This window comes from Salmo trutta, chromosome 5, assembly GCF_901001165.1.
Source record: "Salmo trutta chromosome 5, fSalTru1.1, whole genome shotgun sequence".
In the NCBI taxonomy this organism is placed as follows: Eukaryota; Metazoa; Chordata; class Actinopteri; order Salmoniformes; family Salmonidae; genus Salmo; species Salmo trutta.
The window spans coordinates 15,513,451-15,657,629 of NC_042961.1; the positions used below are offsets into that span (position 1 = coordinate 15,513,451).

At 42.2% G+C, this 144,179-nt stretch overlaps 2 protein-coding genes across 7 annotated transcripts; one reads left to right on the forward strand and one right to left on the reverse strand.

The window, feature by feature from the left end:
• The first annotated feature begins 4,425 nt into the window (after positions 1-4,425).
• Positions 4,426-23,178, forward strand: LOC115193725 (methylated-DNA--protein-cysteine methyltransferase). 3 transcript variants are annotated; one of them, XM_029752672.1, is made up of 6 exons: positions 4,426-4,588; positions 4,743-4,876; positions 6,530-6,669; positions 14,208-14,374; positions 19,554-19,693; positions 21,998-23,178. In XM_029752672.1, the coding sequence occupies exons 2-6, from the start codon at positions 4,868-4,870 to the stop codon at positions 22,124-22,126; spliced, it is 585 nt and encodes a 194-aa protein (XP_029608532.1). In that variant the 5' UTR covers positions 4,426-4,588; positions 4,743-4,867; the 3' UTR covers positions 22,127-23,178. The 3 variants fall into 3 exon arrangements, with proteins under 3 accessions (XP_029608532.1, XP_029608534.1, XP_029608533.1); XM_029752673.1 differs by lacking the exon at positions 4,426-4,588 and having other exon boundaries at positions 4,715-4,876; positions 21,998-22,145; positions 22,343-23,178; XM_029752674.1 differs by lacking the exon at positions 4,743-4,876.
• An 18,006-nt stretch (positions 23,179-41,184) lies between these two features.
• On the reverse strand, positions 41,185-113,680 carry LOC115193726 (transcription factor COE3-like). 4 transcript variants are annotated; one of them, XM_029752675.1, is made up of 16 exons: positions 112,954-113,680; positions 112,588-112,744; positions 112,248-112,311; positions 111,926-111,981; positions 110,165-110,238; positions 108,409-108,477; positions 71,208-71,289; positions 69,235-69,352; positions 64,053-64,186; positions 63,734-63,860; positions 50,444-50,532; positions 45,518-45,583; positions 45,234-45,405; positions 44,925-45,110; positions 44,503-44,670; positions 41,185-42,922 (listed from the first exon to the last, which is right to left on the reverse strand). In XM_029752675.1, exons 1-16 carry the CDS (start codon positions 113,082-113,084, stop codon positions 42,891-42,893), a joined length of 1,725 nt encoding a protein of 574 aa, XP_029608535.1. In that variant the 5' UTR covers positions 113,085-113,680; the 3' UTR covers positions 41,185-42,890. The 4 variants fall into 4 exon arrangements, with proteins under 4 accessions (XP_029608535.1, XP_029608538.1, XP_029608536.1 ...); XM_029752678.1 differs by having other exon boundaries at positions 44,581-44,670; positions 64,053-64,183; positions 112,954-113,084; XM_029752676.1 differs by having other exon boundaries at positions 64,053-64,183; positions 112,954-113,084.
• Positions 113,681-144,179: the final 30,499 nt, after the last annotated feature.

Sequence of the window (144,179 nt, forward strand, 5' to 3'; positions counted from 1 at the left end):
CGTAATACGCATATATTCAAACTGCAGTTCTGTTTTCAATACATAAAATGTATTATTTCCACAACCGTAATTCATTCTCCTTAACATGATAATGGCATCAGATGTGTTATGTATTACTAATCACGATTATAGCCTTTGGTGGTAGCAATGCATGTTGATTTCAAAATGCTGTGCATGTACGGAAAGGAAAGCTATTGCTTTTTAACACGGGCCTAAGGGACTGAAATTGTCCCCTAGTCTCTATATACCCATTGACACAAAGGGTCTCTTAACAATTTCAAATTATTACTTTATTTTCTCTAATATAATCCACCCCCTTTATTAAATCTTTCACCTTCTGGGACTTTAGCGATATAATCATATTACAGTGCTAAGATGTTTACATTTGAGAGACAGGCAGCTTTACTTGTTATGAACATGTAGCCTATACCCTAAGGACTGTTAAAATACGTGTGCATGCTATTTGGTCTAAATGAGGCTCGGGTCACCCATTACCTCAGGGCATCAGTCTAAGGCTGACTGAGCAGAAAATGGCCCCTGATATCCATAGATGAAATCTATTATACATTAAACATGCTTGTAAATATTCACTAGTCAAACCATTTGAATGGAAAATATTGTTTTGTTCAGAGGTCGGTGGGAATGTTGTCTCTAGTGGAAGTCCCATTAGAATAGGACCAACAATGACAACAGGAAATACCTATAGGGGACTGGAGAGAACATTAAGAGTTGTTTAACATGTTTGACTGTAGGACAGCAATGATACCAGAGCGATACATGATGGGTACTTATCATACTGGAGTAATCCGGGTTTAGACACCACGACCATTGGAAAATGATAGTTATAAATTGACGCTCAAGTGAATTGGAACTGCATTGCTGCAGCATATTATACTGTTACATGTGGTTAACTAAAAACAATTATGCATTGGACCCTCAAAGTAGCCAAACCTACAAAAATGTATAAGATTTGTTGGATTAGTGGTTTGTCTCTGTGACAGGCCTACATGGCCTAAAATGATTGTATCATGTTGAAGTCCAACTATGGTGTTACTGATTGTTTTTGTTTCTAGCCTCATATACAATTTGAAGAGCCAGGAACAATGTGCTCTGACAGATATATTCTTTATAAGAGAGTCGTGGTCTCTCTAATTTGACACAGTTGTCAGATATAAAGCTCCTTAGAGAGTGTGGCCATGCTCTGGGTAAGAATGGGGATTCCATTAACACCCCCACCTCTTGTGATCCCAATAGCGCAGAATAAAACATACACCATGACTGAATCAAAGACTACTTCATGCTTCAGACCTCATTTTATGGACTTGGTCTTCTAAAAAGATGGGGTTTTGTTTTGTTTTCTACATGTTGTAATATTTTTTTTTTATTTAACTAGGCAAGTCAGTTAAGAACAAATTCTTACTGAATGATACTAAACAATATCGTATAATATAACCGACTTATACTATGGCATTGTTGAATACTTGTTTCTGATTGAAGGGCATTCTAGAACGTGCATTATTTCCCTATCTGACATATTTGGATATGTCATCTTCAGACACCTTTGAAACTTTACTGCAAAAAAACACCATGAAACAGTTGATATAACCATTCATTATGTACCACTCATAATGTTGTAAAATCAACACACATCTTTCATATAGGTACTGTAAATTAGTGGTAAAGTACACCCACTGCCACAAACTTTACATAATGTAGCAGTACTATTTAAAGGGACATTTCTAAAATCTTCATAATCTGCAGCCCAAACCCAACATCAATATATGTGAACATTGTGTTTCTATGTTTTATAGAAAAAAAGATAGGAAGATACGTGTTTCCATTGATATCATCGGTGTGCATCGTGTGATTTTAACTAATTATGAGTAGGTATTACCTAATAATGGTCTACTAAGTGGTTAATGATGTCATTGGAAACACTTATCTTCCTATATATTTTTTACTACAAAACATAGAAACGCACCATTTTCACATCTGTTGATGTTGACGGTGGTGCTGGAGATGTTGAACATTTTGGAAATGTCCTTTAAATTTCATATCAAATGGCCTGACACAGAAAATCTAATCAATTCAACAGTAAAATAGATCATATCACATTCTAATGAAAACATAACATTCTCTTAAAATGTCTGTTCCCCTGTGCAGCCAGTCAGTCTTCTCCAGATGACGTGATGAATAGGGAACACTGATGGAATATGCATCAAAGTCGAGCTCATGATTTATGTAATAGCAGTCACTTGGACAATGATTAGCTGCTCTGTCAAGCGTGTAATATGAGAGGTACAACCCCTGGTTTATCAGTCATTTATCTGAAGTGTCCTGATATTATCACTGGATCCTAATGCCATCATTATGCCGCGCAGCATGTGCGGGCCAGTGTATCACAGCGCCGGCGACAGAGCCTGTCAGGAGTTCAAGCCTCTTCATTTGCAAAGTGCTCAGACATTGTTAACACTGTCAACAGTAAAATAGGAAAATCCACATCATACCAGAAAAAGGGGATAGCAGTACAGAGGCACTGAATATGTGTACACCAGTGGGTATGAAGAACTGTGTGTGTGTGTGTGTGGGGGGGGGGGGGGGTGTAATGTAGTTGTCAAGCTTATTTGGTAGAAGGATGTAAACAATAAATTAGAAATAAGCATACAACTAACAAAAAAAGATATGTCTCTCATACAGTACTTCAACTATAATGGGTTTAATACAAACAGTTCACACGTACTGTACATTACGAATAATACAGAGCCCAGGAACTCCAGTGTGAGGCCCGGGAAGCATTTCTTCCTGATGAAAATTCACTCACATACCTGTGAAAGAATGATGGTGTTCATATCTCCCAGGACTTTCCTCTACTCCTCAAGCATGCTGGGTATTATAAACGGCAGCTCCTCCCACGTCAATATCAGGAGAAGTCTGCGAACAAAGGAAAAGGGCGAGACAGAGACAGACAGTATAGGACAGAGCCATGACAATCATACGTACAGGAGTGGATGGAAGAAATTGCTCATAAACAATTTCTGTGTTCATGAAGAAGGTCCTGTTATTCTCACAAACATCTGGTGCCATAGGCTACACTAAAAGGAAGCTGTACTTTAAGTCCATCAACACCTCACACAAACAAATATAGTGAGGGAAACTGAACAGGAAAAGGAGCTCTTTGAGTTTCAAACAAAAGAGATCAGCCTTGCTGCCAACACAGACAGGGCACCACACCTTTACTCTGATGCTGCTCACAATCAAAGGAACAGCCGTCACCAGTGGAACTGTGTTTTTAAAGGATATCTTAAAAATATTAAATTGTGTGCCACTGATGGAAAACAATTGGGACTGGAAGCTTTACTGTACAGGTCATTCACACACACACACACACACACACACACACACACACACACACACACACACACACACACACACACACACACACACACACACATTATTCATTTGGTCCCACCATGGTTAGAGTTTTTCCTGTTTTGTTAAATATTTCCACTCATTTGACTTGAATGAATGCCACTGCAGTGATGCTTAAACCAATACATAATGTATGTGACTTGGATGTTTCAATACAGCACTGAGCCAATACAATGGGTGAGGGCAAAAAGCAGGAGTAAATATAACAGATAAAAAACAAAACTTCTTAAAGCTAATTTTAGTTACTACAACATCTTTGTTTGCTAAAATTGGATAACACCAATGTAAACTGCTGAAAGAGCAAGGTAGGCCTATATTTTTGTTGGCACATTATCATTAAACCAGAAGTCATTGCATCATGGCCCAGCATTTCCAGCAGAGGGGGCTGCTTACTGCAATCATATGGTGATTAATTGAGCTTGATTCTCACCATGCTGTGAACATAAGCTGTCCTACATGAAGTTATGTGAATAAAGGTCGCAATGCCTCTAATAATCCCTAACTCACTTACTTATAGCCTACATCAGAATCACATGCAGAATTAAGAAAAGTGTAATTTATATTATCACTCATGCAAGCTAATATCAAACCAGGTTATGTTCATTTTTATTAGGTCTAATTGTGCATGTTCCTCTAATTAGCTAACGAGAGACAAAAAGCAGGTTTAGAGCAGCAAAATGCAAATGACTTAGAAATTGCACAAAAAAGTAAATGGCAAGGCTGAGAATCATCTTTCATTGAAATGTCAGAGATAAATGGCTCAAATGTCACATCAATTAAAACGGGGGACAGTTAGTAGTTCATTAGAGAGAGCCATATTGCACCGTCGGGTAGCGCTGCCAACCCTTGCTATCTGGGGCAGACTGGCAGAGGGTCCAGATGGCACGGAAATCCTCAAAGATTTGAAAATGTTCTCTGCAGGGGTGGCGTTTTCTCCCCGCTCCCACCCTTACCACTGAGTGGGGTGTGGGCCTTGCCTGGCTTGCCACCCACAGAAGCTCAATTGGAAACTTGCATGGAAATATAGTACAGAGAAAGTGAGGAGAGTAGGCTACCTAGCTGCTGCAAGCTCATGAAGATACATGATTTATGAGTGGATCAAAGAAGCACCAGGAAAGTTGTGGGTGTTACAAATATTGTCATTGAAGTATTCTAGTGGGTGAGATTTGTTTAACTATATTTTTTCCTACCTGCTTTTAAAAGTTTGATTAGGCATACAGCCTTCATAAGGATGACAAATGGTATATTAACTGAATACTATAGTGCATGTGTGACTTTATAAGTATAGCTGCATTATTTGCTGTGGGGCATAGGGGGAAGCATGTCTGTCCAGATACGGAGTAAAGATAAAGTAGATGCAGCCGTTTGCCTCTTTTGATTGGCTGCCTCATTCACGTTGTGGAAGAAACCAGGAAGAGAAACAACTACACATTGTTACATGGAGCAGGCAAGTATTTGGAAGCGTTTGGGCATTATATAAATTTGTAGGCTACGTTCTTGTTTGTTATTTTCCTGACAATATTAGGCTACTGTCAATATTACTACACCAACACGTGCCATACATGTTTGCAAATGTTTTTGTTGTTAGAAGATATCAACGTGTGCTGCGCGCCTCATTTACTCGCTAATATCTGCATGGTCCTTGTGACTTCCCTATCACATTGACGTTGAGATTTAAAATGGTTAGGGTCATGTTCAGGTTTGGGGCAGTATGCGCGCGAATTCCTGAGTATAGTTTGCGCATTATTTAGTCTCGCGAGGCCATCCATATCACGTCTCGCTGACCACTGACAGACTGTTAGAATAGTTGTATCGCTTTGTCTGTTCATTATGTGTACAAATAGGCTAAATAAACATAGTATACTGTAAGCTATACTTAAATGCATACACGGTTATTTGCACCAAATGTATAAAATGTCTATTAGGCCTAATCAGCACATCAAACAGCTAAACTCTATACTCCTCATTTGCTTTTTTTTGGTAACGATACCCTTATCTAGTTTGTTTAGGATTAAAATAGTGTACGTGTGTCATATGTGTAAAGTACCCCAGTGTCAAAGCTGTTTTATTGCTTGGTTTGCCATTGTAGGCGCTGCTCTGCAACATTGCAGCTTGATTGTCTTAGTTCATGGCCCCCCCCCCCTCCCCCTCCCCCTCCCCCTCACCCCCTCTCCCCTCCACCCAACCTGGGAGTTGCTGGAATAGTTAGGGAGGAGTTTACGAGCTCTCCTTTTTCCTGGAAGCTATTATGTGGTTACTGTAGATAGAGAGGAAGGGAATTGAGCTATAGGTCCAGTTAAACAGATCTAAATCACTTAAATTATTATGACAGCAACAAATTATTGTATCATGGTTGTGTTTTTGTCTGTACCTCCTGTTTACTTTAACAAGTGCACGATGATAATGGGGAAATGTAAACCCATTGTTATTTCTAGACTTTATAACTGATGTGCAGGCCTGTATAGAAAATAGAGATTTCTTGGAATCAATGTGACCTTTATGTATTATAACCCCCATACCTCAAAAAGTCGCAATATAACATAGTCAATCATCTCTTCTTCCCTCAAAGTAAAAATAAAAAATAAAGTGCTGTCTGGTTATTGCCAAAATCCATCTCAGTCGTCAGAAAAGCTGCACGTTTTCACTGTTGTTAAGGGCTGGAAACCGGAATCCCCTTGGAGTTGCACCCTAAGGAACAAATTTAATGCTAGGAAAACATCCCGGCCATCAACCAAAAATGATGGATTGAAAATAATGTTGAGCTATCTAGGGAATCCCTCACCAGACAAGGGAACATACCGCATTGTTTTTCTCATTTATATGATATATAGAAAAGAAATGCGGGGAAAAAACGAGCGATTTATTGGTTAGATGGGCAGATCGTTTTTTTTCTTTCTCCATAAACAAAGAAATGCAGGATTTTAATGTAAGGATCATGTCACATCATGACATTGTTTCAAGGGTAGGTGTACAAATCATTAACATTTGACTCTTACGTGGCTTGCTTGCTTTTCAACAATTCCTTTAATATAGAATGTGTGAAAAATTCTGAAATTTAGCCACCTACATGAATACAACATTGCGTATGTTTCCCTACCAGGGCAATGACATGAAGAGTCCGAGTCAGTGCAGACAGAGGACCATCTCGTTGCAAAGTCCCATGGGAAAGATCCAAGTCAGCGGATGTGAAAATGGTGTGCACACCATCCAGATCCTAATGGATGTTCCACCTGCAGAAAGGTACTGTACTGTACAGCCACCGACATTCTAAACAAAGGTGTGCAATTTACAGGCAGACAGCATCCACCCGTGTGATCGAGTGCTCCCTATTCCTCATTGGAAGCAGGGGCATTTTTGTTGATCCCCAAAGAAATATCCCAAAGAAAGTTGGGCAAAATATAGGAGACACTAGAAATATGAGGGGCACTAGAATACAGTTGAGCTTGAAATTTGATTTCTGATGGCACATTATTCCTGCAGTATATTTGAGATCTTCTGAAATCTAACTGTTTATTACCAACAGGGGTGAATATTAGAGTGGAAGGCTAGGTTCCGCTAAGGGCATAGGGAACATGGCCTTTTCTGTACTGTATACCGGTATGTATTTTGCTTCCTAGTTAGAACTGATATTGGTCAGTTCTAGAAAACCATTTTACACTCCTCAAACAGGTACAGTGGGATTTCAGAGCAATCATTGCTCAATAATATTGACTATTTGCAATCTTGAATGATTGGAACTGATTAAAATCTGCATAAATAAGTATGTACTCTTTAATTTTCAAGAAATTCCAATTTTCAGGTCCATGCCCTACATTTCAAATTGGTTTTGATTAGATGGAAATTAAATATCCCTGTATCACAGATTCAAATTTGATCAACTTGATTGGTTTGGGAAATTAAAGCTTTTTCACATTCACCAAAAAGGAAGTCACCCTTTTAGTAATGTATGGAAAACTGTAATTTCTGGAAACATTAATGCTCTTGTATATTTTAAAGCAATATGTCTGCTACCTAGCTGTCTCCCATCCCCTAAAATTCATCAAGCAGTAAAAACATTATACTTGTTAATCAGCAGAAGTGTAGAAATGAATAATATGGAATGTGATTATGGAATTTGTCCTGTAACCATGCACAAGCACCTTTTCTGCCCCTCGTTCTGGATGTGGTTTAATTTGTGTGTTCAGGTTCAGTGAGAATATGCAAATGAATTTAATGATTTGCATCAGTAGATGCTGCGTTTAATATAATTTGCTATGTCGGTCATCAGAGTAGTTTCTATTAGGCTGCAATGTATCTTCCCAAATGTAAGAACAAGTAAGGATTTAATTTGGATAATGTTTGAATGTTATCACGATCAGTTAGATACTGGCATTGATCAATTATCTGATTATGTCAGCAACAACTTCATTGTAAAGTAGCCTATACAATTAGCATCAAAATGGCAAAACAAAGCAACAAGAATCCAATTGCCTAAGCCAGTCTTATAATTCTCCAAAAAGTGTATCATTTTTTGGTTTTGGTCCAGGAGTGTTTTGCACTAGAACAGTTGGCAGCCAATGATGTGTGCTTGGTTGAAGCCTAGGGTAGCATTGTTCAGTGCAAAACAACAGCAGTGGTAACAAAGCATTTGCCATATTGAAAAAGTGTGATTGATAAATGACATTATAGTTACACAAATGCACTTGAAGCATTGCTTACACACCATGACCGTCAGCTTTTCTAATAGAAACGTCTCAAGCCCCTTTTGCTTTCTAACAGATATGGCTAGGCAACATTTGCTGAAATAAACCTCCGCCAGTCTAACGACAGCCCTGAAGGCAGCGTCAGATGAACAAATTCATTATATCTCAACAACCCCTGTTGGGGACTAAGCCACCCAACACACTGTTAACCAGCATTCCCTTTTTAACATGGCCATAACATTGTTCACTGAAAAATGATACACATTTTGTTTAAAGGAGATTACTATTATCTGAAATATGATGCTTCTCACCCCAAACAGAGACATGTTATACAGAGGAAAAACACAGACTACTTTTTTTATTAGGGTGAAAAATGGAAAAAGGCTGGACTTTTGGCCCCAAGACATTTTGTGGGCATATTATTTTACAATGCTTTGATCAATTTTTCTGTCAACCTTACTGAGATGTGGGAGAGCTGGAAAAAGCAATTTAGCTTGTGAGGTCCTCAATAGAAATGTAGTGCAGATGTCTGTGTGTGACATGTTGCATTAGTTCTTGAGTAGTCTTTATTGCCTGATAATGTTGCAAGGCGATACTGATATCAATCATTCTTTAACAGCTACCAGTATGCTGCAATTTTGTAACAAAAATAATGCATACAATAATTGATTTAATTCAAAGGTAAAGTAGTAAAGTGATATATTCCTGCTTTAACAAACAAAAAACATACAGTAGGACAAACAGAAAATGTGGTGCTCTAACAGAAACTGTTAGAAATTCTGTCGGCGGGCCCGCGTATGGTTCCATAGATATTCTCATTAATAGTACACGGATAAACAATGAACACTCGGTCTCATTTGCATATAGATATAAACAATATATTTGTGCATCTGAATTCCCATCACACATGGATCATGTGATGCGCCGGAAATCCTAAGTGGCTCAAACCAAAATTGTCATTATACTTCCCTATGCCATAAATCCAGCTTTTTTTCCTCTCTCACAAAGCTGTATAAATCTTTGTCTGATTTTTCAACAGTGCACATTGTTTTTAGTTAATTGTTTTCATCTGTTTGTGTTGCCTCTGATAGCAGGGAAATCTACCATATGCTCTTCCAAAAGACAAATGATTAGCAAATGAAATTCTGGACAGCTGTCTGACTGGAAGCATTTGGTTGATAGCATTCTGCTACCATAATTAGCTTAAGCTTTGGGTTAATTAACTTTCTACCTGGATATGCATAATAATAGCAGCACCCTGCACAAAACCAAGGAGCTTGTGGTATATCAGCAGGAAAGGCTGTCTATATTTTATATTTCAACAGCATATTTCAATTTCAAGAGGCGATATAACTCGGGAATATCATCAAAAATTTTAGATTTTCCTTTCCGAGCCAGATAATTCTGAAACAATAGGGGTGTATTATGTGGCAGAAATGCCATTTCTGAATGTAATTAAAATGGATGAAAGCAATCACTGATTTTTAAATGCTTTTGTTCAGCATCAGGCCTGCTTGTAAAAGAAATACCCATTGAGAGGAGAAAGAGACAAGAAAACCTTACAGTACACGAGTAATTAGTATTTTGTACGAATGTGCTCACCATACTTGTTATAGTAAGGCATAAGAGAGGAAGACTGTGTTACACACAAGAGGAATGGATATTGTCAGTGTTTTAGTCTATTTAGCCCCAGTTAGTATAACCTATACTCTCCATTGTCATAGACCACATGAGGCCGAGTGTTTGATTCGTAACTGTTCTCCCTCAATTTTCACTGTCAAACTGTCTAAGCATGCCTGCTATATTCTGTCTAATACCCCAGCTGTCACAGCAGTTTTAACACACTGCTAACACTAGTTCCCAAACTCGGTCCTCGGGACCTCAAGGGGTGCATGTTTTGGTTTTTGCCCTAGCGCTACACAGCTGATTTAAATAATCAACTAATCATCAAGCTTTTGAATCAGCTGTGTAGTGTTAGGGCAAAAAACAAAACTTCCACCCCTTGGGGTCCCGAGGACCGAGTTTGGGAAACGCTGGTTAAACTATGTCATCATTTTGCATTTAGATTTTATAATGGCCTTAGGTACTGTAGATGTATTTTGTTTATCTGGCCTAGTGCTCAGCTGCAGGTTCATTAAGGTGCAGTTCCCTGTGGCCCTTGGACCCATCTGTGCTCTGTGCCTATAGCTCTGTCTCCTGGGACTCTTTCCCCAATCAGGCTGCCTGTGTCATTTCCTGTGGAAACCAACACCTGTGTTGACACACTACCTGTAAACAACCCAATACTGCCATTCATTTGTGAATGTAGATTCACCCAGGGCTGAATCCTAACTTGAGATCTGTGTGAAAATGGGAGCACAGATCTCAAGTTAGGCCGGTTTGGATTCATGTTGGATTTATTTCACCCAGGGAGTCAGTATTTTTTTTAAACCGTTCTAGATCAGAATGTTCTATTATTATCTGAAAATGTTTGATGGCAGCATGATGCCATGTGGCTTGTTTTTGAGACCGAACATATTCTACATTTGTGCTATTTAACACTGTACAGTGTATGGTGTACTGAGGTAGGAAGATGGTTGTTCTGACATCTTGAAGAGAAGTACGAGTCAATTATGGCCAAGTGTTGTTCTTGCTTATCTTACTGCGGCACCAAACAAGGATTTAGTCAAGGATTTAGGGGTGAGGGGGGCGGTGGTGGGGATCATGGTAAGCGGTTCACAACAAAACACTCAAAACTCCTGGGAACGGGCACTGATTTAAAAATAAATTACAGAAGACGAAGCGCTAACACTCAAGGGCCCTCAGCAGGGCTGGCATACACAGGTGAAGATTACCCTCCTCACTAATCAGAGGAACAAGGCAGTCATTTGCTCTGAACACAGACGGCAATTAGGACTTGGTGACACTGGATTCCCATAATGCCTTTGTGCTTGACATGGTCAAATTTCGACAGAGGCTATCCATGCAGGGTCACTCTCCCTCTCTCTCAGCCCAGGATAGACAGTTGTGGCTCCAGAGGTCCTCATTCCAGGGGATCCTTAATACATTTACTCCCTCACTGCCTTGTTACTGTACCACTCTGGTAATTAGAATCTCCTTGGAAGACACTGGAGACTAGAGGCTGAAAACACTATTTAAAACTGCTCACTAGTCCCATGTAGATACATATTGCTGAGTGGGTTGTATATGGATGATAGAGTAAGAAATAAGCCACTGGTAATGTGTGTCTACTTAGAGTCCATGGTTACTAAGCCGTGTGCTACAGCCAGCTTGAAGTACCTCACTGTCTCTGTGGCTATTGTAGCTAGATACTGTAGTGGGCTACCAGCGGAATTTCAACTGCTTGAGTAAGCTTCATTGAGCAAGTGGCATACAATTGTAACACACCCTTTGCCTTGAAGCCTATCAAGATCTTCCTTTTTTAGATAGAGCATGAAAACAGCCTGAAATGACTATCGAGTCCTAACATCTTAAGAGTTAAGTATCTGCTACTGTAAGGCTAAGGAAAATATGGACCGGTCTTGCCCTTTTCTGTTTCATCCTCTGGCCCGCCATGTTAGCCATGATTGGTGAAGGAGAACTCTGGTAAGTGGTGCCAAACGTGGCTGCCAATCGAGACAGGATGAGCAAGATCACACTTCACAGGATGGAGGAATGAAAGCTGAAGGTTTTTCCTCCTTCTAAAATACTCTGACAACAGTGTCGACAATTAGATGAAAGCAATTCCTTTTAATGACGGTAGATACTCCCACCAAAGTATGTCCCTGATACACCCTGTGCAGTAGATGGCATAAGTCATACTGTAGAAGACCTACAACAAGTTTTGACAAAACATGGCAACAATATTTTTGTTGATGCGGTATCGCTCCCCGATTTTATTTTTTTAACGTTCATCCTAGGGTAAATTAAATAGCCACCCTAATAACTATATACATGCTCAATTCATTATTTGTATTAGTTCAAATAAAATAGGTAGAGTGCTAAACGACTCTCACACTGCACAGCAATGATTTATGGTAATTGCAAATCGATTGTGACAGGAGCACAATATTAGAAATTCTTTCAACTCACAATCCACTATCAAGGGAAATATGTTGTCCTCTGACGCAAACCCTTGCCTGTGTGGAAACGAATAACCGATGGAAAACACAGGTCACAGGATGTAAAAAATATTCCGTTCTAAACTATGGAAAAGTAACATTAAAATTGTGCGATTTTTAAAGGGCCTTCAGGAATTGAACACTTCATTTGTGGGTTGGTCGGTATACAAAAGCTGTATGCAATTTGGCTTTCTTTTTGTTTATCTCAAGACACAAGTATTTCTCCTGGGAGAGTGTTATTGTAATTGGAAGAACATTGAAGACATTGATTGGATATCTCTGATCTCACATTTCAAGGTCATGGTTTCTAATCTTCCTCTCATAAAGTTTCTAAAAAATAAATTATTTGCTTTTTTCTGGTGAAAGAGATGCTCTCGTGCTTAATCTGAGTTTACAAATTGCATATGACGATAAAGAGTACAAACGCCCAGCCTCTCTCAATATGTCTTCAGCTAAACTAACTTTGTAACATTTACACAATAACATGTATGTTTGCTGACTGTATTATATTGACTTGTACTAAATGTGAATTTCAATGTAGGATCACTCATACACCCTCATTGTGAGGGTCTATAGCAGAGGCCTGTGGGATAACAGCCATAGTGACAGGTCTAAAGTGTGAGTGGAGGTTAAAGGTCCCATGCCTTAAGCAAAGGTGCTCTAGCCTCTGTCCAGTAGATTGTAAGGCCTGCGGGTCCAACAGGAACATTTCCACAAACAATATCCCTGAGCTGTCAGTGTGCAGTGGCTGGAACATCCTCACTGAGAGAAAGAGAGGGATGGGGATGGGGGGGATCTGGAGAGGGAATAGAGAAATTCAGAGAAGGGAGAAATGAGGAGAGAAGGAGGGAGCGGCGATTTGGGGAGGGGGAGAAGGGGGTGAGGGAGAGACAATGAAAAGTAGGGGCTGGCTGGGCGCTCACCCATGCCGAAAGAGATTGCTATGAGCCAGAGCCATTGTTTGACTGGGTCTCGGCTTGGGCTAGGTGTCTGAGTTGTCAGCACTTGACTATAAACTCAACTGTGGTTTGGTGTATTTTGATATGAGTATTTACACCTTTTATAGTGTTCACACCTACTGTAAAATAGCGCCCCTGAGAGTTTCATTACAACCACAAACACCTAGGCTATGCTGCTTTCTGAAAACTGAACTGCACCATAACACACTAGCTAGTAAACCTCAGCCAGGAATGTTGAAATTGTTTTTTTTGTTTGTTTTTTCTTCTTCCTTGCAGCAGTGTTAAAAAGTACACCATGTTGACTTACGTATTGTGGGTTCAAAAAAATATGCTCTTGTGTTTAACAAACTAAATGTGTATTATTAATACTATACAGGATAAACCAATCTTCCAAAAAGGCACTTAAATGGTGTCATTATTTATTTACACGTCCGTACACCAGTTAATGGAATTGGCGGTGTTGAGCTGCAACACAGCTTGGGGTCTACTTTACCGAAATGCACATGTTAAGAAATGGCTATCCCAGTAGGGTCTTTACATGTCCAATATGGGTCAGTCCACTTGCACGGACCTAGAGGCTGGTCAGCATCACAGAGCAACCTCATCTTCGTTAAGTGATGCTAGCTCAACCATAGGCAAAGTGCTTTCCCAGATGCAAGTCCAAGTTTTGTCTGTTGCTTGTAGGCACCCCTTTATATTGATATGCTGCCTTTTTTTACTGGGACTAAACTAGTTTTAGAGCCTTGCTGCCATAAGAATAATTGTAAATCCTGTTATTTTCAACAACTGACATACAATAACACTGTTGCATGAAATACTTAGCTTTTGATGTAATGCCAAACTATTCAGCTGTTTCCTTCACATCAACAACCTCTGTCAGTTTGCATACAATGAAACACTTTTGTCATTACTCTATCATTCATGCCCTTTCATTCAGGACTTTTATTACACACATGACATGCTATGCTATGATACCGTCTAACCGAGAATGGTCTCTTATTAATCTTCTTTGTTTTTGCTTTTCATATCTCTCACAGAAGTGACGACGCCTCCCTAAGCTGTGTGGTCACTGCTAGCAATGGCCAAGAGGAAATGGGCCCAGAGTTGCAGCACTGCGTGGAATGGCTTCTGGCCTACTTCAACGAGCCGTGGACCGTGGGGAGGCTCCCACTTCCAGTCTTTCACCACCCCACCCTGCATGGAGGTCTGTCGCCATGGATAAATACTTTTTCAGAGCCATGACTGGAATCAGGCTTTCACTCTTAATTGTCAGTTACCTCACTTACACTCTCTGGCTCACTGTGTTATAATGAAGTATTTTATGGCAGAGAGAGAGAACAGAACCCGGAGCTGTAACTTGGTTCAGTAATCTGTGGCAGCCCTTACCATGCGTGTTAGTCTTGGCCGCTGTTCCCATGATTCTTGGCACATTCTTGAAAACTGATCAAATTCCACTCTTGACATGTTCAGACAGGAAGCTTTTTTTAATGAGAACATGTGAATGTTAGTAAAGTTTCAATGAGGGCATTGTTGGCTTGACCAGTCACCCACAGCAGGAGACAAGAGAGCCTTCACAATGGACAGTTAGTGTGCTTTCAAGAAATCGCTGTGATTTCATAGTTTATAGGCAGCAGTACATTTGACCGAAGATAGGTAGGCAATTATTAGAGCATTTTCTGCAAGAATAAATGAGTGTCATAATGCCATAAGACATTGTTAAAATGATACACTTTGGAGGCGAAAATCATTACCAAGAAAATGTAAATATAAGTCAGTTATACTTTCAAGTCTGAATGCTTATTGTATTGAAGCTGATCATTTTCCGAAGAGGTTTAATTTAGGAGGAAATAAAGCGCACCTACACCCAAAAAATATGACAGCACTCAAATCCACTCCACTGCATGTACTCAACAACCGTGCTACTCTTCCCCTGCTATTAGGTTTTAGTTGCAGTCTAATTTCATGCAGATCCACACAGTGCTTGAGTGATGGCATTTTCAATGAGTAGGTACTCCATTGAGACTCTGTATACTGCAACGAGTCCCACGCTCCCGCAAAGGCAATGCAGAAATACATCAGGAGCAATTACGATATCAACTTCCAGCGTGATTCCCTCCACCACCAAGTGCTTGTGTACCCGCCCCGGGCTCTTTCAAATCGCATCTCATCTGAAGTCTTTGGGGTTTTAATTAAATTTCTGGATAGATGGAATTCTTCATTAGTACCTGATCTGAATAAATGATTGTGCTCTGTTAACCCCCCCCCCCCCCCCCCCACACACACACACACATACACACACACACACATCTCTGTTGTTCTGAGGTTGGGTAAATAGATGGTAGCCTAGGAGTGAATTGCTCTCAGTGGTCCAATAGCTGTAACGGTTGTCAGTGAAGACATGTTAAATGCAGGCAGCATGAGTATTTGTCTATTGAGGGAAGAAAATGCACTTTCTATATTTTTGATGATCATCAGAATTTTTACATTTTCTTCTGGTTATGAGGATGTGTTTACAGTTTGAATGAATTGCTAGTTATACTAACCTGTTGTTAAGTGCCCTCAGGAGATTAATGAAATGCATAGAGTAATTAGAACAATTAATTTCCAACATAAAGGCTTTGTTTTTTTGGGGTGAGAAAAGCTGAATGTCACAGTACTTACAGCTTCACATAGGAATCATTGCCTCTACTTTTTCAATGTTGTCACATTCATTTGCTCTGTCCGTATAAAATGGAACCACTTTTAATATTAAGCTTCTTTGCGTAAAGTAGCAACCCGGTTGAGGTGACATGAAACAAGATGTGGAACTTGTTTTCCTTCACTCGCTGTCATGTACCACATCACACACAAACTTTGGTTGGTCGAGAAGAGATGGAGAAAGTGAGTGTGTCTCCTCAAACACAGACACCACAGGTTCTCAGAATGATGCATATTCTTTCATTAATTATACATCCATATGTAAAAGACGAGAGGATCTTAGTCTGGGTAAGCGGCACGGGGAACATGTGGGGAGGGGGGAAGGGCGCTCTTCAAAGCCCATATGACTGGGTTCCTGCAGGAGTCTGAACCTCCCTCTGTGCACAGCGCAGTGCGAGATGAGACTCTCCAGGACCCGCCCCTGTGATGTGGAGAGGAATTAGGGAAATGAACGTTTTCAGAATATCGAATAATCAGAGAATCATGAACACCCCGTCAGCCTTCAAAAGTATGGATCCCCTAAGACTCAGGAGACACTTTGACTAGGAGCCAAATTCTCTCCTCCCTGCCATTAGACACAAAGGATAATGAGGGGCCGCATTTCCACTATTATACTTTATTCTCACAACTACAGAGGGTTGGGTAGCAACTGGAAAATGATCTCTCCAAATCTCATTGTTAGTTAGCTAGGCTCATGTAGTGTGCAAATGTTCCACACAGCCACCTACACAACATTATGAACGGCTAATAAACTACTGGATTTATTATTTTATGTACAGTATTACATCTAAAAAGAACAATTACGTCAATAGATTTAAAATCATTTAATCCATTCCTACCCATCGATTTTAGTCCCAGCCAATCTGGCCTCTCCAATGTCCCTGTCACCTGTGCTTATGGTAGGTAATGACCTGTGACATGATTATGGGAAGTCTGTAAAGGTGTAAGTGGTGCCCCTCAACTTTTATTTAAACAATTGACATTGGTGTGACCCTATCTAAACAGGGTCTTGACCCCAGACACACCATATTAAGCCCTTTATGAAGTATGGGGCTAAGGGACCGCTCTCAAATCATTGCTGGTCACCTGAGGTGACCCTCATGAAACTCTCTCCAACACTGTTGAGGCCGGAGTTGTTTAACCTCTAGATGTGTAGGTTTATGTCTGTGGAACCAGTATAAACCTTTTTCTTGTTTGACTAAGAAACTGGGGGTGTAGACTCACTTAAGACATATAGTGCAAGTTAACATAGCCTTGGTCATGATGTAGAGTCTGTCAATTTGACATTGATTAGTTGTTTGTCGATAATGTGTACATAAATACTGATTTGTATCTGTAGTCAGGAAGTGGTGCTGTTTAGCCACCAGAGTCACAGCGGTATCAATATGTAACACACGCCATGCACGCAAATCCATAATTTACAAGCAAGAGTAATCTATTTAAAAATTGAGGATAATGCTTCCTCTCTCCTCTTTACATGAAGTCTGCCTTCGTAAGAACCCATCAGCTCGTTGACAGCGTGATTATTACCTGAAAAATGATTAAACAGTACCTACGGGCCTCGTTGAAGACAAAGAACTCACATGGGTACGCATCAATCAAATATATCCCCTTCAGGTGTTACACTTATTCCCCCCAGTTTAGGCAAATTGCCTTGTTGGCGTGGCTTTGTGTAGCGGAGAGTGACTATAAGGTGAGAGCCTAGGGAGTGAAGGATGTTCGCTCTGTAGAAGAGATACTGGGGGGGTTACATGTTTTCACACAATGCCAATTTAGAGTGATTTCACATACTGTAGATCACTTGTCATGTGCTCTCTTAGACCAGAATGAGATGGAATGCTAGATGGCTAATTGACTGTGTAGGATGCATGAATTAAAAGACCAACAAGCTTAAGCTGTTCACTATTTCACTTTACAAAGGTACGGTTCAATTGTACATAGCTAGTCAATGTTCAGAGTAAAAATAGATCAGATTTGAATATATTGCATGTCTACTGTAAGTAATCAGAGTAGTCTGGTAGTACAGCTAAAGATAATGCTACCGCTAAAGCGTTAATGAAATCAAAGCTGTTAATGTGGCTTCTTAAACTGCAAATAATTTCTGAATTCCACCATTTAAGAGAGCCTGATATAATGAATCTACTCTCAATAGAAAGCAATTAAAAGGACAAATTAGTCTTATTAACCTCGAAGTCATCCCACTGCCACAAATGGTGTGCAACATTCAAATTATTTTTATTCAAAAAATTAGAACAGATTTGGTGTCTATTTGGCCTCTCTTAATCCTTTTAAATGGAAGAGCGACCTTATAATTGTAGCTGTGACCTTATCTAATATAACCTAGATTGTCCTTCTTCAGAAATAATTTCCTTCATGTAAAACTCTTTCTCTATTGTAGCTGTTATTGGCAGAGAGGTTTGGAAAGCTCTTTCTTAGCTGTCTAGTAAAGATGCACTATTCAGAAATCGCTCTGCCATTTGCTGGTTGCTAAAATCTATTAGTTTGCATAATTCAGTTTATGTTACAAAACAAGCAAGAATAGTGTAGAGAATCATTGTACCATCTAAACCTCTGAAGTATTTTTTCCATACCCCAAAATAAAGTAATTTTAGCTGTTTGAAGCTGGTGTACAAAACTGAAAGTAAAAGACACAAAAACAAAACTTAAGCACAGGAAGCATAGACATTGAGCACATGGAACAGATCTACCGCTTAGACTTGCTTTCATTGAGAATGACAGATCTGTAAATCACATTTCTGGTTGAATTTGGTCAGGTCACCCAAAAAGTTACATAAAACCAAATTTTATTTGTCACATGCGTGGAATACAACATGCGTAGACCTTACAGTGACTTGCGTACTTACAAGCCCTTAACCAACAACACTTATTTTAAGAAAAATAAGTGTCAAGAAAGTATTTACTAAAATAAACTGAAGCAAAAAATAAGTAAATAAAGTAGAAAAATAACAAAAAAATAAAGATCAAAAATAAAATAACAGTAGTGAGGCTATATATAGGGGGTATCGGAACAGAGTCGATGTGCGGGGCCACAGGTTAGTCCAGGGAATTGAGGTAATATGTACATGTAGGTAGAGGTAAAGTGACTATGCATAGATAATAAACAGAGAGTACCAGCAGCTTAAAAGGGAGGGGCGATGCAAATAGTCTGGGTAGCCATTTGATTAGCTGTTCAGGAGTCATATGGCTTGTGGATAGAAGCTGTTAAGAAGTCTTTTGGATACAGACATGACGCTCCGGTACCGCTTGCCGTGCGGTAGCAGAGAGAACAGTCTATGACTAGGGTGGCTGGAGTCTTTTTGACAAATTTTAGGGCCTTCCTCTGACACCACCTGGTATAGATGTCCTGGATGGCAGGAAGCTTGGCCCCAGTGATGGACTGTGCTGTACGCACTACCATATTGCAGTTTTAACTCATTTACTGCCTGGTGATGTCACCAAAACAGGCTGAAATTTCAGGTGTTCTTTTCAAACAGCTAAAAGGGCATTATCATAATTTTCACAATTTCACTGTATTATTCCAACATCATAGTGTGAAATATTCTGTATATAAAATACAGGAAAATCACTTTTTTTTTACTGCACTGTGACTGATTAGGCGTCAGTCTCTACTTTTATGCCTCCGACTCACTCCCTCTATTTTTCTCTCTTTCTCTTTTATCTTGCAGATGCCTTCACCAGCCGGGTTCTGCAGACTCTTGTGCGGAACGTGAAGGTGGGAGAGACGGTGTCGTATAAGCGGCTGGCTGAGATGGCAGGAAACCCCAGGGCCGTGAGAGCTGTGGGAGGGGCCATGAGGAGGAACCCGGTCAGTAGGGCTCTCTTTGATTGACACGTACACTCCTCTGAGATTAGCCATAGGTAGTCAGGACACCACAGTTGGCTTTAGTTTGACCAAAGGTATACCTCTTTTAGTAGTGGGTATCAAGTACATGGGTATGAAGTACAAGTACATACCTGTTACAACTTCAGTAAGGCACAGACAGCTTTAGCATCCGGCCGTGATCGGGAGTCCCATGGGGCGGCTCACAATTGGCCCAGCGTCGTTTGGCCGGTGTAGGCCGTCATTGTAAATAACAATTTGTTATTTTTCTTCTTAACGGACTTGCCTAGTTAAATAAAGGTTACATTTAAAAATATATATGATTTATTCAAAATAATAATTTAACTCAATCATGCATTATTGTAAAGGCTATGTTCAAATGTATGGCTCTTGTAGGAAACCAGTCATATCCTCTATCTTTTTTTACTGGTGATTTTATTCAGTCTGTACAAAATGAAAAGCTGGAGGGAAAACGCTGTGTCTGCTTTTGATCAGAACCTTTGATCAAAGCCCGTTTAGCTCTGCCCATGTAGTGCTGTGGGCTAGTCGACTAAACTAAACTCCACAATTTGCGATGGAGTTGGGCGGAGACTTGTGTAGGCCGACTGGTGCTCCGACTTCACATTCAGATTACTTTTTTTAATCAAAAACTACTGATTTCAACACCCAAAGAATAGCCGCAATTACACAGAACAATGTCGTTCATTTTATGTGACATCGGAGCTCCAGTCGGCCCACACTAGTCGCCAGTCAACTCCATCGTAAATCGTGGAGTTGAGTTTAATCGGCTAGCTGTGGGCATGTGTTGGAGGCACTGCACAGCAGTAGTAGTGATAGTAGTTTTGTGAAGACACACACATTGTATTTTTACAAAGTAATCAATGTATGTTTTAAAGTCTAAATGTATGGAAAAATAAGTACAATATTATGTGTTATGTCACTCTGTAATATGCACTAAAAGTACTCTTACTCACGATTACATTCTAGAGTAATACCTTCCAGTTAAACAATAAAGAGTCTAGCCTTTTGGCTCATGATCTAGAATCAGATCCTCTCAATGTCAATTACTTGTCAGTACTGCTGATACACTTGGGCTTCAGCTGTGAAAAGCTCTGCAAAGTATTGATTTTTGCCTCTCTGTGGCACTTCTTTACCAGGATTTGAGTATTGATAAGCTTTAGTGTTCTTTCCCCGAGTGAAGAGGCTGATATCCAAAGGCCTTGAGAGTACCCTACCTAGACTGCTCTTCAAACCCGGGGAACCCAGTATCGATCCACATAGCGTTGAAGCTTCCCTCTGTCAGTAAGGTTAATCTGGGGTCTGAAAGTTTTATTGCTGTTGACATAAGAGTGGTTTTAATGATCGATTTAAAACGCATAGGATTTCCTACAGTAAGAGAAGGGCTGAAGGTACAGCCATCAAACCGTGACAACCAACCCTGAACTAGTGAAATCTAGTTAAATTACAGGGCTATGCCAGCTAATATGTAATTACTAATAACATGCTTTTAATATTTGATCATGACAGCAAAATCCAGGTAATATGCAGGCAATATACAGGCGGAGTAAGAGCAACTCGATGTAAGCTAGGCTAACGTTTGAAAATGCAAACAACTGTTATAAAGTTCCCGCCCTATTGCCACTATTCTTGTTGGGATTCCACAATGAATGAACTTGTGTAATCTCGCTTGTTTTATCCTTCACCAGTCATTTAGTTTACAAAGAACTCCAGACCCCCTGGCAGTCATCTGCAACAAGAGTAAACGCACCATCGACTTCCTCTTTTTAATGATCACAGGGTTATCAGATCTTAATGTTGACACCCTCTCTATTGAATATTCATCCTGCTGGTGTTTTTGCCCATTAATTTTTGATTGCTGCTTTGCTTTATACTATTAAAGAGTCAAAAATCATTTATAACCAAAGACGGAGAGTTCACGTTCAATGTGGATCCGTTCAGGATCAAACCAGACACTTTTGACGTGGCTTTTTTACATGATCAAATGAAGGGAAAATGATGTAGATTCATGTTTTCATATATAGCAAATCAGGGATGCTTCAGTGGTTCTGTGTTATCAAAGCATCAACAATTATGCTACATTCACAGTGTCTGTCTGTGTCAACATGAGAATGCAGTCCCTGAATTGTCACGTCACTTGACTAAACATTGTTATGACGTGGATGTATTATCTTCATAACTAGTGGTGTGAAACATAAGGAGAGGCTTGTTCAACCAATTGTACCCCCAATATTGCCAAAACATGCCATTTTATTCATCTCTCCACCTCAGGTGCCTCTTCTCATCCCCTGCCACCGCGTCATCTCCAGCAGTGGTCAGAGTGGGATGTACATGGGCGGCAAAGGTAACCATCTCAAACAATGGCTGCTCACCCACGAGAAGGTCAAAGAGGAAGACTGAAGCACAATGAAGTGATATAGTAAGACCAGTGTGGGATTATATTTTACAAAGCAGGGTTGACGTGTTATCCAGAAAACTTCTATAACCATTCTGAAACCACTGTACTTCCTGAAACAGTTTTCTTTGTGTTATATGAGTGAACACCAACTGTTATTTCTGACCGTTTATCACAGTAAGCAAGCGAACTCCTTTATCCTGCTTTGTGAAATACAACAGGAAGCGAGATGCGATGTCAACAATGAACCACAGCTGAGGAAACCTGTGCATAGTTGCGTGACATGTGCACATGGGGCGGCTTCACAATTGAAATGTGTGTCAGCTGTGCCTTATTTAGAAAATGCTGTCTATAACCCAAGGGAGAGCTTTCATGTTTTCATTTTATATCTGCTTCTGTTCTGCTTTGTCCGACTGTCCAGTCTGTGTTCTAATTGAATTCATGTGAAAGAATAAAGTGGAGGTTTAAGGGAGTGGCGGTGTTCGGGGGGTTAGTTTAGAGGCCTCAGTCTACCCCCCCTAGTGGGCCCTCAGTTTTAGAACGGCGGTAACAACGCTTTCTGCATCCCGGCAGCACAGTGAAATAGATTCTAACTATACTGCAGCGGGACAAGATAAGACAATCACACCCATAAAGAACAACTATGTTTATGCCAATACTACTGCTCTTATGTTCTACTAATCATACTGTATAGTTAATGTTGGTCTGAAATTAGAAGGCACTAAAATAACTTTAACATTGAACATTAGGAATTAGAAACATATGTTCCCATGGGTGCCAGTTTGGGTTGCCAGTTATTGTTGGAATGGTTTCTCTAAATAATTATTTCCCCAAAAATATGTCACTTGAATCGTTTTCCTCCCTATGCTAAATCACTCTTTGTACCTTTCATTGGTTATTGTATTTCCTGCCAAGCGAATGCTTTGTTCAACATCCAGGAAAAAGGCTTGAAATTGTTTGTGATTCATTAGTTTTTCTTCATTTTAAGATTCACCTACAACGACAGTGTTGAAATGTATTTTTATTTTTCATAAATACATTTGTTTCAAAAACTTCATCTTGCATAACCAATTATTTGAAATGTTGTAGTTATACCGGAACAAACTGGAGATAGTTTGCAATAGATGTTATTGTGTTCAGTTAGCCATCTCAAATATGGCTGAAATTTGAAGCACCATTCAGAGAATAATATTAGAGCTTCTTTCTTGTAAAAATGCTGATTTCCATTAGAGGGCAGTGTAGAACGGGAAACAGGCATACAAATTCAGCTTTCAATCTTCAGTTGAACAATGGGATCAATTTCCAATTTGATGCCATTGAGATAAATTATATATCTTTCCTGACAGCGAGGTATATGAAAGCAGCCTGGTAAAGAGTGCATGGACATTTTTCTGGGAGGATTAGATTGACAGTCATTTTAATCTATGCATTTTATCATTTCTGCTATTCTATTTTTGAAAACCAGTATCTCACCGACTTTTACTGATTAATCAATGTCTACTGAACTGTAGTACATTTTGAAGTAGCTTTGAATGCATCTCTGCCGTACTGTTGGACTCACTTACAGCACTCTGCCATCAGAGCACAATTCCAGCCTCGATGTTGAAGCAGGCAGGCAGAAGGCTGTAGACCGGCAGATGAAGAATGAGTTTCAGTGTGTGGTTTCACACAGGACTAATGATGCCTGTGGTGGCTACAGGCTACAGTCAGCCCGTAACCAAGGCTGCTGTGACACAGCCACCAGGGGATCATATTTAAAAGGAGCACACTCTGAAGTGCACTGTAAGCGCCCTCTTTGCTTGTGGCTAAGTCAAGTCTATGTAACAGGCTACACCACACAACAGAGGGGAGTAAAAGGTAAACGATATGTTCTATGTATTTAGTCAGAGAGACAGGCTGACAGATTAGCAGATGTGTGAGTAGTTTGGCCGATACATTTCAGGGATCAGAGAAAAATGCAGTATGCACTTAGATAACTTATTAGTATCATGCATGTGCTAGTACTCTGTTTTAGTATCATCCTAGCCATGTGATTCAATGGAATTATAATGGAATTATGGACGCCATTAAAAGCGGTTGAGACTACTATTTTATTATCCGCTCTGTTAATCTCTGCGAAACCTCAAATTTTGTCCTAATATTTGCTTGTGTGTGTGTGTGTGTGTGTGTGTGTGTGTGTGTGTGTGTGCGCGCGCGCGCGTGTGTGCAGGCATGTGTGTGGGGGTAAAGTGGATGATATTGAGTCTGACTTCATAAATCACCCAGACACTGATAAACTCCCCACACACCCACACACCGCTAATGGGCAACCCTTAAGGAGTGTGGGTGTCTCGTGCAGCGTTTGATTCAACATTTATTAACGCCCTCACACACACACGTGCACACACACACACACTCAAAAGAGCTTCTGGAGGACCAAGGAAAGGGTCGGTGGCATTCACATCGTTATTACAAGGATGTGACCAAGTCAGGCTAAATTAATCATTGCTGATACTGTTAAGATGTATTTTGGCTTCTGTAACAATATTCCGCACCATTTCCATTTCATAAGTTATATGCTGTCTCTAATGTAACTCCCTACTTCCCATCTCATATCCTGCCATCCCTCCTCATAACACAGTAATTGTCTGCCCCCACATCAAATACAGACACTCTGTGCTCCAACCTCACACAGTCGACCATAGTTACTCCCTATACTAATCCATCACATACCAGTGCAGTCACAACTCACGTCGGCACTTTCTATTAAAGTCCTTCTCTGCTTACCTATCATGCAATATGTACATCAGTCCAGCAGCCTCATTTTATACGGTAATGTAGGCTTACACATTTTTATTTTATTTTTTTATTTCACCTTTATTTAACCAGGTAGGCAAGTTGAGAACAAGTTCTCATTTACAATTGCGACCTGGCCAAGATAAAGCAAAGCAGTTCGACAACATACAAAAACACAGAGTTACACATGGAGTAAAACAACATACAATCAATGATGCAGTAGAAAAAAATAAGACTATATACAATGTGAGCAAATGATGTGAGATAATGGAGGTAAAGGCAAAAAATGCCATGGTGGCAAAGTAAATAAAGTATGGCAAGAAAAAAAAACACTGGAATGGTAGATTTGTAGTTTGAAGAAAGTTAAAGTTAAAATATAAATAATATGGTGCAAAGGAGCAAAATAAATAAATACAGTAGGGGAAAAGGTAGTAGTTTGGGCTCAATTAAAGATGGGCTATGTACAGGTGCAGAGATCTGTGAGCTGCTCTGACAGCTGGTGCTTAAAGCTAGTGAGGGAGATAAGTGTTTCCAGTTTTAGAGATTTTTGTAGTTCGTTCCAATCATTGGCAGCTGAGAACTGGAAGGAGAGACGACCAAAGGAGGAGTTGGCTTTAGGGGTGACCAGAGAGATATACCTGCTGGAGCGCGTGCTACAGGTGGGTGCTGCTATGGTGACCAGTGAGCGGAGATAAGGGGGGACTTTACCTAGCAGGGTCTTGTAGATGACCTGGAGCCAATGTGTTTGGCGACGATGATGAAGTGAAGGCCAGCCAACGAGAGCATACAGGTCGCAGTGGTGGTTTGTATATGGGGCTTTGGTGACAAAACGGATGGCACTGTGATAGACTGCATCCAGCTTGTTGAGTAGGGTATTGGAGGCTATTTTGTAAATGACATCGCCGAAGTCGAGGATTGGTAGGATGGTCAGTTTTACGAGGGTATGTTTGGCAGCATGAGTGAATGATGCTTTGTTGCGAAATAGGAAGCCAATTCTAGATTTCACTTTGGATTGGAGATGATTGATGTGAGTCTGGAAGGAGAGTTTACAGTCTAACCAGACACCTAGGTATTTGTAGTTGTCCACAAATTCTAAGTTAGAACCGTCCAGAGAAGTGATGCTGGATGGGCGGGCAGGTGGAGGCAGCGATCGGTTGAAGAGCATACATTTAGTTTTACTTGTGTTTAGGAGCAGTTGGAGACCACGGAAGGAGAGTTGAATGGCATTGAAGCTCGTCTGGAGGGTTGTTAACACAGTGTCCAAAGAAGGGCCAGAAGTATACAGAATGGTGTCGTCTGCGTAGAGGTGGATCAGAGATTCACCAGCAGCAAGAGCGACATCATTTATGTATACAGAGAAAAGAGTTGGCCCAAGAATTGAACCCTGTGGTACCCCCATAGAGACTGCCAGAGGTCCAGACAGTAGGCCCTCCGATTTGACACACTGAACTCTGTCAGAGAAGTAGTTGGTGAACCAGGCGACGCAATCGTTTGAGAAACCAAGGCTACTAAGTCTGCCGATGAGGATGTGGTGATTAACAGAGTCAAAAGCTTTGGCCAGGTCAATGAATACGGCAGCACAGTAATGTTTCTTATCGATGGCGGTTACGATGTCGTTTAGGACCTTGAGCGTGGCTGAGGTGCACCCATGACCAGCTCTGAAACCAGATTGCATAGCGGAGAGGGTGCGGTGGGATTCAAAATAGTCGGTAATCTGTTTGTTGACTTGGCTTTCGAAGACCTTAGAAAGGCAGGGTAGGATGGATATAGGTCTGTAGCAACTTGGGTCAAGAGTGTCACCTCCTTTGAAGAGGGGGATGACAGCAGCTGCTTTCCAATCTATGGGAATCTCAGACGACACGAAAGAGAGGTTGAACAGGCTAGTAATAGGGGTTGCAATAATTTCGGCAGATAATTTTAGAAAGAAAGGGTCCAGATTGTCAAGCCCAGCTGATTTGTAGGGGTCCAGATTTTGCAGCTCTTTCAGAACATCAGCTGAATGGATTTGGGAGAAGGAGAAATGGGGGAGGCTTGGGCGAGTAGCTGTGGGGGGTGCAGTGCTGTTGAATGCAGTAGGGGTAGTTAGGTGGAAAGCATGGCCAGCCGTAGAAAAATGCTTATTGAAATTCTCAATTATAGTGGGCTTATCGGTGGTGACAGAGTTTCCTATCCTCAGTGCAGTGGGCAGTTGGGAGGAGGTGTTCTTATTCTCCATGGACTTTACAATGTCCCAGAACTTTTTAGAGTTCTGGTTGTGTATTCTAGTGCCTCAACATGTTAGTAGAACTAGAACACAGCACCCAGCAAGAGGCAGTATAATGCCTTTGTGATTCCAGAGTATTACACATGCAGATAAGCATTGACCAACAGACCGATAATATACTGGGCTCCACTGCCCTATCATGTTCCCTCCCCCTCTGTCATAATGCTTCTCTGAGGCCCTGACACCAAGGCACCATGCAGCCAGACCAGCTTCCACAGCTGCTGCTACAGCAGTCTAATACACTGCGGACGTAGCTAGGCTGGGGCAAGGCCATGCAGATGTGGTCTGAGTTTGGCAGTGGGCACATTGTATCATCTGCAATGTCACACATAATGTTAACCCTTACGGAACAACCACATGATTTCACATGTGAAAATGTCCATGTTTTGCACATGTAAAGTTTTACTTCACATGTGAAATCATGTGGTTTTGGAACACTTAACATGTGATGATATTTCACGAGACTTCACAGGTGATGCCCTCTTCACCTGTATTCCTACACTACACTGTATTCCGACTTTAAAGTAAATCTCAGCTTTGTTAAAAAATACACTCAAGAAAAACGATTATATTTATCATAGTGATTCAGGAGTAACATTAAAACAAAACTGTATGCCCCACCAACATTAGACAACTATACAGAAAACCCTCACATTACTGAAATAAGTAAATTAAAGCAATGATGAGAGAATAGTTAGATTAGCTGATAACTAAAATTGCAGTGCAGATGGCACTCTGTTGCTAAGGGCAGATATGTATTATAGGTATTGAATCTGTAGGGGACTTCAGTGAGCGCTACATACTTTGTGGCGCAGCAGAAAGATCAGCATACCTTAAATCCAGAGGTTGTGAGTTCAAGTCCCAGGTCGGATCATATTGAAAAGTCAGCACTAAGTGATCATGTTGAATAAAGATATTTACACTATTTTAGCTTAACAGTGTACCACTTATCTTAAAACACCCGTACCATTTAATTACTTCCCTTACAAAAGTTTCATGAGAACAACTGACCTCACGTGTCTCTTGTTTGTGAAAACAAAATGTGATTTTCGCATTTTCACATATTATGTGAAATAGCTGTTTTCACATGTTGAGCTGAAATGTTCATGTGAAAACAAGAGACACATGTGAGGTCAGTTGTTCTCATGTGAAACCATATGTTCACATGTATGAAATGTTGAGCTCACCACCTGTTCACATGTGAGTAGGATAAAAGGTTTTTACCTCTCATGTGAATTGCAGATTTACATGTGAAAACCTAACTCACGTGGAATTGCAGGTTCACGTGAAAACACTCAAATGTTGTCACGTGTAGTATATGGACACCTGCTCGTCGAACATCTCATTCCAAAATCATGGATATTAATTTGGATTTGGTCCCCCTTTGCTGCTATTAGAGCCTCCACTCTTCTGGGAAGGCTTTCCACTAGATGTTGGAACATTGCTGTGGGGACATGCTTCCTTTCAGCCGCAAGAGCATTAGTAAGGTTGGGCGATTAGGCCTGGCTCGCAGTCAGTGTTACAATTAGGGCTGTGGCGGTCACGAAATTTAGTCAGCTGGTGATTGTGAAGCAAATGTGATGGTTGTCGGTCTCACGGTATTTTACCGTTAATTAACATAAACACATTTAGCATGTCCTGGCTTCCACAGCCTACAAGCCACTGATGCAGACCTTTGTAACATCTACATTTTAAAAAGTCTAATATATCTATGTTGTATAGCCTACACATTCGCAATAAATCTATTATTTATTTTAGACAGGTCTAAAGAAGCATGATATGAAGAAAATGTAGTCTATTTCAGAAGAAGAAATATGTTAGCTCCTGATGTGGCTATGTCAAATGGCTGTGGGGTACACTAGTTCATTTAGCAGACAAGATTTGCTTAGTATTCCGTGGCATTATTTTATATTATTTTATAGTATGAAGAATACAATTGAACAAAGCTGAATAATATATAAACATTTTCTCCAAAAGATTTGCACATGCGGCTATTCTGTGTTGAGCGGTTAACAAAGACATAGGTACCCCCTATATATTTAATTTAGAGTTATTAATGTAACTTTAGTTGTTCTACAAACTCTGGACTATGTTTTGTTTGGATTTTTAATACATTGTAAGGCTGCATGATGAGACTCTGATGATGATTTTAAAATAGTTGCTTAACAGGCATGAGCTCTGCTTTGTTTTTTTGCGCAGGTTGTATACATTTCAATAGTCTCTCATTCACAATTTGACAAGCACTTGATAATTGCTAGAATTTCACTGCAGCATCCCATTTGTGTCCATAATGCACCCTAAAAAAATGCATGCCTTTTGCGGCCCGAAGCGCCTCTCACTCACATGGCTCTCCATCACATGATTGGGTCTTTCTCGCAGGCTACAAGTGAAGACAGACACATCAGGGAAACAACTGCACGCGTCCTTATCCAATTTTGAGGTGCGTATCGAAGATATTGGAAGAGCTGTCCACATTTACTTTTTGTCAGCCAACAAGATGAGTAGGCCTAACGAACAGCAAAAGCACTAGCCTATGTAAATCTATTATCACCATAGTACAAAGGTCTACCTATTCTATTCTCTGCAGTAAATAAATATTCCAAACATAGTCTGGGACAGTTGTGGGATGCAATATATCCCAAGTTAATACAGCCACTAGCATCAAAAAAACACTTTTTTGCACAATGTGGCTGACAACCTATCTGAACGTTTAGCTTAAAATGTTGACAAACTATTAGGCTATTTCTTCACATTATAAGCGCAGCAATACACACATGGCAGTAGGCTATAATCGCAAATGTTGCATTAGCGGGAAAACACCATTATCAAAAGTGACCGCAAATGCGAATTCTCATGTAATGCTTTTATTATAAAGGTGCATTTTATGGTGAAAGTTATCTTCCCCAAACTTGAACCTCACATGCTGCATATGTATGCCAGTTAGGCTCTACACCCGTTATAAAGTGGATTAATGTCCTTAATTTTAAGTAGTTATTTGGCCACTTTAGTTGTGATACAAACCTTATCAAAACCTATAGGCCCATGGGCTAGACTATATGAGGTGTGCCACTATGATTTGAAAAAGTCGAAGGAAAGAAAAGAAGTTTCTTAAGCTGGACATTATTCACAAGTGATAATATGTAATTCACAAGTGATAGGCTAATATTGTCACCCATCAGACTATTCTTGATATAATCTTGTCTTTACATATACTAAATAATATATGTGTGACATTTGTTTTGATTTAGAATGGACCATTATCGTGCACCTGTCTCGATACGGGGCAGCGGAAAAAATACGTCATCTATGCACTTAAGTAACGAATGGAGGACGTTTTTCCTGTCATGCCAGCCAGGTAGGCTATACTCCTGTTGGAAAGATAAACAATGTACTTAATATTATGAAAGTTGAGAAATAAATATAGTAGGCCTAGTCTATAGAAAGCTGGATGGGATCCTCTTTTTAGTGGAGACCATCACTCTGTTTTCTCGCGCAATTGCATAGCCTATAGAAATGTTGCGCAACATGAGCTCCTGGGCACTCATGAAGTGTTTGATTAGATTTTCGACACATTTGCATTGATGTCAGAGTGATTAGAGGGACAATAGAGTGCTGAGTACCAGGCAGTTAGCAAGTTTGGTAGGCTACTAATGACCGTCAGCATCATCAGAACTTGGAGAAGCCTAATTACATGACTAAACGGTCACGTGGAATTTGACTGCCTTCATGACTCGTAACCACCGGTGTGGTGGTAATACGCAGCAGACCGAGTTCCAATTCATCCCAAAGGTGTTCGATGGGGTTGAGGTCAGGGCTCTGTGCAGGCCAGTCAAGTTCTTCCACACTGATCTCGGCCATTGAAACCCATTTAATGACACTCCCAATAAACAGTTCTTGTGCGGACGTTGCTTGCAGAGGCAGTTTGGAACTCGGTAATGAGTATTGCGACCGAGGACAGACAATTTTTACGCGCTATGCGCTTCAGCACTCGGTTGTTCTGTTCTGTGAGCTTGCGTGACCTACCACTTTGCGGCTGAGCCGTTGTTGCTCCTAAACTTTTGCCACTTCACAATAACAACACTTACAGTTGACCGGGGCAGCTCTAGCAGGGCCAGAATTTTACGAACTGAGTTGTTGGAAAGGTGGCATCCAATGACGGTGCCACGTTGAAAATCACTGACTTCTTCAATAAGGCTATTCTCCTGCCAATGTATGTCTATGGAGATTACATGGCTGTGTGCTGTCAGCAACGGGTGTGGCTGAAATAGCCAAATCCACTAATTTGAAGGGGTGTCCACATACTTTTGTATATATAGTGTATCACATGCTGAAATGTTGCATCCCCATGTTGTCACATTTATTTCACAGGAGATCATGTCACATGGGCGCAAATGTTTTCACGTGTAGTTTCATGTTATCATTAACTTCACATAAGATCACAAAAAAATGTCCATAAGGGAATCTCCAAAAGGTATATAGTCCAGAACACTCAGACTTGTGTTTGTGTGTGAGTGTCCGTGTGAACTTGTGAACGTGTGTGGTGCTGTATGCACTGCAGGGAGAGACATGGGCTGAGTGTGACTGAGTGTGTGTATTCCTTCACGTATTATTAACCTATGACTACAGCCTAGTTTTTAGAGAGTGGGAACCAGAGTGTTTCAGAAAGTGCAGGTCTAGCCTTGTTCTGTTGACGAAGGGGCGCACTTCAGAGGCTCCAGGACCCCCTGGCACCAGTCTCCCCAGTCCCCCAGACAGACTGGGAGCATCTGGGCTCCGTCAGCACCTCTGGCCCCCGCAGACTTTCGATCTATATGACGAGTCTGGGACAGGAGTGGACTGGATCAGGGGGAGGGAAAATAAGAGCCTTGGTGCCAAATACTGTCTGCAGTCTTGTGAGAAATACACTTTACCTATTAGAAGTTCTGTATGACTCAAGAAGATGCACTGTAGATATTGACCAATGTCTAGTGTCTTGTTTTTCTGTAATTCTATCAGTTTAATTATATTTTAAATTGGAGTGGGGGTATCTATGGCGTCTGGATGTAGTATACACGTCTGTCTGAATGTAGAGGTAGTCAATAACATTAGTGTATACAGTATTTATACTGTGTTGTAAAGTGTGTTACAAATTGGATTCCATGTTCATACAAATACTCATGCAGGTCTAATGTATGTCTCAAGCTCTGGACTCATCCAGAGATAATTGTTGATCAGTTATATGTGTTTGATTGGTGGAGCTGGTGTTTCCTCTTCCAGGAAAGCTTTCACTGACTAGTCATGATTAATTATTATCCATTGATAAGAAATACACCGGGCCCAATCAAACATGACAACATGTGACAACTCAGTATCTTTAAAATGTTTGAGATATTTTATTTAAAATAATATAGATGTGATTATTTTATTATGATTGATGATTTATAATTAAGTCAACCTGCCATGGCACTACAAAAGCCTGTGGGTTGGAATTGGATCTGACACATACACAGCTCTGCGTGTTAGGTCATTTGTTGACGAAGGGCCAAATTCATTTATGGAACAGCAGTATTGGCAGGCCTGGACACTCTGCTAAAAAGCAACGATAATCACAGAGGTTTGGCGCGGTGTTGACGTTTATTGTCATGAATCTTGTCCTGGAGGCAGAACTGAGGAATTTCTCCTTAGATAGGCCAGCTGCGAAGGGAAAATTGGCTATAGTGTAAAAATGTATGGATTTTTTTTGTTGCTGCTTTTTTCAGGTTAGGTTTAAAATCAGATTTTACACTAGCTGGTGACCACGAAAGCCTCCAGAACAAGATTCATGATGAAAAACGCTAACCTGCATGTGACAAGGACTCTTCAGGAAAGGCCCTTACAACGCAGGCTTTTGTTGGCCATCGCTCCGTTAGGTAGAGGCTAGAGGGAGACGTCTTCATAAGGCCATGAAGGATCGTTTTTTCTGTAGCGTGTAGACAATTTATGAGACATGTTCTTTTAGAGGATGTAAATTATAATGTTTTTATAGTGCCCTAGTTTTCTTGGGTGAATGGGGGGGGGGGATTACATGCTGGGTGCTGAGAAAGGTTTTAAGGCTGAACAGTAAGATACAGGTAAGGGTCCAGGCACATCCTCTGGGGAGTTCAGGGATATAGGGTAAGAGTATTTTAACAATTTTGGAACTTCATATCGGTTGATAGAGGACCCTGTCTCAAGCTTCCTAATCACTGTCCAGGTTTCTTTTAAAACACACTGTTAATGATCCTCATTGACAGTCAAACTGGTGCTGTCACCCCCTAGGATGCACAGCTCTCAGACCCTGCCTGTTTATCACAGTGTCTCCCACTCAGTGTCGACTGTAAGACCATGGCTGGCAGACAGTTAGTGGTTTGTACAGCGGTTCTGACTGAAAATGGCACACTTCCTGTTGCTTTGCAGCTGCCAGCTCTGCTACTTCCATTACTTTCTATAATATGCAGATGTTGTAACAACATTCCCAGACAAGGGGACTACAAGAACTGTGTGATTCATAAAATGTTTCAGAGGCACGTCAATTTCTGAAGTGGCACAATTAAAGGGAGAAATACAGTACCAGGTTTTTCACAGGCGCTGAAATGTGAATTTTTTTTCTTTCTAGGAGTGCTGTTTCATAAGGGTTCAGAAATCCACCCAATTTTTACAGCCCTTTTCCTGAGTTGAGCTGTTCTGTGAGTCTTTGTGTGGCAAACCTGTCGCGACCCTCAGCGGATATGGAAATGGGGGTAAGGTTTTATGGGCCAAAAGGAATGGACACAGTCAAGCTCAGGGGGCATGAATATTGGATGTTATTTCTGGTCTCTTTTTATGTAATCCATTGCCAATACATTATTAATAGATGATATCATATCCAGAACTAGTGGACAAAGCACTACTGAGGGGTACTATGAAGGGAGTTCTATGTGTCAGAGTATGGCATAAAAATGCACTTGAAGTGATATTATTTTATCACTGTCGTCTCTCACTTTCTGACCTGGGTTTCTGTACTATGACTGTTCTTGGTTGAGTGTGCTTTATGGAAGACAAATATAGTAAATCCTGCATATGTGGGTCTGTAATACACTAGATCATTAATATAGTATCAAATGACACCCAAATACAAGTTTAATGGATTTTTTACCATTAGGATACTTTGCTATTCCACAGTGAATGAAGTAGATATATTTCTGCTGACCTAACTTTATCTATTTTTTCAAGTAGACTGGATTGCAGATAGACAGACCAATGGTCACCCATGTGAACACATGATTTTATGTAAAGTTAATGTGATAACATGACAACATGTGAAGCAACATGTAAAAACAACATGTGAAAACATGATCTTGTGAATTTCTTTACACCATGGGGATGCAACATTTCAACGTTTCTCAGAATGTTGTGCCATGATACACTGGAGGTTTGTGTCTAGTTGCGGTGAAAATACAATAAATCTACAACCAGTTACTGTGTTTTAACACCTAAATTAAGGTGTTAATGTTAAAGGACAGTATGCTGCTGTATGTTGATTAGTCACGACTCGGGCTCACTTAGGATTTTAACTCACAATCTCTTGGTTGTTAGCTACCTGAAGTTCCTCCTGCGCCCCCATGTCTGTACATTTATTGCCAAGAATATGTTTCTGCACTTTGCTCGAAAGCTACAGTAAAACTGAAGTAAAAATATACGACAACTTGAAGGTGTTATTTTTATAGAATGACAGTATGCTGCTGTATTCTGATTTCAATTACTGTACAGTCTTCTAAAATGTTGCACTGTGACCACACTTGGGACTCTGGGATTACCTGGGATTTGAACTCACAACCTCTTATCAACCTGAAATTCCCTGCTATAGTATCAGATTGTAAAAGAGATATGGCCACAGAGTTATTGGCAAGAATGCATTTCTGCACTATGCTGAAAGCTGCCCAGAATCAAGTAAATAATTGTACAATTTTCACCACCAGCGTAACACCAACGTAAAACTAACAGTGCTCAAAGACACTTGATGAGCAGTGGTATTCAAACTTTTTCAGTGGGGACCTGTCACGTCTAATCCCACTCCCCCTCTCCGGCTCTCGACGTCGCCGGTCTACTAACCACCGGTCCTGGCAACCCATCATTACGCATACCTGGCAAACTTCACCGAGAGCTCCAAGGTTGCCACGGTCATTTCCCTGCTGACCGGACGGGCATCGGAGTGGGCTACAACCACCTGGGAGAGAAGAGAAGAGGAGCTGGGTTTGTATGAGGTTCCTGGCATTGTTCAGGACGGTCTTCAATCATCCTCCAGAGGGTAGAAAGGGAGGAGAGCTACTTTTCCAGCTCCGGCAGGATGGCCAAACTGCTGCTCAGTGCGCCCTCACCTTTCACACTGTGGCAGCCTGAGGTGGATGGATTGAGCCGGCGCTCTGTACTCTATTCCACAGTGGTGTGCGCGAGGAGGTCCAGATGGAGTTGGCATGTCGGGATGACAACGTATCCTTGGACGCTCTCATCTCGATGACCATCCATCTGGATAACCTTCTTTGGGAGCGCCGGTGTCCACCTCGCCACTCGCCTCCCTCCTTTGGCTGTCCCGAGGCAGAGCCTGAACCCATGGAGGTAGGGGCCACACACCTCTCCGCGACAGAGCAACGTCGCCAGAGACAGCTGGGGCTCTGTCTCTATTGTCCACTAGAGCAGAGGGACAGCCCCGTGACCTTACATCTCCAAGGGTAGGCTGTGAGTATTCCATTATCATCGTTTTCCGCCAAACCCTTTATGGTTCCTATTTCACTGGCTGGCTGTCCCTCAAGTGTTGTCTCTACAGCTCTAGTGGACTCTGGTGCCACTGGGAACTTAATCGACCAGGCCCTCGCCTCCTCCTTGAACTTAACTTCATACCCTGCTCTTCTCTCCTTTTCCTGTCCATGACTTAGATATGCGACCATTGGCATCTGGCACAATTATGCGCATCACCGCACCACTCACCCTCACTGTGGGACCCATACACCAGGAAAGCCTCCCCTTCATCACCACCATATCCGTACACAAGGTAATCCTCCAACTTCCATGGCTCCAGCATCACAACCCCACCATATCATGGTCGAGCATGAAAATCACCACCTGGAACCGGGCTTTCGGAGGACCTGCTTCCCCATACCCTGTGGTTCCACACCGGTTGAGAGTCCTGTAAGTGCCCACCAGCCCATCAATCGGTCCTCCCGTATCGTTGGCCCCGTGTTTTGGGACATAGATGTGGACATCCACCAGGCTCTGGAGAGGGAACCCGCTCCTGCCACCTGCCCTCCAGAACGCATCTACGTCCCCATGGGGGTGAGAGATCGGCTGTTGACCTGGGCACATACATCCCTTGCCGCTGGACACCCAGGTATCACCCGCACCATCCAATCCCTCTCCAAGAATTACTGGTGGCCCAGCTTGGCGCAGCACGTCGCCCACTATGTCAACTCATGCTCCATATGTACCCAATCCAAATCTCCCCGGCACGCTCCAGCAGGGAAACTCCTTTCCGTGCCTCAGCAGCCTCGGTCCCATCTGTCCATAGATTTTGTTACTGATCTTCCCCTGATGGTTTCACCACTGTTATGGTTGTTGTGGACAGATTTTCCAAATCTTGCCGTTTTATCCCCCTCTCTGGTCTCCCTACCGTTCTCCAGGTCGCTGAGGCACTGTTACAGCAGGTCTTCCGACAGTGACTAGACAACAGAATCGATAATAGACAGAAGCAGCAGCCTATGTGGCATTGTGGTGTGTGCGTAGGTGTGTGTTGGGATGTCAGTGAAAGTACTGCATGTGTGTATGCAGGGTCAGTGGAAGAGACTTAATGCAAAAAAGGGTCAACTCAGGTAGTAATTTGATTAGCTATTTAGCAGTCTTGTTTAGTAGTCATGGCTTGGGGGTAGAAGCTGTTCAGGGTTCTGTTGGTTCCAGACTTGGTGCACTGGTACCGCTTGCCTTGCGGTAGCAGAGAGAATAGTCTATGGCTTGGGTAGCTGGAGTCTTTGACAATATCGTCTGACACCACCTGGTATAGAGGTCCTGGATGGCAGGGAGCTTGGCTCCAGTGATGTACTGGGCCGTACTCACCGCCCTCTGTAACACCTTGCAGTCGCATGCTTTGCAGTTGCTGTACCAAGTGGTGATGCAACCAGTCAATATGCTCTCAATGGTGCAGCTGTACAACTTTTTGAGGCTCTGAGGGCCAATGCCAAATCTTTTCAGCCTCCTGAGGGGGAAGAGGCACTGATGTGCCCTCTTCACAACTGTATGTGTGGACCATGTTAATCCCTTAGTGATGTGGACACTGACGAACTTGAAGCTCTCAATCCGCTCCGCTGTGGCCCCATCGATGTGGATGGGAGGCGTGCTCGCCCCTCTGTTTCCTGTAGTCCACAATCAGCTCCTTGGAATACCACTGACATAGGGTATAGAGTACCAGTCCACACACACCAACACAGTCATGAAAAAGGTTCAACAATGCCTTAGGAGGCTGAAAATATTTGGCTGCACCATTGAGAGCATCTTGACTGGCTGCATCAATAGTTGGTATGGCAACTGCTTGGCATCTGACCACAAGACGCTACAGAGGGTAGTGCGTATGGCCCAGTACATCACTGGGGCCGAGCTCCCTGCCATCCAAGACCTCTATACCAGGCGGTGTAAAAGAAAAATTGTCTAAAGACTCCAGCCACCCAAGTCATAGACTGTTCTCTCTGCTGTTGAATGGCAAGCAGTACCGATGCACCAAGTCTGGAACCAACAGGACCTTTAACAGCTTCTACCCCCAAGCCATAAGACTGCTAAATAGTTAACCAAATAGCTACCCAGACTATCTGCATTGACCCTTTTTGCTCATTACATACGCTGCTGCTGTTTATTATCTATCATGTTGCCTAGTCACTTTACCCCGACCTAAATGTACATATCTACCTCAATTACCTAGTACCCATGCACATGGACTTGGTACTGGTACCCTGTGTATATAGCCAAGGTACTGTTACTCATTGTAGATTTATTCCTCATGTTATTATTTTTCAAGAATTTTTCAATTTTTCTCTGCGTTTTTGGGAAGAGCCTGTAAGTAAGCATTTCACTGTTAGTCTACACCTGTTGTTTACGAAGCATGTGACAAATACAATTTAATTGATTGATAGAATAATTCTGTGAACTTGTGAAAATTATGATAATGCCCTTTTAGTGTAAGAGCTGTTTGAAAAGACCGCCTGAAATTTCAGCCTGTTTTGGTATGATGGAGTTTTTTGGCCTGCCTGGTGACATCACCAGGTGGTAAATTAATGAATAGACCAATAACAGTTTTCCCCGCCCAACTCCAACCACTCCCAGGAAAATTCTTGCTTGAGAAATGTATCTTTGCTAAGAAGCTGTTTTTGTTTCTTTTTGACCATATTCATTGAAAACAATCACAGTAAGATAAAAACAGCTGCATTGGACCTTTTAATTTTACTTCTGAATCACAATGATAAATACTAGTTTTTCTTGAGTGTATTTTTTTACAAAATTGAGATTTACTCTGAAGTCAAAGTGTAGGAATACAGGTGAAATCAGTCATTGACATATACATGGTGGCGTAGCAGGAAGAATGAACCAAGAGGTTGTGAGTTCAAATCCCAGGTTGAATAATAATTACTGTATAAATGAACATCTTGATATTGTACACATGAGGCTACAAAGCCATTACATCAGTACCCCTGAAAGTGAACATATAAGCACCTGAATATGTGTAAGGTAATATTCTCTTTTAAGGTCAGTTTGAATTGTTTTTCCTCATGGGAAACTGTGGATTGATAAAGACCGAACAAAACCCCTTTTCTGAATGCTTGTCCTCCATGGCCTCAATGAAGGTTTCATTCCTTTATATCGTCCAGCCCAATTCCCAGCATGCACAGCCATTGTGACTCTTTCAACTGGATCTCTCCATTGACTGGCTCATTGTCCAGGCAGGCTTTTGTGTGGCGCTATCACTGGAGTGCAATCTTTCACCTGAACACTATAGGAACATTGCAGTGATATGGCCAGGTATAGCATCTGAATCAACCACATCTGAGAGGAATGGTAGCGACAAAATATCTTGAACAACAGGAGCTGTGTCAGTAGTAGCAAATAAAATAGTCAGTCATAAACATTGGATAGATATATTCAACATTACCTTCTTATTTGTGTAATGAAGAGGGGGTATTTTAAAATGTAACAATATGTGAGCTGTTAAGATTTCTCTCCTTTGACAGATAACCACTACTGAGGAAAGTCTTGATAAGAGTAGCAACATACTGTATGGATGTGGTGAGCCTTGGCCTCCTTTGATTGCATGACCTCTTGACCCCAGCCTGTGTTGGAGAGTGTGGGTGTCTGTCAGGCCCTGGTTATAGGGCGTTATTGACTCAGGATTTATAAATATTGAATGCACACATTAAGAGCATGGTGGAGGGCGGCCAGGCCATTAGAGTTCTCCAATAAAAAGGCTCTCACTATGATTGAGTGTTGTGGCTATGGACTGGCTTTTGGTACAGAGAGAGCCTGGTTTAATTTCCAAGCATTAGTATATTCCTGCTTGGCATTACTGGGCATGCACCAAAATGCTTGCTTGCTATGTTTGGTATCCTACTATTAAAGGTCTCAGATGCACATTAAATCATTGTTCATTGATAGACATAGGTAAGGGATGGGCAACTGGCAGCCCGCGGCCCCCCTTTTGTAGGCCAGTCGGGGTCTCAACTTACTGTTGAGACTTAGAATAATAGAATACACAAGGTGCAATTTCGACCCATGAGCCACTGTGGCCCCTATGATGAGTTCCGTTTTTTTGAGGCCCCACCCCCATCAAAGTTGCCCATCCCAGACATACTGTAAATATAACACTTAATGTATGCTAAGACTAGAAATGAAAGCAAATGTTTATATGGAATAGATGGATTCAGTTTTTCCTTTAACTAGGTTTTTACATTTTTGAAGGGAAAAAAAGGCCAGAAACAGATAATACTACATCAGGAAGCAGGTATGTGACTATTGTTTTCAGAAACGTCAGATTAACAAGGGAATCTTTTGACGCACACAGCGATTGCAGTTGAAAATTGTATCATTCTCTGGTGTATCTGACCTCATACTATCAGCATCACCTGCATTATCTTATGTGCCATGACATCTATGCATTCCGCTGGCATAATAAGCTGTGATTCGCTGATTCCTGCTCAACTTGCATTCACTTAAACGTGATTATAGGGTGAGATGGTCATGGACACTGTTGCCTTGATGAGAAATTGACATTTTGTGACCTGGTCTCCAGGACCACTCAGAAAACCAGATAAGATGTTTAGTTGTTTTACAGGAGAGGCGCTATTCTTCCCCGTCGCTTCTCTATCTCTGTTTGACCCACTTGATGAGTATAGATTTCACAGGGCCCCCTTTCAGCGTTCAAACTATGAGTTTCAAAACAATACCAACCCCTTATAGACAAAGGATAACCTTGCTCTTTCAATGTATTGATTCTTTATTAACTAGGCGGCCTAATGCAATGAAATGAGGGATTTTAATGGAGCTCTTTAGGGTGCTTTGAATAAAAAAGCTCACGCCATTTATGAAAGGCTACAATGCATTTAACAGGCTATTTTAAAGCATGGCAGTAGAGAGCAATGCCGATATAAAGATCAATATGAATGTGCCTCAAAGTCAAATTGGTGTCAATAGAATAAAACAGAACTGCACAGAGTTGTTGACTATTTAGGGAAGATTAGAATTACGTTTTAAGTTTCTTATAAAACGTATTTCTAATCTTTCCCAAAAATTGTCAAAACAAATCTGTGTGCAGTTCTGTTCTATTGGCCCAGCTTCCTGTTACAACCTGTTTCTGAATCTAAAAGGCTAGAAACTACCATGGAGAGAGTGGACATCCCTGGTTCTTACAGGGGCAATCCAAGGTTTCATGTACAAAAGTGTTCTGTATTATTTTATCATTGTCTTTTGCTGTCGTATTTCAGGTAAAGATAACAACTGAAGAAATCCACAGGCATTAGCAAGTTTTTTTTTAGTTTTTTTTACTGAAAATTTTAATAAAACATGACTTGTTCATTTCTGTTTCCATTCCAAATTTTGACATTTTGAATTTTTGTTCCCTGTAAACACATTTAAGCTATGTGGCAGAGTCATAAGTGGTGAGTAAAAGTGACTTGTATACATTCTACAAAACAGAAAGAAAATACTACCACAAATGGAGTCCCTTCCTCCAAGGTTGTCCCTCATGCACATTGTTTCTATTGTATCTTAACAACTATCATATGGGTCACAAACTATTTATTTGACAATACAACCAACAAAGTTTTCTCCAAAAATGGTCTGTATAGATAATTTAAAATCAATATAAAAATAAACAATGAAGTTTGACTTCCCTTTTAAAAAATGGACAGAGAGTCTTGACAGAGTAACAAAACTTTGAAGATACATGTGAAATATATGGACATTGCATTTTATCAAATACAAAAAAAACATGAAGGCAACAGTTCTTGGCTGAAATTCTGTGCTGCATCACTATTAAGGGCATGACAATTAATACATACATAATGAAAAGCAATATACAAAATATCAGAGATAAATACAATATTTATAGTTGATATGTTACAAAATTTCCCTCAAGTGAGCGCAAGTGTGTATTGGAACGGAAATATGACAATGAACTACTTTCCATTTTAGATGGAGTTTAATTTTGCTTTAAATGTTGTTGATCTAAAATAACATGGAAAAAAAGACAGATGCATAAATATTTAGCACAATTTTGGCAATATCACAATAGTCTACAAGTTTATAACCACATATAAAACACATAAGGGGATTTGGAGCTAGAAGGAAGAGGATGGCCCTCTTCAACAAGAAACAGACTTCACAGTAGCCTAGGAATGCATTAATATACAGTGCTAGCAAAAAGTCCAAATAAACGTGGCAAAACACACTTGCTTAAAAGGAAGCTCTAGCCAGGCGTTCTACGTACGCCAGTGTACTTGTTGAATCCAAGATCATTTTCACTTTCGAAGATGAATTTCTAGCTACAATAAATTACTCATTTAATTTAAGATGTATGAATGAAACATGACACAATCTTACCCACCCACCCAGCCCCACCCATTTACTTGCATTTGCTGTATTTTATGATTGATTTCTACATTATATATCTCATATATTTTCCAGTTGAAAATCTTAAACCTTCTTGGCCCCACTGTATTTTTTCACACATAAAAATACAAAAAAGTCACATTATAAAGACACACAATTGTGAATCTATTGAAAGAGAGTTAAAACAAAAAACATTTTCTGAGGCAAACAAGTTCATAGGTAAATGTACATCAGTGTTTACATTAAAACCAAATGATGAGTCCACAGAGTTTCTTCCAGTATATGGTTCACTGGACAAAGCCCAGGTTCAACCCGATAGGTATGCAAAACGTACACTCCATCGTCCTTCGTCTTCTTCCAGGTTGATCAAATGGAAAAGAAACGAGCAAAAAAAAGCTACAATTGTTGAGTTCCTAATGAAATGCTTTGTCCAAATGTCCAAATCTTAACTCTTGAAATAGTCTTTTAAAAGAAAATCCTGTTTTTATCTTCATTAAAAACAGAATAAGATGTTGACTATATCCTCAGTATTTTAGATTACGCCAGTGTCTTTGCTGTGTGATAAAGGTGTGTCCTGTATCGTGGTGAGAAGATTGGTGTTTGAGACGATGAAAGTGCATTTACATTGGAGGTACAACCAGACCGGACATAGCTGGAAAAGAGAGAGAGAGAAATTGTATTTAGCAAATTCACCCTTTCCAATGTATTCAATTGGATAAGCAAAACATTTAGCTATTTACATCTTGGAACTTTAAAACAGATGTTAAGTTATGATGTTGTAAGTGAGACTGTGTGTATGTGTGCCTGTGTGATGTATGTGTGGTGTGTCTGTGCATGTCTGAGTGCACACCTCTCTAACAGGACAGTTTTAAAAGCCTCCCTCTGGCTCTGACATTTCAGGCCCCAGCAGGGCAGCGTGGCTACGTGTGATATTCCTCCTGGTGTTGAGGTAATGGCAAACAGTGAACCAGACTCCTAGGAGAGACGGCCCTGCTGACCATGGAATAACAACACGGCCACTACCCACAATGCTGTGCTACAACCCCCACCCGCGTCACTTAAGGACTCAACTCACTCCCCTCAGGCTGATCTGACTCCCCTCAGACTCAGCTGACTCCCCTCAGACTGATCTGACTCAGCTGACTCCCCTCAGACTGATCTGACTCAGCTGACTCCCCTCAGACTGATCTCTCCCCTCAGACTGATCTGACTCAGCTGACTCCCCTCAGACTGATCTGACTCAGCTGACTCCCCTCAGACTGATCTGACTCAGCTGACTCCCCTCAGACTGATCTCTCCCCTCATACTCAGCTGACTCCCCTCAAATTCAGCTGACTCCCCTCAAACTGATCTGACTCCCCTCAGATTCAGCTGACTCCCCTCAGATTCAGCTGACTCCCCTCAGATTCAGCTGACTCCCCTCAGACTGATCTGACTCCCCTCAGATTCAGCTGACTCCCCTCAGACTCAGCTGACTCCCCTCAGACTGATCTGACTCCCCTCAGACTCAACCATTCTCCATACTGAAGATGGAGCCACTGCATTACACTCCAATTTCCACAGTCACTACACTACTCCTATTTCAAAATCATTATCCACAAGCTTAGACAGAGATCAAAGGTAGTTTCCATTCTTTTACCCAGACCATCTGCTAGGATATCATTAGCAACTCTAGCTTATACAGAGAGTTAATATACTCAGTATTTCACACATTTTGAACAATTAGGTGGCTAGTAAAGTGCCAGGATGAAAAATCATTGAGTATTTGTAGTGTCATGGTTGGAATGCTTTTAAGTTTGCCAGCACAGATGATGGCAAGGCATTGCTCATTAATTTCTGCACAACATGTATTAATAAGTATGATCGTGTAGCAAGATGAACTTTAATTTCCCACTTCATTAAGCTCAATGTTATTCATCTTGGGGCGCACACTACGGCTAAGCTTGTTTTCAAAGCAATCATGTTGGTCATGACACACACAAAACCTAATAAACATAATTACTAAAACAATTCTGGGAAGGTGTTGTCCTTAGACCTTGGAATATATAATTTGCTATACTGGATGGGTTGTGTGTGTGGTGTGTTTGCATGTCTGCTTATGTGCGTATGTGTGTGTGTGTGTGTACATGTGTGTGCCCTCATGCTTGCTTGTGTATTTGAATGTAACCTCAAAGGTGTAAATAATAAATTGCAGCCTGTTAAAATGCATATTTGTAATGATTAGTCCCTCACCAAACCGGACAGAGGCATGAGCCGCGGTATCTGCCCAGTAGTCCGAAGGGAAGGGATGAGGGGGTGAGGGGGGCTCACCTTGCAGTCCGTTGCCATTTGCGCTGGTGCAGGAAGGGGGTGGGGAGGCCTGGGGTCGGACCACAGGGGCGAAGGCGCTCTTTTGTTTAACTGCACACAAGATATGGGGGGCGGGGTGTGTGGGGGGGGGGGGGTAAGAACATGCTATCGGACTAAACTGGGCTGTATTCAGTGAGGTGAAACGTTCAGAACATTGCCTATAGAAATGTAAACAATAGAGTCTAACATGATTCTGATTCGCTACCTGACAGACAAGTATAACTGCCCTACACAATACATTTCCATCTGAACATTGTGTAACTTTGCTCCCTCCTGAACAGGTCTGAGATGGCAGCTCTACTCACTTCCATATGGAGAGTTGGCAGAGGATCCGTTGAGGAACCCAGGGGAGCTGGAAACTCCCAGGTTGGACATGCCAGAGTTCCCGTAGCCATTCATACTGTTACTGACGGTGTTGTAGCTGGACTGCTGTGGGGTGCTGCTGGTGATGTACCCTCGTGGAGACACACTGCTAGTGTTCCGGCTGTAGCCTACCGACGAAGAAGAGGAGGATGGGGTGGTTCGAGGTCTATAGGATTCATTTATTCTTTAATTCATTACTTACTTCGCTGACTGTGAAGGATTCTTGACCACTAAGCATAAGTTCCACTTACCCTGGTCGTTTCCCTGGGACTCGGACACGTTGACGGCTAGCTGGCTGCTGAAGGAGTTGACTCCCATCATGCCGTGGGAGGCTGTGTTGGCGAGGGAGGGGATCTGGTTGTGGTTACGGGGAACGCTGTACAGGGCCTCCGCTATGTCTGCTGCCCTCTTCAGAATGATCTCCTGTGAAACATGGAGGGAGAAGTTAAGAGTTATTGAGCTGCTCTCCCTCAGTCACCCATTATGGTAGCTTTGTTTGTTTGTAAGACGTGTGTGTGTCTGTCAGTCTGCATACCTGGTTATTGTGGGGCATCCCATACAATGCTTCAACAAGGTCAGCTGCTCTCTTCAGCAATACCTCCTGATTTAAAAAAATAGGAAAGACAGACATTATTGAAATGCTGATGACAGACTATGTTCAATGGCACTGTTCAACAAACACCATGACATGGAATGTAACAATAAGAGTCATTTTTTTTTACTTTTACGCATAGAATAAGAGGTATTTGTTAGGTGGGTAAATAAAAGTGACCCTGTATTGAGAGGCACCAACACTGCATTAGGCCACCAACTCTTCGTAGAACCACTGGGAACAATGAATAATGTCCCATCTCTTAATTAAACCAGCGTAGGCCTTAAAAACAACACCACACCCTCAAATTCTGGGCTCGCGTTTGCACAAGAGTTCAGCACTGGAGTCTCCTTTCTTCAGAACAATAAAGTGAATTAGCTTGGGTTAATCTAGTTCTGCCGTAATGACATTAAGACATTTTTCAATTAACCTCTTTGACTGGCTGTTGTAAAGGACTTCACAAATGACTTCCCATCCAGCGAGAGTCTGGGTGCTTGTGCCTCGGGGACATGGATGCATGGGATGTATTCTTATCCATGTCTGCATGCTTGTCCCTGCTTCACCAATAAGGATTAGCCATGTTGCTTTGGTTCTTAACACTGAGAAGGAGTTGGCCCTGGATCCTGTTCCCTGCTCTACTTCAGAATAGAGCGTGTTAGTGTGCTTTTATCTGCTCTTTGAATTGAGCACTTAATGAAATCATTCATGGAGCACGGCACTGCTTTGTTTAGTGTGATGCTCCAAGCAATATGTTAGGAAAAGCATCTCCTCCACTTAGGAGCATTTATTCTCACAAAGACACGCTTGAGCTATTGCTGTGGTGTTTTATTTGAATGCTTCTTTACTGTCACCTGCTGTATTGCAGCAGTGTGTTGACTTTCCGTCAGAACCCCGGTTAAAAGCGATGCAAATCTGTCACTAGAAACATCTCAGATGGCGCTTGTTTTCTTCCCACATTGCGTGTTTTCCTTCACGGGCCTCAGTAATTTGTGTGAAGTGTTCCATCACTTGGCAATAGCAATCTGGGATTAAGACGGCAGCTGCCGTAAATGAATGTAAACACAGCCATCGCGCCTTCAAACAGCGGCCTCCAAGACTTGGCCTGCGTTTCCAAGGAAGCGCGTATGGAGCGTGTATGGAGTGTGTATGGGCCTCCTTTCATCCTGAAGAGCCATATCTTCCTAAATTCCTTGATTTATCAAGATGAAACGCTGTAGAAACCACTTCTAGCATGTGCCATGCTCTTATAGAAACATAGAGCTTAATCCACCAAGTTACCGGATGGGTGGCTCTCTTTAAAATGAGCATTTACCTCTGAAATTGGTGTGTATGCTCAACGTTGCATGCATCTAGTTTGCATACAAATAAAGAATTATGGTTGTCATGAAGCAGGTTCACTAAATGAGAGGACCAGCTGTCTTGCTGTGTTCTCATCAGGCAGAACAGATTCCTCTCTTGCTCGATGAGTGAGACAAAGTGTTTTTTCTTTCCTTTTTCCTGCAGTTAATAATTACCAATAATCTATTCTATCATATTTGAAGATCTTCTACATGCCTCTCAATTTCAAACAACAATTATAGCAATTAAGACTGTCACGTTCGCAAGCCATGTTTCATTCTCTGAAAACCTCCTCTCCATCCTTGTCCATATGGTACTTTGCAGCAGCAACATAAGGACAGCTTGGAAAAAAGAGAGAAAACGATATTGCCTCTCATCCTTAATCTGTCGTTTACCGCGTGGCGTCTTAACTAACCAAGCTCACTCGCAGGGCTATGCTTAAGTGGTAGCCTAGTCATATCCGAGGATGATGGGAAGTGTGATACCCAATCAACCAAGGAGTTTGTTTTGTTTCCGACGAGACACTTTCACGCGTATCGGCTCACGCTGTGAATACGATTAGCACCGAATGGCGTTCTGAGGGCATTTCCATGTAAATCTGGATACTGCTTCAGCATAAAATGTAATTGGCTTTCTTGTCATGGAGACAGACATATCAGAACACCATGTTAAATTGAAAACAATTAAAGCCGTAGATGATCTCTTGTTTTGTGACAAAGGCATGACAGCTTTTCTGGTATTCCTTGTTCTACACGTTTTACACATGCTCAACAACTGATCACAGATCAGCCAAGAACTAGACACCATTAAAACCACCAAATGAACTCTGTTGTTAACTGAGAAAGGCTTGAGAAATTTTGAGGTATTGCATGTTTTACACGGTAGCCTAAAACCCGTCTAAATGTGATTCTCCACATGGTAGATTAGCTAGGATTGTGTATTTATGTTATCACAGTTAATAAAAGGGGGCCCAGGTTATGTAGCTTGGAGTGGTAATGCCATTATAAAACTGTAAGGCAATTACTGTGTTAGCTCTAGCCTGAGGTAATGAATACATTCAGAAGGATAGGGCCATTAGATGTAGGTACTTCAAAGAGCACAAGAATAGACATTCATTTAAATACATGGATAATTGCTTGACATGAACACATTTGTAATATTTATTTTCTCCTTGTGGATTTCACAAAGAATTGGAAAAGAATAGGTTTGTGTTCATTTTGGGAAAAAAGAGAGAAGCGAATGCAATCAATGTAATAATAAAACAATATTGGGTTTCTGCTTTTAATTTTGTAATGAATCTAATTTGTTACAGAAGAAAGGAGAAATTGAGTGTGTTATAATGTGATATCCAGTCTATTTGTCCATTACTGCCACAGGGCACAAAATGGTATTATAAATTGTATTTTTTTATGGGAGGAATCTAAAATTGTTTTATAACAAGATCTTAAAAAGGAGGGTGAATTCCTAAGTCTCTGTTCACTTAACGCCATGCCCACAAACTAATCTCCTTTCACATCGCTTGACTGTTCACACTTGTTACTTTCATATTCACTCTGGACTCTGCATTGGATTTTTATATCGCTGCTTGTCCCTTAGGGTCAGTCTGTCATCTGCAATGTTGTCTTAAAATTACAAGGTAAACTTCAATCAGAGCACACTTCCCCCCTTTTTTCTCGGTGTAGCAACAATATTAGCGTGCATCCCTTGCAATCCATGAGCACTCCCATATTGGCTTTCTGTCTCCTCACAATTACCACGTGTCTTACTGGTCCTGGGGAAAAGGCTGGTGGAAATCAATAGCGCCATAATATTATCAACTGGAGGGTGAAGTCATTGAGGGAGGGGGGCCCGGTGTCGATTTGCCTTTCTGCTAATGCATACTTCAACTCCTCCAGCTTTATCTCCTTTTTATAGAGTCTCTTCGCTTCACCTGCAGCCCGTAATGGCTGTTCTCTTCACGCCGTATCTCTTCTCGTTCACAATGTACATGCTAGCTAGCCTGAGGCTCTTATATTGAGAATTTGCTGTTGAACCCGAGAGGCGACCCTCAGATGGCAAGCTTAACAATGATGAATCACTCTGTAGGATCATTTACTTGGCCCCCTGAACCCCATACTTGGGTCCATTAGAGAGCAAATCAAATATGTATATTGTTTATTAGAAGTGCAGGGTTTCATTTCATTCTGAGCTTGGGCCATGTGAGGGCTGGGGGGAGACCCTGCTATATTAAGTAAGTAAGCACACTGAGGAAACTCATCTCAGATTCAGAGTGAAAGATTGTTTTATCGCCAATAGGCATTTTGTTCTCCAAGAAGAAAAAATGGATGCGGTAAAACAAGTATACATCACTGTATTCCTTGTTATATTCAAATTGTAGATTATACAGAAATGTACTGACTAAATCGAGTGTACAGACAGATACCCAGGGCAGGGAGACTTGGAGAGAAACTCACAGCCATAAAAACTAAGTTAACCTTTCCTTTGGTCTTACAAATGTTCTGTTGAAATTAGAGTTGCATTTCATGTCCAGGTGTTGTTTTTCCACGGGGACCAAAGTCTAATTGAAACACTTCATATTGTGCACCAGAGACTGCTGGCTGCGATGTCGTATATCTTCCCATTGACTTAGCCCAGTGTCCATACTACACCACACAGCCTGGTTTTTATTAAATTGTCCGTTGGACGTTAATGATATTGCAGTGTTGCATGCTGGGCTTTAATAGATAAGGTCTTAAAAGGCTTTATGGTAATATTAAAACTCTGAGGTGGTCACCACTTTACTACATGCCAAGGGAGTCTGTGCAAACTAATCAGTCATAATATTACACTTGACGCAACTGGAATGCCAGTTATACCCAATGGGAATTAGAAGGGTCACAATCAGATGAGCCCAGTAATAGATTTTATCAGAGTAAATCGAAATGCTAAGGAATCAAAGAATGTCTGAAATATGTAGTTTTGTTTTCATTTTGAAATATGCCAAAAAGTGTCACGAGCGTTTGGAAATAAAGAGTCTTTCAACACCTTTACTGAGTTCTAAAGAAAGCAGTGAGACCTAACGCATTATAATGTGTCCCTGGCCTTATTAGCCACACTAAGACGGGGACGGGGGGACGGGGGGGTTTACGAGCGTAGTCATGTAAACAACAGATTAAACCAAATGGAGCTGTGTAGAATGAAAGGAAAACATGAGTGGGGTAATGATGGCCCAGACGACCAGTTGATTATCATCTCCACAGACTACTGGAGAGGAAAGATGTCTGATTGAGCTATTTTACCACACGCATGCCTCCCTCTCTCGCTTCTCACTAAACCAATACGATCCCAAATCAATGCTAGATGGAGGCACCAGAGTGTTTGTGTATTGTATTTCTATTTGGTTAAAAGGTTTGAACTTCTTTTGATGTTATTTTGTTTCTTGGTCTTTGATGATGTTGTTGGGTTAGCAGCTTTGGTGTGTGTATGGTGTGGTTTGTTGTGTCTGTGGTGTTGTTTTGTCTGTTTTTTGTGAAGATGAGATGTAACACTGACCTTTGGTAACCTCTCAGGGTCACCCGGGTGCCTGGGGATGACCTTCTGCAGCCTCTGGAATCCATAGTCGATGGTTGGCTCATTGAGGGCTAAATAAATAAATAAATCCAATGGTTAGACAATCTGTAGTGAAGTAAATAACTACTCTGTAAACCAATGTCTGCAATGCACAGCAACTAGTAGGAATACTCTGTCACAAGTGTCACAAATACCCTGCATCCAGGTTACATTTTAATTTAGCAAAATAGCCATGATGACATGATGCAGTACATCAGTCTAGAGCAGGTCTCATATCTCTCACAGGGCGCTCTTCTTTTTATCTTCTAGGGAATATTGAGTGCAAACGACATAGTGGGGTGTGTTAATCAAACCAAGCTTTAATAATCTGTGAAAGGCATGTCCACAAATTGATCTAGCGTGAGTTGCTGTCACTCCAACGCTGCACCTACTGTACCACCCCGCTGCTCTACTGAAATACTACAGCAGATCACACAGAGCGATCAATCTCACCCACCTCTCAAATAGTAATCTGGAGCAGCGAGCCGTATTGGGCTATGAATCAGAGGCACAAAGTAAATGAATCATAAGCCAGACTTTGGTAAGACTAAGGCGTTTTATGTCTGACAGTCATAATGGGAAATTTAAGGCTTCCTTACAGCGCTCGCTGATTCTAAACAATCATGTACACCCGTAGGCCAGGGGGGAGGAAGGAGAGAGGAGGGAGAGAGGGAAGGGGGAGGAGGGGTAACGGGGGAAGGAACAACTTAATAGAGAACATCACTTCTCAATGTAGATATAATTTTCGGCAGAGTAACTCAGACGAGTGCGGCGGTGCATCATAAATCAATGGCTTTCTGTGGAGACTAATAAGAGCTGCCTGCCTCTATTCATTGTTCAGCCTGTAATTTGGCCCATCACTCATTACTCAGCATGTAATTTCAGCATTAACGGAATAAGGCTCGCAGAACCTGCTGAACACGAGAGAACATAAACGCAAATGCCAAACGTACAGCCAGGGCCACTGACACACAGACCAGGGAGCCACACACACGCACACACAACCTACCAAATCGTTGCTAGACAGGTACAGGGCTGTTCACCACATAAAGTGAGCTCCCAACAACCAAACACACCACACACCGCACGTCACAACATACACTCCTGGAAATCTGATTTGACATCTCATCATGCAGATGAACAACAAAGGTCCGCTTTAGAACGTGAGGGAACGCCATTTTCTCCCTGATAAAGGATTGATCCGTGGTATTGATCTCACATGACAAAGCCCTAGCTGGGATTTTGCCCTCTTTCTTTTGTTATTTTTCTACACACCGCAAGGCGCATGCATGTGTGTGTGTGTGTGTTGTAGCCCTGCCAGACCCCGCTGCCCAGTGTGATGTAAATTGTGTATCTGTAAAAAACACTCCATAATCAGGCCATCAATCATCCCCGGCTGTCAGTAGGCTCTCGCTGGGTGATGCATCATGCTCTCCTGTCCTCTGCCTCAGCTGGGGCCTACACTGCACAACACACTACACTCAACACTGCAGCCGGGCATGCTGGGTACAGATACAGTAGCTAGCTACACCACAAGACCTGGGTAATAAAGGAGAAGTGTGCGTATTTTGGAAGTATTTACAATTACAGTAATCCTGAAGTAATGCAGCCTGATGTAGTTTGAAAACCCTTTTTGAACATCTTGATATGTCATACACATTTAAACATAGTTGACGTTTAATTCTCTATCATTTCTGTTTGAAACCACTAAATTACTTGAACTACTATGGCGTCTAGGGGGAAAGGGGGCCTAGAACATGAGCATCACGTACCACAGATAGTAAACAAGATGTCTCTTCTCTCTTGCTCTTTAAGATATGGATTAAAGCATGTCTCAAGGTTCTGTGATTGGGGTGCAACTCTGGGCCATGAGCAGCGCATGTCAACGTGTCGCAATCTCATCTATCATGGAGATGATCTTTGTAACAACCCCGCGTAATGAAATTGGTGACACAGACCCCATCTGCTATCGATTTCATGCAAATGACGTTGACAGCTGATGGAGACTTGCATTAGCGCTAAACGGTGCTGTCAGTTGATGAGTTGACAGTTCTGTAGTCGACCGTGTACACACAGAGACAAAAACTGTCAATAATCCTATAAGGACTGATGACGACATATACTGAGCACTTGTATTCATTATGTACATTAAATATATGATTACATTGTATTATAGTATGTATCATATTTGAGCTGAATAAATTCCATCTAATTTAGGTTGATTTCTTAACAATCAAACTTGAGGTCCATTTTACTATACATAAACCACTATACTCTCTCAAACACCCCCAACTTACCTACTTCCTACCACCTTCTTCTAACCCTTTTGTATATTGTAGCTCTGAACTCTAGGATGCCCTTGGACCGCCAGCATGCATGCCAGCATGAGCTTCATCTCCATCATTCTACCAGCCCAGTGCAGTGTTGTGAGAGGTAAGCTAAGGAGGAGAAGAGCGCTGGAGTAGACTAGGGAGGGGAGCAGGCCCCCCTGCGAGGGTTCTCAGCCATGGTGAGGAAACATGAAACCCTCCACACACATCCCATAAATCCTGCTCTGGGTGGAAGTCTGGCTGGGGAGTGTGTGGTGGTGGTGGGGGGGGGGGGCTGGCACGTTCCAGTCACGACCGCTTCCCGGCCCGCGGCCAATCAATACCACTTTCCTGTTTTAGAGGCGGGTAATTATGAGGTGGAGAGATTGTCTGACCTCTCACCCCTGCTGCATTACTCGGCTGATATTAAGATAAATTGCCTGATTTTGGGTAAACATATGCTGCAATTCAAACTGTCAGCACTGGTTTGCTCAGGGATAATTTGTATTGATCTCCTGGCTTCTTCCCCATTTTGCCTACTGACCTCACGGATAATTAGAGAGAAAGAGACACAGCGAGGTAAGGCAAGGGCTGCATTTCAATACTTTGCCAGTTATAAAGAGCGAGAATAAAGAAAGAATGTGAAAAAAAGAATGAATGAAATAGACTGATAAAACGTTCTCGTCTTCTGTACTAGCAATTCAGCTTGAAACACCTTGTTTAGTTCAACTTAATCTTTTCCTCATCACTTATGAGAAGCTATAATTGTTTTGTGTTCATAATAAAATTAGCACTTAACAATAAAGTCATGCCAATCATTTTAGCGTTTTATTTGATGTATAGTTTACAGCTGAAGAAGCAAAATTACTGTCACTTTTGAATAGGATGCACATGATTAAAAAGAGAAATGCCCAGCAGAGTTCATTCTTTGGATGCGAAAGCTGAGTGGAAACTTTATGAATATTTCAGTCATTTCCTCACTCTAGTGAGTGAATGGTCATGTTTCAGAATGAAAAAAATTGAATGCATGAGTTGGTGTGCAGCTGTGACCATATCAAATCTAATTTCAAGCACTACACACACACACACACATACACAATCTATGGCAGGATTTCAATGGAATTCCTCTCCCTGGCATGTGTACTTCCCGATCTTATTTTGATCTAATGCCCTTAATCTACTCTGTCATCCGTTCATGCTCCTAACACATTCACTCCAGAAGGCTCCGAGCCCAGTGTCTTTGCTTAAAATGCAGAGTGGATGGCCAAACATGCGTCTGAGCACGGTCTACTGCTCCTTCTCCATGTACTCTAGAAATAGGACATGAGTAACCGCTCTAGAGGAGCAATGTAACATGGCCGTCGTTGGCAGATGAAAATGCTTATATGGCAATACGCCTGCATGCTCTCAGTATGTGGCAGTGTACTGAAGTCATGTACTGTATTGGCTTGCAGTAACAGTCAGTAACAGGGGAAAATGTTTGAGCAAAGCAGTACATTTAAGGGAAATGGTTCCTTGTTAAGTCTGTGCTCTTGGAATGGAAGTTTGCAAAGAGCGCTAGCATTCTTGCCAGCCATTATTGGTTATTACGACAACTCTATCTTTCCCGGAGATAAATACTAGCCTTGTTGCCATTTGCCAGCTATTACTAATTATACTTAACTGCTTGGAGCCTATCTCCACTCGTCCTACACGTCTTTATTTTCTTTCCCTCTACCACAGATTATACTGAGGTGGAGAGAGAGTTGAAAGGGGAGCAGATAAACAGAACGAGGTGAACGAAGTGTTAGTGAGTTTGTAACTTGTGATAGTGTCCACTTGAAGCCTCATGGGCACCTGAGATCAAGCTGCAACACAGATATGGGTCACAGATAGTATCACAATCACAACAGGAAATTACCTAATTTTACTGACATGAATAGGATCAAACAGGGATGAAAAAGGCCAATATCACTCAGTGTTATTGAAGGTAAATAGGTGAACTTAAACAGGTGATACAGCTGCAGGGATAACATGAGACATTTAGAGGTCATGCTGTTCAGAATTATACTTTAGATTTCCACTGTGGAGAGAGATCTAAAAGAAGCATACAGTCAGAACCCAACTTCAAACCAAACCAACCAATCTTAAATCATGGCAAACCCAAGCAAACCAAACCAGTGCATTTAACACTGACCATTATGCTCTCCATCCAAGCCAAGCTAACAGGGAGTTATTCCATCTCCAGGAGTCTCAGGTTGAGCAGGAAATTAACATTTCAAAGATCTGCCGGTAAGATGAATCAATAGAGAGAAATCAATGTTCATTGAAATTTCATGAACTTTGAGCTGATACATACAGCGAGATAAAACGACAGTTACAATTCCACCAGATATTGCTTCTGCAACAGATCAAATGTAATTAACACAGGTTAAATGGAGGGGATGTACTGTATCAGTTCACAATTCCATACAATTCCATACTCTCAAAATTCCCTTAATCTCTGTATTGGAAATTAGTGGAGACACCTGTTGGCTCCCCTTCGATGACATCTAAAGTGAGTGGTATCCTCCTCAAAGGACATAGAGGGGGACTTTCACACATTCCCGTCCAACAGAAATCAAATGGCCTCCCTTCACAGCTGATTGCAGCCGCAAATTAATATTGTAAAATGAAGATCAATACATGGACGGGGCCAAATCGATGACGGCTAAATTACCGCTGCGTTTTCCCCCTCATTCAAGATGAGTTGTGTTTTCCTCTCAAAGTCAATACCGTGCAGCATCTCTCATTCATTTCTCAATAAACTTGAGATGAATTTCAATCAAAGGCAGTGGTGGAGGTGGGTGTGGGGGGATGGGGAATAGGGGGATGGGGATGGAGTTCTTTTAAAGCGCGTTGGGTGTGGAACATAGTGAAAATGGACACAGAGGGGAGAGAGGAGAGAAACCTCATCTATCTTGCTGCACAGGACTAATACTGTGCATTGAGGAATATCAAAATGGAGAACAGTTACCAAACAGACATCATCTAAGATTAACATCACTTTATTCATCAATTGTACACAAGGTCCAACTGGTGTTTGACTTTGCTTTTATTCCAACCCCTTCTACATATACAGGCTGGAGCAGAGGGTTGCCACACTGGGCACCCGTGGAGTAGTTGTTCTGTGGAGTAAAGTGCCTTGCTCAAGGGCACACAATGGCATCTAGGATTTGATACCAGCTCACTTCCCACCAGATTTTTCCCATCAGACCCAGGATTGGAACTGGTAACCCTCCAGTTACTGGCTCGCCTCTCTGACCGCTAATCTACCTGCCAACCTTGTATCTAACAATGCAGTACAATTTATAGAGGTGCCAATTAAATCCAAATCAATGAATATGCCTATCATCCTTATAGAGAAACACCCCTGTACCGATACTATCCTTTAAACTGTAAAGCCACTCCTTGCAATACATTCTACAGAGGGATGCAATGCGGTAAAAGACATGCTCATCTGCCGCCACTTATTTCGATACATTTTCCAGCGCAGGATTTCCCAGGACTGTTAATGATTCCACTGTGTGAAATAATGTCACAGTGTGCTCCTCAAAGTCTACCTGACAAACTGCTTGAAAACGAAGGAGTGGGAGAGTGTGTGTCAAGTCAGCCCTCTAATTGGACGAAAGGACCTTCCTCTCCTGAAACATTGCACACGTTCACAAAGGCTCTCTGGCTGAGACTGTGTAACTAGGTGACGAGTGTCTCAGTCACTCATGAGGAGCTACAGCTAAATACCAGGCTTGTAATGAGACAGACAGGGGAACTGAGTAACAGTGATGGCAACATCAGCTATCTATACATTGCTCATATTACTACACTACACTCGTAGGTTAAAAGAGATGCCATTGAAAGCCCCTCTTACACAGATCTGTTTACATTGTTTACATACCTCTGTGAATGCCTTTGATTACAGTGTATCTAACAGTGTGTCTAGGCCACACCCCATCCCTGACTAGCTGCTACCAAACCCTGCCCTGCAGGGGAGGAAACCGTGAGGAGGCTCTGTATCTGATCTGCTCCAAATCCGGGACTTCAAAGAGAGTCTGGGCTGAAGGGCGGAGGGGAGCTGTAGGGTTAGACCCGATACACAGACTGAACAGCACAAGGCCCGGACTGATGTGCTTTGATAAAGGAGTCCATGTTTACTGAACTGCAGTTTTTTTGTCAAGAGCCAACCATTTCTGCTTGGAGTGCGGCAAAGGGCTTAATTTTAGATTTGAAGACTATATCACTTTGGATTTCTGTCCAACTGAGTGAGGATAAAGAGGTCAGTCAAGGTACACATCAATATTCATTGCATTACATGTGCAATGCATAGCATCTTGATCTGCATTGCTTGCTGTTTGGGGTTTTAGGCTGGGTTTCTGTACAGCACTTTGTGACATCGGCTGAGTGGAAGTGGAATTTTTACAAATTAATAAAAAATGAAAAGTTGAGTCAATAAGTATTCAACCCCATTTTAATGGCAAGTCTAAATAAGTTCAGGAGTAAAACTTGTTTAACAAGTAACATAATAAGTTTCATGGACTCACTCTGTGTGCAATAATAGTGTTTAACGTCATTTTTTTATGACTACCACATCTTTGTACCCCACACACAATTATCTGTAAAGTAAACACAGATTCAACCACAAAGACCATATCCCTTTGAGCATGGTGAAGTTATTAATTACACTTTGGATGGTGTATCAATACACCCAGTCACTACAAAGATACAGGCATCCTTCCTAACTCAGTTGCCGAAGTGGAAGGAAACTGCTCAGGGATTTCACCATGAGGCCAATGGTGACTTTAAAACAGTTACAAAGTTTAATGGCTGTGATAGGAGAAAACTGAGGATGGAGCAACAACACTGTGGTTACTCCACAAAACCTAATTGACAGAGTGAAAAGAAAGAAGCCTTTACAGAATAACAATATTCCAACACATGCATCCTGCAACAAGGCACTAAAGTAATACTGCAAAAAATGTGGCAAAGCAATTAACTTTTTGTCCTGAATACAAAGTGTTATGTTTGGGACAAATCCAATACAACACATTACTGAGTACCACTCTCCATATTTTCAAGCATAGTGGTGGCTGCATCATGTTATGGGTATGCTTGAAATCATTAAGGACTGGGAAGTTTTTCAGGATAAAAAAATTTACGGAATGGAGCTAAGCATAGGCAAAATTCTAGAAGAAAACCTGGTTCAGTCTGCTTTCCACTAGACACTGGGAGATGAATTCACCTTTCAGCAGGACAATAACCTAAAACACAAGACCCTACACTGGAGTTGGTCACCAAGAAAACAGTGAATGTTCCTGAGTGGCTGAGTTACAGATCTACTTGGAAATCTATTGCAAGACCTGAAAATGGTTGTCTAGCAATGCTCAACCAATCAACCAATTTAACAGAGCTTGAAGAATTTTGAAAAGAATAAAGGGCAAATGTTGCACAATCCAGATGTGGAAAGCTCTTAGAGACGTACCCAGAAAGACTCACAGCTGTAATTGCTGCCAAAGGTGCTTCTGCAAAGTATTGACTCAGGAGTGTGAATACTTATGTAAATTTGATATTTCTATATTTCATTTTCAATAAATTAGCAAAAATGTCTAAAAACATGTTTTCACATTGTCATGATGGGTTATTACAGTGGCAAGAACAAGTATGTGAACCCTTTGGAATTACCTGGATTTCTGCATACATTTGACATAATATTTGATCTGATCTTCATCTAAGTCACAACAATAAACAAACACAATGTGCATAAACTAATAACACACAAATTATTGTATTTTTCTTGTCTATATTGAATACATCATTTAAACATTCACAGTGTAGGTTGGAAAAAGTATGTGAACCCCTAGGCTGATGACTTCTCCAAAAGCTAATTGGAGTCAGGAGTCAACTAACCTGGAGTCCAATCAATGAGACGAGATTGGAGATTTTGGTTAGAGCTGCCCTGCCCCATAAAAAACACACAAAATTTGAGTTTGCTATTCACAAGAAGCATTGCCTGATGTGAACCATGCCTCGAACAAAAGAGATCTCAGAAAGACCTAAGATTAAGAGTTGTTGCCTTGCATAAAGCTGGAAAGGGTTACAAAAGTATTTCTAAAAGTAATTTCTTGGTAAGACAAATTGTCTATAAATGTAGAAATTTCAGCACTCTTGCTACTCTCCCTAGGAGTGGCCATTCTGCAAAGATGACTGCAAGAGCACAGCACAGAATGCTCAATGAGGTTAAGAAGAAACCTCTGTCAGCTAAAGATGCTAACATCTCTGTCGACGAGTCTACAATACGTAAAACACTAAACAAGAATGGTGTTCATGGGAGGACACCATGGAAGAAGCCACTGCTGTCCAAAAAAACATTGCTGCACATCTGGAGTTCCCTAAAAAAGCACCTGGATGTTCCACAGCGCTTCTGGCAAAATATTCTGTGGACAGATTAAACTTAAGTTGTGTTGTTTGGAAGGAACATACAACACTATGTGTGGAGAAAAAAAGGCACAGCACACCAACATCAAAACCTCATCCCAACTGTAAACTATGGTGGAGGGAGCATCATGGTTTGGGGCTGCTTTGTTGCCTCAGGGCCTGGACAGCTTGCTATCATCGACGGAAAAATGAATTCCCAAGTTTATCAAGACATTTTGCAGGAGAATGTAGGGCTATCTGTCCTCCAATTGAAGCTCAACAGAAGTTAGGTGATGCAACAGGACAACAACCCAAAAGACAGAAGTAAATCAACAACAGAATGACTTGAACAGAAGAAAATACGCCTTCTGGAGTGGCCCAGTCAGTCCTGAGCTCAACATGATTGAGATGCTGTGGCATGACCTCAAGAGAGCGGTTCACACCAGACATCACAAGAATACTGTGGAACTGAAACTATTTTGTAAAGAGGAATGGTCCAAAATTCCTCCTGACCGTTGTGCAGGTCTGATCCGCAACTACAGAAAACGTTTGGTTGAGGTTATTGCTGCCAAAGGAGGGTCAACCAGTTATTAAATACAAGGGTACACATACTTTTTCCAACCTGCACTGTGAATGTTTACATGGTGTGTTCAATAAAGACATGAACAATTATAATTGTTTGTGTGTTATTAGTTTAAGCAGACTGTGTTTGTCTATTGTTGTGACTTAGATGAAGATCAGATAACATTTTATGACCAAGTTATGCAGAAATCTAGGTAATTCTAAAGGGTTCACATACTTTTTCTTCCCACTGTATGTGTAGTTGGTGAGAATTATATATGTTTTTATTCATTTTGTGTTCAGGCTATAACACAACAAAATGTGGAAAAAGTCAAGGGGTATGAATACTTTCTGAAGGTACATACAGTATTAACGCCTTTATTTTCCATCCCCTACCAGACTGACATGTCTTGATCTCCAACAGTATTCAGTGAATCACCCATGACCCCTTTGTCCTTATGTTGATGAATGACTGCCGTATAGCCATTTTGTCAGATTCTGGTGCAGTGGAGTCGATACTGTCACCTTGACAAGAAAACTTTGTGATTCATCAGCCTTCAAGGCTGTCTAGCCTCAACTCATACCTGGCAAGAGATGCTCACTGTATGGGGCATCATCAGCATCATCCAAAACCCTTCACCCAGACCCAGTGTGTTGCATAGCAGCCCTCTGTGAGATCAGATAAATGGCACTCGTTACAGACAGCCTTATAGGGAGAAAAAAATAAAACACTTGACTTGTACTAATAACACAGAAACCAAACTGCTCACCAAAGGTCTGAAAACGAAGCACTCTGTCATATCCCAGCTTGGGAAATTAGCAAATAATGTTCCTTTCCCGCTGACAAATGTATGACAGCTACCCTTCATCTATCATTCTCTCCTAACGTTATGATGCATGTCCCGGATCCCCAATAGAATATACAGGCGACGTTTACTGACCCTCAATTTACCCATGACAAATGGGGTCTCGGTTAATGTGCTATTTCTGGGGCGAGCTAGGGGTTCATTTGAACACAATTCCCGGGTATAGGGATGTCACTGATTAGGATAAATAGTAGCTGAGTGTGTTAGCAGCAGTGCCAGCACTTCATATTACTAAGGGTCTCCATAGGGAGTGGTCCTGGGAGGGTAGCTCTTATAGAAATCAAGTCTAGCTAGAAACCAAAAGCTCTCATGCAATTAGGGTTTCAAAGTCAATGTTTTTACTGATAGTTTACTCTTTTGCACTGGCGTCGGCCTATAGTAACTTTATGGTAGAAAGCAATCACATAAGTTTTACCCAATTGAAGTCACATACAGCCCTTTCTAAAAGCCCTTTAAGAACAAACACACATCCTCTATGCAGTAGTTAATAAAGTGTGAAGTATTGACTAGAGGACAGCTGGACCTGTCCCTTTTTGATTCGCTAACCTTGCTAACCTAGTTTGATCCTCCAGTCACCCTGATCAATTGATAACCAATACATGGATCAGATACAGGACAAACCACAACAACCCACTGGGAACAGATGTCACTTCAACGTCTAGTTTTGATTTACATTTGGTTCAGTTGTCAACTAATGTGAATTCAACGTGAAATCAACAAAAACTGTCACCGTGTCATTCGAGTTTGGTTAAAGGTTGGGTGAAAAAAAAAAAACGAAATGCCATTATGTTGATGACTTTTTGCAAATCCAATCAGTTTTCCGCGTTGATTCAACCTCATCACATAGATTTTTGGGGTTGAAATTTTGTGGAAACAACATTGATTAAACCCGTTTTTGGGGTACACTATGTACTTTTCCTAAAGTAGAACAATTCGGTAAACATTGATACATTAAGCATGTGTGGATTATGAAGCAATTGTTGTATTACTGATAATAAGCCTGTGGCCACAGTGAAATATACATTGCTAACTACAGTACATAGCTTAATAAAGCATACTCTCAAATGTTGCAGCATTATGTGTCTCTGTAGCTGGTGTTTCCATGATTGAACATACTCAATGCATACAGGATTATTGATGTACATTACAGGGTGCTCACATCCTCTGACTGAATTGTTAGTTTTGGAGGTGGTCCAGAATACTAATCCAACAAGACACCACTCTCTGCCGTTAGAATTGACTGCAGTCTACTCTATGTTGACTCTTGGTAATTTGTGATCATTTATTAAATTGAGCGAGTTAAATCTCCACAATTAGGGCCTGTCGGGCGAGAAGAGTCAACATGAAAAGGTCTAAAAGCGCTTCTCTCAACGACATGACGCAAAGTCACGCTTGAAGGGTAGCTTTGATAAATGGACCTTTGATATGCACACGTTGCCTGGCCACTGAAATGACAAGCGAATGTCCTCTTTTTGTTGCCAGTCCACGTTGTACTTAACTGTCCGAGAGGTAATGTCCCCCTATCAACTCACAATTACTGTACATCTGGAGTCCGTGTTAATTCTGTCGTTAAGTTCCCGGAGCTCGTTAACGGTTTCATGTCGACCCTGGTACAATCAGGGTGATCCAATCTGGGAATAGCAGTAGGCTGAGGAGCTAGACTTGTCTTATTGGTGGGCCCTCTCTTTTAATTCACCACACTAATCAATTGTACTGCCGTTGCCTCCCAGGTTAATTGTATCTTTCTACTAACTGGAACAGAGCAGGAACCAGAGAAGGAAAAAGGAACGAAATCAACATAGATCGAGAAGGGGACAGGTTCCCCCAGTAAAACCTGATGGTAATCATCCCAATCCGCTTAGTCCGTGTGACTAATGGGGTCTGTTCTTAAGAGACCTGGCACATTTACCGGGGTGCTATAGAAGCCAATAATGTCTCTTAACTTATACACCTTCCCAGGCTTCACACATATGCACATACGCTCACACACTCAGCACACTGCACTCTTGTTTCATTATCCCAGTGCCTTGTTGGCCTCTGCTCTGCTTCTGCTAGGGAGGTTAAACGCAGGAGTGCTAGGCCAGACTGCACGGTTGGAGTGGAAGGGAACGGGTGGCTTGAGGGGGGGGGGGGGCTTGATGAGAAACAGCTGCCCAGGATGGAAGGGGTCTGGGGGTAGGGTTAAGGGGGTCCCCCCCCCTTCACCCACACCCTCCACTTTTTTGAGGGAGAGTGCTTTGACGTGCCTCGTCTCATTCTAGCCATCGGTGTTAGAACAGACGGAGGCTTCCAGGTCAGACAGCCCCTGACCCTCATGACCTCTGCCTCCTCACCAATGATGACAGATAAGACCACCACATCCCTCTGTTAGCCAAGATAATCCACCTATACTTATGGTGTGACACACTCACACAAGACTCACACACACACACACACACACACACACACACACACACACACACATACGCTCACAAATACCCTTAACTGCATCCTTCTATTTCTCTCTAGTTCCGTCACTACTTTCATAAAAATTACAATATATTGAAAAAATCTGCAAATTATTAGATGCATATCTGACAAGCGAGGAGAGAAATATAATTGGCAGAGTGAATTATCCTGACAGATTGAATTTAACAGAGCTTGGCAGCGCCGACTTCTAATGGCAGTTCAGGGAGAGATCAGGTTGCACTCATAGAAGTCCTTCCACCAAACACCTTTAGCTAGCGGTGCAGTTCTCACACATTGAACATTCCAGACCCAGAAAGCAGGGGCCTGGTTAGTCCATCATTACTGCCTTGATACTGGGACCCTGTTCCAATACTGTGAAAATGCATCCTTACTTCCAGTCTAACCATAGATGCAAAATGACTGGATGGGTAAAAGTTATGTATGTCAGGGAACCCTTGTTTTTTTTATCCAAATGCATCAGTTCAGTGACTACTTTAAGGGAGTGAGGAAGTAAGTGTGCACGATTTTGAACAGAGTTTGTGTTTCATCCAGAGAGGATGCATAGTCAGGGCACTAAACCCAGGGATGTGAGACTGAAAGAAGCATTAAGCATCCTGACTCACCGGTGTAGACAAATCTTCCAGGAGCCCCTTTGCAGAACTGCTTGGACTTGTAGGACAGCGTGACCTCCACCACACCAGGGATGTGCCTGGGAGGGGTCTGGACGCGGATGGCGTGGGGGGTGATGAGCTGGATGACAGGGCACAGGAACCATTGAGTCTGACCATACCTACTAAGGTCTCGTACAAACATACAAAAGAATGGCTAGTTTTTATAGTAAAGGCTTCAATTTCTAATAGGATATGTTTAGTAAAAACTGTAAGATACTTAAACCTAGGCTGGAATTCAATCAAATCAATGGTGTGACAAAAAATGCTGTACCTCACTCCAGACAAGCATGGTCCCGAAGACGACCTGCAGGCCATCAAAGAAGTTGTCCCCAATGATGATGACAGTGGCCCCTCCTGTGGTCCATCCCTCACTGGGGCTGATGGCCTTGATGCAAGGGGTGGCTGCTTAACATAGAGGAAAGAAGAGCCTATTCAGTACCTACACTTCGACATAGCCTGATGTCTTTACCCCAATAGAAAGACATATCATGGAAATAAGCCTGGAGAGAGAAAGAATGATGGATTTGTCCTTTTAGGCACGAGAATAAAAATCATTCATCAGCATGTTGGAGTGATGTAAGCAGACCCTTCAAATGGTCCGCTTCACAAAGGCTAAGCGCTGGGCTCGTGAGGGGAAATGATTTGGTGTTGCAAATTATGTGTCACTGCATATGTAGCTATCAAAATTGATTAGGCGTAGCCCTGCATGTACAGTAGAATTTGAAAGTTAAACACATATGAGACATGAAACCAACAACACATGAGTCCAGAATAAAGCTGTAGAATGTAAATGACAAGCCAAAGCTATGTTGTTGGTTTCATGTCATTCCATTGTCTTTGTTCCCTGTGTTCTGGCATGTTGTTCAGAATGCAGTTTCACAACATGAATAAATTCATGAATTATTCAGGCTCAGTTTTGCTTTTTGTGATCGATTCAATCCATTTCACATTGTTTATTACAATGCTTTTCATCTGCCATGACTTTTGCTACATAGCTTTGCCATTCATCAGAGGGCTGTGAGTTATTATAATCTAATCAAACTCTTCCTGTCATTTGATGCATTACCTTAATATGGTGCTCACCCTGACACCACGTTTACATCAGGCATAGCATGAAAGCTAACCATAAAACAGCAATATTACATGCAATCTTTTTACATCTATATTTTGTGAATACAATGTGACCTGCACACATTCTTGTTCTTTTAACGTGTTCAACTATTTATATGAGCACATTGCTGAACTTCTATTATCACTCCAGTTCAGTAAGTAAATCCCCATCTGCCTTTGTTGTATGGATCACTACAGACAAGACATCTCCCTTTGTTTGCTTTGCTGTTGGGGCTGTGCAGGTTATGTTTGCTTTCTCCCCATGAAGCGCACATGCACACACGCATAAGCGCGCACACACACACACACACACACACAAACACTACGGGAAATCGGACTTTAACAGGCGCTGTTGACTTCATGCTAATCACCCCTTACAGAATTTCATCTCTGAGGTCTGGACGAGTGACATTTGCTTTGCTTAATTGCTAAGCAGAGCATCTGAAAGAAGACCATCTCTCTGTGGGATCGCCGTGTCCCCTCAAAGGAGGTGACCTTCATCAGTGCCGATTACGGCAAATAATTCCCCCTTCAAAATGACTGTACACAAATTGACTTTGGACCCGGGAGAGAGGGAGAGGGCGAGAGAATGAGAGAGAGACAGAAAGAGACAGAGCGAGGGAGAGAGAGCGAGAGAGAGAGAGAGAGAGAAAGAGAGAGAGAGAGAGAGAGAGAGAGAGAGAGAGAGAGAGAGAGAGGGGGGATTGTTTATGGTGGTTGTTGGGGGGCAGCTGCAGCCAGAAACCTACACACATACACACACACACACACCACCTCGGAAATCCCAACGCCCCCCTCCCACACACAGAAAGGACCCATGGAGAGGGAGCGACCGGGGCCCTAAGCCGTCCACCCTTCTGCCTGAAAATTTGCATATGTCTCAATGCACAGACAGAGAGGGGAGCATGTGCTGAATGGGAACCGTGGCCAAGTGGATTACACAGGCAGCGCAGGCGATCTGATGATAGACACTCACAATTCCCCGCAGCAGATGATAGACATTGCAGGGAGGGAATGAGGATGGCTAAAACAGGGCCTGTCTGTGCATCACTAAACTTTGTACTTTTAAAGCTGCAATATGTAACTTTTTGGGTGACCTGACCACATTCACATAGAAATGTGTGTTATAGATCTGTCATTGTCATTGAAAGCAAGTCTAAGAAGCGGTAGATCTGTTCTATGTGCACTATTTCGATACTTCCCGTTCTTTAGTCAAATGTTTGCTTATTTTACTTTTGGTTTATTACACCAGCTTCAAACAGCTAAAAATACAATATTTTTGGTTATGGAAAATATATTTCACAGCGGTTTTTATGTGGTACAATAATTCTCTACACTATACTTTCTTGTTTTGTCACATAAACTGAAATTAGGCGAACTGTTAGAACTTTAGCAATCAGGAAATGGCAGAGCGATTTCTACATAATGCATCTTTAAGTAGTTTAAAACAATATTGGTTTATCTGTGAGCATTCTTTTAAATAATGTTACTGTTGTCAAATGGCTCTAAGTGCAGATTCAACATACATTTCGGTTCCTTTACTTCCTAATGGTTCAAGTTACCACTGGAGTACAGAAAACTGATCTTAGATCTGAGCTAAAAGCCAACTTCCGTCTGAAGCTCTAGTAGGCCTACTGAGCCACTCAAACAGGTCTGATGTGTCCGTCGATGTTGCGTCCTTTGTTCTGCCTGCTGAAATGCGTTGTAATTGTGCTGTGGGATGTCCAGATGGTCGGATGATAGTGCAGCTGATGGGATTATACCTTTTAACTCTCCCTGGGCCATCTGTTACCCCTCTCTCTCTCTCTCTCTCTCTCTCTCTCTCTCTCTCTCTCTCTCCCCTCTCTCTCTCTCCCTCTCCCTCCCTCTCTCTCTCTCTCTCCCTCTTTCTCTCTCCCTCTCTCTCTCTCTCTCTCTCTCTCTCTCTCTCCCCCTCTCTCTCTCCCTCTCCCTCTCCTCTCTCTCTCTCTCTCTCTCTCTCTCCCTCGCTCTCTCTCCCTCTCTCTCTCTCTCTCCCTCTTTCTCTCTCCATCTCTCTCTCTCTCCCCTCTCTCTCCCCTCTCTCTCTCCCTCTCTCTCTCTCTCTCCCTCTTTCTCTCTCCATCTCTCTCCCCTCTCTCTCCCCTCTCTCTCTCCCTCTCTCTCTCTCCCTCTTTCTCTCTCCATCTCTCTCTCTCTCTCTCACACACACTCTCTCCCACTCAATCTTTCAGATGGAGCAGACTGGATTCACTTGTCTTTATTGCATAAACCATAACAGCATTACAGCCACGTACAGCATGCAAATGACTGGGGCGTTGCAGGCTCTATGTTGAGTCTTCCATATTCTCCAAGTCTCTATGGTGGAGGTGGAACATGGCTAAGGAACAGATGGAGTGAGTGTGTATGGGGGAGTGTGTGTGAGTCTGAAAGTGTGTGTGTGTGTATTAGTGAAGGATTTTCTTTATATTCATGTCTAAATGCATATGCTTGTTTGACTGTTCAAACATGCACAGTTCAGTTGTGTCAGTAAAATAAATTCCCATTCAGCACCAATAGGGGGCAGCACCTGTTGAGCAGCCTGACACTGTCACCCCAGCGTTGAGACAATGAACTGAGCATATGCCTTGCTTTCGCAGACACAGACAGACAGTCAAGCCATGTCTGAGGCTCTCACCCAGTGAACACCTATTGAAGAATGTGTTGCTAATATAAAGCGTGCTGTCAGTCTGCCTGCCTGGTGTCAGAACTCTATGGAAGACATGGATGCGAATACGTTTTACGACCAAGTATCCTGTTCTCATGTGTCACGTGTATGAGTGTCGGGGGTGGGGGAGGCAAACAAGCAACATTTTAGCTAAAGAGCTACGGTACATTGCTAATACACACAAAGTGTTTGTTTTCTACACTCAAGTACAATAGGTTGGGATGAAAAATAGATTGAGATATATTGGAAAGTGACATTTTGTGTATTATAGTTAAGTGCCATTTTCTCAAACTCCATAATTGGAAGTTATCTGGTGATTTGGGCACTCAAAAGATACTAAGATAGATTGTGTTATTGAAAGAAGATGGCCATGCGAGGCAAGCCTACTGCTCTTGCGCTTTGAAGAATGAGTAGGAGAAGAAAAGGGTGGGCAGGGGAAATCTGTGTGGAACCCTCATAACACACACACACACACACACACACGCACGCACACACGCACGCACGCACGCACGCACACACACACACGCACACACACACACGCACACACGCACACACGCACACACGCACACACGCACGCACACACTATCCCGTGGGATGGGGGGAACATGGAGGAGAGGGCTCAACCTCTTTAATTGCTCTCCTCATTAAGACGCAGGTTGCTAGGCGATCCACACCTACCGTGTCATAAACGTGAGACACAGACACCAACACAACAGAACGTCACTGAGCATAATGACTTCGATGCTTGAGGCAGGACTTTAATTATTTGATTTTGTCCTCTAGTAGAGGAGTCATTAATAAAGACTAAAACAAATAGATTAGCTTATCCCCCACTAGGACTGGACTACATAAGATATATTAATTGTCTTGTCAGTTTTTTTTTAGAACTGTTGTTGTGTTAAACGTTACATTTGCTTTTGGTGATAGGACCATTAATGGTTATTAAAGTGGAGAGAAGGCCGTTTCAGGCAGTGGTGTGTGTATATACACTGTTTGCCTAGCCATAATTGCCTCTTGAAATCTGAAGATAAGCAATTTGCACAATTGGTCTGCTCTGTTTTTTCCATAATCTCTGAGCTGTGTGTGCTCTCATCTGCGAGAGGAGGCCAGGAGGGGTCAGAAGGTTATGTTCAGTGCATTTTACTTTTTGGATTTCCCATGGTTTGGAGGTCCTGCTTGCCTCTCTTTTGGCCGAGCAGGCAATCAGTCTATCATATGGAATCAGTTGGAAGAAAAACAGTAAGTTCCTTTTTTCTCCTAGTTCCCCCCCCCTCCTCCTGCACTCTTCTTCATCCCCTCATTTCTCCTCTCAGCTGAAACTGCAGTGCCCAGCAACAGGAAATCGACCTCACTGTGACTTATTTGCCAATTTTATCCTGTTTCGCATAGGTTAAAAACTTTTATGTGCAATTAAACACTTGGACAAGATTGGAAAAAGTATATCGTTTTATAATCATTCAAATTACCAGAATTACTAGCATTCTTAGAATGATTATTATATACTATTTCCAATCCACTTCAAATAGTATGCATGAGGGAGGCAAATAGTGACTTACAGCACAGACTTAGAAGAGTGTATGAACAGAGGGCAAATGGAAGGAATGACAAAGAACAGGATGTAAAATGTGCCTACCATTCTCCAGATAAGGAGGCGTACCTTCTGAAGGGTCGAGTCTGCGAGCCCTTCGCCCATGCTTGGAGTTGTTGTGGACAAACATGTTGTCTGAGACAGCCAAGACATGGCCATCCACATTGACGGTCGTCGAGACAACAACCTGCAACAAGAGTGAAGGTAGAGCGTGTCATTTAGCAATCTGTAAGAAAGGGGCACAATCACGTACAAAACATCAGTGTAATCACACTTGGCTATTTTCAGATTTCCACATCAACATTTAGCTCTCTCTGTAATCACTTTTGTTGACTCCACTCTGGCGATTGTTGTCTTGACTTCATCGATTCACAGAACACATTGATCGACTCATCTATCTAGTTCCGTATGGTGGACAAACTAGACCTACTCACAAACAACTGGAACGAACCTCTTCTTTGTTCAACAAACATTTCCCCTGGATCAAAGTCTAACTCAGGCCGAGATTCAATCCGATTGTGGGTTGAAGGCATTGCGGCTCTTAAAGCCTCAATATATCATAGAGCTTGTTTTTGTTGTTCTGCTTTCTCTTGACCACATCTCCAAACAGTGGACTAGGCCATGAATGGAGAAAGTGTTTCCGAGCAGGAAATAGAGAGCCCCTCTCAGGTTCTCTTTGCCGGTGAGTGACCTCGGTGTAGCTGTGGAATTTGGGGGGTGCTTTTTTGGTTCGTTTTGGGGGGAAAGAGGGGGAGTTGGGAAAGAGGTAGGGGGGCAGAGTAGGGAGGTGAAAGAGCTCCATTCTTGCTCACAGGTTCAGAGCTGGGCCAAGCTGCACATGATGGATGTGGCCCTCTCTGGCCTCAAGCTGGTTTTGGGAGGGGGGGCGGGGTAATAAGAGTGAAAGGCAGAATACACAACCTTGGCTGGAGAAACACCTACAGTGGAGCATCTGGTAAATCTATCTGGGAAAAACGGCATTTTGGCCACCAGAACGGAGACCAGAAAAGATAGCCAAAATATTGTAAGCCTTGGCCTACAATACCCATTTCCCATCCCAAAATACTCCAACAATAATTGCCAGTTGATTCCCTATAAATACAGTAAATCTAGATTTGTTTAAAGATACAAATGGGGTAGAAGTTTTATACAACACTAACTCATACACCTCCTGTTACATATGCCTGGGGGAGATGGTTTTTAAAGATAGCTCAGTAGCTGTCATAGCTGGGGCAGTATGTCCCAGTCTCTTGTGAATCTAGGAGTAATGCAATGGTAGAGTGAACACCTGAGCTGTTTGTGAAGACATTGACTCTGTTAAGTCCAGTTACCCCCCTGAGGGAAAAGGAGAACAGGGAGGTCTAGTGGTGACATCAGAAACAGTCTGTCTGTTTCATGTCTGAGGGTTGCTGGAGGAAGCTAGGTTGGTGTGTCTGTCATGGCCCATGATTGGCAGTGACTGATGGCCCCTGGAGTTTGTGGCAAGGCAGATAGGATACCTCCACTTTATTCAGGCCTGACCTCCTTCCTGAGGTATATGGGTCTGTGGTTGGTGGATATGTCGATCACTAACTTCAATGGCACTCCTCCACATTTAATAGAGCATGTATTTTAGCTTTAGTAGCCTCTTAGACATGGGAGTATTCCAGACCTCCAGATAGACGTTACTGGCCTCAGTGTAATGGAAAACACCTCTCAGATGGTTCTTGTTGGCTGCACAGTGAATAATCGTGGTATCGTGACAACCCTAGTGTGTGTGTGTGTGTGTGTGTGCATGTGTGTGTGTGGGCTAACCCTGAGTTAACAGTGTTGTTACATGTGGTGGGATCATCCTCCCTTCTGTGCTGTGGTTCAGAAAGCTGTCAGGTCTGAAATCCCATATCCTTATTTGTATCAGATGGTGTTCCCCAATAAATATTCCTTACATGTGTTCAGCAGCCCACTGACACCCTGTGCAAGCGTATGTGCATGTAAACCTGTGTGCATGAAACCTGGGAGAGTGTGTGTGCGCGTGTGTGTCATTTTGTGTAAATTTCAGTTACCTGGAACCTGCGCATGTCTCTTGGATTCCCTGCATTCTTCAGGCAGTTCTGATTGCACTTCAGGAAAAACTTCAGGAAAAATCTGAAAAAGAGCACAAAATAAAAATTGAATTTAAGTACACAGTACTAGAATGGAACGGAATAGAATTAAATAGAATAGAACGGAACAGAAGTATTGCCAGTCTTGCATGGGGACAGTACAATCAGTCAGTCAGTACAGTCAGTCAGTCAGTGTAGTCAGTCAGTACAGTCAGTCAGTCAGTCAGTCAGTGTAGTCAGTCAGTCAGTACAGTCAGTCAGTCAGTCAGTCACTACAGCCAGTCAGTCACTACAGTCAGTCAGTCAGTCAGTCAGTGTAGTCAGTACAGTCAGTCAGTCAGTCAGTGTAGTCAGTCAGTCAGTACAGTCAGTCAGTCAGTCACTACAGCCAGTCAGTCACTACAGTCAGTCAGTCAGTGTAGTCAGTACAGTCAGTCAGTGTAGTCAGTCAGTAAAGTCAGTCAGTACAGTCAGTACAGTCAGTCAGTCAGTGTAGTCAGTCAGTCAGTACAGTCAGTCAGTGTAGTCAGTCAGTAAAGTCAGTCACTACAGTCAGTCAGTCAGTGTAGTCAGTCAGTCAGTACAGTCAGTCAGTGTAGTCAGTCAGTAAAGTCAGTCAGTACAGTCAGTCAGTGTAGTCAGTCAGTCAGTCAGTCAGTACAGTCAGTCAGTACAGTCAGTACAGTCAGTCAGTACAGTCAGTCAGTACAGTCAGTGTAGTCAGTCAGTACAGTCAGTCAGTGTAGTCAGTCAGTCAGTCAGTCAGTACAGTCAGTACAGTCAGTCAGTACAGTCAGTACAGTCAGTCAGTACAGTCAGTCAGTCAGTCAGTACAGTCAGTACAGTCAGTACAGTCAGTCAGTACAGTACAGTCAGTCAGTACAGTCAGTACAGTCAGTCAGTCAGTACAGTCAGTCAGTACAGTACAGTCAGTCAGTACAGTCAGTACAGTACATTCAGTCAGTCAGTCAGTACAGTCAGTCAGTACAGTACATTCAGTCAGTACAGTCAGTACAGTCAGTCAGTACAGTCAGTACAGTCAGTCAGTCAGTACAGTCAGTCAGTACAGTACATTCAGTCAGTCAGTCAGTACAGTCAGTCAGTACAGTACAATCAGTCAGTACAGTCAGTACAGTCAGTACAGTCAGTCAGTACAGTCAGTACAGTCAGTCAGTACAGTCAGTACAGTCAGTCAGTACAGTCAGTACAGTCAGTCAGTACAGTCAGTACAGTCAGTCAGTACAGTCAGTACAGTCAGTCAGTACAGTACATTCAACACCATAGACAGAAAAGGAGGAAAGAGAAAGGAAGATTTAGAGGAAGTGAGCAGGAGAGATGTGACGAGAAATGACAAGCGGAGGTAGAAAGGTGTGATTTTATGTTTTACAAAATAGTAAAACAAATTATAATACTTGAAGCATAGAGCCATTCAAGAATTCATAAGGAATGTAATTCCAAAAAGCCAATACAGGTCCATGCCATTCAACCTGTTAACTACAACTCTATTACACCAGTATCAAACCAATAGATATTACTCATCTGTTTCAAATAATGTAGATATCTTCTGTTGCTTCTAATATCCCTTGTCCCTAAGCAACATACCATCCTCTCACCTGAGTTCACAGCCTGTTCCTACTCCCATCTGCTACCAGAATACAGGAAGTCACTTGATATTCCACCCACCTATTTAATCCCAGAACACCCCCTGTGCAATTAAAGTTGTGCTGTTCAATAGGGAGGCAAATGAGGCCCACCTGTGACCAGGTCTTGTTTGATGAGCATCAGGGATAAAGGACCTAACAAGGTGAGAGCGCGCCACAAAACTTATAGTCCTGTCAGACAATTAGGCGGCCACTCCTGGGACCTTCGCTTCACGCCACACACACACGCGCATGCACACAGGCACACACACATTCATGGGTGGGTGAGGCAATTATGCCACAAATTACAACCTGGCTAATTGTCTCCGAACAAATGTCATGTGTGAGAGAGAGATCTAGGGTTGTTTAGTCTTTGAGTCTCTGTCTCTCTCTCTCTCTTTCTCTGTCTGTCTGTCTGTCTGTCTGTCTCTCTCTCTCTCTCTCTCTCTCTCTCTCTCTCTCTCTCTCTCTCTCTCTCTCTCTCTCTCCTCTCTCTCTCTCTCTCTCTCTCTCTCTCTCTCTCTCTCTCTCTCTCTCTCTCTCGCTGCGCTTCAGCTGCCAAGTGTTTGCCTGTGAACGTCAAATGAACGTCAGGTCCCTGTGATTTTATTGAAAAAGCCTCCTATCGTGAGCTCTCCTTTTAAACATAACCTTTCCGTGTTCCAGTAGATAACATGACAAAGGAGACAGGTGGAGGACGCTTAACGGTCCCTGACTTGGTTTACTGTCTCCTACTACAAATGTCTTCCCTATTACCACTGCAAGTGATGACAACAACATGTCCTAAACCTGACAGTGGGATCAATGATTATATCAGCAGAATGTACTTCAACACACCTTAATTGACTTCCTTATCATGTACAGTATATACATAATCATACAGATTCCTGCTACTGGGCTCCCGCCAAGTTTGACGTTGACAGTAATGCTAATATGTCACCACCATTCATTGGTTTTATGTACAACTTCATGGTTTCCATTGAAAAGCAAAATTGGCACTTTTGCCAGTTATTTTATTACCATGTATTGAATGCTTCGTGTAGAGCTGGCTGCTTAAGAGGGTCCTTTCTCAACACTTAGCCTCCTCCTTCTCACTCCACAGTGGGATCTGGGCCAATGCAATAAATCAGTGGATTGAAACGCCCCCCTAACCCTGGCCACATTAATACATGCACTGGTCATTTAGAAGCGTTCTCCAATAGACTCCAATAACCCTCAGCACCACTGCCAGCCCCAAAGAACATGAGAGGTGAGAAAATATTTTCACTCACCATCCAAGGAGCTTTGGCCCTTGGATGCTGATTGCCTGTTGGTGTGCGGCGAGAACATTAAAAACCTGACTTGTCGTTAGTGCATTTTGCCTGATTGTGTTCAGTGTGTTTTTGGTTGCATCTGTTGGCCAATCATCAAAATGACCATTATCTACTCTAATTCCCTGACCCTGTTTTTATTTCCCCAAAGAGTCGTAATGTAGAGCAGTAGACATCTGCGGAAAGCAGACCTGAAATACGACTTTTATTTGTCTGTCGCCTCTCATATAGATTGGGTTAGACTAGTGAGTGTGTGAGTGTGTATGTGGGTAAGCGCCTGTGTGTGTGTGTGTGTGTGTGTGTGTGTGTGTGTGTGTGTGTGTGTGTGTGTGTGTGTGTGTGTGTGTGTGTGTGTGTGTGTGTGTGTGTGTGTGAGTGTGTGTGTGTGTGTGTGTGTGTGTGTGTGTGTGTGTGTGTGTGTGTGTGTGTGTGTGTGTGTGTGTGTGTGTGTGTGTGTGTGTGTGTGTGTCCAAGATTGATGTGCTCTGAATGTTTAGCACCTTGTGCGAAAAAAATAAATATATAAATATACATTTTCTTGACAAAACGTAGACGTTATTGAAGCCACATGTTATTTTTAACATGGGGCTTTCCTGTACTTTCTTCTGTTGTGTTGTAGTACAATTACAAACTGTAAAACTGCAGTAAAACAAAAAGTAAGCAATAAACAGAAAAGGGTACTTGGGAATAGATATCAGCCGTACTATCGTGAACTACCTCTTCTATGTTTACTGTTATGAAGACGATTAACCACAATTTCCCAGCTAACAGATAAGCTTCATTTTAACAGTAGTCCATGTTAGTGGCAACAGTATAGCATCATTACATTAGAGTTGGTTAACATTCTACATGAGCACACTGTAAATTGGTCCTTGGTGAAAAGGCAAGCAATTAAGACCAGCCTCTCTCTTTTACTTCTTAAATATCTACAGAACTTTGTGCTGGTGTTTTGGCACGCTCGGAGACCAAAACGAGGTTGTTTAATTGTTTTTTAATGGGAAATCAAGGCGACGACGCCATTAGATGTTGGCAACGGAGGGCAAAGGGGGGATCGAGAGAAAGAATGAACTGCAATTAGGTTTGATTAAAGCTATCCTTCTCAATAATCAGAGCTAGAGACAGGACAGGAGGACCCTGGTGGCCGTGGAGATGGAGGAAGGTGTAGAGTGATATTAAGGCCAATGAAGGGGATATTAACGTGGCTAATTAAAGCAACTCCTCCAAAGCCGGGAGACGAGCGAGGCTCTCAGCGGACCGCCATGGAGGAAATCATTGGCCCAGCCAGCTATCAGTTGGAGGAGGGAGAGAGAGAGAAAAAAGGGCTGTAGTTCATCAGAGAAAGGGAGAGAGAGAAAAGAGAGAGAGTGGTGGTGGGAGAGGGAGAGAAAAGAGTAGGAGAGAGGAAGGGAGGAGAAAACTATGAAGTGGGAAGAAAGCCTAAAGAGATAGACTGGAGAGAAATGCTCATTTTGACACAACCCTCTCCCTGTCTGAATTCTGCCAGTATAACCACGACCTGACATCAGCTTTAATCTTCCGACACCCCGAGTTGGAGCCCACAAATCAACGTTAAAACAATCCCCTTCTAACAGAGACTAGGGCAATTAATAGGATTCTTCTGTAGCCTGTACCTCCATGCTCGCCATACTGCCGAGGCTAGCTACTAATCATGCCATAATGGCTTCTCTCCCTCTGGTCAAATAGGAAATAGATTGTCTCTTTAGTAATGCAGCGGGCTCGGCAGGTTTCCACTCTGTGTGCTTCACATGCCTGGTAATTGAAGAGAAAAAGGCAGACTTTGGTACTTTGACTGTGATCATTTTAGGATGACACTCAAAGGGAGACCTAATTCGGCCTAATTCTAGCTCACCCCTCTCCCACCATCAAATAGAGGACAAATGGAGAAAACAAGCAGACGAAGTGAGGAGACGCTTCCTGATTTAAGGAGCTAAGCTTATTGGGAAGGGGGAGATGTCACCCCCTCCTTGACATCTCTGCCTTTGATTCAGGGACAAATGGGAAGTATTGACTCCATTGTATTATTACAGCACTTTTACAATATTAACAGGGTATCATACAGCATTTATTTCACAGTGTTTTATACACCACCTATTTCAGAAGTTCACCACTGACAGATAGACTGAAACATCCATGTGTGTCAGGCATTGACAGTCCGTAGATCCCGATTGGCGCCCCAGCAATAATGACTACCAAGGAGTGTCCACGGCCGGCGGCCATGACAGTGAAGTCATTGTTGCAGGGAGGTGCGTATCGACCACCACCCAGCCACAGCCAATCAGACCCCAGTATGAGCCTCGCGATGGGCCTCAGTGAGGATGGAGGAGACCTGGAACCAGCATCTCACAATGCCCCACAACGATCTGCTGACAGCTGCTCCTCACTGAGATGGTAGTACACAGGTCAATAACGTATTGGCTTTCCAAAACGCCAGGCTCTTAATGTCAAGCCTTCTGCATCCCTTCCAGCTCCAGTATGTAAGGCACTCTACTATGAAGTGTACTCACTCAAGTCCCTGTTCTGACAGGCCAGGCTCCATTACACTGGCTTGTTATTATACAAATATTCCTGTATAAAAAGGGAGAAAGCTTTTTGGTCTACCTGTGGGTTGTTCTGTACTGACACATCTTCATTTACCCTGCTGATGGGAGAGACTCTAAAATTCCAGAGTGATTTTGAGTAATCTGTACATTGCTGTCGTACGCTGGTTGCTTACTGTCTTCTCTCATCAGGTACAGCTGTTTATCCTCCCCTTCCCCACATGAACAATATTTGCCCTACCCCTGTACAACAATAAGTGCCCAGGGACCAGCTCCACATATCCTATCACTTCTTTATCATGGAACAAGTTCCTTACGATCTAATGTTATGGGGTTGGCGAAAATTAACCCTTTCCACTCTCGGGGCTGTTCCTCCGAGACTGCTATTGCTGCAACATTTCACTATCATTGTTTTCCTGTTCAACATATACAATTCCCCATAACTGGGGAGGTGGGCTGTTGAGACATACAAACAATAAAACCACCCAATTCATCCCTTTATCAACTAGACCCTTTCCTTCACCATCCCCCTGTTCTCTAATGGCCGGAGTGGCATTGACAATATTTTACTTGAGGATCCCCAGATCTGTCAATCCCTCTTCATTTAAGTTCATGGCTGCAGGACTCATTACAGAAGAGAACTCTTTCTCTTTCTCTCGCTCTCCCTCTTCTTTCCTACCTCTCCGTCTATCCCTCTCTGAACTCTGTCAGTTTCTTGTTCAAGCAAGAGAAATGCTTGTCTCACAAATGGTTCACATCAAACACACCCCTAACCACCTTCAGCTGATTCCCTTCAGGTTCCAGTCCGGGTCTACTGTAACAAGTTAGATAGAGATTCAGTGGCCCTGCTAACTATCCATCACTGGGTAACGGTGGACTAGGGCTATTCTTTAGGTCTAACTCAGCACATACTACATGATTAGCCCAAAGCTCTCTGCCGTCACCACACAACAAGCTATTGAAGCTGTATAGTGGGTCTGCTACTCTTTGTTTTACAGTGAATCTGGGAAATCTGTATAAACGGATAAAAGAAAAAGTACAAATAATAATCATTTCTGCCAAGTGTGGCTTTACTTTTAAAATGAATCAACATCTAGTTTGAGTGATAAAAACAGTACTATTTCTACACTTACTGGGATTTCGATACATTCCAGTTCTATTGATCTATATGTATAACTATTATGAATAGATTATTGTTACTTACACCTTTTCCACAATAGAGGTGAGGATGGTGCTGACATTATAAAATAATCACGCACATCAACAATAGAGTTTCTATTTATCCTAAATGTGTAAACTGCTAGCCAGCTGGTCTAGCAGCGTGAAAAGGGGTATTTCTAGGGGGAATATTGTGCTTTGATTACTGCTTAGCATTCAGGGCTTGGGGCCTGAGGAAATACCAGTCAACACCTCCCTGCACTGGTGAGATGGAAGATAAGCAGATGCTGGAGTGAATAGCAGTATTTAGGGTGTTGGACGTACTGTTGGGGTGCCTGGAAGGGCCTGGAAGGCTCCCCCTGCCCTCTCCTCCACAGGCACCTTGGAGTGATCAGGCTGCAGAAAGACGCAGTAGAACCCAGAAGCCGTACAGAGGGGCCAAGCGTGGGCAGCTTTGACCGTGTGTGTGTGTGTGTGTGTGTGTGTGTGTGTGTGTGTGTGTGTGTGTGTGTGTGTGTGTGTGTGTGTGTGTGTGTGTGTGTGTGCCTTTGAGTCTTCGTGCACGCATTGCCTTTGTTCTGTGCGTATGCATATTTGTGTGTGTATACTTCTACATGGTATTATTACTAATGTATAATACATGTATCTAAAGTGACTGTCAGGACTGGTCAGTCATCATAAAGCATGAGGCAGACACTCTGCTACTGCTGCCACATTAAGTCTGTCTCAAAACACAGCCACAGTGGACTGTCATGTAGGCAAGGCACAGAAAGAGAGAGAGAGAGAGAGAGAGACAGAGAGAGAGAGAGAGAGACAGAGAGAGAGACAGAGAGAGAGAGAGAGAGAGAGAGAGAGAGAGAGAGAGAGAGAGAGAGAGAGAGAGAGAGAGAGAGATGGAGGAAGAGAGGGAGCAGGTTGGTGTGCTTAAAGTTAACAGGTAACCTTTCTGTGCTCCGAGGAAAAAAGCAGGGGGGAAAGAAAATGTCAAATTAAGACGGGCCAGGCTGAGAGACGTAGCTGCCATATTTGTGTGCAAGCCTAGTGCTGTTGGCAGCAGAGATGACTGCTTTCTGATTCATCTGGGGCCGTATGGCAAAGCTTTGTCAGTCTGTGCGAGGTATAAATAATTCAGGGTGAGAGATGGCAATTACAGGGCCCTGCACAACCAAAATGAATATTTTATAAGGACTAAAACCGCCCTGGAATGAATCACACACATGGAGTCACACACACACACAGTTAGTACATAAGAACACTTCACACAGCTGTTGTACTGTTGACAATATGACTATAAACCCAGAAAATAATAAAGGGAAAATATTTGCTCTTACTTACATGTGTGATTTATAATATTCTTTGGTTAAATCTGGAATCCTTAATGGTGAAACAGCCACATCCGTTTGCGATATTACAACAACAAAGCAGTCACTGAAAACAACCAACCCAGTTTTTCCCCTCGGACATCATGGCACACGCAATAGAAGAGCACAATATGTACTGCAATTTTTTGGACCATGCAGCTCATCATCTCAACAACAAAAGCAATATCAACGGTGGTGGGGCGGCCAGTGGCGCTGTTTCCCCCACCGCGTACTCCATATTTAAGGGTGTTTCAGGTCATGCTTGAAATATGTTCATTTTCTACCATTCTGCACAATAGAAGCTTCTATAGAACAACATTAAAAGATCTCTAGGCGTTTGTGATTGTCCTCTTTTCACATCTCCCAGTGTACATTTCATAGTATCAAATCTGGATATTGAGGAGTCAACTATGGGAAATAAAATAATTAGCCTCTATACCAATTCACATAGTCAATGGCTCCTGAGACACAAAGTCTTTACTTTGAACCAAAGTCTTTACTTTTGAACATGTATTATGGTCTTTGTGTCCAAGAGAAAGAAGCTAATACTAATGGAACGAGATTAAACCCCACAAGCCGCCCGAAGCATTTACCTCTAAAGGGTTTTGCCTGTCGGGTTTCCTGCAAAACCCTGTCTTTATAATTCTGAGACAAATAATAACATTGTTCAGGGGTCCTGAGGAGTGCAGTGAGCTGCTTGAATGGCCATTGTATGGAGCAAGCTAATGATACCTTAACCTTTGTGAGAGAGAGGCCAGCTAGCTCTGCGACATCAGTGCTACACAAGTGCTTCTCTGTCGGGATGTTTAGGAGAGGATTTTGTCCGTGGTGGGAAAATAGTATAGAGGATAAACAAACCTTTTTCATTTATTTTCTTTTTTACATCCATTTGTCCTCAGTGCATGGTGAGAGGGCTAATCATAAAATGTGGATTCCTTTTATGGATGTTTCTACATTATTAATTTAGCTCCCATTTGGAGTATGATTTCTTGGGGGAGTTTATGTCGTTGTAAGATTCTGATTCCTTCAGTCCAAAGGGGGATGAGAAGTCTCTGAGGGAGGAGAGATGCCTCCCAGAACAGTAGGCTAGCTGAGCCCAGCATGAACAAGACGCATCGTGTGTGTTGGGAAAGTGACAGCGAGGCAAATGCTAAGAGAAAGCTGCTTCCTACTGAACCGCACACTGTTAGCGATCACTAGCTGTTGTGAAGGCAGCTGACAAACTCCTAGCGTTCCACGTCTAACCCGTTTGTGTGAGTTTCAAAAGAGTGTGATTTGCAAATAACATGAAGCTGGGCATAGAGTGGGCATGTAAGTGTGCAGAAGCCCCCCTCCCACCTTCTCCACAGAGGGAAACCCTGACTTGTCAGCTCAGTTCTTTGTCAGGAACACTGACAGATAAACAGATCATGTTTTGCCTCTCACTCTTCCTGGCTTGTGTACTAGTCTGCTTCCCTATACAGGTTGACTTGCTTAAGGGGAGGAATCGGTTGAAAGACACCCTGCTGCTTCTAGGGGCAATGACTGAAAACATCTCAGGGCGCTTCAGACAGCCAAGACAACCAACAATGGGGGTTGATGTGGAACTAAAACACTTTTCTGGCCTCCGTCTAGAAGCACCAATACAGCGCTTATTTCTCATGCAAATTACTACTAATGAGCTTCCTGAAACCTGACTAATTATATCAAAGTGATTTCTTTAATTAGTTTGTAATAATGTATCACATAAACATCATAGTTAACAGATTAAGCCATATAAAAATATCAATTTGTCACACTTTAGAAGAGATGTTGAGAGAGTTTGAGTTAATCTTGCTTACACTGAGTGCCAGGGCAAGTATTGAATAAACAACTAAATATGTATTTAGAAGCTGTTTAGTAGCATTTAGAGAGAGAGTCATGCATGACTAGAAATGATGTCAAGTCCAAATGCCTATATGAGAAATAACAGACACCCTTAGAAACGATAAGAAATTACACTTATCTGCCACATGGCACCTCTAGCTATGCCAAGACATTCCAAAAGCCCCTAAAGAGCTGAAATGTCAAAAAAATATCTAATGTACCAGCAGTCACTGGAAAACTCACAGCAGCTACACACCAGTCTGTTGAGATCCTCAATCTGCCCTGAGATGGATTAAACATTCAATTTGTTACTTGCTAGACCACCACAAGGTTCACCACTTACCATGCAAATGGAAAATGCCAGTAATCTATTAGGATGCTTGATCTGACTCTGTGTTATGTTGTATTTGTATTATATTTACTTCAGGGAAATTACAATTCAAGTCATATTTATCTTCATGAGGAAATGTGCGTCTAAATGGAAATCACCTTTAGAACGCGGGTGGATGTACTGTAGTGCCATACTAATGTGCTCCCTGAACCGTGAGATTTAGTCACCCTGTATGGATGCACAATGGGCCGCCTCTACACATCAAACATGCTTTCCCACTGTTAAGCCCATACTCTGAGCCCCCGATGCTGTTTGATAATTATTACGCCTACATTACAGTACAAGTCTCTGCCCGCGGAGCTGACACACACACACACACCGCCTTACATAGCAGACAGCGTCCCAGTAAGCTGTTTGCACTTCAGTGGCCACTCTAGGAAATAAAAACAAGGAGCAAATTGGAAGGTTTTGCGTAAATATGGGTGTTTTACACCAGGACCCCATTCTTTTTTCAAACATAATGTTTCTCCCGCTTTGAGCATTTCAACTAAAGCTGTAAATAATGGACAAAGGAAGAAACTTTGAGATAGTGGTATATTATTTAAATGAAGGTTACATGGTAGGTTGCATTACTTATAATCCCCATGCTTTAATTCTACAAACCATTTTAAATGTGCCAATAAGCCCAGATGAAACCAGGTAAGATTATTTATTTATACAGCACACTTCAATTATGCTATTAGATTAATTTATAGTGATACAGCTGTTGACTAATCCCAAGATTCAATTAATCTCTCTCAGTGCCATTTACATCCAGATGTTTAGAGTTTGGGGTAATCAATAAAGAGGGAATAAAGATTGGCATTCACAATAATCCCCTTGACAAGCTCCAGCCCAATGTTTGTCAAGCAAATTAAACACACTTAGACTTTTCACCTGCTCCTACAACGACACCACATATGGCCGTGAAGTTAAAAATAAGAAACTGTGCATACATTACCATACATAATGCACTACTCCCTCCATTTAATATGCAAATTTTGTAAAATATTACTGAATACCTTCTGTTCGGAATGAATAAATTTGAATTGCAATTAGAATAATCTTGTATAATTAATGAAAACTGTCAATTTTGGTTCCGAAGTAATTTGATTAGCATGTTGACAGGACACTTATCAAATTCAGTAAACTGTTAGATTAGGAAGATGAAAAAGGAAAAAAGAAAAGAGTCTAAGAATATTTTTTCAACATCTCTGACATTTTCCCTTGGCATTGTAAACAAAGACACTTGCTGGCAAACTTCCTGAATAGAGGGGTGAGAAAGAGAGGGAAGAGAAAAGGAGAGAGAGACGACAGAGATAGAGAGGGGTGAGAGAGGGAGGGAAGAGAAAAGGAGAGAGAGAGGACAGAGATAGAGAGGGGTGAGAGAGGGAGGGAAGAGAAAAGGAGAGAGAGAGGACAGAGATAGAGAGCCTCTTGAGATTCTCTGTGAATTCCAGTCGACAGATGAAAAGAAGTGTATCGTCCAAGCTCTTGAGTGAGCCACTCAACTCTGCTCTGTGCACTTCAACTAAGCCAGAGTTTAAGGACCTTATTTCTCAAAGCGTTTGTAGCTTTAAGATCACATGGCCATAATGATCTAACAACAATCTAGCTGTACCTCTTTCAACTGATCAGGTTCAAGAAACCACTGTTGTTTGTGTCAGTGTTGAAAATATATTTAGAATTAATATATTTCATTGTTGCATTGTATGAAAAAGTACCATCTGTACAATCTACAGATGAACAGAGCCTGTGACCTCCTTTTCCCCTCTCTTTCTCTGCTCATTAGCTACCCTGAACCTTCCCTTCTCCCCTTCTCAGTTTTGAAACCCCCAAATGAGACCTAAATTGCTTGTGATACAGGTTAGCTTGAGGGGGGGGGGGGGCAAACATCTGTCGCACTAGGTACCCACACTCATCCCCGGGTATCTCCAGCGAGGAACTTTGGGATGTTTAATTCATAAACGCTGTCATCCATGTAAACCTCCTGATTTCATAATGACTAACTCTTGGTACTTTAATTAATTTAATAATGCCTTTCAGAAGCCATAAATGAAAGGGGCTCTGGAGTGGTGCATTAATTAGCTAATGGCGATGCTACCACTGTCAGGCTGCTGGTGGCTGTCAGACACAGGGCACGGAGGAGGATGGACACAGCTGAGAGGGGTCAAAGGTCATGCCAATCATGCTCGTCCCCACACCTAACGAGTCCTAATTTGTCTCCGGTATACACATGTTATAGGGTCATCCTTCGGTCATGTAGAGATTCTATGTGATTCTCTACTTGCTAGATTATACTAGGCAGGTGGTTGATCGGCAGGCAATTTGTTTCACTATTGTTTTCATGTTGAAACTATTATCTGATTTTGGCAGTTTCCTGTAAAATGTGCTTTACCCACCCAACCCAAATCACTCTACCAGTTAGATTATATTCCCAAATCACTGCATCTCTTCCAGAAGATGTTTTCCTTTCCATATTGAGTAAACATGAACTAGGGGAGGCTTGTGTCTGTGTCTGTCCATTTATTACCATCAAATCAGCTGACTGAAGTTTCTCAGTATCTGTGGAGGCAATTATCTGTTTTGAGAGAATGCGTAATATGGGACTTTGTAATGGTATCATTTGGAGTCAAGGCACAGATGTGCCGTGCAGAGCCATACTGTAATTAGAGAGAAACGCTGTACAGGTTTTCCACTAATTAGCAAATTATGCTGAAAATAGCATCAAGCTAATTAACAGTTATTATGGCATTTTTGAAAGTATGACTTTAATTAGCAAAGTCCTGACGCAGGCAATTTCCAACTCATCTCCAAGAAGATGGGGGGATAAAAGAATAAAAAATACCGGGCATGATCAAGAAGATACCCAGATTATTATGATGCTGTCAAAACTGAAAGAGAAAAAGAAACTGAGGGAGACAGGGAGTGAGGGGTGCAGGGGGCAAGGGGGGATGGAGCAAAGCTTTTGTGTGCTGTGCGTCTGAATCTTCATCCAAATGAGGGGACATGTGTGCTGTGCCACGTTGCCAAGAGGAGCCCTGAGCGGGGTGCCCAGTGTCAGGTGGCAGCAGTTCGCCCCACTGCGACCAGGCAGAGACGAGGCTGAGCTCAGCTGGTGCCCACAACCACTCACTTATTCTACTCCGCTGCACATTAAAGTAGTCTGTGAGTGGAGCCAAGCAGCGGCAGCCAACCTGACAACACTGTGCCTCCTTGAACAAGTCCACCCCCTGCCAGCCTGCCTGCCTCTCTGCCTGCCTGCGCTCACTGAGAATATGCCCTATAGGGGATAGCAGACCAAGCTGAAGAGTTCAGCTCCTTGGTGATTGACAGAATTATATGGGGGGGGGGCTAGGTTATGTTATAGGGGTTGGGGGTTGTGGAAAGGAGAGCAGTGCTCGTCAATACCCCCACACATCATCGTGGCAATACCATGTAGGTGTTTGTGGGTATTTTAAAATAGGTGTGTGTTCAAGGAACCAACATGGGATCTTTGGGGTGCATCACCTGAGGATGTGGAGAGAGAGGAGAGGAGAGGAGAGAAGAGGAGAGGAGAGGAGAGGAGAGGAGAGGAGAGGAGAGGAGTAGACTTGGGGGTGTTTGAAGGCCTGATGTGGTGTGGGAGAGAGAACAGAAGTGTGCCTCGCCCCAGGCAGCCTACAGCTCAGGCCCATTAGCTGGGCTGACCTTGCCTGCGCCTTTGTCTTTGTGCTCTCCTCCCGCTGCTTCCCCCTTCTCAAGCATTCTCTTTTTGTTGTCTCCGAGCCAGACTGGGAAGGAGGCCATGGCTTTCGGCTCTCTCCACTTCTCCACCACCAACCCCACTCCCCCCTCTAGCCTGCAGCTTGCACCCCAGAGGGGTCGTCCAGTGACAGTGACACCCCCAACCAGTTTCCACCTCTGGCCCTTACTGGAACTTGGCCGGACAGTACAGCGGCCATTAGGCCTCCAGAGAAAGGCCCCAGAGAGGGGGCCCACATCACGGCGCTGTCAGCCCACATACGTGCAGCATCCCTGGGCAGCCTGCCTCTTTATTGCCAGCCTCTCATTTGGGAGGATGGAGCCTGGCTGCCAAGTTTTGACTCTACCATATATGGCCTCCTCCATCAATCGGACTAATCAAGCATCAAGGGGAGGCAGGGCCAGCTTAATTGCCAGCCAGATATAGCTGCTCTCACTTGACACGCCACCTGAAATAAATACAGGTCTGAAATAGATACACGTCTGAAATAGATACAGGTCTGAAATAGATACAGGTCTGAAATAGATACAGATCTGAAAGAGATACAGATCTGAAATAGATACAGGTCTGAAAGAGATACAGGTCTGAAAGAGATACAGGTCTGAAAGAGATACAGGTCTGAAATAGATACAGGTCTGAAAGAGATACAGGTCTGAAATAGATACAGGTCTGAAAGAGATACAGGTCTGAAATAGATACAGGTCTGAAATAGATACAGGTCTGAGGAGCGCTGACAGAAGATACATGACTATGGCCACTCCTCTGACAATGATATCAAAATACACTGTTAAACAACCACCGCTACAGTGTAACTCCTATCATTACTATTGCTGCCACTGCTATACTACTAAACAACTACAGAGAATCATAATTACTGGCAATCACTGTTAATGTTGTCATCCACTCATTTGCATGATATTACTTCACGCTGCTACATACAGGCAGAAGTTATGCATAGGCGGGGACAAGCCCAAATTCTCTGTGCATACTATAGTGTTCATATGGAGTCTATCAGGGGCTGTCTGTCTGCTGCCTGGATAGCACTTCCTGATCCCCTGCACCCCACTGGGGGAGCAGCTAAGGAATAACTTAACACACAGGATGAGGACTGGAGATCAACCCCAGTCATCCATTCATCTCTGGTTTCTGCTGTCACTCTCTCTTCCGTTTGTAAACACCTGAGACGTTGTGGACTGAATGGGCTGGTGTCCAGTGTGTTTTTCAGCGGCCGACTCACATTCACTTCAAACACAACAACTGACAGATGTCTGTCTGCCTTCTCTGTGTTCTTAAATACTAAAGCTACGTGATAGCATCTGCGCTGAATGTCAAAGTGGGGATATTCGCCCCCCATTTTACCACAAATGCACTCAACGTAGAGAGAGATAAGACAGAAAGAAAAATAGACAGAATGTTAATTCCATTTCCCTTTACTCATTTCTTCTCCTACAGATACATCTCAGATCTCCTGGTGAGCTCCAACTCTGCGTGCATCAAACCTGCCACAGTAGGAGTCCATAATTAACCAATCATGTTTCAAAGACCTAACAACAACAACAAAAAGATGACAATGTCAACAGGATTGGGATTCTCATTCATGATTTAAAGTTTTTCATCGAGGGAGGTCTGTTCCAGTAGGAGACTGTTAGTTCTGCCCTGAAACAATAATCTGTTTCATTACCTTAAGGATGGATAACTAAGGCTGGGTTAAGGATGGGGAACTAAGGCTGGGTTAAGGATGGGGAACTAAGGCTGGGTTAAGTATGGGGAACTAAGGCTGGGTTAAGGATGGGGAACTAAGGCTGGGTTAAGGATGGGGGAACTAAGGCTGGGTTAAGGATGGGGGAACTAAGGCTGGGTTAAGGATGGGGGAACTAAGGCTGGGTTAAGTATGGGGAACTAAGGCTGGGTTAAGTATGGGGAACTAAGGCTGGGTTAAGGATGGGGAACTAAGGCTGGGTTAAGGATGGGGAACTAAGGCTGGGTTAAGGATGGGGGAACTAAGGCTGGGTTAAGGATGGGGGAACTAAGGCTGGGTTAAGGATGGATAACTAAGGCTGGGTTAAGGATGGGGAACTAAGGCTGGGTTAAGGATGGATAACTAAGGTTGGGTTAAGGATGGGGAGCTAAGGCTGGGTTAAGGATGGATAACTAAGGCTGGGTTAAGGATGGATAACTAGGGCTGGGTTAAGGATGGATAACTAAGGCTGGGTTAACTAAACAAGCCTTTAGGCCAAGTCCAATGGCTTCATCTTGAAGGCATAGAGAGAGGAGTGTACCATAATTCCAGTGTGGTGTAATGTTTATTTAACTGTCTCTGTCTCTGCCTGCTTTCGCTGTTTACATGTTTAATTGATAAGTGTGCTCCCGGTTTCTTCTGCCCATCTGCCAAGTCGTTCCCTTCCTCTTATCCTACTCATTCCTCAAACTGACAGCTCTCTCTTTCTCTCTCTCTCTCTCTCTCTCTCTCTCTCTGAGACACTGCTCTCAGTCCTCTCTATCCCTCTTCGTCTCCTCCTCATCTTGCTTATATTACATTGTACAGCACAGTAGGTACATATGACAAGCATTTTTTTGTTTGAGCCCAGAGTTTAATGCCCAAATATATATCTGTAGAATCTACATATACACGTAGCTTAGTTGATACTATGGCGATGCTATGCTATTGCGCTAAATGGGGTCTCGTAGAGAAGCTGTGTTCCCGGCCCAGCTATTCCCCCACGTCTAAATCACCGGCTGTCAGACGCAACATGTGTGTCATTGTATTCCCATCACCCCATCGTCTTTCATTGTAACCGCCATCACCTCTGAAGAGCTGCCTCTTATCAGTAGAGTGTCAGAAAGCCCCCCCCCAGCCCCCCTCCCCTCTCCCTGTTAAATGCTTTTCTATTAAGAGCAGTGTTGTGTTCCTCTGATAGTGGCTGGCCCTGCACTTCATCATTCATAAATCCCTATGGGCATCAATGGACCTGCCTCTCCAGCGCAACCAAAGGCTCTGTCATTCACCGCCACTGAAAACATCCTAAACGAGAATGTTAATGTGAGGAGGCATTCATTCAAAGGGACTAGGAAGTGGGCTATTGGTCGAAAGCACTCTCCTCCAGAATGGTCCACTGGAAGGCAGTAGCCAAGACACCTGCAGATGGTTTGGTTAGAAGGTTTTAGGGGCTTATAGATTTCAGGATTTCTGCCCTACAGCAAGCTGAACAAATACAATAAGCTGCTGTGTATCAGGAAATCTCCAGATATCTCAGGAGGATTGTCAAATTGGGTTTTCATTTTCCACAAGCAGCATATGTAAGATGGTGGAAGTGAAACACATTTCCTCCTCTGTTTTTCCTTGTAAACATCCCTTCATATGTTGCATACTGTTGGAAGGTGTCAGAATAATTCCCCTGAGGTATACAAGCACCTTGTCTGCACTCAATGCCTTGTAGGGTACATAGGATAAACAGAGAAAAAACAAACCTCTCTTCCATGTGATGGTTACTGTAGAAGCTAACTGTCAGTAGCCCAAAAAGTCCAAAACGGAGTTCCCTCCCCAGAGTGGTGAGATCCCGCTGTGGGCCTCGGTGTGATCAGCAGCATCCTCACCACGTCTCCTCTTTATTCAGTAAATAGGTCTGGGCATGTCCTCAGTAAACAAAGCACTGACTGACAGTTGAGGGAGAGAGGGAAGTGGGAGCCTGCCTCGTTCCCAATTAGAGTCGCCTCAGGCCAAACTTTAAAGAGGAGATCAATCCAACACATCGCTAAACTGATCCTGTCACAGTGCTGGGGATATTTAAACCGCCGTGAAGAGTGGGGCAGGGCAGTTCCCAGTACAGTTTGGCAGCGCTGGCTAATGACTGGCGCTAGGCTATCTCACCAGGATACACACCCCACAGCGAGGCTGCGGTGATTGACGGCTGAAACCAGACCTCAGCTGCTGCTCCCTGCACACTAGGGGCCAGATGGAGAAATAGTACTCAGTGTGTTTTAGTATGCAGCTCCTTCTCTGGCGGAAATGCACTAATTGTCTTTCTCTTGCTCACCTGTGAGGCTGTTTTCAATCACGGATGCAAGAGTACATTTTAAATTAGCCCTGGATGTGTTTTCCTTCTTAACCCAAACTTCTGAAGCTAGCAGACTGATTAAAACATGCGGGTGAATCTCATCCCTGTCCACTTGAGGTAAAAAGTTAGCTCTTACTAATGCTCAGCCAAAAGGATTAACATAAGGACGGTGAAAGTGGAGAGAGGGGTAAGAAGTAACTATAACTGCATTGTCAATTTATGACATCCTGCAACTCCAGCAGATATCTTTGTCTACAAGTGAGTAACATACTCTTCCAAACACACAGAGGTAAAGAGTAATGAGGAACTACTACAAAAACAGAGGAACTGAACATTTAAATGAGCGTGTGATGCATTATGTATATCAATGAGGTTCCTGTGTAGGAATTAATTATGAGCATAAAAGACAAAACATCATGCTGGATTTGTTGCTAAAATGCCATTATCTAATGCAAAGCCAATTCCTTTTCCATGCTCTGGAAGACAACGAAAATCTCTAAAAGGTTTGGTTTTGCTTGTCTGTGTCTCTTATTGAGAGTCTTTCACTTTCAACTTTATTTGGGGATTATTGTCAATCCCCGGTACAAATCATATCATGAAATCATGTAGCTGGGACATTGGATGTGTTCTGCTAATGCTCAAGAAAGATCCCCTGAGGGAACCATTGAGTGGAGAGAGAGAGCGAGAGAGCAAGAAAGGGAGAGATAGTGAGGGAGTGGGAGAGAGGTACGGGCGGAGAGAGGGAGCGAGACAGAGTGGAGGAGGGGTGGAAGAGAGACAGAGAGGGAGGGTGGCAGCAGTCAAGCTGCACTTCATCCTGACAGATCTCCTTTACACACTAAGTTCCTTGTTAAAGAAGAGAAAATGGCACTCAATCTGGAGAAATCCTTTTCTCCTGCTGCAGGCCTGTCAGCTAGAGGATGAGTTGATACAAGCAGAGCTCTGTCTCTCCCAGCTCTGCCTGGCACACAGCTACACTGCTGAACACAAACCTCTCTATCTTCAATTAACACACCGTACTCTACACATACTGTAAAATGAACCATACCATGGCATGCTGATTTCACTATCTGTCACTTACAATGTTAATTTATCTGGTCATTGAACATTTAATATGATATCAGTTGAATTTGATCATGACATCTCCATCACTGATATGACGCAAATGGTAAACAAACTGTGACACAGCCGTTTCATGTTCTGTTGTTGTTATTGTTGTTTATGAACAATTCCAATGATGGAGGGCATGGCTTCCTTCTGTCTAACAGCAAGCAAGGGTTCAACTTGACACCTTATTAGCAATGCTGTTGATATACTTTATATGTATATCCTGTAGTACAACACATTAATCAATGAAATGTGCAATCCTACAAAGTGCATTAAGTTAGATTTGAAAGGCGAGAAGAAAAGCTCTTTTATTTGAAGGCTGAAGTGTTAGCTGTTCAGTCTGCATGTTCTCATCTCCCAAGATTACCATTTGCACGGTGTGTGTCAAGACTACTTTTCAGAAATCTCAGTAACAATTCAGATGCAATCGATAAGGAGTGACAGTTTATTTTAAAGGCTTAAGACAGGCCAAGAAAGGAACGACTCAAGCATCAAGTGGAGAGGAATGAATTTGTTTTGTATTTGATTTTTCCATTAAATTTATCACCACTTTAACCCACCCCTTCTCTCTCTCTCTCTCTCTCTCTCTCTCTCTCTCTCACGTGCACACTCTCTTCCGCTCTCTCTCTCTCTCTCTCTCTCTCTCTCTCTCTCTCTCTCTCTCTCTCTCTCTCTCTCACGTGCACACTCTCTTCCGCTCTCTCTCTCTCTCTCTCTCTCTCTCTCTCTCTCTCACGTGCACACTCTCTTCCGCTCTCTCTCTCTCTCTCTCTCTCTCTCTCTCTCTCTCTCTCTCTCTCTCTGTCGCTCGAATCAACAACAAGGCTGTAAACTAGCTGTCGATTTCTCCTCGCTGCTTTCCATGTCATCACTTTCATCCATTTTGGATCGTTTCACACCTTGTACCCATAGTGCTTTTAGTGCTCATATGTGACCTCATGAAACAATTGGGTAAAGATGTGAAGAGGCAGAGTCCTGGTGCCCTTTAAAACACTTCCTCATATCTGGAGATTTTTGCGAAACATCCTCTTACGAAATCATTCAATATGTTTAGTTTAAAATCAGATGGTTAAACCATTACCACATTGTCAGGGGAAACCACCAGAGGTTCCCAGCAGTAGTGCACTTAACACACTACTAGAGAACTGCACTGAGACTACCGACCCATCTCTCTTATTACAACAGATCTCAGAATCCTCCCCTTCTTAAATCCAGGGGTCACTGAGGCAGCCAGTCAGCAGGACAGACCAGTCAGGGAGCCAGTGGCGTGAACGGGACAGAAACCAGCTGATGAAATTCATCCATACTTCTCACTTATGATGACATGATTGATTTTCCTTCAGAGTGCTCAAATGTAGGATTGTCTTCCAGCCCTGTGTCCTCCATCCCACCTCAATCTGTCCAGTCGTCCGCCCTGCTACCATCTAATGGATAAAGCCTCTGTCTGTCTCAGACACGGAGGAGAGAGTTGATGTGTGGAAGAACAACTGCAGCGAATGAAGGGTGAAATTTGAAAGAGCAATTTTTCTTCTGTCAATCTGCCGTCAAGAGAGCAACTTGACCACCAATCAGTGGAGTCGATTCAGGGTTCATAGTTCTTGAGGGAGTTTTGAGAGACAGCGCCATATCATAGCATTAAACAGCCAAAAGGGGTGTTTGAAGCGGGTGAGATAATCGGTTTTTTTTCTTATGATTTTTAGGCAATGACATACCTTCTCTGCCTTACTGAATAAATAAATTCACACACTAATGCATAACATATCATCGTCTATAATTAATGATTCTGAATATGGAAAGTGCTATCATCTAGGTGCTTCAAAATACAACCAATTAAACTTGACTTAATTATTAAAGGTAGAAAGTGAGGGAATGAAACATGCTTTATAAACTCCTGCTTCCAGTCAATTACGATAAAAATTTAATGAGCCTGGATAGAGAGCCATAAAAACTGATAGCCCCTCTGTCATGAATTATATATCCACATCGATTTTTTTTGTTTCTTTGCCATACGAATCACAGGTAATCGTATGTTACCACATGTAAAGTGCACTTCCCTAGCGAGGATAAATATTAACTATCAAATATATATGAGGTGTATGTGCATTTACGACCGGGCTCCCGTGGAAAATGAAGCAGAAGATATGTGGAGGCGAGGCCCTTGGGAAATGGAATAGAGGGTACCATATCAGACAGAGAGAGACCATTAGCAGCAGCAGCCGCTTGATATGTTGCCTAGTTAGCGTCACATATAGAGGAATAAATATGTATTTTATTATTTGTGGTTGCCATCATGTCTCTCCTAATAGACAGGCGACGTGGAGTTTAAACCACATTATCCTCCAGTAGACCATCGCAATTACTCATGAGAGAAAGGGCTGATGTGTGTATAAGGCAGGTCACTGCTGTCTAAATGAACACAAGCAATGTGGAATGGAGGAAGTAACAGCGGGGGGGATGGGACGTAGTTGCGGGGGGGGGGGCACCCCTAAGTTGTGTGTTATGATGTACACTGTGCATGTGTGCTGATTCAATAGATGAACAACCACATAGGCCGTTGTTTACATCTCCTTTCATGATCCTCTTTCCAATTCAGTCAACGTCCTTTCTCTTCTATCTGCTTCTTTTATAGGATTACAACAATGCCCACCGATCCTGTTTAGTGGATCTCCCGTTGGAAGCTTGTGTGTCCCGCTGTCGTTGTCAAAGTCGCTGTCTCGTTGGACACTCGCTGGAGGTGAAAGGGGCACCATCCTGATCACTGTGACGCCTGGTAAAAGGGTTCCCTCCCGACACAAGCGGCTCACCTCTGGGTGAATTGATAAACTGCTGCTCCACTTCATTAGGCCGACAGAGCAGGCTTAACGAACAACACAGAGTGACTGTCACTCTGAATATGTTAATCACGCCTGGGCATGAAGGACCACTGCAGCATTCCTCGCTGTTTCTGCTTCCTAGCCTACTTTATCACATGTCCAACCATTACACCACAGTAAAACTACAGTAAAACTACAGTTAAAACTCTTTCTCTTTGTATCAATGTCTAGAGGAAGGAGAGACAGAGTGGTCTTGGGTGTTACTGAATATAAATATATCATGACAAGTGTAAAGAAAATCCACCATTTGGCCTATTCACAAAGGCAGCGTTGTAATGCAGCGCTAGGTGAGCGCTGTCCTTGACGTACACACTGGAGGTAGAGGTGTCAGGGGAGAGCTCACTGGAGCGAGAGGAGGTTTTTATTGTTGCCCAGCCCTTCCGCTTAAGTGCACATGACTGGGAGGAAGCGGGGACCTGCAGATCTGACCCCTGCCCATGTATATTTAATAGGCCATCGGTTGGCCATGGTAGCGCTCTGATCAGGATTCAGGAAGAAGCTTTGAACCCCGCTGTGTATACCTGAGCGTAGAGCCTCAAGCTGCTCTCCCCAGCTGTGTCAATCCCACTGCACTGTTAATACAGGCTTACAGACAAACCAACGGGCTACTACACTACTACCGTCTAATGACTACAGAAAAAAACACAACAATAACAGATGGTCCAAGGTGAACTGTCTATGACCATGCAATGAGTGAAACAAGAACAATAGAATGATACATACTGTAACCCTTGCTTTGTGAAGTAAAATCACACCAACCTAATTGTACACTACGTTTTCTTTATGAATTACAAAAAAAGCCATCTCACGGTCACTGGACTGTGCACAGCTACAAAAATGGTGAAAATAAAAACAAGGTGTCAAACAGAAGAGTATCTCTTGTCCTCTAACAAGGTGCGCTTAGAGTCAAAGTGTGTGTGGGCAGCTTTGGGGATGGTTAATTTAACAGGCAATTAGTTTGCGGAGGTGCTATTGACAGGCTGGGCTGGTGTTTGTTCAACAGCTCTGGGTGAGTTCCACGCTACTCTGCTACGTGACAAAGCACCGCTGAGGAAGCGCGCTCTGTGAGGGGGTGAATGTGTGACAGCCTTGTGGAGAGAGGAAAGGGAGAGAAAGAGATATGGAAGCCAAAAGGATCTATAAGGCCGTCGTTATCAGACAATGGTGTTACCACCAGTTTTGTATGCCTTCATCTGAATAGTTTGAGGAAGATGTCGCTGTTTGATTGTGGGAAGAGGTGTGTAATCTCATGAGACCCATACATTTCACGTACACATATATGGACAGATAAAGTTATTCTATACAGACCAGTTTGACTACTCGGAAACGCACACATACTCCGATAACCCCTAACTATATTATTACTGTATAAACAAGTAATCCTTCCTTTGTGGAAGCCATTGCCAAAACCAACCCAATCCATATCATTATTTTCAAGCGCCTTCACAGAGTTAACGGAGGATTGAGGCGGTAAACGTTTACCCTCTCCCTGTCAGCAGAGCACTGGTCCGTGTTGCAGCCCAGACGACTGAGCATGTCCCCCCACTGTAGACACACTGTATGAAAGGTGGCATGCAGGTAGATGGACAGGCATTGTCTCAACCTGCCAGCCATGGTCCTAGCCTTAACATTAGCCATTCAGATTCAGATTCAGTGTTGATTAGTCACATGTACAGGGTTGCAGGAGTGATTGCAGGGTACAGTGAAATAAATAATGCAAATTGTATTGTTTAATTAATTTTTATATATATATATTTTAAATCTATGGAGTCATTACAAATTCGAATAGGATGTGTTTTCTTCTAAAGCAACAAAGAAACAAAAATTATTATTCACGTAGCCAACTTTGGATTGTACTGCATCTATCAGAGTTTCCATGGGGCTTTAGGAAATAAGCACTAATCTATGACTGGCAATGTGGAAGCACATTCTCCGGTATAGCAGCATATGCTAAATATCTCTTCAGCCACACAGATGCCTAGCTGTAAAATAGCTCCTCTGTCTGGGTATCTGCACCACCCAGATGGGTCCCAAGCTGTGCCAAACCGCTCCTCGTCAACAGCTATGAACTATAGTGTCACATGACCAACGGAGAGAGATACTGGGTCCTTTTCTGTATCGCCTTGGCACAATGGAGCCTCGCTGCCCCATGCATCATCTGAACCTTGTCTGCCTAATCTGCTCCCAGTGTTGAGAGTTCCATTCAGCCAAGGGAATACTGAACAAGGCTTTTCTCTGGTTTAGTTTGAAAAGCTCTAATCTGAGAGAGCTGATTTGGACGTGCATGTGGGTGTGACTGAGTGAGGCAGACTTCATGGGACAAATGGTCATGATTCATTGAGTTATTGGTTTCCACCCTGTTTTAATCGCTCCGGGACCGAGCCAAAAAATCGTGGAGGTTTCCCGAAAAAGCTATTTTCCTCCACCGTTCAGCAGATTGGAATTTGTGTGTGAGTGCCTCACGTCATTCGAGGCGTCCTTCACAGCTTCAGGGGCCCTAATTCAAACCACATGGAGGGCAGCGTCCGGTTACGGACCTCTGCAGGAGGGCCACGCTCCCATAGGCTGATGCAGGATGGGAAATGGTGTGTCTCGATAGAGGAGACAACAAACAGATCTAAGCAGGAGTCACAACATGGCCTGCACACACTCATTCACATGAAGATAAATATACATACATATGTACACATTCAAATACATTATGCACATACACACACAAACACACACTGCTACACAAGTTTACACTATGGGCCTGCAATGGCTGATTGCTTGACATGATGGAAGAGGAAGCGTTAGTCTCTTTAATATTGCTCCTATTCTTCATTGACAAGCATATATATATATTTTGCTGTTCCCTACTGACTTCAGAGTGCTGAACTCCATTTATGAATGATCTGACATATTTTCTGACAGGAGTACTCAGAGGAAATTTCAAGGCACCTTTCTCCTGACAAGTAGAAATATCAATATTTGAATAAATTGCAGATTTGGATCTCTTCACATGGATGCACTCAAGCAAGTGTGTTGGTGTGTGTGTGTGTGTGTGTGTGTGTGTGTGTGTGTGTGTATGTGTGTGTGTGTGTGTGTGTGTGTGTGTGTGTGTGTGTGTGTGTGTGTGTGTGTGTGTGTGTGTGTGTGTGTGTGTGTGTGTGTGTGTGTGTGTGTGAGTGAGAATGTGGAAAGGGGCTCTTTTCATTCTGTTTCCACGGTCTTATCCCCCTGAGCCCGCAGGCAAAAATCTGTATGCAGCATTTCATTAGGGGAAAGCTCCACTGAGTGACATGAGAAGCACACCTCAATGTCGACCTGATGAAGTTTACTTCCCTCAAACGACAAAAAGCCACTTTGTAAACAGGAAGAGAGGGTGATGGCAGAGCAACAATAAAACATCAGGAATGTTGTTTCACAAAGTGACAGGCCAATCTGTACACAAATAGACTATCTTTGAGAAAAAAATGCCGCTTTAGAGACATTGGGGGACTACGTTATGCTTGGTAGAACTGACACGAGAAAAATAATAGCCAATTGTTATGTATGACAAGAAGAAAACACTTTGGTTAGAAAAAAGCATTTTCATTGGATGATTATACAGTTGTTCTACATACTCTTTATTTGTATGAGAGGTCAAAGTTCAACAACCACTGTACTCAGTCTTTCTGACTCCTTCTACTCCTGGTGTTATGCATCTTAACTGAGAAAGTCCTGTCAATCTGTCTTACGCTGATTAGCTGCAGTAGCTGCCATCCTATCTGTGTTTCTGCTGCTGATGATAGATCACTACGGAACCTACCCTTCAACCAAACACACGCACACAAACACACACATCTTTCAACCCCGTTTTAGAGGAGCCTGAGAAAAGGCTAAGCCATATGAGGTTGCTCAGGTACCAAAGAGGTTGCGACCTCTTAACCCCAACACTGACCTTCCTGAACTGCATGTCATACTTTCCCCTTTCCCAACAGAAAACAAAAACAAATCGTGTCATGCACCTCTGTGACTGAAAAAAAGAGCCCTTTTTGCAATGCTGTTCTTTGACTATTGTAGACCACGTGACCTGAGACTTTCCCGACAGTGTCTATTTGGCACTTGCACAAGAGAGGTGAAGCCATGTGGATTGTCCATTTCACTCCACATAATCTCCTCTACCCCTATCTCTCTCTCTCTCTCTCTCTCTCTGCTCATTCCACGTTGTTTGCACAACTTAATAGGCGAGCCTGGGTAGATTCCTATTATGGAATCTCTGGAAAAGGGTTGTTATCCTGGATCTCCATCTGGAGGAGCCACTCACTCTGCCCCCCTCCTTCAATCTCACTGTGTGTTCTGGTGAAACTACACTACTGCTACGTCTTTCACTCTCCACTGGATACAATGAGATTGTATTGTCAGGCCAGGTTGACCCTATTCGAATCGGCAAGCCATTTCAATAACAGAACACAACAGTGGCATTTGAATAAAACATTCTCGGTAGCAGACGTGGCACAACAGGTCTCAGAGTGGTGTGGCGGGAAACCAATCCGGAGTCCCATAGTTTTTCCTGATCTGGTAACCTAACCAGGTAAAACTTTGTACCTAATAGAGTATTACGTGGTTCATCTGTGGTAAAAAAGTTATAACATAGGCTGTGATGGGACCAGAGTTTTTCTAATCGTGGTCACATCCTTTAAAAAAAAAGATTGGAAAAACTCCTGAACTTGGGATGAAAAACCTGTCAAACTGCAGCAACCTTGTACTTGTTCATATGAATTCTATTTTAATAAAGAAGGACTAGGGGGTTTCCTATACACAGACACAGAGAAAGCAACATGATTGGACAATAAAACGCACAGGGCTGAGCTTGCTTTATCCAGGTTTACATTGTGTAATCCTTCCCTATGCAACTGTAGGTCTAATAAAACATTTCCTCACAGTCTGTCAGCTATTGTGTTTATTGATTAATTCCAGTTAATCATTTTGGATTGAAAAAGTCTAAGTTGCCTAGTCAGCCCAAGTTTGAATTTAAACCAAATGTGATCCCATTCACATTTTCTCACAATCAAATGGACTATAAATACACAATGTTACCGCTTCGTTTACCCTGGCCAGAGAGACAGGGCACATACTGTAGTAGGCTAGACTATGCAGCTGCTGTTGATAGCAGCCTACAGTTGATCAGAATTAAATATTTGTCTCATTTCCATGCAATACAGCATGTCAGATCTCTAGTGTTTAGATGTATAGGCTGCTACATTTATGGAAGAGTTCTTGCTTGTGTCTGTCGGGAGTGATGTGTTATCACTCTTGCTAAATAAATACTGGAGGAAAGTGGAGAGCGGGGTGCCCGGCCTGCACGATCTGTGATTTCCATTAATCTGATTGGTCAAGACATGCAAAGAGCCTGCAGCAGCACTCCGATGTGAAGGACAGAGAACGTGTGTGTGAGTTGACAAATCATGAGGCCAATTGGTCTAAGAAACAGCACTTTGCCCCTATTTTTAATGCTTTGTCTCGATATATTTTATTTTATGTAGATATATGTTATTAAACTAAATCAAAAGTGGTGTGGCACTGCCACACCTGACTGAAAAGTGCTGTGGCAAATGCCGTCTCGCCACACGTTTTCCGGCGGCCCCGCTCGGTAGTCTAAAACAATAGGGAGGTCTCAAGAACACTTGTTCTTATATTGAATAGGTTTAGATCTTACAAGTATCATCTGAAAATGGTCAGGTTTCCTCTGTCTGTCAGGGTCTATCAGTTCACGTATGAAGGCGCCAAAAGCAGAGGATATGGTCATTTAGACTGATAAAGATTACACTCAGGTCAGCCAGTCAGTAATCCCCACAATGATTTGTGAAGACAAAGCCCAGGTCTATAGCATATACCTCATCCCATCAGAGTGATCTGCACGTGCATAAGGGCCGAACATAATACGATGTGACTTAAACCATACAATGAGCAGAGAAAATAAATATGCTAAGAGCACGACGGTGGACTGGCAAGGCCTCTTGGACTATGTCATCACTCCCTCCGGTCTGTGCAACGCTCCCCATCCAAAGGAAGGGCCAGTGATTATGAGGGCTCAGCTTCCCTCTAAGAAAGCAAACCGGAGCTGCAGTCCAAACAAGGCCAGCGGTGAGGGAGCCGAGCAATGCCAAGCAGCTCGGGTTTAGCGTCGCCTCCAACCTGGCTGGCCCGGTCCCTGCATTAACCCTCAGGCAGCCTCTCCAGGACAAACAAACAACCAGCACACACACAGGGACAACCAGACGAGAGACGGTGCCACAATCACTGAGGAGGGAACTCTATTGAATTTGCTTTATCACACAATGTAATGAGTTCCAGACTGGCTGGACCAGGGCTGGTAAAATGTGCCATGCTGTCCTGTTGGTCCGGCCTGAGTTTAGACCCAAACAGATGGGGAGGTATCCCAGAAATGTGCGCTCCCTCCAGGGACATGTGGTTTTCCCCATCATTATAAAACTGTAAACTCCTGGATGTCAGAGATTGGGGATAATTTATTTCAGATGTCCATGGGCCTGCGCCGGGACGCGGAGCCGCTGGATGGGAACAGTTATTTTACAGAGGGTCGAGGGTCGAGGGTCGGGGGGAGGACTAAGACATGATCAGGAGCTACTGAGGCTGCTCTATACTCAACACTGGGCTCTAATAGTGAGGGTGTGGGAGGGAGCATGTCTGTGTGTGAGGGTGGGATAACGAGAGGCCAATTCATATCAAGCCACAGGAAGTCTTGTCATTGTATTAACATGTAGAAATCAATCTGAAGTGCACATGGCTGAACCCACGTTTAAAGCCTTCCATTTCAATTTCACACAGATTTGACATGACAGTTATACTTCCCCACTGCAATAGAGATGTATGCTAATTCAGAAACAGGGCAGGACTTCTTCAATACATGACTCCTAATAGAAGTGTTGTCCCATTAAACAATTGTTATTGGTTTGTTTCACATGACTAGAGTGGATCGTCGTTTCACATGACTGGAATGGATTGTCGTTTCACATGACTGGAGTGGAACATTGTTTCTGTTGTAGCACTTGATGGTGTACACTAACCATGTTGTCATGGTTTCAAACCAAGAATACATTTTCCTCACATATTTATATTGCTCTGGTCCCTGCATGGTAAAGGCACAATGCTGTTTTTTCTTCCACCGCATCGAATGTGGTGCTGAACAAGCATAGGAGTGTTTTTTATTGTAAATCAATAGTGATTGATCGGCAGCTTGGGTGTTGAATATGGATCAATATTACACCGGGCTGTAGAGGAGATCTGATTTCAATTGGCAAGAGGAGCCAGCAGCAGGTTTCCATCAAGCGGTAATTCAAGACATGGGGACATAAGACAGATGGATTGATATAGACTAGCCAGGACCTTTCTTGCCACTGAACCAGCACAAGGAAATTTCTGTCATATATCATTAACGCAGTTGGGGCCGGCTGTAATGGGGGAGGGGGAGGGGGTCAAAAGGACCACACCACTCCACAGGGGAAAGGAGGCTCATTGTAGCATACAATAATATCGTTTAAGAAAATCTAATGTTACGCTTTACAGTAATATAAAGCGCCACCAAAATAGATGTTGAAGTGGATTGTTTTAAACGCAACAAGATGGTTTACATTTACAAAGACAAACGTTTTACAACAAACTTTTGAACGCACATTGAAATGGTTTTCATAGCTGTGGTCAAATAATTCCTGGATTGTTTCATTTCAAACAATAAGAACTAGCTCCTTAAACAGAATACAAATGTTCCCAGACTGAATGGAAGATGTGTATATGTAAAAAAGAGGGGGTCATCCTTACATTTATCATATCTACGTGATTTGTGGACAGAGGGCAAAAAAAAGAGCTATACTTAGAAATAACTTGTCACTTTTAATAAATGACACTGGTTCAGGACTTTCTCTGGGGCTTTCCCTCGGATCCATCCCAGGCACCCCTGGGGGCCATCGGAGCGACCAGAAGACCCGCTCGTTTCCTCGAGGTAACTGATGACCCCATCCCACAATTCCCCATCTTTGTCATGTGACCCCACGCCATGGGAGCAGGACCATGTCCAATGCAATCCTCCTCTGACTGCATCCCATCCTAATCTCAGCCATGTCACACTACAAAATTGCTACATTCAGAAAATGGAAATAGATTGAGGTGGAGATGGAGGGAGGGATGGAGAGAGAGAGAGAGATGGATGGGAGGGGTGGGTGGAATGAGTGTGCATCGACAACCGGTCCCATAAGAAAAGTAGTGGAGGAAAGAACGACTCGGGAGATCCCGGCGAGGAATCACATCACGGCAAACATATTGATCTGATTTACAAAACCTCCAGCCTAATGCGGAACAAATGGCGTGGGCGTGAACTGGTACTTAACCATAAAACCCCAGCATTACTCCGTCTCCGATGAAATACCACATATATCCCTCACCAGGGCCTAATGTGCTGTTTTACGGCCAGATACGACTGAGGTTGACCCAACAGTTAGTTTGACAATTAGGGGGAACCTAATAAGGATTTAATGGGAGTGAGAACATGCCAAAAGAAAGAAAGGAAATATTTTTTCAAAAGGGAAAAAAGCATGTAAAAACAGAGCGACGGGTGACCTAAATTTGATTCATAGGATCCGAGGATATTTGAAAAAGCATTAACGCATTAAGAAACCAAACAAATACTAAACAGCTACAGAGTCTAATTATAAAGGACGGCTGTTACATATTGGAGCTAGAGCGACATTTTATTTAGGTTTGATTTCATTTTCAATAAAGTACAATTTTCATTGTGTACTGTATTAATTACACTTAGAAATTATATTTCTACAGCATCACAATATTTAGTCATGTCCAAATATTATGCTTGATTGTAATCGTCTTTTAGGGCAATTTAATGTAGTGTTACCACGATACACAGAGTTATTGGATGTAATAGGAGATAATGAAACTTGACCGAAGCTGGAAAATATAAACTATCAAAATTGTTACAAAAAATATCACTCATTTTATTAATCAAAAATATGTGTGTGCGTGCACAGGGGTGCATATGTACACATGCATGTGTGTGTGTGAGTGAGGTCCAGTGTTGCTCTTTGCCCATGTCTTCATCCCATCGTCCCAGCTCTGGCCTTTTTTCTGTCAACGCAGTGAACCAAGGGAGTAAAATGGGGGAAGAGAGGGGGAGAGAAGGAGAGGGGGAGAGGAGGAGAGGGGGAGAGAAGGAGAGGGGGAGAGGGGTTGTCTCCATGGACAGATGGACTGCTCTTTCTCAACACATGTTTGACCATGTTTCGTCTTTCAGTGCAGTCAAGCTGGAGCCGAATCCCTCACTTTGTTGGTCCAGACTTATTTCTTGTACAGCACACACCTCTCTCTCTCTCTCTCTCTCTCTCTCTCTCTCTCTCTCTCTCTCTCTCTCTCTCTCTCGCTCTCTCTTTAACAAACACACACATCTCCTGCTCTCTCTGCACACATGTTAAAGTCATCACCCCTGCTCAGCACTAGTAAAACACAACACCCCCATCTTCTGTGCTGATGTCAAGTCTTGCCATTAGCTGATGCCCCTGGGGAATCCTACACAAGTGAGGTGGGTCTCCCCCGTGTAGACCAGGCACCATGTTACCTTCAGACGCCACTCATGTGAACCCAAACATGAGAGCGTCATTTGGAAAATATAATTTATACTGTGCGTCTTTGTACATGTCTTGACATTTACAAACTGTGATAAAACCGACATGAGGGAGGAGGGAATAAAAAACAGAACAGAATAATTTGAGGTCATGTTTTGCTTAGTGAACAGTATTACCCAATCCTGGATGTTGGAACAGTGGGAAGGAGTTTCTGGCTCCAAGGCAGCAAAGAGGGTCTGGGTTTCATTTTTCGGCAAGTGCAAGCCAACAGAGAGCTGCCAAGTACAGGTTTCACTCTCAACACTTCCTGCATTTCCTAATCTGGCTCAAGAGGAGACACTTTCACTCAAACATCACTTCAGTCCAGGGTGCAGTGGCCAGTTCCTTCTCTCCTTTCTCACAGGGTGTGAAAAAACTCACATCTGTCAAATAAATTACACTGAAAACAGCCGTAAATTAAACATGGAGATGGAAATATTGTTGAGGCATGAACATGAAAAGTTTGTGTGTGTGTGTGTGTGTGTGTGTGTGTGTGTGTGTGTGTGTGTGTGTATGTGTGTGTGTGTGTGTGTGTGTGTGTGTGTGTGTGTGTGTGCGTGTGTGCGTGCGTGCGTGCGTGTGTGTGCGTGCATGCGTGTGTGTGTGTGTTTTTCCCCAAAGGCAGCTACTTTAATCGACTGCACTGTTTAGTACGTCTAAACTGTATGTTCACCATCCCCGAACCAAATCCAATTCCTCTACTGAATTATACAAAGAGTCCATGAGAAACACCTCCAGTATTGAACACAACAACACAACCTGTGCATTGCTCTGCACCTCTGCATTGCATAATTCTCACTTGTGGATGGATGGTGAATTAACACTACATACAGTTTATGGTGCAATAAACTTTGGCAGATGCAGTGAAGACATGTAATTTACTGTAGGTGGTTCATCAATCAATCAATCAATCATAAACAGACCTCTCTTTACAGGTTATCAAAACACTGCCTCTATGAGAACACCCCCCTTTTTTTCATGTGTAATTAAAATGGTCTCTGAAATCCTCTTTGACAGTCCAGGGCTTAGCCAAAAATTTAAATGACATTAAAGGAGACAATGAATTTAATTTTGCTTAATGTCCCCTTTCGCTGATTCTCATTTACATAGCATTTCCAACGCAAAAAGCTGACCTTATAAATACTGGCATTTGTTCAGCTTGGGAGTTAATCACGGTTTTGCAAAACCCAGATGGGAACACACCACCACACCAATTTTCGTATTTGTTGGTAGAGAGAAGAGAAACCACATATGAGATGGTCCGACCCGGGAGTCTTTTGTTGCTGACAAACAACTCGACAAAAGTGCACTGCACTCTGGGATATGACCTCGTAGGTGTTCCACAAATGAACAATAACGCACAGTAATTTAGAAAATACAGCGCACTAATGAGCGACATAGTGCAAAATTTGCATTAGGCCAAAAAAAGTAATTGCATTAACATGTGAACAGGTGTGGAGGCCTTTATAAATGAGCTAAATTAATAAAACCCTTCCACAGCACAACCATGTGTGCTGATGACTGAAAAAATAAAAATAATAAGTCAATGTCATGAATTATTCAGTGGCTGAGCGGCCTCCAGAGGTCAGCGCTCTTTGACCTTTGTGACAGGAAGTGAAAGGGAGTGCGGTTGAAGCTGGAATAAGCGGAGCTGACATGATTTGGTCTGGTCCACAGTCCTCCTTTCTGGATGGGAGCGTAAATTGACACGGATGTTAAGCTGTGTGAACATACATTAGATTCAAAATTCATGTATGGGCAGCCAGAGCTCTGAAAACACACTCCCTCCTCTGCTATCCTCACCTAATCTGCTGCATCTCCTCTGTGATACACACAACCTTTGAACTTTGACAGAGAGAATGAGTCATTTTCTCTCTTTTTTTCCAACAGCATGTTCCTCTTTCTTATTACAAAATCCGCGCGTAAGCCTGGACCATGTATATAATCTTTCACACAGGAGAAGACAAAGTCAATATGCAGGAGAGTGAAGACCGATACCAGGGCAGGAGAGTCATCACAAATTGAGTTATGTTTGGCACATGCAGCTTTACACATACTTTAAATGGGGAAACCAGCTAATCAGATATTGGGCACCTCATCACTATAACTCTCGATACTCAAATTACTGCCTGGATGAGCCCACCCCCTCACTCACTTTAAGGCGCCACTAGCTTATAGATGTGACATCCGTTCCACCACTGACTTCCTAACGGGAAGATATGGATTATAACCAACTGCGAAGTACTGTAGTCATAGCAATAGTGATACAATTATTGACCAAATTCAGTCAGCGTCTTTTTGTTTCTGCAAGGGCCAACATAGTTTACAACATTCTCATTTCCTGATTAGAAGAAGAAAAAAAAATTATGTATGCAAAGACACGCAGAACACAATAGACTTTAAATGTACAGTCAGAGCAGAAAACGGCCAGCCTTTACCCAGCAGTTTAGAGTTTCCCTTCACACACACACACACACAATAGTTACTTTCTTTCCCCATTAAACAAATATGAATAATGCAATGACATCAAAAGTAACGTGAAATATATTTTCCAAAACCAAAAATATTGTATTTTCAGCTGTTTGAAGCTGGTGTACAAAACCGAAACAAAAAAATGGGAAGCATTGAAACAGCGCACATAGAACCGATCTACTGCTTCTTAGACTTGCTTTCAATGAAAATGACAGATCTATACCACACATTTCTATGTGAATTTGGTCGGGTCGCCCAAAAAGTTACATATTGCAGCTTTAAAGATCCACCAGCATTGAAACTCTGTGACAGCTGTTAGGCTTAAATCTAACAAACTTTTTTAAAGAATTCTTTCCTTTCAAAAAAATTACTGAAAATCTGCATCGAACTGGGAGAGAAAATGGGGTAAACAGATGTCTGGCTTGACCACAGGAAAATAGGACACATTTGGAATGATAAGTTTCCCAAACTCAGTCGGATATGCCAGATCCATGGGAACGCCAGTTAATATCTTGCTACATGCCAGCTAGCTGTGTATGCTTTCCCCTCTTACCATCTGGGAAAATGTAACAGCGAGGCAACACCGTCCATGATTCACTCCAAATCTGTTTCTTAACGGTTGGGCAATGCTACTGTTTCTCTAGGAAATGTGTCTGAGCTGAACTAGATGTTTTATACTGTAACGTAGGCAGATACCTAAGACATTGATTTAACAATCAGACCTCTCTCCTGTTTTTCACACACTAAACTCTCAGGTCTCTTCAATTGAAAGTAATCACTTTTAGCCAGAAGCAACTGCAGCACAGGTGCTACTCACAATTTGCATGAGAAACTAAGAGATGTAACAAGAGAGTTTAACACAATGAGGCGTCATAAAATCTCACTTATATGTTCACTGAAAATTACTATGTCAGGATGGTAAACTGGGTGACATGTGCATGCAGCACAGTACACTTCAGTGATTTTGTGTAAACCCCAAAACTCCAGAACTAGCCTTTCTGCCTCCCCCCTTTAGTCAGTGTGAAGTCAATGGGAAGTAGTGTGGGTCCGGGAGGGTGAACTGATCTGCTCATAGTTATGGAATGGAGACAATGGGAGGGTCTAATGAGGAACATATGCTTTTGTGATTCAACAGACCGGCTCATTGTGTGAGGAAAAGGATACTCTAGTCCCATTCACTCCTGCCACAATGAAAATCTGAGCCTTTTTTCTGAGCCGGTTGAGTTTACAATATCCATCCGCTTCTCCCTTTTTCCTCTTTGACGGTAATTCTCCATGCTTTCATTTTGGCTATTGTACTTATGTTACATGTTTTATCGCACAGAATTAAGAATAATAGAGTGTGAAACAACGCAATGAAAGTGGCGAGCAGGGTTGGAAAGGTTTCTTTCTAAATGTAATCCGTTACAGGTACTAGTTACTTGTCCAAAATTTCCATGCGTAACATAACTTTTGGATGAGCCAAACTCAGTAACGTAATCTGATTACTTTCAGTTACTTTTGGATTACATTCTCCTTAAGAGGCATTAGAAGAAGACAAAAAGGATCCATCAGACGCATTTGGTGTGTCATCATAGTGGTCTCTGACTTGTGGTCAGACTCAATCAGGGAGAATAAACTTAAACGTGTACCTTGTTTCAGTGCTAAATTGAATGTCGTTAAAAAAACAAAAAGTTGTTTTAATGTATTTTGTTCAGCAAACATCCTTTCTGAATTTAAAATGAATCCTAGAAGTAATCATCTAGTTTTCAAAAGTATCTGTAATCTGATTACAATATTTTTGATGGTAACGTAACTGATTATAGTCAACAAAGAAATTGTAATCAGACTACATGTAACTGGTTTCATCTAATCAGTTACTCGCCAACCCTGGCGGCGAGGCAGTACTACAAAGCAAACTTAAAAGAAGTGGAAATAAGTGAGATGTTTATCTGTCATACTTTAGGTTTTTGTGTGAATATTTCATCCAATAAATACTAATAGATTACACAATCAGCTTCATAAAGGACATGATGAGAGCCCTTTATATATTTATTTGAATTATAAGTGTTGCCTTGAGCTGCTCGATATAAATCACATACATAATGGCCGCAACGTAATGTTACATCCAGTCCTACATAATAGAGGAACACCAGCTCTCCTAGTAGAGAGAGAGAGGTGTCTAGAGAAGCAGTAGCTGTGGTAATCCAGCCAGGCAGGCATCCTGGGCAGCCCCTACTTCCTGATACATGAGAAGCTTCTGGAGTGGCGGCAACAGCTGCTCAGCCCTATTTGATTACTAATAAGAGAGTTGTCCCCTCTGTCAGATACCAGGCATTCTCCGCTAAACAAACAGTGATTCCGGCTAGTCAAACATTAGCATTGCTGTCTCTCCGCACTCCATGGTGAGAGTTACATGGGCTCAATGCTGAGGACATTCCCTCCTAAAGACACCGGGGCAGGCACATACGCACGCATATTCCTTTTTCAGCCGTGAGATAGAGGAGTCTGAATAACAGAAATACTTGATGGAAGGAATGTAAGTAGCCAACATGCAGTTTATGTTCACTGAATATGTTATCTGAATATCCAAAAACTGTAATATATTTGTACATACTGTAAACCTAAAGGTTACGATAAAAATCACTGCCACAAACTCCTATTATATCACAACAGAGCCCTAACCACCTTTACTCACAACTGTAGCACCGGATAATGGCCACTTCAATAGACAAGAAAATGGATGAGATTCAAAGATTATGATAAACCCCTCGCTAATTAGACGAATACCAGGCGTGATGCACCTGTGATTGAACGCCCCTCTCCAGGTGGTGACCGCCCCTGTGAACGCAAAGGAAAGACCTCCCTCACCTGCTCACAGAGCAATCAGCCACAGTTCCCGTAGAGTTGACCAGAAGGTTCGAGTCAACCCACCTGGGCACCCAAACACTGGGGAGTTCTCACTCACTTCCCAACAGAGCTGAATCTAACACAGATCACAATCACAGCAGTATGAAGGAGACCTGGAGCAGGGCCTACCTGTCGATGATCACAGGGTCTGACGGAGTCTCGTTCCTGTTGCCACAGCTCTTCTTATCACAACACCGACTAGGGGAAGAAAGAGTGTGTTTGAGATCACCACAGTGGTTGTTACTGTTTATAAGACCATAGAGTAAATATTAGATCCTTCAAAATGCATGCCGCCTTCTGAGGCAAAACGTCATTGTGTTAAATTCAAACACAAAAGAGAATAGAGGAGTAGAGTACACTAAATCTATCCTGTCATGGATTCTGATGGATAATTAAAATGGCAAAAAAACACATTTTGTGGTACAGCGTTTGCCTTAGCGCTGGAAAAGAGGGAAAGGAAAGTAGAAGGGGGATTGGGCCAGGAGGCAGGGGAGTCACTTTTCACAGCTTCAGCTTTTGTTTACCTCTAATTGCCAAGCTGCTATTTCTGGGGGAGATGCAAGATGCCACCCTCAACCAATATTTCTGCGGGGCATTTATCAATTATGGACTCAAAAGCACTAATCTATCCTCCACCACATGTTTCCACCATCTTTTCTCTAAACCTATAGTATACCTCCAGTTCTTTGATTGGAGATTTAATTAAACCTGAAATCAAACACAAATATACTGCTGCTTACCATTTGAAATGAAAATGTATACTTGCATAATGGCCACAGGTCTAAATGAGATTGATTAACACCATATGGCAAGGGAAGAAAGATAATGCATTTTAAAAGCTACTGTGAGTCCATTGAGTCCATTCTATCATTCAAATCACATGATGTGTATTTTCCACAACATGCAGACAGGGATGGGTTGAGTGTATTTTACTCTAATACTGCATATTAGTGCAACAATGTACTTAATGTTTTACCAGAGCAAAAAAGATCTGAAGAATACTCTCATGGAGCAGGCCTATAGGCTACTTATAACCTCATGGCCTCTTTAATGATGATAGCCTTCAGTATGTCTTATTACGTTTTACAGACACACTTATGCAGAGCGAATTACAGGAGCAATTAGGGTTAAGTGCCTTGCTCAAGGGCACATCCACAGATGTTTCACCTAGTCGTCTCTGGGATTCGAACCAGCGACCTTTCGGTTATTGGCTCAACGCTGTGGGCTACCTGCCTCCCACTACAGAATGCACTTTCTCTTTGACACTGACAGTAAAATGATATCTAGAGCGCACCACGCGTCACAAATAAGTGATGGATGCATGTATAAAATGTTGTATGAGTGACGAGGTTTTTTTTTTTTTTTTTTTAAGGATAACCATTCTCAGTTCTCGGTCCGTGCACTTGCTGTCAAAAAACTTTAACAATGCGCCGGTGCAACATAAGAAAGGTTAATCGAGAGTATCCGAATTCAGTAACTTCTCCCAAAGCTCACGCTGAGCTCAACAATAACAACAAAATACGTTTTTCCTTTTAGTATCAATGACACCGTTGAATAGCAGAGGAACATGACACGTGAGACCTTGAGATTTGCGTGGTTAAATGACGCTAAAAAGCTCGCTGGTCACTGATGATAGGTGGGATCAACCGAGATTTGACTCCATGTTTTGAGGCGCAGACTCACTGGCATCAGACTAATAGATTCACTAAGAGGCCCTGTAGGCTACAACTAGCCGGGTACCAGTCTGTTTGTATTCCACTCCTTGTTGGCCTTCTCCGTGTCATATGCCAATACAATAAACAAGTATGGGAATAAAATATATAAATGTATAACTGTATACTTCTTCAACAACTTTGAGTTTGTGGAGAACAAAAGCAACACTTACCTGCACATAATTTCGTGTGTAAGAAGACATCTGCACATTTCAGGGTTTTTGTCTTGACCCTCATATATAATCGCCTTTGGAAAAAATAAAGACACAAATGTGTAGTCTACATTAAATATCTGAATACATGAGCCACTGTATATAATCAACTTTACAGTAGCCTAAATATAAACGGCATTATGTTTAATAAAACGGAATAATTAAAAAAAATGGAGTCCAAAAAACAACTAGGCTATATTGTTATTGGTGAAAAAAAACACAAGTGTAATGTTGCAAAGGCACGAAAATGATAATATGTTACAATGTCTGTCAAATGATAATAGCAGATAATAATAATACGTATTATTATTGTAAGTATTATATTATTATATATTTTTCTAATAACACATTAGCCTATGTGAATAAGCTTTTTATGGGAAGTTTCAATGAAGTGTCATCAATATGGTTATAATCTGTGGATATTTGGGGGAAAGTGTTAATGGGCAATCTGTTGTTTATTTTGAGCTGCTAACAATGATCTTTCCGTGGATAAAAAGCGGTGTCTGGCGGTGCGGTTGAGTAATTTTTAAGCATTGGCTGAAACAGATGGTGTGCAGCTATCAGTTGAGCCGCTCTCGCTCCCTCGGTTCCTCCCTCGCTTCCTCCCTCCCTCTATTCTGAAGAGAGGCACTTTGCTCCCCTTTAGTGAACTAGGCTACCTGGCATATTATACGGCACTGTAACTTGCCATATTTTCAGTATAGCACTTACTTATTAAATGAAGACATTTTGAATTAAAAGTGGGGCCTATATGATTAGGAGGAAAAAATACACAATTACACTCTGAAATGTTGACGTCATATTCTTACTGGGATTGAACCCCACTTTACTTTTTTGATGGCTCTGTTTTTATTTGTTGAGCACTGTGCGATTATCTATATTGATTTGATTTATGTCGCTATTTGCAGCTGCAGAAACAGAGAAATCCATAAACTGCTTGTTCGGCGTCATTGATTCGGATCATTCGCAGAGGAATTTTCCCTCTGAGTGGTGGAAGCTTTAACGGCTCTATTCAGATGATCTGCTGTAACCCTCGGTAAATTAGTACTAATAACAACCATCATGGTTGAAAAATATCAGATAAGGCCTCTTACAGATGTGTAGTTACCTTAATGTAAGGAGATTAGGGGTGTAATTTCGAGAATTCTGATAAGAATGGAAATGCTTTAGCTATACGAGCTATTTCAGAATCTCTTTCCAAACATTAGGCCTAGTTATGTTTAGCCTAATATGGGTCAAGCCTAGCAACATGCCTAAAAGTCACAGATTAGAATAAGGGACTCAACAAGTAAACATGACTTGGGCACTACTTGTAACTCCAAAACAATAAAGTAGCCTATTTTATTACACAATAGCCTATGATATCTCATATGTAAACATAAAACGTTTATGTATTATTCAATTGATACACTTTATCCGTATCGGCAGAAAGCACCTGTATTACAAACCATCAATTTATATTGTATAGGCACACAATTGTAGGCTAAGCTTATGGTAACTTAGTGCTTGATTAATTCTTACTTAAGAGTTGCCAAAAACATGCTATATGTCTACACGCTGTCTATAATGCAATTTCAGTCAATGCATGATTGCATAAAGAAAACGCTCTCGTGAATAGGCCTAACCTATAGTATGCATGCGTGAAGAATGCAGGTGAAGTTTAGAAGCAATGTCTCTAGCGTAAGCAAGCTGTATGAATATATGAGTAACAGTAGCTTATACCTGCTTCGTCATGGAATCGATTAACCGTATGAAAATATCCTGTTCTGTTCTGACGCCTGGGGGAACAAATATACCAAGTTAAAACAGAGGTAGGGCTGTATAGGCTATGAGATGTACATTTGATGACAAAAAAATGATTTGTTTGTTTTTAACCGAGACAATTTCTAAAACTATAATTTTCATAATACATAATTTTACTGTAAATATAAATAATTATTTAGCAAATACATTAATTGTAAATTATTATTATGTTTATTGTTATTATTTATAGCCTTGATCTTTTGGGTGATATTGAATTGATGAAAATAATTGTTTCACTCACCATTGCTGTACAACAACTGTACTTTGTAAATGATCCCATTGTTCGTTTTTTCACCGTTTGGTTCCTGAAAACAATCAACAATGAGATGATGGTGAGTTGAAAATAAAGCATCTATCTATATATCTAACTGTCTGATATTTCATCATTTAAAATGTATAATATGTCAAAAAATAAGATTTAGCTCTGACAACCACTCTTCTGTCATCGACGAATGGGGTTAAAAACGTCGATATTGCACGTGACCTGCCTTACTGACCCACACACATCTCTAAATACATCAAGTTAATTTCGAAGTACAGATTATGAAATTCAATAAATGATATTCTCATGAAGCGCTTACTTTATCTTTCTCCACAAAGTCCACATAAGCTGTCCTTTCAATCTCAACGGGTTGACCCTGTCTGTCGTACAGTGCCAGGACGAAATGGAAAAAATTGGATTTTCTGAGGTTGGAAGGCGGCTGCTTTTCATAGTGTGCCCGCGCCAAGCCAACACCGCTGCGGGGAGAAAACAAGAGACCATATCGGTTAAGTATCACACACGGGGGATAGATGATGGAGCTGATGAAAACAGTGAATACGTGGAAGCACGTTAGAGTACGAGAGATTTCTTGATTTGTTACAATAAGGGTAATATGATGGAATGAAAGAGAGGAGAGTCGAAGGGGGGCATTGCGTGAGAAAATCAGATGATTTGGCATGCGTACCTTTGGGCGGCTGTGTTCGCATCAACCACCCCAGCTGTGTGCATCCATGAGCGGACTGAATTCAGCCCACCCAGCGGTTCCTCCTTCATCGTTGTCCCACCCCGCGATATAGTTTCCTGAATCCCGAACATTTAGAACAATTTACGTGCAATGAGCCTCCTGTGAAATTGGGTAAATAAACGTCCAAAAGTGTTATCCTTGAGGGTTTACGGGATGTCGTAAGTGCGGTATCAGCCTTGCAAGGTGAAAAAACCCGGTCCTCAGGTCTCGCCTCCCTCTTCAGTCCGTCCTGGGTTGCAGCGATGTGAACAATTCTCAAAGTACTCTACTTAGTTGGTGTGGTATCCACAGACCGGAAAAGTGACTTGTTCAACAGACTATGATTTTTTTTAGGCTATTGTTCCTTCTTTTTGTTATGCTTATTGACAAAAAATCGATAGTTGTTGTTTGTGTGTGGATGATGCTCTCAAAGTAGCGACATCCCTGAAGCACCACATCCAAAACCTTCAGGACACTTGAATAAACCACTCCTGAAATGGAAAGGTGCTGCTTCACCAAAAGACAAACACACGCAGAAGCTGATCACCGTGGAGGTGTTCCCGGTACGCAGGAGAGGTGGATAAGGGGCCTTTCGCGTCGTGCAGGATGGATGGGAACATGCAAAACTAAGCCCTCTTTCCCCGAGGACTGAAATCTTTCCCGGGAGCCAAAACTCTAAACCCACGGGAGAGGCTCAGTCAGAATATGACGCTCATGGGGCGTAGCTTTTACCATATATGGAGCTCTGACGGTTCCTGTCATGCTTTGGCGCTATACTATACGAGTATAGCCTAGAAGCAACCTGAGAACACTCGCTCTACTTTCCTCTTGCAATGTGGTGAGTTGATTTTTTTTTCCAATGATATGAATCCAACGAGGTGTGACCGTCACACAACATCCATTCACTATATTAAAAAGCTATTCCTGTAATGGTCATTTGTCTATTGTGAACGCTTGCTTAAATTATGGTACATTATATTTTTCAGAAGATTTGTAATTAAGCATATTCATGTTTTAATTAGGTTATTTAATTGGGAGTATTATGACACATACGATTGACATGGCCGGCAGTGAATTCACTAATGTGTGCTAAGCTAACGAAAATATTTAATAGGCCCATATGTTAGGCCTACATAAATCATGTTTTAGATTAAAATATTGAAATTCGTGTCATATCTTTGTTTAATCTCAAATGTAGCCTATATTTAATCGAAAACGACATCGACTAAGAATCTCGAATAAGGCCGAGAAGGTAAACTGACTGTGTTTTAATTAATCTACTGCGACGCAGATATTAAAAGTTTTTATCAAACAAAATGACAAGAATAATGAAAGTGGATAATGAGTTTGGGAAATTACCAGCACTCATTTAGGTATGTTCCAAATGATATTATGAATCAGGAAAACATAATGAGTGCAATTTCATTCCATTTATATTCCCTGACCTCTAATGTAAACAAGATCCGGATTGCCTTGTATTAAACCCTATCGGGGACAATAAGGTATCGTGTCTTATTTTCATCTCGTGACAGTAGGCGTCATAAGAAGTATAATGTTTTGATTAATTGGGGGAGAGCCAATGTCCGAGCCATGGCTTCAGAAAACCCTTCACCTTATTGAGGGTGAATATGTGAAGGAGGGGGGAGGGAATGGGGGAGGAGAGAGGAAGAGATGTATCCTCAGCAATCTATCTGGTGTTGAGGGTTAATAGCTGCTGCCAAAGATAAGTGAATAATAAGCTGTTGCTTTCACCTCTTTCAAGATCTATTGCCTTATTGCCACTCCGCAAAAGAAGATATATATCCTTATACATGCGTTAAAATGAAATGTTTTAAAATGTATGGACAGTACATATTTTGATCAGACAAGCAAGTAAATGCCCATTTAGCAGTACTTTTTTTTTACTGTCATTCTTCTATGTACACAAATATAAAACAGTCTGGGGAGCAGAACGGAGCAAATTTGTCTGTTCATTTGAGATTGCCAACCTATCTTTCTTTACAGAACTTTGGCCTAGCCATACTGTTTTTTTTTAACATGGCTTCAGTCGTTTATTAGAACTTAACCCCTAATTACACGCACCAATTCGATTTAAATCTGATTATCAAATTAGGAGACTTTGAGACAAATCCTCTTAGATCTGATACTGTTGACTTGAGAGGGAAAATGGATCTCCACACCCGTCACGTAGGTAACGATGCTGTCCTGAAAGGGGGCTTTAAACCGTATTTGACAACAAATGCAGCTGCCCCGCTATTTCAGAAGATATTAGAGGAAAATGAATGCAAATCTGTGTTCAGAAGCCATCTGGACGTGGCGAGAGGCAGTCAGCTGCTCCACACACAGGCGAGGAGCCTGAATCCGTCTCGGCTCATTCTCCGGGATCATCTGCATGGTGGGCATACAGCGTGGAAAATGCGCTCGCCATCATTAGGAGAATATTACAATCACACGTTCCAAATAAAATGATGTTGTTTGTTGATCTCCCATTTGATAACACTGCACGTTTACGGATAAAGACTCTGATATGTATTGTTGATCTATTATTTATATCAATCAATTGGTCTTAATCAACTTGCCACATAGGCTACAACTATTTTCTGCATCGAAAAAAGTTAATTGTAGCATATATGGGCCTACCACATTGAACGTAAGTGAAAACAAGATTCCTGGAAGTTGTTTGCTCCAAGCATCTTCATCATGGCCTATATTTTTGATCATATTGAAATGATCATTTAAAGAAATATATATTATTACATTACCAAAAGCTAACATGGTGATAAGGCTGAATTTCTTCAGATCATTGGCGCGTGGCTCTTTTGTGCCTTGTTACTAAGACCTCCCGTCTCGAAGGAACGAGTCTCCACAGTATTGATGGTGACGTCTTCTTTTTTACACGAATATACGGGGCCAGGCCCTCATGATCTCCGTAAATTTGCATGTAAATGGCGACATCAGCCGATGCGCATGCCACAGGCCAGAGGGCCTCCCAGATGTCAAGGCAAAGTCAATCAGACGCCCGCTGCCCAGCTGTCCTGAAGACTATGGACTTTAGGAAAACTATTATAATCACATTCATTGATTAGCCATCATGCTTTAACTTTATTGATTCACGGATAAGCCACTTTTGTGAACTTTCAGCGTTTTTATTATAAAAAATGAACATAGGCCTAATGCACATTTACAAAAGCCATGCATTATTTTGTGATCAAAAAGCCTAGTGTCAAATATAGTAAACAACCCACTAATGAATTTGATTCGAAAGATAAATATAGTCTATGCATAATACGCATTTATTTTACAAAAAATGTGTCTTTATCAACTGGTTTCTGAATGTGAAATAGAACATTCGTTTCAGAGTTGCAAGGAGTTCACACATCGGCCTGTTCTTTATTGCTGTATTGGCTAAATAGGTCATACGAATCAAACTCTTTATAGAAATGTCACTTGTAACATAATAATTTGCCTTAGATTGTGTAGACTTCATGTAGCCTATAGAGCATCTGTTTAAAAGTCAATCTGATATGACACAAATGAGTAACATAGGCAGATATCATAATAAAAACATAAGTACAATATTATGAAAGACAAGGAAAAATGTACTCATAAAGAAATACACTGAATGGCATAACGAAAAACGCATTGGGTGTACATCTAGGCATACATTTCAGACATTTGAAAACCCCGTTCTGAGCCGTTTCCCCAAATGTTTTAAATAATTAGTTTAGCATAACAACAAGTATTGGCTATGCAGCATTTTACAGAGAAATTAGAGGAACATAGACTGAGTGTACAACAAATTAGGAACATCTTCCTAATATTGAGTTGCACCCGATTCTGCCCTAAGAACAGCCTCAATTCGTCGGTGCATGGACTCAACAAGGTGTCCAAAGCGTTCCACAGGGATGCTGGCCCATGTTGACTCCAATGCTTCCCACAGTTTTCTCAAGTTTGCTGGATGTCCTTTGGGTGCTGGACTATTGTTGATACACACGGGAAACTGTTGAGCGTGAAAACCCCCGCAGCGTTGCAGTTCTTGACACACTCAAACCAGTGCGACTGACACCCCTGAATCAAATCAAATCAAATCCCACTACCATACCCGTTTAAAGGCACTTCAATCTTTTGTCTTGCTCATCGGCCCTCTGAATGGCACACACAATCAATGTCTCAATTTTCTCAAGGCTTAAAAAAAACGTATTTAATCCGTTTCCTCTGCTTCATATACACTGAATGAAGTGGATTTAACAAGTGACCTCAATAAATGATCATAGCTTTCACCTGGATTCACCTGGTCAGTCATTGTCATGTTCCTAATGTTTTGTACTCAGTGTATCTGAAGTCACATGTGGAGACGCAAAAGGAGTTGATAGACAGCGCCCCTCGTTGGTTAAAATAGAGACATTCTGTCGATTGGGGGCATCTGTTCTCCTCAGTGATGAAATTAATCGAATATTCATTTTTTCACGCCAACAGAATGAAGAGTTTGAACCAATGGTCCCGGGCAATTGTATGCAAAAGAAGATGGATTCGATTACATTATTTGTAGGCCTAATAGTCTTTCTTTGAGTAGTCTACAAACTATTGCCCGTACCTGTTTACTACTGAAAATGGAGGCATCTATAAGGGGAGTTTATTTCAACACCCCAAAATATTTGACTATTTTATTTTACAACGCGAAAACATGGGCTTTATTCATGAGCGTAAAAGTGCACTGCGATTTTGATTGAATCTAACGTGAGCAATTTATTGAGACGATTTAAGTGTAAAATGAATTATTATTATTGTTATTATTATTATTATTATATAGCATTTTACAGTGATACAGCGACTTCACTGTTTCGTAACCAACTTGAGTGAGAGTTGTCTTGTTAATTGTATGCAATGGTGAGTTCTGTCAAGGGCATTGGCAGCGCACACAATTTGCATTTCCATTCTGCTGGAAATGATGAGAGTTGCTGCGGTTAGAGCCTCGCGGCGCAGTCTGCGGACAATTCACATTTTAAAACGGCGAGATAAATTAAATAAGAAACCGAGACCACTTCAGGGCTATTAACATCTAAAATATCCCCTGGAAATTGAGGCAAAAAAACCCAGCATGACCATTCCCCATTTACACCGTTCTAAAATGTCTTGTAAAATTCCCATCACTAGAAGTATATGCCTAGGCCCTACATCTGAAATTGTCACACAACAAAGTTGTCATTTCAGTTATTTCGATTTCTTTATAAAGAGTAATGAATATGATATAGGTACCAGCCTACTTCAAATGTGTTTTTAATCATCTGCAATAAACAATGAAAAACTTAGACTTAACCATTTTACATGGCAATAGTAACTGACATTGCCAATCGAGAACATGGAAATAAATGCATGTGGCAGCAAAAAAATTACAGCCCTCTCGCCAAAGAGATGCTGCCATGTATTGATAGTGTTCCCTCTTTGAATCTAGAGATCTTTGTTTCGCTCATTGAGCCACTTGATTGACTAGCTGTTCTACGGTGATATTGCCCCACCTACAGGAGTCAGCGAAATTGTCAAGGATTTTAGGAAGGAATTGAGAGTTTTCAGGGAAGATTCTTACGGCACTCTATGAACGCTCATAATAGGAGTCTATTCGGGCACTCTCTTTATCACCAGACCAGGGCCTCCTTTCCTAGTTGCGATGTAACTTAAACATTACGATGCTTGTACTAGTTGCATCGTTATTTACGAGACAACTTTTTAAGTGTTTCCCAAACGTTCGCTATGTGCGTTGTTCGACCATGTACCAATACTGATAGGATCGAAAGAAAACCAACGTTGCTCTCGGATCAGCCTCTCCACTCAAATCTTACCTTAACATCATAATTATTTCACAATACTGACGATGGATCAGCTCCTAGAGAGATATTACCACATATGGCTGGAAATATTATTATAACGCGTACCCAATGAATGCACTAAATCACCGATTTGGCACATCATTGAGCACGTTAGGCTACACATCATTACCTATATTGAGACAAATTACAGACAGTAGCCTACAAGAAGCAAAATAGAACTCAATTGATTGAACAAGAGAAATATTTCAATATGATTGAAATTGGCCAATAGCCTAGGCCTGCTGTTTATATTTTAATGCAGCCATCTCGGTTTTTATTTTTACAGGTCGCTTTGTTGTTTTAATTGCAAAGATATCGACAACTTTGTATATTTGTAGTCAACTTTGTTCTGAAGTTATCAGCAGTCACATTGAGATGGATAAACTATGTGTTTCTGTGTATAAAGTGATGCGGGAGGGTAAGAAGCGTCTAACAACGCCCTTAGTTGTTCTACAAGTGGTATGAGGCAGGCGTTAGGAGCGTTTTCAAGAGCAACGTTAAATTCAAGGGTTTTGGGAAACAGCTCAGAGATTTAAAGATGCTCCTATGAAGGTTTTAAGGATTAATTTAGCCTTAAGATGCTTTTGGGGAACCATACCCTATAGACTAGACTTAACATAGTATCTTAAAGTAAATCTGGGACTGTCACGCCCTGTTTAGGTCAGAGCGTGACTAGGGGTGTTCTAGTCATTGTATGTCTATGTTGGTGAGTTGTATGGTTCCCAATTAGAGGCAGCTGGTAATCGTTGCCTCTAAATGGGGGTCATATTTAGGTAGCCTTTTTCCACACCTGTGTTTTGTGGAATATTGTTTGTGTTAGTGTGTTTGAGCACTATGTCATCATGGTCTTTGTAAGTTTTGTTATTTTGTTTCTCGTTTCACTTTGTAATTGAAGATGTGGAACTCAATTCATGCTGCGCCTTGGTCCGCTCATTTCCAAGATTGTGAAGGAATATCCCACCAACAAAGGACCAAGCAGCGTGAGAATGAGGTAAAGAAGTTTTGGACTTGGGAGGACATGAGAGGACACGAGACCCTTCCTTGGCGGGAGTCGCCAAGGAGCATAGGGGGACGGCGACAACGCCGGGGACCGCGGCCACAGAAACCCCAAGATTCTTTTTTGGGGGGGGCACATGGAGCTGGCGGTCGAGCAGCCGAGAGTGCCAGAGCATGTTTGGGAGTCGGAGGAGGAATTTGATGAAAGATTCCGGAGAGGGGTGGTAGCGATGAGAATGCTGCAGCACAGGCGTGCTGAAGAGCGTGACACCAGTCCGGTACCCATCTGCACCGGATTCACGCATCTGGCCTCCAGTGCGCCTCCCCAGTCCGATACGTCCTGTGCCAGCTCCCCACACTAGCCCTGAAGTGCGTGTCACCAGTCCGGTGCCGCCTGTACCGGCTCCAAGCACCAGGTCTCCAGTGCGTCTCCCCAGTCCGGTACGTCCTGTGCCAGCTCCCCGCACTCTCGTCGCTTCCGGCGACGGTTCCCAGTCCAGGCACGGCGTCCAGTCCTGCGCCGAGGCCGGAGCCTTCTTCTGCGCCGGTGCCCAGTCCAGGCACGGCGTCCAGTCCCGCTCCAAGGCCGGAGCCCTCCATGCCGGTGCCCAGTCCAGGCACGGCGTCCAGTCCTGCGCCGGAGCCTTCCTCTGCGCCGGTGCCCAGTCCAGACACTGCGTCCAGTCCCGCTCCGAGGCCGGAGCCTTCTTCTGCGCCGGTGCCCAGTCCAGGCACGGCGTCCAGTCCCGCTTCATGGCCGGAGCCCTCCATGCCGGTGCCTAGTCCAGGCACGGCGTCCAGTCCCGCTCCGAGGTCGGAGCCTTCCTCTGCGCTGGTGCCCAGTCCAGGCACGGCATCCAGTACCGCTCCAAGGCCGGAGCCTTCCTCTGAGCCGATGCCCAGTCCAGGCACGGCGGATCCGCAGGCTGGGCGGGGGCTACGACCCGCACCGGAGCTGACACTAGGCACCCCCCTACCCTCCCCATTTGTTTTCAGGGTTTTTTTGGGGGGGGGGGTACTGTCACGCCCTGACCATAGAGAGCCCTTGGTTCTCTATGGTGTTTAGGTCAGAGCGTGACTAAGGGGGGTGTTCTAGTCATTGTATGTCTATGTTGGTGAGTTGTATGGTTCCCAATTAGAGGCAGCTGGTAATTGTTGCCTCTAATTGGGGATCATATTTAGGTAGCCTTTTTCCACACCTGTGTTTTGTGGGATATTGTTTGTTAGTGTGTTTGAGCACTACGTCGTCACGGTCTTTGTAAGTTTTGTTATTTTGTTTCTAGTTTCACTTTGTAATTAAAGATGTGGAACTCAATTCATGCTGCGCCTTGGTACGCTCATTTCCAAGATCGTGACAGGGACACTCAAATTAGTATATGTCACATAAAATAGGTTACTTAACCCCTTTAAACTAACTCCTAACCTTAACACTAAACCCTAGCCTAGCTAAAGTTAGCTACCTAGATAACGCTAGCTGCAACACATGAGTTCATAACATGTTTTGCAAATTTGTAACATATTTTGTACGAATTGCAATTCGTAACATATCATACGAAATGGATGATGGAATCCACAAATTAATACATACCATACTAACTGGAGTGTCCTGGATTTACGTTCACTATGTTACCTCTACCCCTGAGTCCAGGATGCTATTCATGCTTGTTTGGGAAACACTCTTAAGGTTAGCTAACATGCTAAGTAGTTGCAAAGTAGTAAGTAGTTGCAAAGCTGTTAATTAGCTTAAATGTTAAAGTTGTCCATAATGAGATTTGAACAGCAACCTTTGGGTTGCTAGATGTTTGCAGGATACACCCACCCCAAAATTGTTTTGCCTTAAAACGTTAGCACATAAATAAAGATGCAACTGGTACAATCATCGTAATGCTTAAATTAAATTGCAATTGGGAAACGAGACCCTGGATCACTCAAATGTGCAAAGGTTTTTAAGAGCAAAGTTACTAAGGCTCTGGGAAACAGATCGGATACTAAAGATGCATCTTAAAATTGTTCTAGTGATCTTAACGTTACGATGGCTGTGGGAAGGCCCAGGGTCATGTCGATACTGATAAGAAGAAAGAAAAGCAGCGCTGCTCTCGGATCAGCTTGCTCCATTCAAATCTTACCTTAACATTATAATTATTCCACAATGCTGACAATGAATCAGCTCCTAGAGAGATATTGCCACCTATGGCTGCAAATGGGCTATTGAGTCAGCTTATTATACTTACCCAATAATGCACTAACTCACAGATGGGGAACATCATTGTGTGTGTGTGTGTGTGTGGGTGTGTGTGTGTGTGGGGGGATCCTCTCCCGTAAAAATACAATTTTAATTTCAACAGCTAAGTACATCAATCTGGTGCACTTCATGATGAAAACTGAGAGATTAGATCTAAGAATTTTGTAAAATTAAAAAATACATTGATTCATGTAGGTGAACTTTCCTTTTAAAACAAGGCTTGAAGAAAATAATGCAGCCATCCTGTATTCTTCTCAAGTGCAGGGGGTTTGAAAATGTTCATTCTATGACAATTCGTTTCTCGAAGTCACCCCACCTTCAAGAAAAATATAAAGGTTGTTGAGTCTGACTAGTTGCAGATACTTGTCATCTTACAATACATTGGCAAGATCTTTTCTGTTTATATTATCGTATCATATCATATACAGCCTGCAATTTCAAAATTCGACCAAAAGGTTCAAGGCTGAACCAAAACAATTCTGGACTGTAGCCCCGGAAGACCAGGCCTAATTAAGCCACTGGCAGCTTAGTCATAAAACAGAACGCAATTCAATTAACATGAAATTGTATTCAATATGTATGCATGTATCTTTTAATGCAGTCATCTCAGTTTTCATTTGAAGCATACTTTTTCCTTCACTTGTTTGTAACAATTGCAAATACTTTGGCAACTTTATATTTGTAGTCAACTTCTTTCTGAAGTTTTTGGCAGTCACAGTCAGAATCAAGATGTTTAGGCTATGTTTAGCGATATCTTCTGTGAATAAAGTGACACGGAAGGGCAAAAAAGCAGCTAACTACACTTTGTCTGCTCTACAAGTGGTCTGGATCACTCATAGATGTGCAAAGCTTTTTAAGAACCAGTTTTATTTTATTTATTTATTTCACCTTTATTTAACCAGGTAGGCAAGTTGAGAACAAGTTGTCATTTACAATTGCGACCTGGCCAAGATAAAGCAAGCAGTTTGACACATACAACACAGAGTTACACATGGAGTAAAACAAACATACAGTCAATAATATAGTAGAAAAATAAGTCTATATACAAAGTGAGCAAATGAGGTGAGATAAGGGAGGTAAAGGCAAAAAGGCCATGGTGGCGAAGTAAATACAATATAGCAATTAAAACACTGGAATGATAGATTGGCAGTGGAAGAAAGTGCAAAGTAGAAATAGAAATAATGGGGTGCAAAGGAGCAAAATAAATAAATACAGTAGGGGAAGAGGTAGTTGTTTGGGCTAAATTATAGATGGGCTATGTACAGGTGCAGTAATCTGTGAGCTGCTCTGACAGCTGGTGCTTAAAGCTAGTGAGGGAGATAAGTGTTTCCAGTTTTAGAGATTTTTGTAGTTTGTTCCAGTCATTGGCAGCAGAGAACTGGAAGAAGAGGTGGCCGAAGGAGGAATTGGCTTTGGGGGTGAGAGATATGCCTGCTGGAGCGCGTGCTACAGGTGGGTGCTGCTATGGTGATCAGCGAGCTGAGATAAGGGGGAACTTTACCTAGCAGGGTCTTGTAGATGACCTGGAGCCAGTGGGTTTGGCGACGAGTATGAAGCGAGGGTCAGCCAACGAGAGCGTACAGGTCGCAGTGGTGGGTAGTATATTGGGCTTTGGTGACAAAACAGATGGCACTGTGATAGACTGCATCCAATTTATTGAGTAGGCTATTGGAGGCTATTTTGTAAATGACATCGCCGAAGTCGAGGATCGGTAGGATGGTCAGTTTTACGAGGGTATGTTTGGCAGCATGAGTGAAAGGTGCTTTGTTGCAAAATAGGAAGCCAATTCTAGATTTAACTTTGGATTGGAGATCTTTGATGTGAGTCTGGAAGGAGAGTTTACAGTCTAACCAGACACCTAGGTATTTGTAGTTGTCCACATATTCTAAGTCAGAACCTTCCAGAGTAGTGATGCTGGACGGGCGGGCAGGTGCAGACAGTGATCGGTTGAAGAGCATGCATTTAGTTTTACTTGTATTTAAGAGCAGTTGGAGGCCACGGAAGGAGAGTTGTATGGCATTGAAGCTCGTCTGGAGGGTAGTTAACACAGTGTCCAAAGAAGGGCCAGAAGTATACAGAATGGTGTCGTCTGCATAGAGGTGGATCAGAGACTCACCAGCAGCAAGAGCGACATCATTGATGTATACAGAGAAAAGAGTCGGCCCAAGAATTGAACCCTGTGGCACCCCCATAGAGACTGCCAGAGGCCCGGACAACAGGCCCTCCGATTTGACACACTTGACTCTATCAGAGAAGTAGTTGGTGAACCAGGCGAGGCAATCATTTGAGAAATCAAGGCTATTGAGTCTGCCGATGAGGATGTGGTGATTGACAGAGTCGAAAGCCTTGGCCAGGTGAATGAATACGGCTGCACAGTATCGTTTCTTATCGATGGCGGTTAAGATATCGTTTAGGACCTTGAGCGTGGCTGAGGTGCACCCATGACCATCTCTGAAACCAGATTGCATAGCGGAGAAGGTGCGGTGGGATTCGAAATGGTCGGTAATCTGTTTGTTGACTTGGCTTTCGAAGACTTTAGAAAGGCAGGGTAGGTCTGTAGCAGTTTGGGTAAAGAGTGTCCCCCTCTTGGAAGAGGGGGATGACCGCAGCTGCTTTCCAATCTTTGGGAATCTCAGACGACACGAAAGAGAGGTTGAACAGGCTAGTAATAGGGGTTGCAACAATTTCGGCAGATAATTTTAGAAAGAAAGGGGCCAGATTGTCTATCCCGGCTGATTTGTAGGGGTCCAGATTTTGCAGCTCTTTCAGAACATCAGCTGACTCGATTTGGGAGAAGGAGAAATGGGGAAGGCTTGGGCGAGTTGCTGTGGGGGGTGCAATGCTGTTGACCGGGGTAGGGGTAGCCAGGTGGAAAGCATGGCCAGCCGTAGAAAAATGCTTATTGAAATTGTCAATTATAGTGGATTTATCAGTGGTGACAGAGTTTCCTATCCTCAGTGCAGTGGGCAGCTAGGAGGAGGTGCTCTTATTCACTAACAACTTTACAGTGTCCCAGAACCTTTTTGAGTTTGTGTTGCAGGAAGTAAATTTCTGCTTGAAAAAGCTAGCCTTGGCTTTTCTAACTGCCTGTGTAAATTGGTTTCTAACTTCCCTGAAAAGTTGCATATCACGGGGGCTGTTCGATGCTAATGCAGAACGCCACAGGATGTTTTTGTGTTGGTTAAGGGCAGTCAGGTCTGGAGAGAACCAAGGGCTATATCTGTTCCTGGTTCTAAATTTCTTGAATGGGGTATGCTTATTTAAGATGGTGAGGAAGGCATTTTTTTTAAATAACCAGGCATCTTCTACTGAAGGGATGAGGTCATTATCCTTCCAGGATACCCGGACCAGGTCGATTAGAAAGGCCTGCTCGCTGAAGTGTTTCAGGGAGCGTTTGACAGTGATGAGTGGAGGTCGTTTGACCGCTGACCCATTATGGATGCAGGCAATGAGGCAGTGATCGCTGAGATCTTGGTTGAAAACAGCAGAGGTGTATTTAGAGGGCATGTTGGTTAGGATGATATCTATGAGGGTGCCCGTGTTTACGGCTTTGGGGTGGTACCTGGTAGGTTCATTGATAATTTGTGTGAGATTGAGGGCATCAAGCTTAGATTGTAGGATGGCTGGGGTGTTAAGCATGTCCCAGTTTAGGTCACCTAGCTGCACGAGCTCTGAAGATAGATGGGGGGCAATCAGTTCACATATGGTGTCCAGAGCACAGCTGGGGGCAGAGGGTGGTCTATAGCAGGCAGCAACTGTGAGAGACTTGTTTTTAGAGAGGTGGATTTTTAAAAGTAGAAGTTCAAATTGTTTGGGTACAGACCTGAATAGTAGGACAGAACTCTGCAGGCTATCTCTGCAGTAGATTGCAACACCGCCCCCTTTGGCCGTTCTATCTTGTCTGAAAATGTTGTAGTTAGGGATGGAGATTTCAGAGTTTTTGGTGGTCTTCCTAAGCCAGGATTCAGACACAGCTAGGACATCCTGGTTGGCAGAGTGTGCTAAAGCAGTGAATAAAACAAACTTAGGGAGGAGGTTTCTAACGTTAACATGCATGAAACCAAGGCTATTATGGTTACAGAAGTCATCAAAAGAGAGCGCCTGGGGAATAGGAGTGGAACTAGGCACTGCAGGGCCTGGATTCACCTCTACATCGCCAGAGGAACAGAGGAGGAGTAGGATAAGGGTACGGCTAAAAGCTATGAGAATTGGTCGTCTAGTACGTCCGGAACAGAGAGTAAAAGGAGCAGGTTTCTGGGGGGCGATAAAATAGCTTCAAGGTATAATGTACAGACAAAGGTATGGTAGAATGTGAATGCAGTGGAGGTAAACCTAGGCATTGAGTGATGATGAGAGAGATATTGTATCTAGAAACATCATTGAAACCAGGTGATGTCATCGCATGTGTGGGTGGTGGAACTGAGAGGTTGGATAAGGTATAATGAGCAGGGCTAGAGGCTCGACAGTGAAATAAGCCAATAAACACTAACCAGAACAGCAATGGACAAGGCATATTGACATTAAGGAGAGGCATGCTTAGCCAAGTGATCAAAAGGGTCCAGTTAGTAGTGAGGTCGGTTGCGGTCACGGCGATTCAGACAGCTAGCCGGGCCATGGGTAGGAAGTTGGCAGAAGATGGTCTGTTTTTAGCCACCTCGTGCATTTCCGTCGGTAGATTAGTGGGGTTCCGTGTGGTAGAGGGGACCAATCCAATTGGCAAAATAGTTATAGTTATAGTGGCCCAAGAAAATTGGCCGATAGACCTATTCAGATAGCAGCCGATAAGACAGCTAACGATTAGCTGGCCGCAGATGGGCGTTCAGGTTACGTCGCAACGGAGTTGGATAACTCCCTCGGGCAGATAACGTCGGTAGTCCAGTTGTGAAGGCCCGATGGGGCTCCGCATCGGCAGTAAAACGAGTCCGGATAGGTGATTGTAGCCCAGGAGTGGCTGATGGAACTCTTTAGCTTGCTAGCTCCGGAATAATTGATGTTAGCTCCGGGACCGATGTTAGCCAATAGTCACTCGGATAGCAGCTAGCTAGCTGCAAGATCCAGGTTTAAATGTCCAGAGCTTGTGGTAGAAATCCGGGGATTTGGAGAGAAAATAGGTCCGGTATGCTCTGGTCTGAGTGGCGTTGTACAAAACTGGTGATAGCTTTTCGAGCTAAGGGATAGCTGATGACCACCAACCGTGGTTAGCTGAATTCTAACGTTAGCTAGTGAACTGGCTAACTTCTGGCTAACTTCTGTTGTGGATTTCAGATTTGAGGTAAATAATACCAATTTTAAAAAAAGTGAGGCGGGTTGCAGGAGAGTGTTTTGAAGTTGAGTTTTTAGAAGAAAAAAAAGATATGCGAAGAAAATATGTAAATATATATATACACGGGACACGACAAGACGAGGACAAAGGACGTCTGACTGCTATGCCATCTTGGATTAAAAAAAAATTATTAAAAAATTTACCATTGGCATCATGCGTGGAATATTATTAATATCTTCCATAATTTCATAATTAATAAAGATTATTATTAATTTTTAACTATGAAAAGCCGTATTTTCTATGTCAAACAGTTTTGTTTATTTCAGTCTTCAGTCTTCAGTCTGTGATGTATATACAGTGTAATATTGGGATGCAAAAACAAAATTGAATACATTCCAACTCTATATCTGAAATGGTACAGGTGTCTTCTGTTTTTAAGACCATAACAATGTGTGTGAGGTGTATACTTTTGTTTATCATCAGTCTAAGTGTAATTTCGACCTCATAGTGTGGAAAAATCACCAAAAACAAAACAGGAAAATCACGTTTTTAACTGCACTGGCCCTTTATCGCTATGAAGGCTCTGGGAAAAGAGGCTACAATTACCACGTGACATACACAGGCCCAGTGACATACACAGGCCCATCATTCAGGGCAGCTGTTTTGAGCCCCACCTGTTTAGCCAAAAAAATATATATACAGTACCAGTCAAAGGTTCGGACACATCATCCATTTCCAGCAGATCTAAAAAGGATGATGGAACAGAGCGGGGAGAGGGGTGCAGGTTAAAGTTTCATGAATCTTCCCTCTAATAAGATGGGACGTTTCAACATTTGTTGTTTTTTGAATGATCTTCAAAGCGCAGAATGCACGAAAACAAAAACACAATCGTAAAACTTAACAAAAGGCATAAAGTAGAAGTAGATGAATCAACAAATACTGTACATACAGTACCAGTCAACATTTTGGATACACCTACTCATTCCAGGGATTTTCTTTATTTTTACTATTTTCTACATTGTAGAAAAATAGTGAAGACATCAACACTATGAAATAACACATATGGAATCATGTAGTAACCAAAAAGTGTTAAACAAATCAAAATATATGTTATATTTGAGATTCTTCAAAGTAGCCACCCTTTGCCTTGATGACAACTTTGCACACTCTTGGAATTCTCTCAACCAGCTTCATGAGGTAGTCTCCTGGAATGCATTTCAATTAACAGGTGTGCCTTGTTAAATGTTAATTTGTGGAATTTCTTTCTTCTTAATGCGTTTGAGCCAATCAATTGTGTCATGACAGGGTAGGGGTGGTATACAGAAGATAGCCCTATTTGGTAAAAGACCACGTCCATATTATGGCAAGAACAGGTCAAATAAGCAAAGACAAACAACAGTCCATCATTACTTTAAGACATTGTCTTCAAGTGTTGTCGCAAAAACCATCAAGCGCTATGATGAAACTGGCTCTTATGTGACCGCCGGGGGCTCCCAGTGGCGCAGCGGTCTAAGGCACTGCATCTCAGTGTTAGATGTGTCACTACAGACCCTGGTTCGATTTCAGGCTGTATCACAACTGGCCATGATTGGGAGTCCCATAGGGTGGCGCACAATTGGCCCAGCGTCGTCCGGATTAGTGTTTGGCCAGGGTAGGCCGTCATTGTAAATAAAAAATTGTTCTTAACTAACTTGCCTGGTTAAATAAACATTTAAAAAAGGAAAGTAAGACCCAGAGTTACCTCTACTGCAGAGGATAAGTTCATTAGAGTTACCAGCCTCAGAAATTGCAGCCCAAATAAATGCTTCACAGAGTTCAAGTAACACACACATCTCAACATCAACTGTTCGTGACTGCGTGAATCAGGCCTTCATGGTCAAATTGCTGCAAAGAAAACCTTACTAAAGGACACCAATAAGAAGAATAGACTTTCTTGGGCCAAGAAACATGAGCAATGGACATTAGACCGGTGGAAATCAGTCCTTGGTCTGATGAGTCCAAATTTGAGATTTTGGGTTCCAACCGCTGTGTCTTTGTGAGACTCAGAGTAGGTAAACGGATGATCTCCGCATATGTGGTTCCCACCGTGAAGCTTGGAGGAGGAGGCGTGATAGTGTGGGGGTGCTTTGCTGGTGACACTGTCAGTTATTTATTTAGAATTCAAGGCACACTTAACCAGCATGGTATCACAGCATTCAGCAGCAATAAGCCATCCCATCTGGTTTGCGCTTAGTGGAACTATAATTTGTTTTTCAACAGGACAATCACCCAAAACACACCTCCAGGCTGTGTAAGGGCTATTTGACCAAGAAGGAGAGTGATGGAGTGCTGCATCAGATGACCTGGCCTCCACAAGTGCTCAGCATATATGGGAACTCCTTCAAGACTGTTGGAAAAGCATTCCAGGTTAAGCTGGTTGAGAGAATGACAAGAGTGTGCAAAGCTGTCATCAAGGCAAAGGGTACTTTGAAGAATCAGATGATACTTTGAACAATCTCAAATATATATATATTTTTTATTTCATAGTTTTGATGTCCACTATTATTCAACAATGTAGAAAATAGTAAAAAATTAAGAAAAACCCTGGAATGAGTAGGTATGTCCAAACTTTTGAGTGGTACTGTATATATTTGTTATTTTTTTGTTGCCTGTTTTGCATGGTACTTTGGGATTAATACTTGTCACATACCAGTTTGCAAACAATGTAAAAAATATTGTATTGAGTTAATAAAGCTGCATACAAACATGGTCTCTTTTTTGCTTTGTTGAGTAAGTCAGCTCCTAAATGTAGGTGTTCAGGCTAGCTCAGTGCTATCTGAGGTGAAGGGGCAGCCAGCGGAAAATACAGAGCATAGGGGTTGGTAATCTTCTCTAGTTGCGCTGTGATTGGCTCAGTGTTCTGTTACTCATGGGGACACTATATTACTGCAACATCTAGAGGGAAAGCTAGAAAGTTCAAACCCCCTTGGGTGCTTTACACTAGAAGTGCCCATCCAAGAAAGATCAAGGTCATTGGCCACAGATAAAATGACGTCAAATCACGTTATATCTACAGCTTTGATTGGACTGATCATGTCAACATCATACTTTCAAAATCTTAGCTAGCAATCTACACAAGCAGTCATCATAAATCAAGTCCACAATCTACTGGCAAATCCTTTTGAATCCTTGTCATATGAATTTAAATGATAGATAAAACGTACAGTATCTGTGCTTATCGGCCATTGCACATAAACATTACACAACAAGTTGGAAATCGCAAATTCAATAATGAGTGGTTTGGAAGGAATCAGTGGCTAACTGCAAGCGTTGAAAAGCAATCACTATTTTGCTTCCCCTGCCTGCTATTCGGTGGAGAGGGTGTGTGGTCCAAGGGCTTAAGGGTCTCTTTTCCAAGCTTAAAAGGATAAACATTCCATGGGCCAGAAAAGGTTGAATACATTGGCCATGCTGTCAATCCAGCATGACTTCAGACACGTTCAAAACAATTGGAAACTCGGAACTGGGTAATCTCAGATGTCAGTGAGTTCAAGGCAACTGGGAACTCGGGAAAAAATTAGCTCCGACTAGGAAAATATGTTATGAAAGATCATCCAACTCAGAATTCCAAGTCGGGAATTAGGGCCTCTTTCTAGAGCCCCGACCTGAAGATCACTGAGGTCATGATTCAATGTTTTTTTTTCAGAGTTCCCAGTTGTCTTGAAAGCACCATAAATCTAGAGAATGCTAGACTTTGATGATAAAGTTTCATGACAAAATTTGCCCACAAGAGGGACCGCCAGGCCACCTTCCTGTTCAAGTGAGTACAGCACAAAGTTGAGTTAAAAAATGTATTGTATGCTGCTGCATACATTATGTAATAGGCCAGGGAGTTATGTATTCTGTAGCTAAGAACGTAATGCTAAGTGTATGTTGTGTAGTAAGCTGTTAGTAGCCCATGTGCCTCACTCTAATAATTGAGTCCCTTGCCCCCTCATAACTTAGCCTACTATTCTGACTTTGTGGTGCACATGTAGCCTATAGCCTGTTTTATAGAAACGTCATAAAATTCTGTAAGAGCTTTCATTTTTTGCTTCTATGCCCACTTTATTCATCCTACGGTTCTAACTTGGTATACATGGAGAAAACTGTAAGAACGGTCCATGTTCTGAATTCTAGCGCTGTACATTTCAAAAGTGCTGAACAAATAGTTATATTGACTACGTCTGTCTTAGCTCGCTCATTAATGTCTTAATCAAAATTACGGATTGCCTCTTATCCGCTCATCGTTCCCTTATGCCATAGTTTGTACATCTCAATTGTCAGTAGAAACCACATTTGTCACTCGTTTCAGGAAACTAGGCATATGTCACACGTAACTACTTCACAGGAGAGCCATTTGAACATAAACTTTTTTTTTAATCAAAATGCATTTTTCGGCAGAAATGCCTTCTGGAACATGTGAATTTCATGTGACTTAATAACAAACTTGCATGCCATTTGTAAATGCAAATACAATGGTTAAATTACGGGCCTAGTTGGTTTAGCCACGGAAAAAGTCAGGAACCTTCCCACTAGCCATGAATGGCTGAGATAATAGTGGGCTGGACATGCCGAGAGACGAGTTCCGATCGGTCTGCCATGTAGCACGCTTCTGCCTATAACATGAGCTTTCTAATGCGGCTTCTTTGAAAGATATCACATAGTAGAACTACGAAAGTGTTGCTCTCCACTTTCTGGAGGACAGAGTTTTGAAATCAGTGGAATTAGAGTATGATAGCTAAGGAGATGGAGAAAATTCTGGTGTTTGATTGCAAATATGCAGAGAGAGTCGGAAAGAGAACACACAGAAGGCTGTTGTTGTATAAAACACCAGTCTCCAGATTACATCTTCAAACTATGGGCAACCATGGCATCTGTGACAAAGAGGGAGAAGCATCCATCCATGTATGTAAGATAGTCTAGCTAGCTACATTTTCAGATATTGCACGTTTCTAATTTTGTCAGGAAGTTACATTCCTTTCAAGTTAAAGCTAGCTAGCTAACGTTACCTGGATGGCTCGCTAGCTAACGTTACGTGTATGATCTGGGTAGTAATATTAATAGCAAGCTAGCTAACATTGAACCTGGTTGGTTAGTTACCTGCAGATTCAAGCAGGGTAGTAATGTTATGAGTTTGTTTAGCTAGCTAACTACATGTCTAAACAAGAGACTCCACTATGCAAGTAACTATTTCAATAGAATGATCAAGATGTCACTGCAAAAACTGTTGATAGACGTAGCTGGTAAATTCGCTCTGGCTGTCTACTCCGATTTCATCTGAGTATGCCAGAGCGCAGAATAACTGACAAATTTAAGAACGCTCAACACGTTGAATATGGCCGGTGTCAGTAAATGTTGGCAAAAAAATCTGAATTAAATTGTTGCCAGCAACACAGTCACAGTCACCAACGCTCAGGATAACATAAAAACAGCCTAACCAGCTCTGCTAGGGTGAGTAAAACGGTCAGAGTGAGCTGTTCTCTGATTTGTGTCTGGAAGTAGCTAGCAAGCTAGCCAATGTTAGCCAGTTAGCTTGGGTGCTTGACTGCTGTTGTTAGGTCAGAATGCTTGGATCAACCCTACTCCTCGGCCAGAGCGTCCAGTGTGCGTTCTGTATGCTCCATGAGGGAAACGCTCTGCATTTACGAACAGACAATCTGACAAGGCTCTGAGTTTACGAACACCCAGAGTGCACTCTGGGACTCCAGATTGAATTTACGTTGTGACCCGTAGTATAAACCAGCCTTTAGTGTCACGTCCTGACCAGCAGATGGAGCTATTGTATTAGTTTTGGGGTCAGGACGTGGCAGTTTTTGTGTATGTGAATGATTGTGTTGTTGATTGGGACTTCCAATTGAAGGCAGGTGTGTTGAGTTGCCTTTGATTGGAAGTCCTATATAGGTGTGTGTTTTTCTTTGGGGTTGTGGGTGGTTGATTTTGCACAGCGTTTAATAGCCTGCAGAACTGTTGCTGTTGTCACCTTTATCGTTTTGTCAAGTGGATGCTTTACTCTTTTTTTGAAATTAAATATGAGTATTCACATACCTGCTGCGCCTTGGTCTTCTCTCCATGACAACTGTTGTTACATTTAGTCTTGAAATCTTTAGTTGTTTAGTACATAGTCTCACATGTGAATCCTTAAAGAGATAGGTGGGACTAAGGCTTAAGAGGGTGTGAATGATGCTGAAGGTTTACCAAAACATTCAAGGGACATTTTCTCAAAAGTGAGGTTACAAGTTAATCAACTTTCAAAGCAGAATTATTTTCCCATTGTTCCTCAACGAGTCTAAACAGAATTGTTGTCTGAAAAGCTTCTGATGGGAAATAAAGGTTTTCACAAGTTTATTCCTCAATTTCACCTTTTATAGCAAACTTCATCATCCAGGCATCATACGGAACATATCCACAGACAAACTCATTCCATAAACCAGTCTAAATAACAGGTTGCGCTGACAAAACACAAAACGTAAGTTAGCGACCTAACAGTTAGAGTTGTTTACAATGTATCACATCTTGGTGAGCGTAAGGGAGAAATGTAACATTGTTTAGAAAAGAGATGCGTGTCAGTTAAGGTAACAACAGCTAAATTATTTATTATGTCAGCCATCTTTGTTTATTATTAACAAGCGAAAATGCCCTATTCCCAGAATGCCATTCATTAAAAACACAAATAAACAAAGTCAAATTCAAAGATGGCTGCGCCCATTGCCCGAAAAATATGAACTTAGTTTGGCCACTTTTCAGCATTTTACAAATCTTCTATATACTTGTTAGAGTGTATACAAGAACCGGAGCACATGACTTGACAAGTCGTTTACAGTTTTTGACAAATCACAAAGCAAATTTTTTTTATCACCCCACAGATCATCACCCCAAATACAAGCCTACTGCCTAGCCTAACCATAGCGTGAACGCTAAACAGGGTTGCCAGATTTAGACAAAACCATTTAGGGGGGTTTGTGGGGGGTTCATTTCATTTGTGGGTGATTTCAAGTCCATGGGGGGTAGAAATGGGGGAAGGTATTGTGGGGGGATATGATGCAGGGAATATTACTATGATGGGGGATTTATCAATAGATGGGGGGCAAACACAGGAGTAGTTTACGAGTTTAAAAAAATATAATCCCTGGGAAGGGGGGTCTGAGCTGGCAATCCTGAGTAACGATAGTCAAGTGAACCATCCTTTCACATCGTTTTGTTATGATATCTTTGGTCTGACAGACATTTACGTGACAACCAGAATGCATTGTATGATGTCAACAAACAGGCACCACACATAGCTGGCATTTAGCTTAGCATTAGCTCATCATAATCAATACAACATTCCAAAAAGTATTTTACACGCATCATATGTGTCAATTACAATCTATACAAGAATGAGAATACATGATTTGTCACCAGAACTTGAAAACGTGAATAAAACAGTAAATACATTATGCTCCATACATACATACAGTAGAAACAGTAGAAACGACAACACAATATACAGAAACTATAATAATAACATAATAAGTTATTTACTTTGATAGGAAGGCACACATGTCCAAAATTATTATTAGTAAGGAAAACAACAATGAAGGCAAAGCGGGTGCCAGCCGAAAAATGTTCTGTTCTGACTGGAGATGCGCAAATGTCTGCATACTTGATCTGGGGAAACACTGGGGAAGTGCTTAGGCTCTCGTCAAAGAGAGAAGTTTGCCCGGCTCAGTAAAGCAGTAAAGCCTCAAACATAAATTGTGACTCACCGGCTCGATTTGGGATTATGTAGCAAAATTTGAAATTGTGTTTTTTACATTGGATAAAATTAGAGACTCAGAGCTAGAAAATCGTATATCACACATTACAGTTGAAGAACTGAATACAAGCCAATTTTTTATTGGATCATCCATGCGCAATACCTATTGTCCAACCTCTTCCTTTCCCTTGCTATTGGAAGTGGTGCAAATTGTATAATGCTTCTCTTTGTTCTACAGAGTCAAGTCACATGAATAGCCATCCTGAGCACACACACACACGAAAACACACTGACAAACTGATCATCTTAAAAAAACAACACCCTGGTGCTCACTTGGCCTACTTTCGACGGCAGCAGTAGTAGAAGAGGAATATGGGAAGAGGAGGAATAGCATTCAGGAGAGCATGCTCTACACTGCCCTACCAAGCAAAAGAGCAGTAACTGCACATTTGGTGAAAAATTAGTTAATGACATTTTTGATACATTAGATACATGCTTTATCACGTGGACAAATATCCTGCCTCCATTGTGGAGAAAATGGGAGGTCATGTTTGCAGTGACTGCAAAAAGTTACGGTGAAACCAAGGAAAAAAGCAGTAACTGCCATTCCTCACGTCAGTTACTGCCTTTTACCTTGGTTTCAGCAAGCTTTGGGCTGCAATGTCTATGGTTTACTATAGTATTATTTAGGTTTAGGGTTACAATTAAGGTTACAATTAAGGTTAGGGTTAGGGTTAGGGATTACGGTTAGGGTTAGGAGTTAGTTATAGTTTAGAGTTTAGGTATAGTTTTAGGGTTAGGGATTTGGGGTTAAGGTTAGGGATAAGGCTAAGGTTATGGTTAGGTTAAGTTTAGGGTTAGATTTAGGGTTAGGGGTTAGGGAAAATAGTATTTGGGATGGGAATCAATTCTTTGGTCCCCACAAGGATAGCAATACAAGTGTGTGTGTGTGTGTGTGTGTGTGTGTGTGTGTGTGTGTGTGTGTGTGTGTGTGTGTGTGTGTGTGTGTGTGTGTGTGTGTGTGTGTGTGTGTGTGTAAGTGAGTGAATGTTGGACATGTTCGCTCAATCAGAGTCACAATTGTGACAGTGGTATGGTAGTTCTGGGGTACAGGCTTGGTGGGCCAATAATTTCCATTCCCAGAATTGTATCCAGACTTCCTTAGGCTTGTTACAACTAACCCGGACCCTTGTAGCCAATAGCTAGCTTCAATTTTAGCCACATATTACAACTTTAGCATTGCTAACTTACATCAAATACACTGTATCTACACACACTGGTTATAAACCTGATATAAGTTTGTTGAATCTAACTACAAAGCAGGTGATGCCATCACAAAAACTAAATTGATAAAAAAAAGAATTTCTCACCTCAAAATCGGATTTTTGTCAACAAAATCTGCAGTCTATCATAAGGTCTTGCTTCTTCGCATGACGGTTGAGGACTAAACTGAGCATGTGTACAGTCGTGGCCAAAAGTTTTGAGAATTACACAAATATTAATTTTCACAAAGTCTGCTGCCTCAGTTTGTATGATGGCAATTTGCATATACTCCAGAATGTTATGAAGAGTGATCAGATTAATTGCAATTCATTGCAAAGTTCCTCTTTGAACTGAATCCCCAAAAAACATTTCCACTGCATTTCAGCCCTGCCACAAAAGGACCAGCTGACATCATGTCAGTGATTCTCTTGTTAACACAGGTGTGAGTGTTGACGACGACAAGGCTGGAAATCACTCTGTCATGCTGATTGAGTTTGAATAACAGATTGGAATCCTCAAAAGGAGGGTGGTGCTTGGAATCATTGTTCTTCCTCTGTCAGCCATGGTTACCTGCAAGGAAACATGTGCCGTCATCATTGCTTTGCACAAAAAAGGGCTTTACAGGCAAGTATATTGCTGCCAGTAAGATTGCACCTAAATCAACCATTTATCAGATCATCAAGAACTTCAAGGAGAGGGGTTAAATTGTTGTGAAGAAGGCTTCAGGGCGCCCATGAAAGTCCAGCAAGCGCCAGGATCGTCTCCTAAAGTTGATTCAGCTGCGGGATCGGGGCACCACCAGTACAGAGCTTGCTCAGGAATGGCAGCAGGCAGGTGTGAGTGCATCTGCACGCACAGTGAGGCGAAGACTTTTGGAGGATGGTCTGGTGTCAAGAAGGGCAGCAAAGAAGCCACTTCTCTCCAGGAAAAACATCAGGCACAGACTGATATTCTACAAAAGGTACAGGGTGAAAGGTACAGGTTCTCTGATGAATCCCCTTTCCGATTGTTTGGGGCATCCGGAAAAAAGCTTGTCCGGAGAAGACAAGGTGAGCGCTACCATCAGTCCTGTGTCATGCCAACAGTAAAGCATCCTGAGACCGTTAATGTGTGGGGTTGCTTCTCAGCCAAGGGAGTGGGCTCACTCACACTTTTGCCTAAGAACACAGCCATGAATAAAGAATGGTACCAACACATCCTCCGAGAGCAACTTCTCCCAACAATCCAGGAACAGTTTAGAGATGAACAATGCATTTTCCAGCATGATGGAGCACCTTGCCATAAGGCAAAAGTGATAACTAAGTGGCTCGGGGAACAAAACATCGATATTTTGGGTCCATGACCAGGAAACTCCCCAGACCGTAATCCCATTGAGAACTTGTGGTCAATCCTCAAGAGGCGGGTGGACAAACAAAAACCCACAAATTCTGACAAACTCCAAGCATTGATTATGCAAGAATGGGCTGCCATCAGTCAGGATGTGGCCCAGAGGATAATTGACAGCATGCCAGGGCGGATTGCAGAGGTCTTGAAAAAGAAGGGTCAACATATTAACTCTTTGCATCAACTTCATGTAATTGTCAATAAAAGCATTTAACACTTATGAAATGCTTGTAATTATACTTCAGTATTCCATAGTAACATCTGACAAAAATATCTAAAGACACTGAAGCAGCAAACTTTGTGGAAATTAATATTTGTGTCATTCTCAAAACTTTTAGCCACGACTGTACATTGAGTCACATGATTCTAGCTTGTTCCTGATTGGAGATATAGAGTACCACAGTATGAGACATTCATAATACTTATAAAACCTAGTGGTCAAACAAGGAAATGGTTTCAATTGTTTTTCCACCATTTATTTTTCCAATAGGGGATTTTAGAAACACTTAAAGTTAGGGCTGTGTTTTGCATAGGCTTACCCTGGCGTGATGTTTTGATAACCATGTAAATCTCTTTAGGACAAGGTGAATTTTATCGATATATTTGCCTGTATAAAGTTGCAAAGAAAAAGTTGCAAAGAAAAAGCCATATCTCAGACTGGCCAATAAAAATAAAAAAGATTAAGATGGCAAAAAGTACACAGACAATGGGACAGAGGAACTCTGCCTAGAAGGCCAGCATTCTGGAGTCGCCTCTTCATAGTTGACGTTGAGACTGGTGTTTTGCGGGTACTATTTAATGAAGCTGCCATTTGAAGACTTGTGAGCCATCTATTTCTCAAACTAGACACTCTAATGTACTTGTCCTCTTGCTCAGTTGTGCACCGGGGCCTCCCACTCCTCTTTCTATTCTGGTTAGAGCCAGTTTGCGCTGTTCTGTGAAGGGAGTTGTACACAGCGTTGTATGAGATCTTCAGTTTCTTGGAAATGTCTTGCATGGAATAGCCTTCATTTCTCAGAACAAGAATAGACTGATGAGTTTTAGAAGAAAGTTCTTTGTTTCTGGCCATTTTGAGCCTGTAATCAAACCCACAAATGCTGATGCTCCAGATACTCAACTAGTCTAAAGAAGGACAGTTTTATTTCTTTTTTAATCAGTACAACAGTTTTCAGCTGTGCTAACATAATTGCGAAAGGGTATTCTAATGATCAATTAGCCTTTTAAAATGATACACTTGGATTAGCAAACACAACATGCCATTGGAACACAGGAGTGATGGTTGCTGATAATGGGCCTCTGTACGCCTATGTAGATATTCCATTAAAAATCAGCTGTTTCCAGCTACAATAGTCATTTACAACATTAACAATGTCTACACTGTATTTATGATCAATTTGATGTTATTTTAATGGACAAAAAACGAGCTTTTCTTTCAAAAACAAGGACATTTCTAAATGACCCCAAACTTTTGAACGTTAGTGTATAGAGTTGTTGGAGTACAACTCATGAGCCCACCTCCTGCACTGCTCACACCTAATTCAGCTAGCTATTTAGCTACAGTTGAAGTCGGAAGTTCACATACACCTTAGCCAAATACATTTAAACTCAGTTTTTCACAATTCCTGACATTTAATCCTAGTAAAAATTCACTGTCTTAGTTCAGTTAGGATCACCACTTTATTTTAAGAATGAGAAATGTCAGAATAATAGTAGAGAGAAGGATTTATTTCAGATTTTATTTCTTTCATCACATTCCCAGTGGGTCAGAAGTTAACATGCACTCAATTAGTATTTGGTAGCATTGCCTTTAAATTGTTTAACTTGGGTCAAACATTTCAGGTAGCCTTCCACAAGCTTCCCAGAATACGTTGGGTGAATTTTGGCCCATTCCTCCTGACAGAGTTGATGAAACTGAGTCAGATTTGTAGGCCTCCTTGCTCGCACACGCTGAGGTCAGGGCTTTGTGATGGCCACTCCAATACCTTGACTTTGTTGTCCTTAAGCCATCTTGCCACAACTTTGGAAGTATGCTTGGGGTCATTGTCCATTTGGAAGACCCATTTGTGACCAAGCTTTAACTTCCTGACTGAGGTTTTGAGATGTTGCTTCAATATATCCACATACATTTTCTTCCTCATGATGCCATCTATTTTGTGAAGTGCACCTGTCCCTCCTGCAGCAAAACACCCCCACAACATGATGCTGCCACCCCCGTGCTTCACAGTTGGGATGGTGTTCTTCGGCTTGCAAGCCTCCCCCTTTTTCCTCCAAACATAAGATGGTCATTATGGCCAAACAATTCTACTTTTGTTTCATCAGACCAGAGGACATTTCTCCAAAAAGTACGATATTTGTCCCCATGTGCAGTTGCAAACCGTAGTCTGGCTTTTTTATGGCAATTTTGGAGAAGTGGCTTCTTCCTTGCAGTGCGGCCTTTCAGGTTATGTCCATATAGGACTTGTTTTACTGTGGATATAGATACTTTTGTACCCGTTTCCTCCAGCATCTTCACAAGGTCCTTTGCTGTTGTTCTGGGATTGATTTACACTTTTCGCACCACAGTACGTTCATCTCTAGGAGACAGAACGCGTCTCCTTCCTGAGCGGTATGACGTCTTATGGTGTTTATACTTGCGTACTATTGATTGTACAGATGAACGTGGCACCTTCAGGCATTTGGAAATTGCTCCCAATGATGAACCAGACGTGTGGAGGTCTACAATTTTTTTCTGAGGTCTTGGCTGATTTCTTTTGATTTTCCCAAGATGTCAAGCAAAGAGGCACCGAGTTTGAAGGTAGGCCTTGAAATACATCCACAGGTACACCTCCATTTGATGTCAATTAGCCTATCAGAAGCTTCTAAAGCCATGACATCATTTTCTGTCATTTTCCAAGCTGTTTAAAGGCACAGTCAACTTAGTGTATGTAAACTTCCTACAAACTGCAATTGTGATACAGTGAATTATTAGTGAAATAATGTGTCTGTAAACAATTGTTGGAAAAATAACTTGTGTCATGCACAAAGTAGATGTCCTAACCGACTTGCCAAAACTATAGTTTGTTAACAAGAAATTTGTGGAGTGGTTGAAAAACGAGTTTTAAGGACTCCAACCTAAGTGTATGTAAACTTCTGACTTCAACTGTATATATCCATTGATTCTTGAAGAATATAACTTAGAAATGCCCCATGAGCTTAGTTCAACTCATGAGCTTAGTTCAACTGTTTCACTCCATGTTAATATAAGCTTGTTTTTCGCCAATGTTTGTAAACATTGTAAATGTAAACAAACACTGATTAGCATCATAACATGGTTAAAGCAATAATGTTGATATCATGGTTGGTCAGTCTTTGCATCCATAGCTCTGTCTATTAATCTGAGAGTGTTTACAATTCTCCAGGCCCATCCCTCAGCTTTTTACTAAAACAGAGGCGTGGCACCCGTTTGTTATTGTTTCATCTCTGGATTTGCCCTTTAAACAGCTGCATATTATCAAGATATCAAAGTGTCACCAACAAAAAGTTTAACAGTAGGCCTATAGCAAATGCATCATCTGGCATACATTTTTCACATGTAAATAGCACTTTTCAGGAGTGCTCAAAGCATGCTATTCCATAAGCGCAGCATTTATTTTTCAACTCGAATCAATGAGCCCAATCAGTCCTCCATAAAAACAAAATCATAGAAAACAGAGTATGGCTGGCTAATAAGTCCTTGGTTTTGGGGTTATGCTCAGGTAAAACAATTTGGCTAATCTATACCATATTTCCAAGTCCTATTCTTGAAGATCAAGGTGTATAACATTTATTGGAAGGACTGAAATTCTGATAGACTTTGGTTTTTAATGTAAAGATAATTTAATCGTATTATTATATGTAGTATAAAGTGATAGTTAGAAGAAGCCTACATAACCAACTCATAAAGTAAAATTTAACATCCAGATATGGCCAGCTATGTAAACTTTAACATTGATTTATCCTGCAATAGATGTGGTTCAATTGGTAACATACATTTTTGTCTTCTTCTAATGCCTCTTAAGGGGAAAGTAATCTAAAAGTAACTGAATGTAATCAGATTATGTTACTGAGTTTGGGTAATCCAAAAGTTATGTTACTGATTACAATTTTGGATAGGTAACTAGTAACTGTAGTGGATTACATTTAGAAAGTACCCTCCCCAACCCTGATTGTGGCCTGTGGAATGTTGTTCCACTCCTCATCAATGGCTGTGCGAAGTTGCTGGATATTGGCGGGAACTGGAACACGTTGTCGTACACGTCAATCCAGAGCATCCCAAACATGCTCAATGGGTGACAAGTCTGCATTTTATCGAGGCAATTTGAAGTCACAGAGATACCGTGACGAGATCCTGAGGCCCATTGTCGCGCCACCATCACCTCATGTTTCAGCATGATAATGCACGGCCCCATGTCAGAAGGATCTGTACAGAATTTCAGGAAGCTGAAAAAGTCCCAGTTCTTCCATGGCCTGCATACTCACCAGACTTGTCACCCATTGAGCATGTTTGGGATGCTCTGGATTGACGTGTACGACAACGTGTTCCAGTTCCCGCCAATATCCAGCAACTTCGCACAGCCATTGATGAGGAGTGGAACAACATTCCACAGGCCACAATCAGGGTTGGGGAGGTTACTTTCTAAATGTAATCCGCTACAGTTACTAGTTACCTATCCAAAGTTGTAATCAGTAACGTAACTTTTGGATTACCCAATCTCAGTAACATAATCTGATTACATTCAGTCACTTTTAGATTACTTTCCCCTTAAGAGGCATTAGAAGAAGACAAAATGTATAGCTTATGCCTGCCCATATCATAACCCCACCACAACCATGGGGCACACTGTTCTGAATGTTGACATCAGCAAACCACTCACCCACATCACACCATACACGTGGTCTGAGGTTATGAAGCTAGTTGGACGTACTTCCAAATGATCTAAAAAGATGTTGGAGGCAGATTATGGTAGATAAATTAACATTTAATCATCTGGATATTTTATTTCAGCGCATGAAACATGGGACCAACACTTTACATGTTACGTTTATATTTTTGTTCAGTATAACTTGACATCGGAACTGCAACATAGAGGCAAAGGGTGCATTATGTGGGTCCATTACTTAGTTTTCAAATATTTTGGATGTAAACATTCAAAGTGTCCACCTGGGGGCGGCCCGTCAGGAAGTCCAGGATCCAGTTGCAGAGGGAGGTGTTTAGTCCCAGGATCCTTAGCATAGTGATGATGTGAGCCATTACCAGCCTTTCAAAGCACTTCATGGCTACAGACGTGAGTGCTACGGGCCTGTAGTCATTTAGGCTGGTTGCCTTAGTGTTCTTGGTCACAGAGACTTTGGTGGTCTTGAAACATGTTGGTATTACAGACTCACTCAGGGACATGTTGAAAATGTCAGTGAAGACACCTGCCAGTTGGTCAGCACATGCCCGGAGAACACGTCCTGGTAATCCATCTGGCCCCGCAGCCTTGTGAATGTTGGCCTGTTTAAAGGTCTTACTCACATTGGCTACGGAGAGCGTGATCACACAGTTGTCCGGAACAGCTGATGCTCTCATGCATGCCTCAGTGTTGCTTGCCTCAAAGCGAGCATAGAAGTTATTTAGCTCGTCGTGTCACTGGGCAGCTTGCGGCTGTGCTTCCCTTTGTAGTCTGTAATAGTTTGCAAGCCCTGCCTCATAAGACGAGTGTCAGAGCCGGTGTAGTACGATTCAATCTTAGCCCTGTATTGGCGCTTTTCCTGTTTGATGGTTCATCAGCGGGCATAGCAGGATTTCTTATCAGCTTCCGGGTTAGAGTCCCACACCTTTAAAGCGGCAGCTCTACCCTTTAGCTCAGTGCGACTGTTGCCTGTAATCCATGGCTTCTGTTTGGAGTATGTACGTACAGTCACTGTGGGGACGACGTCCTCAATGCACTTATTGATAAAGTCAGTGACTGATGTGGTGTACTCCTCAATACAATCGGAAGAATCCCGGAACATGTTCCAGTCTGTGATAGCAAAACAGTCCTGTAGTTTAGCATCTGCTTCATCTGACCACTTTTTATAGACCGAATCACTGGTGCTTCCTGCTATAGTTTTTGCTTGTAAGCAGGAATCGGGAGGATAGAATTGTGGTCAGATTTACCAAATGGAGGGGGAGGGAGAGCTTTGCACACGTCTCTGTGTGTGGAGTACAGGTGATCTAGAATATTTTTCCCTTTGGTTGCACATTTGACATGTTGATAGAAATTAGGTAAAACTGATTTAAGTTTCCCTGCATTAAAGTCTCCGGCAACTAGGAGCTTCGCCTCTGGGTGAGCGGTTTCCTGTTTGCTTATTTCCTTATACAGCTGACTGAGTGAGTGTGGTCTTAGTTCCAGCATCCGTCTGTGGTGGTAAATAAACAGC

Bases quoted from the DNA above. Each gene is read 5' to 3' on its own strand.
- LOC115193726 (XM_029752675.1), bottom strand. From the start codon at position 113,084: ATGTTCGGGATTCAGGAAACTATATCGCGGGGTGGGACAACGATGAAG. The intron at 112,312-112,587 runs GTAAGCGCTTCA...GATTGTTTTCAG, and splicing joins ACTTTGTGGAGAAAGATAAA to GAACCAAACGGTGAAAAAAC. The intron at 108,478-110,164 runs GTAAGTGTTGCT...TTCTTCCCCTAG, and splicing joins ACACACGAAATTATGTGCAG to TCGGTGTTGTGATAAGAAGA.
- LOC115193725 (XM_029752672.1), top strand. The intron at 6,670-14,207 runs GTACTGTACTGT...TATCTCTCACAG, and splicing joins GATGTTCCACCTGCAGAAAG to AAGTGACGACGCCTCCCTAA. The intron at 19,694-21,997 runs GTCAGTAGGGCT...TCTCCACCTCAG, and splicing joins GGGCCATGAGGAGGAACCCG to GTGCCTCTTCTCATCCCCTG.